Source organism: Grammomys surdaster, unplaced genomic scaffold (genome assembly GCF_004785775.1).
Source record: "Grammomys surdaster isolate TR1022 unplaced genomic scaffold, NIH_TR_1.0 125996, whole genome shotgun sequence".
Lineage (NCBI taxonomy): Eukaryota > Metazoa > Chordata > Mammalia > Rodentia > Muridae > Grammomys > Grammomys surdaster.
The window spans coordinates 5,275,888-5,420,066 of record NW_021620812.1 but is presented as its reverse complement, the minus strand read 5'-3'; the positions used below and the strand labels follow the sequence as shown (position 1 = coordinate 5,420,066).

The 144,179-nt window shown below is 38.3% G+C and overlaps 1 pseudogene; it reads right to left on the bottom strand.

Annotated features, from left to right (window-relative positions):
* Positions 1 to 65,098: 65,098 nt before the first annotated feature.
* On the bottom strand, positions 65,099 to 117,506 carry LOC114609940 (annotated as a pseudogene).
* Between the last annotated feature and the right edge of the window lie 26,673 nt (positions 117,507 to 144,179).

Sequence of the window (144,179 nt, the reverse complement as noted above, 5' to 3'; positions counted from 1 at the left end):
CCACAATCTTTCCCTCATCCTCTCCTTCTCCTGTGAGCAGGTGAGGCCCACTTGAGTATCCCCCCAACCCTGACCCTTCAAATCTCTGTGAGGCTAGGTGCTTCCTCTCCCAGTGAGGCCAGACAAGGCAGCCTAGCTAGAAGAACACATCCCACATACTAAGCTGGGTTTGAACTCTCTTGTCTCAGCTTCTTGATTCCTAAGATTATGCTCAGCTTTTTTATGAATTTAAAAGTGGTCAATTAGTACTAAAGAATGAGTGTGTAGTGGTGTTGGATGTCATTGTTGTTGCTGGCTACTGTACTGTGAGGGAAGGAAGTGACAGGAAGAGGAACTGGAAGTTAGTACGTGCTGAGGAGTGATATGAAGGAGGAGTTGGAGAGGAAATAGTTATCAGATATGATGAATTGTCTTTATATACCTGTATAAAATTATCAGAAAATAAAAATTTTATAAATACTTAAGTAGCATGCTTTTTATATGTATCTGCAGCTTGTTGTTTCGTCTAATCTTTTCAGACAATTCTTTCTAGTTTTGATAGCTACAGATTTTGATAGAACTCACTTTTAAGGTTCCAAGGACAAACAATTCCTGTTGGTAGTTTCTGCTCACCCCTCCTTCTCTCTAAGCCTGACACAACCCTTTAGGAAACCAGACATTAACAGTACTTGACATACGAGCAGCATGACTCACAGATAAGCCTTTAGGGGCAACGATAAACAACTGCGCTGTGACATTTTCTCAGCAGATGTAATTTATGTGATTGAAAAGTAAGAAAATATCTTCTAGTTCTCAAAAAATTATACATTTGAAAAAAATAACTTCTCCATTCCAGGGCATTCCATTTAAAAAGGATGATGTGTCCTCTGCACTTAGCCATTTGTGTTCCTGCAGGCATCTCAGAGGAGAGTCATTTAGCTATCTTAACTTAGAGAGGAGAGTTTCACTATGGGACATCTATGTACTTGAAACAGAATATTTTGTTCCATCCAGGAGGATGCAGCTTGGTAGAAGAGACAACAGAACCACAATCTTTTAAGTGATAAGACAATGATAGGCACAAAGCATATGAAAATAACAAGAAATCCTGGCCCTGATAAGGCCCCTTGAGCAAAGTGAGCTGACGCTGCCCCATGGGGCAGTTCCTCTCAGGCTTTTGGGTTTTCTCTATAGAAAGTGATGGTCTTGAACTCATTTACATCCTCTTCCTTCACAACATGTTCAAAAGACGCCGAGTTTGTGTATTTAGGGCGGATGTGGCCTGAAATGTAGACAAATTCAGCTCAGCAAGTTTAGGAGACTCAGAAAGTACTCAGGTGAGAATAGGAAGGACTAAACACAAGGGTTGGCAGTTTGGAGAGAAAATCTTATCTGCCTGTCTCAAAACACATTTTCTTGATCCTCCATCATTTTAGTTTACTCACCACCTAGGTTTACAATCCGGAGAACTCATCCAGTGGGTGAAAGACAGAAGGCAGTATGAAGTATGATCACGCAGGTATTATTTGCTCAAACTAGAGTCAAGGTCATCATCATAAACCAGAAGCAATGGAAGATCACGTGACTATGGATGCAACAAGCGTTCGATCAAACCAACACAAGCATCATAGGATCAACAAGGGAAGCATCAGACATATTGAAACAGATGTCTGAGTATCTTCAAATGGGGATGAGCAAGTTCCATCAGCAACAGGCAGACTGGTTGGCTACTGTCTGCTCATTACACTACCCCTAACATTAAGTGTCATCTGTCTGGAACATAAACCAATGTACTTTGCCTGGGGTGTCTTGAAAGAATAAACAGCAAGGCAAACAAAACATGGACACTGGACCCAGGAGATGTGTCTGTGAGTAAAGATGCTTGCAGCCATGCCTAGTAACTGACCTAGCTTCCAACTCCAAAGCCCACATAGTGGAATGAAAAAATCAGTTCTTCTAAGTTATTACATGCATGATCTCAACACATAGAAATCTTAGTATTGCTACAGTGTAAGCAAAGCTGAGCCTTGGTCTGTGCCTTAGTCACAAATTATTTGTTAAATAATCCATAATTTTAAAAATGAAAAAGGCAATATAAAGTCTAATTAAGTTGATATTTCTAGTAGAGAATACTCAAAAGAAAATACTGCTTGATAACCTAAATTTCAGTGTAACAAGAAACCCTAAGAGCCTGATGATTATAACAACTCTGTACAGATTAACCTTCCTGATTAAAGACAAAGACTCTCCGAATGCAGTGAAGAGCAAAGAATGACTTGGGAACCTGTTGTTTTCAGAAGAAACACTTGAGAGAAACAATCAAAAATAAGAGCAAAGTGACAAAATATCATTACAAATGGATATAAATTGGAAAGAATGAAGTCCCTATCTAAAAACCTGAAAAGAATAAAGAAAACATATTAAAAATGAACTCATATAAAATAAACATATAAAAACAAATGGGGGAGGGGTTGAAACTTGAAATAGAGAAATGCAGCAACCGGGGCTGCAGTTGTGTTTGCGAATGTCATTAGATGAAGTTATCAGCAAACAATATGGAGAGTTTCAAAATATTTAAGAACTGACCCATCATGAAAAGTAGGGAGAGCTGAAGTTTATCACGATTTAGAAATCCTGTGGTAAGCAGAGGTGGGATCAGGTGAGATACCAGAGGTGACCACAGCAAATCTTGGAGGAGCAAGGTTGGACCATCAAAACTCTAGGGACATTACCAACCTGTCAAAGCCAAAGTGGCACACGACTGTCCTAGTTTGTCAAAGAAAATAGAAGATCAGCCATTGTCACAACCAGAAAAGTGTTCGAGGCTCCAGAGCAGGATGTTGTGGGCTTCTGTAGTTTTCTCCATCTGCAGTTACTTTTCTTCTTACACTTAAAGACCAGAACTGTAGTGTGATATAAAGTCATCACACAACATAATATGGTGCTGTATTTTGAGACACTCAGCAGCACAAGCACATGTTTTATGAAAGTCAAAGTAAGTGCTGGGGACTATGCACTTGAACTGTGCACATGGACCGTGCACTTGAACTGTGCACATGAACTGTGTGCTTGAACTGTGCACATGGACCGTGCACTTGGACTGTGCACTTGGGCTGTGCACTTGAACTGTGTACATGGACTGTGCACTTGGACTGTGCACTTGGACTGTGCACATGGACTGTGCACTTGGACTGTGCACTTGGACCATGCACATGGACTGTGCACATGGACTGTGCAGTTGGACTGTACTCATGGACTGTGCTCTTGGGTAATCTTGTTGCTCCCATGCTGTTGCTTATCACATAAGAGGTTATTCAGCCTGTGTCATCAGACTCTCAGCAGAGATCTGCTGAATGGTCATAGGTCCTGAGCCAGGTGTATGAGGTCAGCCTGCTTTTCCTAACTGAATCTGAGAGAGAACAGCCAGAAACGGAAAACAGACAGGAAGGATGATGAAAGAGCTGACCTGAGGACAGTGACACTACAAACATGCCTCCAAATGGAAGTTGAATAGAGCCAGTGAATGTGTTCCATGAAATGGAAGCTTTGTAGGAATTGAAACCAAACAAACAATACCAAGGAATCTCAGAGAAAGACAGTTTTCAGAAGCTTCTTTTGATCAAGAAGGAAAACACTTATGATCGCAGTTGTCTTTCCTGGAAATCAAATACTAGAAATAAGAGTATCAGCAGAAGTGTGCTATAAAGTAAAGGTATTTTTACAAAAGGCAACAGACAACTAAAGAGCAAGGAGGAACTCAGGTTCAAAATGCATGAGGAATTTGATTTAACACAAACTGCATATCAAAAAGGTGTTAGAAAGATGATCAGGCCACAGAAGAGGAACCTACAGGACACCATAGAAACCACAGAAGAAATAGACAATTAACTAGGGGTAGCTATGTAAAGCCACCCTTGAGCTGACAGGTTCCAGAGGAAGAAACTAGAACAGAATTTACTTTCATGGTCTAGATTAAAATCATGGTTAAAAGGAGGCCTGAAAAAAGACTGAAAATATTGTGACATTATGGGCATTTCTACTAATCATAACTAGCAGGCACAGCTGCCAAATTTGGCAGAATTATTCTTCACACACACACACATACACACACACACACACACACACACATCCTGAGAGAGATAAGATAAAAACCATCTCTCTAGACTCAGTTGCCAGAAATAAAGTCATAATGGGGATTTACAAATTAAAATCATCTGAGAATTATGAAGAAAAACTGAGAAGAATGTGCTATATTGTATACACCATGTTATCAACAATTGAGTTCTCTTATTTCTGACCATTGTAAATGCCAACAGTTACTGAAAAGGATATAAGCACATTGAAAACTTAAAGTACTAAAAGAATTAAACATATGGTTTCTATCTAAAGTTACTATCAAATCTGATTAGTTTTCAGATTCTAAAGAAAGGGGCAGATAAATACACATAAAGGTAAAAATAGGAATATTTACTATAAAATAAGCATGGATAGTAGCTTGTGATGAAAGAACACATTGTAATAAATCATTCTTCATATCTATAAATACATTCGTAGGATACTAGTCAAACGTTTATTTCTTCTTCTGTTAAAGTAAATAACCAACCTGTTAGATCTCTTTACAGTACAGCATGTGGAATTCCAGTAGGAAAATAAGATTCAGCATAATGATAGCAGATGTTCTCATATGTTCATGAAAATCTGCCTGTACATGTCCATGTTCACCCTTGAAATTAAAATCTGCAAACTACTGACATCATTTCTGCTAACCCTGTGCTTCTGGAGTACTGCTATAGAGGCCATCTTATCTACTGAATTATTTTTGTACCATTATATTTTGCGTGCCACATTTATTCTCCTGTATCTTTTAGAAGTCATTCTTACAATGATACATAGAGTAGTCTACAGATGACTGGGCCATAAACACTGAAAACTGTACTGAAATTCTCAACTAACATCTCTAGCCTTTTGTGCTCAGATTCTGCAGCAAGGCCTGCATCTTCCTGCACTGACAGAAGTAGGTGAAAGTTGTAAGACTGCATATTGTCTCTGATACAACTAATATTCATGGCCAAAATTTCATTTTTGATATCAGAGAGAGAACCACAGCTGAGGCTCATAAAATAGCTGTCTGATGAATGTGAGTTAGATCCCGATCATACAGCTGACTGGAGGTTGAGATTGGGAATGGTGTGCAGATATGTCTGTTGAGATCAGAGGATTGCTCACAGACCTCAAAATACAGAACCATGGAAACAAAACATACCAGGAGTCATTGTGGAATGTGATGTCAAGATGGGGACAAGATAGTAATAATCCTTTCACTCTTGTAACTTTCAATTATATAAGATAAATTTGAATGGCAGACCATGTAGAATTTAGGTAGATCCCAGAAGCAAGGTTTCATCTAAAATAACATAAAAATGTAAAATCCAAATAGGAAACATTTAGGCTTGCAGAATCCATGTTAGCCAAAGTACTTGGATTAGAAATCATGGAAAAAGTTGTTAGATCTGTAGAAATCTGCTTCCCAGCACAAGAGATCTATTTTGTTGCAAAGTATTTAAGCTTGCATGGAACAATGGCATCCTCTACTTAGGCTCTGGCTTCAAGTTTTTCTTGAAACTTGGTCTGAACCAATGACTGAATTCTTTCAATAGCAATAATGAAAAAATACTGAAATCACACAATCGGCCCTCGATTATGTAGTGGGAAGTCAGTTGCTCTGTTTCACCTCCTCATTGCTGGAGAGACTAGTATGAATTATGTCATCCAAGGACGATCAAAAACTGCTCCCACCCTTCCTCCCAGGAGACAGCAGAAAGGTGTAAGATCTCCAGGTGTCTGAATAACATCTGGAGCAAAATTGTAGAATGAGAAACGAATTTATAGTACATTGCACCCGCTGAGCTTGGGGTTATTTTTGCTAGGAATGCATGCATTATCCTACATCATACACCTCTACTCTAAAGCAGGACAGGAAAACTCTGACACAGTGACCATCAGTGTCACAGGCAAAATCAGCAGTTGACACCAGTGCCCCAGAGAACCTCCAGTAACATGTCCCTCAGCATTCTCTGGCTGTACTTCACTGAGACACTTTCTGATTAGAATAAACCGTTGTGTCAGGTTGGTTTAACTTTTCATAAGAATGGCATCTTAGAAAAGAACTTTCCAGGAAAATGTATGAAAACATATGTTGCCCAAATTAAAAATCTCATGAAGGAGGTGGGAGGGGACTTAAAGTCAAAAGGTAGATCTCTAGAACCAGAAAGTCAGTACACTTAGATGTAGGACAATCCTGTCTTCAGAGCTCTAAGAGAAATTGAAACCTGGTTTGGAAGCTTCTAATCAAGAATCTACTATATATGGAGTCTTAAGTCAAAGTCTCCCCAGTGTTAACCAAAAATTTTTAAATCAATTATTTTGTTTAAAATATCTCATTTTAAACATTGTTGTCTATGTTCTGTTTCTTAATGGGAAAATAGAAAAAGGCATAAAATCATAGATGCTACTTTCTGATGATATTTTCTTAATATACAGACAGTTCAGAGAATTGGTACAAGTCTAATCTAAGTCCCTAGTGCAGCCACCACCATCGTACCATATGAAGTTACAGGAAGAACACAAAGATGAAGGCAGCTCAATGTGGATGAGCCTTAGATAGAGCCCATTATGGGTTACATATTAAAAATATGTGACCTCCACAGAATATAGTTTATTTCTTACATGTGGATAGGGTCATATGATTGCATATATGCCTATGTACATATATAAAGATCTGATAGAACTTTATAAGTCACTAATAATATTTATGAATAAATGTGACTAGTCCCAGACTCACAAGGCATGTCCCTATTGCTGAAGATACCATGCAATTCAGACCGTTCCCAGAGGCCACTGAATGAGAAGTGACCTGAAAGCCTCCTTTCTGAAGACAAGATTTTGTACCATCCAATGGCATGACACAAGCAAGCTTCCAAATGGAAGTGACAAACAGTCCTATCCAGCTTTGACTGAATGCCACACTTATTCTAAGAGTGCAGTAGTGGTACAAATACCTTGGCAGTAACCAAATGTTCACTAATTGGACTTATGACTAGTCAACAGCAGGGAGAACATGCCTAATACTGAAATCCTAGCCAGCTACCTAGGGCTAGTGAACTCATAGTTCTTAGAGGAGAACCTAAAACTACCATTTTACTAAACCAGGTTAATCCCTAACTACATTCTAGATATTTATTCTTATAACCACAATATGTATAGGTCCTACTTCTCCATCAAAAAATTTTCTTTTTGCAACAGAGGGAGAAAATCACACACCAAAAAAATCACAACCCATCAAAATGCAGAGTTGTGGAGTTGAGTCCTAGTGGATTCATCCATAAAACATCTCTCATATCTAAGGCTCAGGGAACAATGAGTAAGAAGTGATTTAAAATGGTGATAAATGACAGAAAATGGTAGTGTAGCAGAAAGAGCATGAGGCAGTTTATTCTTTATACTGGCCACAGGCAGTTACTATGACAACCAAGTAATTAATAAATCGAGCTGTGATGGCATCTGGAGGAGATTTGCAAGCAGGGGACACAGTAAACACACCTCATAATGATCTGTCGCTAGGAATAAAGTTCAACATGGGTGTGGAGGAAGACAAAAGCAGCCAGGCCATCCCACCCCGTTCACCTCTCCCACATCTCATACACTAGTGGGCCTTACTGGCCTTGCTTCTGTGGCAGAGCTCCTGTGTTTCCTCTGTGCCTCTTGAGTTTGATCTGTATCATTTCTTGCCTGAATCATAACAATATTGTTTCATAATGGATGCCATCTAAATTGTAAGGACAGAATTATAAAAACAGAGAGTAGTAAAGTGTTTAATACCTACTGAGAATGGAAAAGTGATCTAACATCAGTAAGCTGAAGAAAGAGACACAGAAGAGGAGTGGGAAGCAGAATCCCTGCCCTCCTCACTTCTCTGTCCAGCTCCAGGTTCAGATAAGACAAAGAGAGAAAAGAGTTCAAAGGGCAGGGTGCAGAGTGAATACAATAAGTATCAAAACTATCCTAGGAAGGTTCCCATAATAGAATGCATGTCACAAAACAGACTCCTGTTTTCTGGAGATTAAATCAAAGTAAATGATGCTAAAGCTGAGAACAGAACTCTACAGCTCAGATGGTTTTTTGCTTGTTCTGTTTTTTTACTCTTTTAACCATTTTGCTCTTTTGGAGGAGGGGTTAGAGTCTTAGTACTACTAACGATATAGTTTTAGTATATTTAATTTACTCAGTATAGTTATCTATGGGCAAAGTCAAGGTCAAACTGAAAGTCGTGCACACATGCACAATCTGAGGCCCAGTATTTTCAATTGAATACTTTCTGCAGTTAAATAATGTGAAAAGGTGCCTGGCTGCTGCCTGATAGAAGAAAGGTTCATTTCTGTATGTAAAGAGAGCTTTTATATATATCCAGTAAATTATAAGAGCTGTACCACTTTAATCAATCTCCCGCTAGAACAAGGCTCCATAGCTATTAAAAGACGTCCAGTCCCAGAGACTCTTACAGGCCTTGTGGCTTAGTCACGCCTCCTTGAGCACATGGGGGATGAATCAACTCTAAAAGGCAGCTTGGAATATGGCTTTGGTGGTTTTGTAAGCATAGCAGTGATGTGTTTGCCCTAAAGAGAGAGATCTGCCACTTTGTAAGTTAAGCCTGAGTGAACTGCAGGACTTGCAGACAGATACCCAGGAAACAGGTTGACAAATTCTGAAAATAAACTCATTTCTCTCCACCTTGCTCATATGGTGTACTGAGCAGTCAGCTGTTTGGGAAGAAAAATGAAGAGTGTGCACAGAACTATTTTACATTTTGTGATCCAATGTCTGGAACTGGTGGCGTAAATGCAGCTTTTTCAGTGAACAATGAAAATTAAAGCAGTCAGAAGGATCTGGCCAAGGTCAAACACCCAATGAAAGACCCTGGGTTGTAGCAAAGGTTCACAACCACAGCTCTGAATCTTGAGGGCTTTTGCTACACAGAATGGAACCTGGTCCGTAATTAAATAAATTCACACTCTTCACTTGACTGATCAGCGGTCTACATTCAGGAGTCTATCTTCACTTTGTTTCCCTCCCTCTCTCTCTCTCTCCCTGCCTTCCTCCTTCTCTCCCTCCCTCCTTCCTTCTCTCTCTCCTTTTTTTGGTCTTTCCTTCCCTCCTTTCTTCCTCCTTCCTTCCCTCCTCCCCTCCTTCCCTCCCTCTTCCCCTCTCTTCTTTGTTTCCTTTCTCCCTTCCTTCCTTGTTACCGAAACAGCCTGCTGTGTTTGTGAAAGAACATTGATTATTCACGGGCAATGGGGAAGCCAAGGCTGAAGACACACCACTAGCTTCACCCTCACTCCACTAACCCTACTCCTCCATCTTACTCCATCACCTGATGCTTCTCCAGAGCTCTCCCACTAGCTCTGCCCCTATACCCTTTTCTCCTCTTGACTTTGATCTGTATCCATCTCTCCCCAAATCCCTACCCTTGACCCACCTTTAATTGAGGAGAATTATCTCTAAGATGGTCACTGTATCCTAGAGCAGAGAGGATTCGTTTTCAGAAGCCATGTTGGTTCTGCGAAATGAGGGCAATGATGAATGAGGTAACAACACATGGCTTAGCTGGGAGGACCAGAGCTGAGACAAAGGTGAACTTCACATACCTTGCGTCCTCTGTGGAACCTAACACTAGCCACTAGACTAAGCTAAATACAGCCTTGAGATGGTCACTGAACCACTGTAGAGGAGGGTACCACTTCCTACTTTATGACAACAATGAGTAAGTTTCTTTGTAGCCTTCATTACTGTTGTTTCTGCTATCAGCACATCAAAGAAGATGCTGACCCCAGGTTTCTGGGTTTCAGAAGAATGTTTATTTATCATAAACAATCTCTGAGCTTGACTATGAATCTTTTGTTTACAATCCTGAAATTCCTAGTATTGAATCTATTCATTCAGTCACAAACATTCTTAAGCATCTATGAGTTACGTGCTATGATGGAATCCACAAGGAGTTTATATCAAACAAAGGATCAGAAAGCTGTGGGTATTTTTTTAATTATTTAAAAGAATAAGAAAAAGTTTTCACAAAATAGAACAATTAGCACTTACTTCTGTCTTTTAAATTTCAGCAAAGAAAATAGCTAAGATTTTATTCAGTTGTGTGAAGCACCAGGTGGTACATGCTGATACATTCACATCCATTTCCTAACCTGGATGTCAAGGAGATACGATAGTGCACAAATATCATACTGTGCAGATATTCTCATCATCTGAAAAGTTCCCAGACTACAGAATCAGCAATAGTTTTAAAATTCATGAGGGGCAGCTGATGCTCTCTGTATTCCTTGGTTGTCTATAGTTCTCTGTGCAGGGCTGAGGCCCAACCCCACCAATCCACACTATCATGTCTGCTGTCGATGTCCATGTTTAGCTCATGTTTAGGCAGTCTTGTTGACTAACCTTTATGGGTGTAAGATCTGACATTCCTAAAAGACACGATCTCACAGTAAAATCCATGCTTCACTGGCTTTTACATCTTATCTGACCCCTTCTTTTGTAATGTTACCTTGACTTAGGTAGGGGATATATATATATATATATATATATATATATATATATATATATATATATATATAATGAAATATTATTCCATGAATTTAAAAGAAAGTGTGGAGAGAGATATATAGCAGGAATTGAAGAGACAGATAAAGTGAGGAAATGGGAGGAAATGGTATATCATATTATAATCTCAAAAATAAAAGGAATGACTTTTAAAAGCCAAGCTAATTCAATGGAGATATTTAGATTTAAAGAGGTGACCTGCTTAGACATCTGGGCCTCCAGGAGAGCTATTTTCTCACACACTCCTCTGGGGTTTTCCAAAGAACTTCTTAAGCCTGAGACAAGATTTCCAAAGTGTCTGCAATACTTTTCCTTCTTACATTTTCCATTCAAAATGTAGTCAAGAGATTAATTTCCTGAGGATAAAAACATACATATGTTAATTTGTATATATTAAATACTACATAAAGTGTATATGTTGAATTAAATTATTATAATTCCTTTTTTAGAAACAAGAAAGTTCTTAATTTCTATGTTTATCAGCTTACTAAAAGCCTTAGATGTTTCATATTTTGGACCTTACCATTGCATCAAAGTAAAATATTTCTATTTGGTCTATGGTTCATTTTTGGCCATTGATCAAAATTTTCCTTCGGAAAGGCTGTTTGAAGTCTTCTGGTTGGGGAGCAACAAGTGTTTCCCTAAGTGATGAAACAGTCCCTCAGAGCTGAGCTGGATAAATGTCAGATGTTTATTCATAGAAACCATTGCCTCACTACTGTCAAGGATAAGTGTGTCAAACTTGCTCTGGCTGTTACAGTGTCTCTACAGAGCTCTTGGGGCTGTACTTCTTGGCCATGGTCAGGTCATCTTGTCTGCTAGATCGATTATCTTTGTTATTCACTGTCTGCCTGTGTACTGTTTGGTGTCAACTTGACACAAGCTAGAATTATCTGGGAAGAGGGAATTCCATTGACAAAATGTCCACATCAGATTGGCCGGTAGGCAAGCCTTACATTTTCTTAATTAGTGATTGCTTTGGCAGGGTCCAGGCCCCTTTGTGTGATTCCGGCCTTGGGCATGTGGTCATGGGATATGTTAGGAATCAGGCTGACCCAACCATAATCAGCAAGCCAGTAAGCAGCACTCCTCCATGGCTTCTGTACAGTTCTTGCATCTAGGTTATTTCTCTGCCCTTTTTTTTCTATAGGATGTTTTTGTCGTGTTGATTTATCACAGTAGAAACTGAAATGGAAACACTGTTCTAGCATGTTGAGACCTCATTATCACCAAATAAATCTCACAGAGTTTGGAAGACAATGTACCTGCATCAGAAGGAATTGGGAAACATACTGAAAATACAGACCACAAATCCCTTCCATTTAAGAATAGGGCTGTGAAGCCTAAATTCTAAACCAGAACCTTGAGCGATTTCATAACTTATTATATCATGCCTTTAGTTACAAATTCAGATCAGTGCCTATTGAGTCCTCAGTTTAATGACAAGGTTGCCTATTTCTCATTTCAGCTGTAGAAAGGGGAAAGACAAAGCAGACAGGTTTTGTATCAGGGAAAGCTTGCATTCAGTTGTACTTCTGTCTCTTCACCATAGAAACATTACATTGATACTGCCTCTTATGGACTGATTATTGTCTATGTCCTATAGGACAGAATATTCTATGAGGGCAGCATCCTATCATATCTAATTTATTCTTCATGCTGTGTCCTTTATAGCCATGTGTGCATGAACCAACATTTTTAGTATGATTATGTGGTAGAAATTAACTTGATGAAATATGTATTTAAAATTATAACAGAGCCTGAAGATTGAATGTATCTATTGCTATTTTTAATGTCATTTTACTCTGACTATGAAAGTACTAATCCCCAAGTCTTATATGGCCGTTTCCTTCAAATGTAAGCATTTTCTCCTAGAGGAAAGAGAGAAGCTGTTCAATCTCAGAAAACTAAGAAAATATAACAGACTCAGAAAGTTTTTGAAACCCACAAGATTCACAAAGAACTCCCCCAAAAAATTCTATTTTCAGTCAACAATAGCAGGTGGTGGGGCAAATTTGGTGAAGGTGCCTGGGAATTGGTCAGGGGTAGAAGACAACTTTTGGTGACTTCACCTGTGCTAGGTTGAGATTTCTGTGATTCCGTTTCTTTTGGGTATGATGAATTCCTGTAAATTACCCTTCTCTGGGGTTTGCTGAGTAACCCAGTAAATATGTGGCAAACCCATATCAATTACAGCAGTCTTATTTCTACCGTGGTTGGTTGGTACATTATCTGGGATAAAGAGAAGTAGTTACTTCTCCACAGAAATAGTCACACAACAACAAATCTAGCTAAATAGCAGATAGGTAGACATTTTTTTCCAACATACTATAAATCATGCTTAATGTAAGCTGACATACTACTTTGAGGAACTCCCCTTACTTTGTGGTTCTTTTCTTACATTTATAAGAAACAGCATCTTCTCATATGCTGCTTACATGATGATAGAATAAACAGAGGAAAAAACTCTATTGTCAGATCTACTATATTTACAGGCACTCAGTTATGTCACTCCATCAATAAACTTTGTGCTTCTTCTATTATCACGGTGTTAAAACCTTATTGATTTTTTAAGTACTCTGTAAAGTATAAAGTATAGAAAAGTAGGGAAGCACATGGAGTGATAACACCTAGAAAGAAGTGACCTTGGGCAGCCTTTTCCTAGCTAGTGGGTTCCTCATTGTGATCTTCATCCAAGCCCATTCTCTTCGTTTCACTCATGCATTCAAAATGATCTTGTATCTCCCTCTCCATTGTCCCAATGGCCCATTGTCAGTGTTTTTACAGAAATCGGTCTTCTCTCTCCCCTCTTGATTGGCTCAATTATATCTCTTTGGAACTATTAATATATTATAAAGAAAAATAAAAGAACATATGCTAGTACTTTGTCATTGTTATAACAGCATGTTTTACACACACAATTTAAGGGAATAAGTATTTACTGTGGCTGCTTACTTTATAGGATTCTGTCCATTTTCCATAGGTCCTGAACCCTTTTGGGAGGGTTCAGGTCTCTGAAAAAGAACACCATGGTGATATGAGTGTGGGACTTATGATGTGTGTGTTGTTGAAGCAGAGGTACAAAAGAATATGGACAAGATAAAGTGCCCAAGAAGATGATTTCAGTGACTTACTTCTTATTAGGTTCTACTTCTTGAACTTGCCAGAACCTTCCAAACAGCGTTACCAGTGAGACACCAAGTCTTCAATGGAAGGAGCTAAAGGCAAATAATATTATTTAAAATAAATTTCTCAGATCAGCAAAGGAGAAAAGCAATTCTGACTCAAAAAGAAACTGATATTATAAAAATTATATACTCAGTTATTAACTTCCATTGAGAATGGATTCTTCAAAAGATAGGAAGAACAGAGAAACTTATTGCATGGAGTTTAGATTTTTAAAATCTTTTTCAAATAAAATAAAATTTACACAAATTAGTTTTTCAATAAGGACTTAGAATATTTTCAAAGCAGTGGAAAAAGGAGAATATACCTTTCCAGAGAAGTTCATTTAAGTTTTTGTTTGTTTCTTTTTGTTTCCATTTTGTTTTGCATGACTAACAATGCCTAGTCAGAAGAAAAACAACCTTTATCACAAAGATATAGTAAGTTTCATGGACAGGCTTTGACTGTTATCATCAATCAATGGACATCTTTACAGGTGTCTGTATAAAGACGCCTGAATGGGGAAGGCATTGGTGGCTTATTTAAATGAGCACGGGAACATAGTGTTGATTCTGCAGCATTCCTTTAATTCTTACCCATTAACTAGCCATTTCTGGACCAAAAATAATAAAAGCATCAGGTATAGACAGTGAAACTGTGCAAATTATTAATCCAAGGCTGTGGAAAGATGTAAGACACACTAAAGAGGGTACTGTAGGTTAAAAAATCAACACTATTGTTAGGACAGAGTCATGTTTAAATGTACATACACATAGATGCATACATGTGTATGTGATTGTTTTTCCCTCCCTCTCTCCCTCCCTCCCTCCCTCCCTCCCCCCACACCCTCTCTCTCTCTCTCTCTCTCTCTCTCTCTCTCTCTCTCTCTCTCTGTGTGTGTGTGTGTGTGTGTGTGTGTGTGTGTGTGTGTGTGTTAAACCTCAGCAGGCTGCAGGTAGTACTGAAGGACAATACACAAGATCTGCTTGAATGCTGAGCATTTACATAATAAACTTTTAAAAATCCATTTTATGAAATACTTCAAAAAATCCTATAGTGAGAAAACAATAAGATTGGAAAACAATTAAGAATGATTCTGTAAACCACTTTCTCTATATGGGATTCAAGTTGAAAACATTCAAACCTACAAAGAAACTTGTAGTGAGGAAACCTACTGAGGATGATCCTGTTTTCCTAACTCAGTTCATCAAGTATTACTTTGCACCACATCATAGGAATTAAAATCCTGTTCCAAATAAGTGACTTTAATGAGAACTAATAATTGCATTCTGTTGAACAATATTGAAAATCAATTAAACTCTGTGTCTACAGTCATCCTGCAATAAGAAATATGCATTTTTTTTCTATATAGGTCCTTCAGGCTGTAGTTCAGATATCCAAAAGTGAGCAAGAGATGAAGAGAGAGAGAGAGAAAGAGAGGGGGGAGGGAGAGACAGAGAGAGACAGAGAGAGAGAGAGAACAAGCTTACTTTTGTTCAACATTTCTACAAGATGAAGGTCATTTGGCACATCTTCGTCATCTTGGTCATTGGCACTATTGAGCAATGCCACATGCATCCGGTGAAGATGACAGACCTTCCTCGTTCAGCCAATTATCTGAAGTTCCCTTTGTCCTTTATCATAGTATTAACCTTTATCATAGTGTCACTGAACTGATTGCACTCAATTTATTGGCATTGAAACAGATGATTTTGATTTATATTCATCATAAAATGAGAGAGAACTTTAGAAAATCATAGTTTTTTAGTGAAAGCTTGTCCAAACGTCATTTCTCCTAAGTCCTTAACTAAGAAAAATAAATTTGAACATTATGGGAGCAAAGCTATCCCGGACCAGTGAATCCAGTCAAATACCCTTCACAGGTCCTTCATTTCAACCCTGATGGGCCTTTGAAGTCAGCATAGAGGTAGAAACGGTGCTGGGTAGGAAGCCTCCACAACAACAGCTCCAGATGTTCTGACAGGTGGTCTCCAGGAGGGCCTTAGTATCAGGGCAATTAATATGGATGTGACCTTCATTCTGAAACCAGCTAAAGAGCCTTTTTGATATTTTCCACATTTCAGGTCTGAGACAATTTCACAGCAGGCAGGATCTGATGGAACAGGCATGTTAAGCTTCCTGGTGTCAAGTGAAGAGTGTGCTAAGAAGAGAGAAGACTTAGTGAGGATTTCTGAACTGTACACACTTTGCCTCTGTCAATGAACAGACAGTGTGTACAGGTCTCTCCTTTCCCCAATGCATGTACACATCCCAACAATTCCAAAACACATGTATGCACAAGTATGTTCGTGTGTTCTCTTCCTCTATTTTATTGGATATACAGATATATTTTATGCACTGACAATATAGAATTTTATGTAGAGGTCTACCATGAGTTCTACATTATTCCTTACCTAAAGACACTCACTCCTAGGGAAGAGATTTGTTCACTTGCCTTGGAATGTCCTCACAGGTCAAGTTTAAACTTCACGGTTACAATCATAATCACCTCACTTTCATTTACTTTAACTGCTTCCTGCTCAGGTTTCCAACGATTCCTAAAACCCTTTGACTGTATATGATGTTCTATCAAAAAGCACCATATCTTATATGTACTATGGTCTCAATATTCCCAGGGGAATAATTATCCATTCTAATCTCACCCTTGAATGTGATTAACTTTATCTTTCTTTATTCTTTTTTTTTTTTGGTTTCTTAAGATTTCACATAGAATAATTTAATAACATATTTTATTTAACAAATAAATTAATGTAAGTATTAATTTAAAGATCTGAAAGGAATACAAAAATAAAAAATAAAAATTCATAATATATTTGAATTAAAATTTTTTAATTTTTATAATATGCTTTTTTTCAATTAAATGCTAGTTATTTACAAACATACATACAGGCACACACACACATCACACACACACACACACACACACACACACACATATACATATACATAACAAAGTGGACAAGTTTACAGACAACTATAAGTGCCCCATCCAAACTATGTTATTGTGGAACTATCAGAAGGAGAAAGTTAAACTATTGGGGGACAGGTTGATAAGTCCAGTGTATCTTCTTCAGGAGGGGAATTGAAGCCTCTGAACCCATTTCTGTATATGAAACTTGGAAAATGCTCATGGTAGTGCTTTCAGTTAATACCATTATTGGAAGCCATACATGCATCCAAAATTTCTGTTGTGTCTTGGAGGACCACATTGTGATTCTAACCTACTCATTTAATACTGTTTAATCTTTGAGACACTGGCCAAATAAGATACACCAATTGACATACAAATCTAACATTGTATTTGTGAAGGAGATTTGGGCTATTCTACATCTGAGTGAGCAATAAGCTTGTAACGTTCATTTAAAGGATAAATGTTAATGTTTGTTATTATGGAGTATGTTATCTTAAAATGTCACTTCATTATAGAGAATATATAATATTTAACTCTAAAATTTCCATTTTAGTATGTATTAATTATTATTTTTTTCTCAGACATTAAGAAGAACAAGATAACATAAAACCACATTTTATCATATCTATTTGATATATGGCCATGGCATCTCAATCAAGCTTATCTATCAGGCTTTACTATCACAAAATAAATACGGTATTCACAAATGGCTTACACACGGCGTGAAATATCTCTTTAGAATTAGGTCTTTTTTTTTTCTTCTGGAAACACCCACTCTAGTTTCTTTTCATCAGGATAACCGTTCTCAGTGAACTGTCTCCTCTGGAGCAATGAAATGTCCACATCCATTCAGCTCTCATAAAAAAAATGAATTAAGACAACATAATTCATTTTCCAAGACTGCTCCATTGTAGACCATTTTATGCTGGTCCCAGAAAGACTGATGCTAAAGAATGTTATGATGCTAAAAACTATTACAATACATAGCCAAGACTATTTGTTCATGATACACATAATCTTAAGTTTCTCTGAGTAATATTTTTATAATATACTATCTGGAGATTTCTATCATCCTGAAGCATCTCCTTACAGATGCAGCTTATCTACAAAATCTTCAAAATGAAGTCCGCTTGATCTTGCAATGCCTTGATCCATACATGCTGTGATTCATCTGCCACACTACTGGAAGTGAATTGCGCAGGCTTCTTTCAAATTTTTGTCTCTAAAAGGCCTCACATCATTTAGGACTCTCATCCATTGATAATTTTTAGGCAACCGATCAATTGATTCAGCTTTTCAGTGAAAACAATCACAGTGACAGATATGGTATCCAGCTACTGTGTGTCATAAACCACTGAAATGTTTACATCCGCTCTCTTCCAGGTAGCAAGCAGATGAGAGGCTACTCAATGAAGGAGCTATTCTTGGAAATGAAGATACCTGCTTTTCCCAGGTAACTGCTGACAAGACAGTTCTATGGTTGTTAAGTTTGTGCCCACTATTCACAAACAGAGATGGGTTTCTCCTCTGCTACTACTAGAATTATAGCTCTTGGCCACCATCAAGAGTAAGCATCGGCCACGATTGTTGAAAAAAATCTCTCTTTTCCTTTTTATGAGAAAAAAATACCATAAAATCAAAGAACAGCTTATAACAAGGACAACTACTACAGCGACTGAAAATGAGGTCGCTTTTCAAAAGGAAATGACCATGGAATTTTAAACAGTCATGTGAAGAATTAAAACAAGCATTTGACATTGAAACAACAACAAACCATAGATTAAAGGCACAAGATGAATATTCTACATATCTTGTTGGGTCTCTGGTACACACACACACACCACACACACATTATTTTATTCATCTATGCTATAAATGATTATTATTGGCTTATGTATTGTTATAAGAATATTATAGACACAAATAATAGGAAATACAAGAAGAATTATCTTAAGATATATAACACAACTCAAAAGTAGTGTGATATCTTCAACCATCTGGGAAAAGAAACAAGAATACTAAAAATCGGCAAAAGTTGGGTTTTTTTATAAACAAGTAGAAACTTATTTTTCCTTACTTGAATGTTGAAAGGTAGCCTAAACAATCAAGCTTAGGGGCTATTTAATCTTAACTTTTATTTAGAAAGCTATGTTCACAGCAAAGCTCAACTTCTCTACTTAATAGACTATAAACCATTTTCCCCACAAACAGGGGTGAAACAATTATTCCTAATACAAGCTATGTAATCATGGATACATACTGACGGTTTAATGAGATCAAGAGCTAAACTAGACACTATGTTCTAAGACCTTAGAGGAGGATTCTGGGGTGATCTCCCTTCAAGGCATTGGGATACATAATGGTTCAGCTCTAAGCATATGTAATGTGACCAGCCAGACTACACATTCACGGTATCCTGTGGCCAGGCATACTGGGTAGGTCCAAAGAGAAAGCTGTTAGCAGTAGCAGGGTGGTCTGCACATTTTGGAAGGTTGTCAAGGGACCTTTGGCAACCAGGTCATGGTAATGAGTCTGGGATTATGTCACTATTCTGTTTCCTATTTAACTATGCTAAAAGTATTATTAAATCCTGTTACCTAAGTAAATAGAAATGTACAGAGATTTAACTAATCATGCATTTTGTAAGTGAAAAAATGCAGCCATGCAAAATGTGACTTTAACCTCAAAGCCCAATGTTTAACCAGTATTCTTCTATTCTTCTTAATACACACCTGTACTCACAGTATATTCTAATTTGGAACCAGCCTTTAATTTTGGTTACATTTAATCCATCCATTCATCAAGAATTTACTAGGGGAAGCTTAGGATAAGCTGTCTATTAGCAAACGAGATCCACCGAAAGTAAACCAAACTCATATTTATAAGACTTGAGGACAGCAACCGTACCAATATCTGATCCCAATGACAGATACTGCTGTTACACACACACACACACACACACACACACACACACACACATAAAATCATTTTTGAAATATCACAGACCCCATACACAATGCAAATGTAAAAGGATTGGATAATAAATGAAAAAAGTAAGTGATGAGATTTATGTTGGACACACATAAAGTCGCACTGTATATCTGGAAAATTTATGAGAGTTACCCCTCAAATATGGATGCCATATTAAAGCCTTTCTAGAAACTTAGGAAATGGTTAAGAAATGAAATTTAGACCAAAAGAAAAGTCCTGAAAACCGACACACAATCAACCATTATCCTGATGGATTTCACATCTGATATGGTTCCATTGTCTTCATCAGCAGAGACACCATTAGTTTAACTGATATGTAAACACATAAGTCCTTTGTTCTTATTATTTTCTCTCACTTCTCCTTCAATGGAGTCTATTGAGTGTTAGGTTTAGATACTATATTGAGAATTTTTCCATTGGAGTTGTCAAATTGTCCTCATGATGTAGACTAGCTATGAATATCTGTAATAATCTCCATCTTCTGCAAAAAAAGAAGCTTCTTTGATGAAGAGGGCTAAAATATCCATCAACGTATATCTTTATATAGAAAGATAAATATTGAGAATGCAGTTGGAAATTGTTCAGGTTTACAAAAGTAGAAGTAGTAATTTCATTTCCAGGGTCATCAGTTACCTGTAATTATCTAGGTTACAGTATAAAGCAAAAATTTCCTACTACGGAAAAGTCTTTTTAGTTCAATTAGACAGCAGTTGCTTATTCTCAAGGTAGAAGTGCCACGAGTACACTCTATTACCATTAGAGGCAACTTGCTATGCTGGTTAATGTTGTGGTTCTAGCTGGAGGCCCGGAACATTAGCTGTGAGATGGCATTCTCAATATTTGACAGGAAGTGGCAGCCACTATATCTCAACAATATGATCAGCTTAAAAAAAACTACACAATGACAATACCAGTTGATATTTTAATATGTAGACAGAAGAAATCTTACAAGATCTTTCCCCTACATGAGGAGGAATAGGCAAGAATTGGCTGCTGAGAGGGAGAGAATTGTTTTCTCTAGGGTTAAGTCTCCTGATAGATCGAATCTCAAGTGGTCACCCTTAAACTCTTTCACACACAAGCAATACTAAGTGGACTCTGAGGAGTGTGTGTGTGTGTGTGCGTGTGTGTGTGTGTTCATGCGTGTGTGTGCACACTGATGTGTGTGTGTGCATGTGTGTGTGTTTGTTCCACAGGAGTGTGTGTGTGTTTGTTGCACAGTATGTGTGTGTGTTTATGTATGCATGTGCATATGTACACACGCAAGCATGTATGTGTGAGTGTGTATTCATGCATGTGTGTATGTGTGTGCCATGTGTGTATGTTTGTGTGTGTTTGCATGTGTGTGTGTCATGTGTGTGCATGTGTTCAACAACTAAAAAAATTTAAAAAGTCATGAATTTGAGAAGGGTTGTGTAGGGGAAGGTTACTGGAGGAGTGAAAGGGAAATAAGAGAGTTGGAAATGATACAGTACTAGTACATCTAACTTACAAAGAAATAGATAATTCATTTGTTCTCTATCTTTGGTATTTTAATCATACATGGACTTTTTAACTAATTTATGATTTTATACATCTACATTAGATATACTAAATAACAAACGTTTTCACTGAATAATAATGATGGTATCCCTTTGCTGGTTTGCAAGTCATCCTTTCCTGCTGGTAGATAAAACAGTCTCTCCATTAGGCGCTGGATTTAGTCACTGTGCTGTGCTACACTGTGCTCCCTGGGCCTAGGTGTCAGTGACAGTGACTGTTCTTGCCTCCTGGCACCTCTAACCACAGCAGTCAATGTAGCATAAGATACTTATCTCAACCTGAAATTTGTGCCACATTAAACTCTACCTAGAACATGTCTTTTCCTTACAGATTTCTAAGATCCTTTTCCATGTTTATTGGGCTTTTGACCTTATGGCAAACCAGCTGAAATGTAAGGAAACAAAGGTTGCTGCCCAGTATCCTGGGGAGGGAAGTCTGGTTCTTTCTATCACTCTTCCCAAGTAGCTCCCAGGGTCCACATTGAATGGATATAATTTTGTAGCTACTAATTTTCTAAGTAATTCAAAAGAAGTGCTGAGAAAAAAAAATGTAGGTGGCCAAAGAAAGAGCCTTTTAATGCATTTTGCTATTTATGCAAATCTATACCACTGCAGTTTGCCATTTAGGAAATTACCTTAAACCATTTTTCCATTCACCCACTGTTAACCTAGCTTGACGAATGTCCACCAACTCCCCGATGGCTAGGGCACTATAAACCGCATTTATCCCACCAGCTGGATTTTTATTTTACTAAAGGACTCCTGCCACCCCTGATGGCTGCCCATTGCCACTTTTGTTGTGGTGAGGAAAAAAAAAAACCTTTGGAACAAGTGCCCAGAAACAAACCTCTCAGGATTCCTTCTAAAAACTTACAGGTACAACTGAGAACAAAGCCCAGAGACATATTTTTTTCTTTTCATCACATTCTCTTTTTTTCAATGCAATTGCAGATAAAAGTGTGTATAGTTTGGGAACACAGTGATAGCAATCAGTGCTGAGATACAGACTTTCTGAGTGATGTACAGACTGCTACCTGTCAGTGTCTCTCTCTCTCTCCTCGCTGGGCCTATCTGCCAGAACAAGGAGCTGATTTTCGATCAAAGCTCATCTGCAAACAGAGAATAAGAAAGCAAGAAAAACAAAGCAAAACAAAACCACAAAGCCTTCTGCAAGGGTGAGGATCATCTGTAACTGCCCTTTCACATGGTGCCTTGTTCCCAGGGAAATTGTTTTTCTCTGGTTTCGTCAGGAACAGACCAGTTCCTGTCGTACATATAAATGTGTTGTCTTGGGAGATTTTCTGTACATTCACCTTTTATTGAGGGGAGGGATTGAATCTGGATTCAAGCACTTTGTAACAACCTTTGATGTTACAAAAATTTTGAATGTTTGTTATGTCACAGTGAGTCTCCTGAGGACAAGAAGAAGCTTATGATCACACCACCGTGTGAGGGGATGTTGGGAGAGCATACAAAGGAAGCAGCTATTCAGTGACTATGAGATGGATGCAGCATGCTTTCTCTGGCATACATGAATTGCTGACATTTTCAGAAAAAAAAATTAGACATTTTATATTGCAAATGTATTTTATTTGAATATGTCAGTTTTCCCCTACACACTGTATATGGTGACGAGCACTTTGAAAATCTGATTGTTCTGAACTTAAATCCTTGCTTTCTTTTGTATCTTGAGAAGAAATAGTGTATGCTTTTTATTGACTTTGAAGAGAATTATTGGCTATTTCATGAAGTCTACCTTCTTAGAACAAAAGAATCAATCTCAAAATGTCTTTCCCTTTGGCATATAGCCATCAATTAAGCACACATACAGGCACAAACATGCACAGACATACAGATGCATAGATACACCTATATACATACACATATATAGGCACACACACTCACACACATGTACACACATACAACATGCATACACATTCTAACTCCAGTAATCATGTGACTTGGGAAACATCATAAAGAAATGTTTCTTTTAATTTTCAACTTTTTTATTTGTTTCTTTCTTTTTTGGTAGATAACCCTATAAGCACCACTATAATCAAATGAGCCATACAGGAAGTGACAAGCTGTACTCCTCAATGTGGATGGAAGCATGGACCAATACTGGATTTATGACTCTTAAGTGATTATAAAATCAGAGGCATAAGGAATCTGAAAATTATAAGATAATTGAGCAGCAGAAGGATGACCCACTGCCTTCCTTGCCCTGGTTGACTATCTATATGTAGGAAATAATTACCTCATTGTTTTCTTGTGAATACCATCTAACAGCTTAGGAAACATGTCCTCAAGACTGCCTCTGCTGGTTGATGGTCAGGGCAAATGATCAAAGGGTGTTTTTTTTTTTATCTCTATTCTTTATTTTACTGCCTCTCTGGTATGCCCATCATTCAACCAACACACTGTATAATTAAAGTGCTGTCTTCTCTTAGCTGACAGGACAGCCCAACAGCAGTGAAGCTCCTATTATAGATTTTTTTCATGCTTGTTCTGCCTCTGTTGTTACTTTTTAATCATCCCTCCCACCAGGCATTGTCTGCCTGTTGAGACAGTAGCTAAATGAGTTGAGAATTCTATCAGGTTTGCATCAGCAGTGGGTGCTGCACACATTACCAACTCATTAGAAAAGGAAACTCAAAGAAATAAAAAGTTCTCTATTGCACTTTGAAAAGATTGTGGATACCACTCTATAACAAGGAAAGTTCATGTTCAAACACTATGGTCACAAGCACAGCGCCAGGCTAGATAGGCCCACTACTTGTTTACACAGCACAAAGCAGTCTTCATTAAAATGTTGGCTGTTTTTTCATTTCTAGTATCTGTTAAAGCCTCTAGAGTCCAAATATTTTGATATTAACTAAAGACAAAGTGTTTTGAAAACACATGAAATAAAATCAAATAACCACAAGCTTCTTTTTTTTTTTGATATGTCATCCATATCAGTGTACCATGGCATGTGGCAAAATAAAGTTGATTTTTGCTACCAGGTACCTCTATGTATGACATTGCTCTTGACTAGTTAGGTATAAACCTCATGGAAAATGAGAGTTAACAGCTGAGCATTATTTGTAGTAAAATTATTTGCTTTGTTATTTTATGTGCATTTATTCTGCCTGCCTGTATATTTGTGTACCACATTTATATCTTGTGTCTCCCAAAGCCAAAAGAGGACATCAGATAACTTGAAACTGGAATTACTAGTTGTGAGTCACTGTGTAGATTCTTGGAACTAGACTCAGGTCCTCTGCAAGAGCAACAGCACTTTTAGCCACTGAGACACCTCAACCATCCAATAGACCATTCTTATTTACTCTACAATCTCTCTTTTGCTCAGTGTAAGAATGAAACTAATCAAATATAGTTTTTGAAAATATAAGCAACTTAAAATGCTTTCAAATTGGTTACATCTTAACAAGCTTATTTTCTGTTCTAGAATATATAGTTATGCCCTCAATATTAGCAAATATTGTTTGGAATATTGCATTAATCTTCTATATAGTAAGGTTATTAAAACTATCAGAGCCAATAACCCGAGTCACAGGTAAACTCCTCTCTTATCTCTTTCATTACTTATTTTGAAATGGCAAGCCATTTTTAAAGGCATCTTTATGAAAGGTCCAGATACACGATTTAATATGTCCAGAAAAATTTGTGCCTATGCTCTGTGGTAGTAACTTTCAGAGACTGCCAGTATTTCAAAAGTTATCAGTCTCTGGAAATACTGCAAGATTTTCTTAAAGACCCCCCTTTCTGAAAGAAAGCCTGTGAAGTTACAAAAGTACCGGTTTAGAGTTGATAGAACTGAGTTTAGGTTCTAGCTTCATGATTTGCTGCCTTTATGGAAAATGGTTGATTGTCACCCCCCCACCTCCACTGTTAACTCATGAATGGTAGTTTATGAAAATAACATTTTACTCCACATTAAGGTAAATGAACAGAAGTTAGAGGAAAAGGTACAGTAGATATTGACCAACTCAACACATATAGGGTGTGTATCTTGATGAAAATATGCACCCACACAAAACAGCAGAATCACATTAGCATTCTATATCTTTAGAGAATGAGAACGTCAAATGGAAATGCAGAGAATAATTAGAAATGTGAATATCCAGAATTATTTCTAACAATTTATTAATCGTTATACTATATTGGATATTGGGAGTGTAAGCGTCAATGTAGCCACTGGTACATTTGTGAAAGCTCCATCTTTAACTGTATATTTCAATGATCACTTAAAGAGGCAAGGTTGCAACTATGGTGACATGTTCACCCTACTGAAAGAAACTGGGCCTTGGAACTCAATATTAGGGGCTTTATATCTAGGTTTCCATGGGGATTTGAGGTATTCAGGCTAGAAACAAAATATTTGGAAAAAGTTTAGAGTGAAACACAGACTAAGTTTTCCTGGAGTATTTCTTTGATGAAAAGGTTATATATGAAAATCACATTTTTTTTTTGAGAGAAAGTTGGTGGGATACTGTGGATGGTGCATTAAATTAAGGCTCAAAGTGAATGATGAACATTGCTATAGATATTGCAATGTTACAACCAAGTGAAGAGAAAATTTATAGATCTGGACAAATTTTTCTACGGATCAATGGATATTTCAGATAGATAAATAAGTGATATATAAATAGATGATAAAAGGACAGGTAGAATAGATACATAGGTGATAAATAGATAATAGATGATAGATGATAGAATATTATAGATAATAAATGTCCACAATAAAAGCTGATAATCTGAAAATTAAATATCAATAAGACAAAATTTCAAAACAGTAAATGGGGTAATGAACTCAAAGACAGAACAAGAATGACTTGTGTGTCATAAAGTTGCACATAATGTTTAGTTTACTAGTTACAATAATCAAATCTGCAACCAACCTAGGTGCCCATCCAATGATGATTGGATGGGGGCTATATGCACTGATAGGCAAGGTATTTACTCCTGTCATCCCAGCATGTGGAAGGCTGAAACAAGAGAATGGAGAGACAAGTTTGGGTTATGTAGTGAATTCTAACTCTGTGTCATCTAAATAGTAAGGCCCTGTCTCAAATAAACAACATGCAATCCTAGACCAGTTTTTTTTTTTTATAATTTTTTTTTTCTCAAATCCTAAGTCATTCACACAGGGGTTATAAACACAGAAAGGCAGGATGTGGGGAAGGGAATGACAATGGAGTGTGGGTGTCCAGGGGGAATACAGATATCTTCAGAACCGGGTGTCAGCTGGGTGAAGGTTCAGGGGACAAGTCACTATGACTCTGCCTATGACTCGCTTGTCCTTATCTAAGTTTGCATTGTCTGACAAGGCTACCTATTTACAAGGTCTATGACTACTCAGGCTTGTAAATTTCCACAAAAGCTGCCTGTTTACATTAGCTTATAGCAATCTGTTTCAATGTTTTTCCACTGAGACCCAAGACTTGGTGTTAGTATACATGTATGACAGGCCTATTGCTAATTTTAGGCCTATGGCTGATTTTAGGCCTTCAGTGTGTAAGCAGTCTACCCCTGACATCTCCTCCCTTCTCTAAGTATAGAAGGGCTTTGGCAATTCTAAACTTGCGAAGGTGGGGATAGAGGTCTGACCTCCAGTATTTGAAGGGGACCTTGTAATGGCTCCAGTCCCCCTATCATTTTCCAGTGAGCCATGAGGGCCATACCCATCCCGATGTCTTTTTCCTGGAGAGGGGACACTTTTGACATCAACTCCTATGCAGTCAGGCTTGTCCCTCAGGGAACCCAGATAGATATTTTTATCTTTTATTTGTATTCCCTTGCAGTGCTTAGCCTCACAGCCTAAGCAAGAATTCAGATCGCCTGTCAGAGGGGGTTCTGGGTGGCCCCTCTCTGCTTGGTCTAGGGGCAGAAGTCCACCCTTTTAGGTTGGGTGGAGATGGGTTTTTGGAAACACTCTGTATAAAGTAACAACCTCATCTTGAGTCTCGTGGTCCTCCATAGCTAACTTATGATAATGTATCTGAGTAGGTTTTGCTACCAAATTATTTATCTGTTGTATCAAAGAGTTAGTCTGACTATTTGAGGTTCAGGGACCAGCAGAAAAGAGCGAAAAGAACCCAAATAATGGTCCCGAGATGGGAGGAAATAGGGTTGACAACCTTGGAGAGGCTGAAACCCAATTCTTGTACCAGCATTCATCTGTCTCTTTCTCTCTCTGATTTTTCTTAGGGCCTTCACTACCTATTTCATGCTCTCTTTAACCCTCCTTGACTTGTCTATGTAAAGACAACCTTGTTCTTTAAGGGCTGTACACAGTCAAGAGCTGTACACAGCCTTTTCTATTGTAATAGAGTAAATCAAGTCCAATAAGGATCTTTGTGATTTTAAGAGGTCTCTTCAGACAGTGAAACAAGAGATTTCTTCAGATTAGTGATGTCAATCTCAAGCTGTTTGATGTTCTTGTCAGTGGCCCTTCAAAGGTCTGAGTAGTATACGTTCGGAAGCCAGCATCTGGATTAGAACTTCTAACAGCAGACATCATGGGTGATTCATTTTTACCTAGAAAGGAAAAAGAAGGGGATTCTCAGGGAGATTTCTCTTCCCTGAGTGTAAATTGTTATTCATCATATTTATGGTTGGGCCTGGCTTTGTGGGGGTATCTGGTTTTTTTTCATTAATCTTTTTGGTAGCCAGTTAGCTGTGCCTTCTGTGGTATCAGACAGGCATATCAATCCTCGGCTCCATAAGGGAACTGGGTCTGGGCCATTCCCTTTAAGGGTAAGAGGGTCCTTCCCCATTTCTATGGCAAAGTTTTGTAGGTCTCGGTGGTGCCAGAGGCACTAGACCAGTTTTTAAACCCAAACAATTATTGTTCATAAATAAATCCTATTCATTAGAGTGTGTGTACCATAACTTGTCTTAAGATTCCTGTTGAATGTGTGACATGAGGAGTTTGGATTCCAGACAGTCAAGTTAGCATGCTCAGCTGAAATAAATGGAAATAATGTACTAAAATTACAAGTCCAAAGACCTTGGCTACAATGGGATTAATATCAGTATAAAATATTAAAAACTTACTGTTTGGGCTCTAAATATCAAAGACAATGAGTATGACACAGAAATTTTACTATAGCAGGAAAGGTAGAGGGCAAGAACAACACATCCAATAAATGCCTTTGTTATTCACAGAGAAACAACCTGTCAAAACAGGGGACTGGTTGCTGCAAACCCTTACCTGCTCCATGTTTCCGTAGCATTTGATATCAGATCAATCTTATGAAATACATTTTATTTTCATTTTACTCCTCCAACTCCCTCTAGAACTCTATCATCACAAATAATAGCTATCTCTTTTCCATCTTATACATCTGACTTCACTTAAAGAATAAAAGTAAAGGCTTTGAGTGGACTATCATTATCAGGAGCCAGTAGTGTTGGTCACTCCACCCCATCTACCACTTATCTCTAATCTTGGTTATAACCATCAATCCTGTTGCCATCTGTTTTCAGCCCTTTTCAGTTCCAAACTTTCTTCACTCCCAAAAGTGCTTAAATCCAAACTGTGTTTGTTCTTCGGTGGTGATACATTAAAAGGCTACAAACATGCCTTCATGATATGGGTCAATCAGGTTAGTGCTGAAAATAGTTTGTCCAACTATATTTAAGTCATGTGCAAAACATACATAGAAACATACATACATACATACATACATACATACATACAAACATGCCATAGGTGAATATCATGACCACATTTAGTCCCTTCTCCACAATATACATTTTTCAAGCAAAATATTTCTAAATTGGAAATTCCTGATATCTAAAAACCTTTCTATTGCCAAAGAGTTGGATTAATATCACTCAGTCTGCAAAGGCAATGCAACAGGAAAGTTCCTGATTTCCTGACTCCCTCTACAGTGAACATCAATGGTCAGTTTAATATATTTGCTATGTTTTGTTCACAATAGATTATGTGAAATAGTATTGTTATGTAGCCTAATGTCAGCAGAGGACTCACAATATCCCTGCCTCTCCAATGCTGGGATAACTACACAGACACTATTTTTTTCTTTGAAACCTCTGTCTTCCTTCACTTACTTGATCTGTGAGTTCAGTGTTATGGCTTTAGAATAATATTTGAGACTTAGAGTCCTTCATAATTTTGTTCTTTTTATAATGCTTTGAGGAAATCAGGTTGAGATGCAGGTTCAATTTGTATCCCTCAATGCTACCAGTCCCTACCACACCCATCTTCTGAATGCTTTCAATCGGTTTTCCCTCAGTGATGCTAAACTCAATTATTTTCTAACTGAAACTTATTTCATTAGTGCTAACATTTAATTGTTACTCACACAAGTTGGTTTTAACTGATGTGTCACTTACATGCTAAAGATTGGCTATTCACTTCTTTTATCCCCTTCTCAATTCAGCTATTCACTGTCTTTAAATCACACTTGAAATCCTTCCTGCTTTGCCAGACTACCTGTACGTTCTGACTCTGGCCTTCACTGTAGCTGGCTGGGGACTTCTGGGCTAATTTACAAGTACTGCCTAATTTACTCTGGACATTCACTTTCAATACTGCTGCCAAGGGTCTCATTCAGCTTCTTGCCCAGTTGATCTTTTCCTGAAGCTTAGCATAATCCCTGAGCATCTAGGAAGGAAAATTATGCAAGGCCAAGTAAGCACGCTTTCACTGTTACTTACAGTAACAGCCCTCCTCTAATTCTTCTGATCTCACCTGCAGTGCAATGACAGATCTCACAACCAAGGCCCACTCCATAGCATGTTTACCTTTGCAACATAATGAGGCACCTTGCCTAACCCTTATGCCAGAGAGATAAAGAAAAGAAATTCATATAAATGCAATAACCCTACCAGACTAAATTAATCCTGTATTAACTCTATCTGGGTCTTCCATGTGCATATTCTCTGCCTCTGGGATTCCTTGCAATCTACCTCTTAATATCAGAAAAAAATGCACTGTCTTTCATATCCTACTAGTTACTAGTGATATATATCTCATAGATATCTCATATCTATAGAACAGGTATTCTTTGCCCTACCATAGGTCAAGATATAGAAGCAAGAGCACCTTAACATGATGAAATTTTTCTTAGAGGCCTCTGTGTTTACCGAAAACTCAACTATTTATTTTATCAAGTTCATATGAAGGAAATGCATTATATCAAACATCTGTATTTCCAAGAAATAACCTTCCAAGTACCCTTCCCACTGTCTGAATAACTGATGCTTTGTTGGGGAAATCTTCATGTTTACCTTTCGATTCTGTCTACAAAGCTGAATAAATGAGTTGCCTAGAATTCAGCAAAGATTTTCTTCCTTAATTATTATCACCTTTGGATGGGCATGGATACTGATGAAATAGTTTAGTTCACAAGCAAGTTAATGTATTCTATTGTGCCTGTTATAACATGGCCAACCAAGCTCAGTGTGAGTACCTACAGTTTTGCTATAATTGTGTGCTTATGAATTCAACTTTCTCAGCATGTAGCCTGTGTCCTGAAACACCATGAGAAGCTTAGGTATTTGTTTCTGATATTTAAGAAAATCAGCACATTGCCAAGAATGTGTTTGCCTGACAAGCTTCCTAATTTGTATAATTAAAATTATAATCTATGAGAAATAATGCTTCCTTCTGTCAGAAGATGCAGAGTTTAAGAAGGTATTTTGCCCAAATTAATCTCTAAAGAAAGTCTTTGATGCCTGGACCTTAAGTGTGGGTACTATAGATTTAGACTAAAGAGTATCATTGCTAACTGCTCATCTCAAGCTCAACAATCTGACACTACACACAGTGTAGAGATTCAGGCTTCTTTCTTTATATGCCAGAAATATCATTTGTCTTTACTATAAATCATTGACAAGTAAGACATTGTTTTGTTGAACTATAAGTTTTGGAGGATGTAGTCAGTGCAAAGATGACTTTTGATTATGACCTCTGTGAAGAAAACTACTGCATTAGATTGAGTGATATATATATCCCACTAGTGAAAAAGGGATAGATTTTGATGGACAACACAACCCAAGTCCATTCCACTCAAGAGTCTTCTAGACCACTACTCTCAGATGTTGAAGGAAGACTTTTAACTGCAGAGGGGTCTCCACACCTGTTTAGCCACCTTGAGCATTGGAGGAAGTTCCTTCTCTTTAACCTTGGATCATTGCAACATCTCTAGAAAATCAACAGACAGTCACACTTAAATGGCAGCACTTACAGCATAGAGAAGTAGAAGCTTACATAGGATAATAATATAGAAAGCTAAGTTTAGTCCCAAGATTCTTTCTATATTAGAACTCATGGGATGATCAAGTAGGAGAACTGTTAAAATATCACCATCACTTGCCATGTTCTGGACTTTGATACTTGGGAACATCTTCCTGGGAAACTTGTGACTACAGATAGATTATACAGAGATGTTTAGAAAAGATAGCCATCATTCGATTTTTTATTTGCTTCTTTTATTCTCAATGAAACCATCAAATGAGAGTGAAAGAGACATTTGATACCTTAGCAGCTTTTATGGAGGAAGCTGTCTGTTCACTTATGAGACAGGGGAAAATCAGTCCTACAGTCCACTCCAGGAAGCTCTACACTTGTGACTTTATATATCCAAAGACAATAAATGTCATAAGTGAAGCGGGCTCCATGTTAAACAAATCAATAGACTGCCACATCATTTCATCCTAATGATTACAAGTCAGAATTAGATTACAGACTTGAAATCGAGAGACCACAATTGTAACTGCTCATAGTGCCAAGGCCATGGAGCACATGCTGAGACAGGTCAAGTCCTAGACCAATACTAAAGACCCAGATATAAGCAAGAGCAGTGAAGGTCATGTTTCATAGACACACCCAAACATGATAACTCCCTTAATGAGCCAATACATTGCTTCCCACTCAAAACTGGTCACAACCTCAGACAAGTACCCATACTGATAGGATCATTAAACAGAACCAGTCATCCTGTACTGTGAGACCAAACTGTCTACTCAAAAATCTGACACAGTAGTGAAAAACTTTGAAAAGCTGGGGACAGAGTAAAGTGTTTTGCCATATGTTAGAAGCTTTTGTTGACTTTACAACTGTCTCCTTTTTAGAGCATACTCATTCCTTTACCAAAGACCTTTACAAAAATCAATGCTGCTGCTGTCTGTAACTATGTAAACATCTGTGATGATCATGTCTACCTGTGCATTTGGAGATCTATTTGGTACCCACGAGTCAGAGAAATTTAAAAAATTAATCATAAGTGCCTCTTTATTAAAACAAAGAAATCTTTTGGTGATTTCTCTGAAAATGGACATTGGACAAGTTGCTGAAATCAAAGATAAAAGTAGACATGATCTCAGCTATCAGTGTTGCTTTAGCTATTCTGTAGCCACCTACTTCATGGTCCACAGCACCTGAGTCCCCATGGGAGATACTATAATGGAAATATCTATAGGATGACCATGAGAGTACATACAAAGGAAGAGTATGAGAACCCCTCTATAATCTCTAATTCTCTAGCACATAGAATAAACATTCATTTTTTTCTGTATGTTGAATAACGCACATAAGAAAAACTGTCATAGTGTTTATGTTAATATTTGTATTTTAATATTCATGTAATCTGTGTTAAGGTTCAAGTCTTAACAACTCTAAAACCATTCACCTCAAATACCACCAATAGTTTAATTATTATCTGTGGAGAACTAGGAGTGATGAGATGCTTACAGTTAATAATCCTAAATTTCTCAAGAACAGAATGAATACAAATAGGTCTGGATAGATCTCCTCCCTTCCCTTGAGAGTTTATAATGTTAATAAAATCCGAGTTGGCATAATCTAGCCCATGGAAGCTCGTGGCTCATAATCCCATTACTTGGAAGAGGTGAAATTGTGATTAAGTCTCCCAGTTTTCAGATCTTGGTTCTTTTTTCTTAGGAGAAGGGCTACCTAACCTTCACAGCTTGGCTTGTGAAACCAGATGACAGGCCAGTACCAGGCCTCCCTCTTGCTTGTGGGTGTCCTGACAGCCAAATAAGTTGATAGGATATCTATCTCTGTTGATCCTGTGCAGTGGGGTCAGCTGAGCCTAGGTGCTATGTTACTTCTCTGCTTAGCAATGTATCCTGGACATCTCATGCTTCACTTAACCTGTAGGACTAGTAGTCTATGTCTTTGTTCTATATTCATATTACTTGGGCCTATAATTATAAATTAAATGAACAATAATGTATAGTTATTATGTAACTACTTGATAAAGGAAAGACAAATTTAACTTCTGATTAAATAATTTAGAAAACTTACAAAATAAAGCCAAAGTAATCAGCTGAAGAAATAAAGTCTAAGTACAAATTAATAAACTAGGACATAGAATACTGTAGAAAAGAACCCTAAATTTACACCATAGGTCCAAAACATTGATTGACCAACTACTGAAAATCAAATTAAAAGTAAGGGAACACGAGTAAGTAATGCAATAACTTATATGAACAAATAAACATTAAATTGAAGATGATTTAAAGCTTCAGAAATATTTGATATTTAATTTTTCTATAATGTGTGACGTTGGATGTATTAAAATCAACACTGGGAAATGAACCACTACAATGTGTTCATGGCTTTATAGCCCTACAGTAACTGAATAAGGTACAATAACTCCACTCTTACATGAACACACCCCAGACATGTATCATCAATACACCTGTTATTGAGATGTGAACATAATGTGATAAGTTTTAACAAATTCCCACCAAACTACTACCAATGATGTTAAAATTTTGAGTTCTCCTAAAAAATTCTTAGCAAAGATATTTAATAAGCAGAGTAAAGATTGAACATATAATGTCTTGACCTATGGTAGATTTGGTTACAGAAATAGAGGATAATTCAATGTAAGGAAATCTGTCAATGCAGTTTCTCGCGTTGACAACAAATGTTTCTCAAGTTTATACAGATATGTGCACTGTACTGTCACTTCCCAGAAATACCTCCTGCAGAGACTGCCAATCATTCCATAGCCCTGAGCCCAGGAGTTGGTTGTTGCTGAATTTCTTAAGTTTATAGAAAATTTTGATGAAATCGTTTTCTATCCTCTTTAAAACTGCAGGGAACAGTAACTACTCATTCGATGGCTATGGAGAATGTTAGACATGTCATTTGCATGATATACTGCCATATCATTTACCTAGAAAACTACATTACTACAGTCATCAGGCACCCAGGAACCTGCATAAACTAATGAGCAATGAAGGTTAAAGCATTAGATATATTGTTGTCTATAGTGTTTGGACATTAAAATATTTTATTATTTTTAATTATGTCTAGATGTGTCTGTGCGGGTATATGCAGCTGTGCATATAGTTGTAATTGAAGCTCAGAGGCATCATGTTGCCTGGAGCTGGAGTTATTAGTGGTGATATCTCTGTTCTGTGACTACTGGCAACTGAATTTAGGTTGTATCTAAGAGCAGTACATGCCCTCAACGACCAAACCACCTCTCATGCCCTGTGCTGAGACACCTTCAAGGGAAACTACTTAAGAACTGGTTTATATCATTTTCTTCAATCAGGAAAAATGTAAAAAAGCCTTTTAGTGTAATAGGACACTATTTCTAAATAAAGTTACAAGTAGAAAACCAGTAGTAAAAAGGATTTGTAGAGTACATTGTCTTATATTACAAATTAGACGACTATAAAGGACATGTACACATGTGTCTAAGTATATATGTATATATGTATGCATGTGTGTATGTGTATAGCATGTGGGGGTGTGTGCATGTGTGTCTATGTGTACATGCATGTGGGTATATATGTAGGTGTGTATGCATGTCGGTGTATTTGTGTGTGCATGTGCGTGTGCATATGTGTGTGTTTAAAACTCTGGAATAATGAAGACATATCAAGGCTACATGAACAAATGATACTCTTGTTAATTTTCTCATTTAAAACCATAAACCTGCATCAACAGAGTGTAACATCAGTTATTCTAACCATACCACAGTACTCATCACCTGCAACATTAGATTTTACCTCATTCTGAACTTTTATACTCATCTGAGTCATAGCATCGTCTAAGGACAACTTCTGAAAGACATACTAGTAATTGATACTGAATTCAATTATTTTTAACTCATACAGTTGAAAAACCTCACACACAGACAAATAAAAGCCTAAATCCTCCAATCCATTCTGTATTGAATGCTAACCGTTATTCACCAACTATAATTTAAATGAAACTGTTTAGATGTACAAATAAAGTAAAACATTCCAGCCGATTAGAGAATCATGTAACCTCATTTGCAAATCAAATAAAATGCTGATATTTTATCTTGAAAAAATTGAAAATACCACCAGTGATAATATTGATAGCCGTCCAGTTTTCTTACAGTGTGAAAGTATCTCCCTTCAAACAAAACCAAGAATGAATCCTCAGGCTTTTTCTTCAAGGTAACTTATTAAAGTAAGAATTGCTAGGCTGTAGCAAGTTCAATGCCATTTTCTAAGTTGTCTACCTTCTGCTATAGAGGAATGTTCCTCTTAATGCTTTCACTTTCCTTTATACCATGTAACAGCAGGTGGACCATGAGTCCAGCACATTCAAGTGGAATGTTCTTAAGGGACTAGCAAAAGAAACCAGCAACTCCATTATGACTGGTGTTTTCTAGGGTATGAACTTTTCAAAGTAGAACAGCTAAATTCAGTGAGCTTATTTAATTAAGTCTGAAACCTTTTAGAGCTTTCTCCTTGAAAGTGCCCCTTCCCCCAAAGCGAACTTTAATAGGATAACACTAAAGTAGTCTGAAAGTATGGGGAGAAGTTTTACATCTATGCCACTCAGATATTTTAAAATTAAGGATATAAGTGAGTGACATTTTGTTGCATTGAATTTTAGAAACATCTTTCATTTGAAAATATTTCCAGACATTTAACAAGTCCAAAATGTGACAAGATTTATCTCTTCCCAATTTAGATGTCTGATTTGACTAATGAGGCAGTGCTTTTCATCTGAAAATGTTTCCATTTTGGATTTATTTTTGCTTAAGCTTTCTCCAACTCACAGCAAGGCTCAGGAGCAGCCATCTTGCCTTGACTTTCTTTCTCCATGTTTAACTGAGAATTCAATTCTTTGTTGACTACTTTGGGAACTGTAGCTACTGAGAATTTCAGTTAAGTTTCACTCATGGAATTTAATTAAAGTAATTGACTACTGTCTCCTAATATCCAGTCAGGATCAGGAAGGGGGCGTAGAGAATTCCCCTTCTTCTCACACCCAAAGAAAGTCTTTCTGAAGTAATCATCAACATTGTTAAAACAAAAAAATAAAATAAAATAAAATAAACGAACAAAAATAGACCACGTACTATTTTTCTATAATTTATTTTGTATTCACGTTACACCACTACCACAGCCTGCCTGTCTCCTTTCCTCCCAGTCTTGCCCTTACAAATCCTTCCCCTATGAACACCTCCGCTTTCTCCTCAAACAAGAGGACACTCCCTCCTCCCCTCCTTCGGTACCACCCCCATCATGGGCAATCTATTCCCAGCAGGTCTAAGCACATCCTCTCTCATTGAGGCCCAGCAAGGCAGTCCAGTAGGGGAAGGGGTTCCAATGGCAGGAGACAGTTATTCTAGGTCCCTGCCTACAAGCATAGCAAAGTATCATTAATAATGTCAGGGGTTGGCTTTCTACCATGGGATAGATCTCAAGTTTGGTCAGCCATTAGTTGACCCTCAGTCTCTGCTTCATCTTTGTTTCTGCATATTGCCTAGACAGGAAAAATGTTGGGTTGAATGTGTGTGTGGGGGAGGTGAGGGGGTGTTGACAACCTCCTCTTTTCAAAAGAACTAGCTCTTGTTTTCATTGATTCTTTGAATTATTTGTTTCTCATGATTGATTCCATCCCCAAGTTTAATTATTTTTGTGCTATCTACTCCTCTTGGATAGGTTTGCTTCTTTTTTGTTCTAGAGCTTTCAAGTGTGCTGTTAAGTTGCTAGTATGAGATCTCTCCAATTTCTTTAGGAAGACACTTAGTGCTAAGAACTTTCCTCTTAGCAGTGCTTTCACCATTTCCTGTAAGTTTGGGTACGTTGTAGCCTCATTTTCATTAAGTTCTAGAAAGTCTTTAATTTCTTTCTCTATTTATTCTCTAGCCCATCAATTATTAAATAGAGAGTTGTTCCATTTCTGTGACTTTGTAGGTTTTCTATTGTTTCTGTTGTTGAAGTCCAGCTTAAATCCATAGTTGTCTGATACAATTAAAGGAGTTACATCAATTTTCTTGTATCTGTTGAGGCTTGCTTTGTGACCATATAGATGATCTGTTTTGGAGACGGTTCCATGAGGTGCTGAGAAGAAGGTATATTCTTTTGTGTTTGGGTGAAATGTTCTGTAGATATCTATTAGATCTATCTGATTCATAACATTGGTTGGTTTCATTATTTCACTGGTTAGTGGGGTTTTTGTTTGTTTGGTTTTAGTTTTGTTTTTGTTTTCTGATAAACTGTCCGTTGGTGAGAGTGGGGTGTTGAAGTCTCCTACTACTCTTGTGGGAGTTTGTTGTAAGAATTAAGTTTCATTGATGCTCTTTTATTTATGTCAGTGCCATTGTATTTGGGACATAGTTGTTCAGAATATTCGATGTCATCTTGGTGGATGTTTCCTTATATAAGTGTGAACTGTCCTTCACTATCTCTTTTGATTAATTTTGGTTGAAAGTAAATTTTAGTAGATTTTAGACTGACTACCTCAGATTGGTTCTTGTGCTCATTTACCTGGAAAGCTCTTTTCATGCCCTTTACTCTGAGGTAATTTCTGTCTCTGTTGCTGAGAAAGTGTGTTTCTTGTATGCAACAGAATGATGGATCCTGTTTTCACATCTACTCTTGTAACCTGTGTCTTTTTATGGGGGAATGGAATGCCTTGATTTGGGGAGATATTCATGACCAGTGATTGGTAATTACTGTTATTTTGTTGTTGATGATGTTAGTTTGTATGTTTATGTGTGTGTGTGTGTGTGTGTGTGTGTGTGTGTGTATGTATGTGTTTCCCTTATTTTGTTTTTGATTGTACGGAATTGTCCAGGCTCTACTGGCTTTTAGAATATGTGTTTAGAAGTCTGATGTAATACTGATAGGTCTATCTTAGTACGTTACTTGGTCTTTTTAGATTTAACATTTTCTTCAACTGATTTATCATTTTCATCTATCTATCTTCCAACCCTAAGAGTCTATCTTCCATTTCTTTTACTCTTTTGGTGATGCTTGTGTCTGTAGTTCCTGTTCTCTTCCCTAAGTTTTCCATCTCCAGGATTTTCTCTTTACTCTTTTTAATTCTGTTTTCATGTTTGAACAGCTTTATTCATTCATTTTACATGTTTAATTGTATTTTCCTATATTTCTTAAAGGGATTTTATAATTTTCTTTGTAAACCCTTTACCTGTTTAATTATATTTTCATGTATTTATTTAAGAGATTTATTCATTTCCTCTTAAAGGCCTCTATAATCTTTATAAAATTGTAATTAAGGTTATTTTCTTGTGCTTTGTTTATGTTAGGGTATTCAGGGCTTACTGTAGTAGGATAGCTGTGCTTTGAAGGTGCCATATTGCCCTGGCTTTTATTGATTGTGTTCTTATGCTGGCCATTAGCCATATATTTGTCCCTGGAAGTTCCTGATGTAGCAGGTTTCAGGAATGAAGGCCTAACCTGGGTATTCCTAGTGTATCAGGCCTCTGATGGGTTTCCTTGAGCTGGACAATGGAACTCAGGAGGCAATGCACCTCTCACAACAGCTGGGTGAGCCCCTGATGACAAGGTAGGCAAGAGATTGCAGGCATGGGAAGAGGATCTTACCTACTTGTTCTTGTTGATGGAGGCTTGGTGAAGGCAGGTGGAAATACAGTCAGACAATGGAGCTCCAGGGAAACAACATGTTGTCAGCCAGACCTCAAATTCTAAAAACCTTGTCTCATAGTTGATATGAACTACACACCACCACTAAAGCTGTTTTAGTGTGTGTGTGTGTGTGTGTGTGTGTGTGTGTGTAGTATTTGTTAAATATAATTAATGACAATGATCCACAAACTGTAGTGAATATACTGCAATGGTAATCGGCATCCCATGTAAATACCCTTTGCCCTGGAGATGTATCATTTCAACTTATGTAACTTTTGCATAATCCAACTTTAAATATGAGTAGATAATTAGAAATAAGATACTTTTAAAAACTAGTAGAACATGTCTAATGTAGAATATTGACAGAAAAATGCTAAAAATACTCACAGTAGGACTAAGAATATCAGTGATGAACGCCTTTATAATTCATTCAGAGATTTCTATAAAACCTAAGAAAGAAAGGTGCCAAATAAGAACATCTCTGAATAGTAGTAGCTAGGTTGAGAATATGGTATACTCATTTGGCACATTAAGGACACAAACACTCATGGGTGTTTTAACTGGCTTCCAGCTGAAAAGTGAAGTAAATATGGCTCACACTGTGTTCTGAGCCCTAGATTTGCTCAGCACTTTCACTCAGGCTGTGCATTGATGGACAGAAATGCTAAATTTTCAGGCTACTGACAAATGTTCAACAAAACAAAAGGGGAAACAGCCTAGAATATAAATTCTTCCATATCACCAGGTAATTATACTGAAGAACAATAGTCATTCATATTGGCATGGAAAAGAAGGCGCTGCATAAAGAGCATGCAGGAGATTCATTACTGAGTTACAAGGCATAAAACAGAATCAAGAAATTGAAATATTCATCACCAAGCATGGTATTAGAATATTAACAAGTTAGTACATATAAACACAGATGTGCAAAGGTTAGACATCTCCCTTCATAATTGATGCTTATGCTGTTGGCTAAAACAACTGTAATTATTAGTTCTTAATCCAAAGACTCATGATTTAAGGTAAGGCCTCCTCTTTCTACTCCCAGAAATGCTTAGTGGTAGAAAATTGACCCAAGAATATTTCAGCTTTTGTATTTGGGGTAGTATCTGTTTTATAACGGTCTGCAGTTCCTGGTTATTTTGCAATGAAATTCATGTAAGACATTGTTATTCTCTGCTATGAGATACCATGGGTAGCCCATTTTATAAGTATCTGCTTGTTTCTCAAAAACCCAGTTAGGTAATATGGGTCTACACACCATTCAGAAATGTTGTATTCTATGAAAACTGGAAGGCAGCTTAGGCAAATTTTACAGCATTGTTAGATTAAGACCTTTCTTCGCTGTATTAGAAAGAGATTTGCATCTTTGCAAATACTTCATCCTTACTTGTCTCATCTTTTAATTATAAATACCCATAGTTTCATTTTCAAGGTTAATATCTGGAGTACTATGTAACATTTTCCAACAGATTTACATGCAAATGTGAAATTGCTTTCATGAAGTTGTTTTTATAAAACAGAGAAATACACAGAGAAAAAAGGAACCTGCACTTGCTGCTGGTTGCTGATCAACTATTATTGTAACTTGGAGACTCCAATCAATTGTCTGAATCTCACTCAGTTTTCTCAACTGTAGAACGTGAGCATGCCATGAACCAGGTTATCTATCGACATTTTCTTCAGGAATCCAATGGCCATTTCAACCTGCACTTGGACAAGGAGACTCTACTTCCTCATTCAGTGTTTTCCACATGATTTCCAGATTTATAGAGCTTGGGTATAGGAATTTTTATGATTTTAACTTCTGCACTGCAAGGAATCCTTAACAAGTCCTCTTAAATCCAATGTGGTGTGTGTCTCAGATACTATGCATATTGACTGAACAAATATAGTGAAAATATGTCAGTTTTTCTTAAAATCAAACAGGAAGATAGGCATTACAGTCTCTCAGTTGATAGAGCATCTGCAAATCAGAAGCAGTTCCTGGATTATGGATTTATGGGTACTAATACCAGCCACACAGACTCGCATAGCATATTGAGAGAATGTCCTAGCCTAGGCCCCATCTGTTTCTATGTGCCCTAGGAATTCCTATATTGTTACACCCCTAGAGTTATAAGAAATTGCTGGCTTTGTAATCTTAAGATTAGTAGGAACAGGTGTCACATAATTCAATTATTCATGTCACATAACTGTTCTCTGCTACTGTAATAAATCATCATGATAGTTTGTATGAAAATGAATGGCCTATATCTTCAAACCATAAAAGGAGACAGCTCAAGACCACCAAGACCAAATTCTCTGTGTTTTCCCCAGAAGGACAGAGGGTAGAGAACAAGAGATGGGAACAGGAGATAATGAATCAGGGAGAAGAAGAAGGTAATGAGAAAGAGGAGAGTTATTTGTCCTGGAGGAAAATAGGCCAAAAGATAGAGAGGAGACAAGCACATAGGAAAACACAGTTTATAAACATACAAAGGAAAACCACATGTTAAGATGAGTCATTTCATTTTGATTGGGCATGGTTATTAGGTAAATCAGTGGGGCTTTTGATTGCTGGACTTCAATACTTTAATAGCTAGACCTTGGTAATCAGCCCCAGGAGGCAAAAGTGTCCAAATAAGGGAATAGACATTAGTGGGCAACTTAAGGAATATAATCTCATGGATTTTAGTGAGGCAATGGAATGGAGGAGAAGAACAAGGCCTGCCAGAGCCACACTTGTCAACTTGGGCTGACTAGAGTCCCTTCAGCACACACATAGTTCTGTCACTGGATACAGTCACCTGCCATTTTCATACAACTCAAAGATGACTGAAAAGACGTCTACCTCAGAGTGACTGAAAGTGACCCTGAATCACTGAAAGTAGCTGAAAGTCTTCCTCAAAGCCTCAGCTGTGGCTTTAAAAACATGCTTCCAAATATTCCTTCCATATGGTAAGATGGCCATGATGAGGTTAATATGGCTTAGGAGGCATGCTTGAACTGGTGTGGTAAAGTCATGTTAATTGGCTAAAGGAAAGAAAACTTGAAATTTTTACTTGAGGTCATGGGTGTAACCTTCCTGGAAGCCGTTGAAAATGGGGTACAAGTTACATTAGAGAGAGAGAGAGAGAGAGAGAGAGAGAGAGAATGAGAATACAGACACACAGTTTCTAAGGTATACATTAGTCCGTTGTACAAAAGGGCTAGGTTAAGAAATAAGGGACTCTAGCTAAGATTTAGATTCCTACCTAAAATTACTTCTTTGTTCTAGCCAAATGTCAGATTCCTTCCTGACGCCTACTTCCTTGTCCTTGGCCAATATCGTATTCCTGAAAAGCAGCTCATTTCCTTGTCCTTGGCCCATGTCAGATTCTTGCCAAGCAGCCCCAAAGGCTCTCTGCCTCTCCCCCTTTTTTATTTCATTAACAAGATTGAGCTTTTCTTAGGTCATTCTGGCAAGAGTGACTTCCTTACCCTTCATGGAATATGCATTATCAAAAGCAATGCACTTCTGTCTTCGGATGGTAAGGCTCTGTGCAGAATCTTACCCATCCTTGTCTTGCCAGCCTGTTAATTTAGTAACTCTGTCTGGGGGTCCATTTTCAGGTTCGAGCCATGTACTTTGGCTGCCAACATGTTGATGTTGTCAAAGAAAAGTTTTAATACCATGAGCAGGAAAAAAAGTATTCCCAGGACAAAAAGGGCTAGCATGATCAACCTATATATGCCATTCTTGAAGCTTGGCCAAAAAAGAAATACTGACCACAAGTCATGGGTAATTTTATCTGCAGTATCTACCACATCAATGCTCAGCTGAGCAGCATTCTTGACATTCATAAGCTCACTATATAATGTTAAAACATCCAGAGAGGTGTTAAAATTATGCCAAATACATTGCAAGTGTCTTTAAACTTCTTCCTAATTATAATGACTACCATTGTAAATTTTAGAACTAACATGAATCCAATGGTAGGCTAGAACAAAGAAGTAATTTTAGGCAGGAATCTAAATATTAGGCTAGAACAAAGAAGTAATTTGAGATAGGAACCTAAATTTTAGGCTAGAACAAGGAAGTAGGCTTCAGACATGAAAGTGACTTTGGGCTAGGACAGGGAAGTAGGCTCAGATATTTTGGTCATCCTGGTAAGTCCTTAGACACAGTGTTCACATAAGTGTGTTTAATGCCTTGTTTGTTCTCTGATTATTTGTGTTTATTTCCTTGCTTGTTCCTTGACTATTTGCATCTATTGTATTCCTAGACTCTTGACATAGAACATGCATATAATTACATGCATGTAATTAAAATTGTATAAAAGCAAAAAGGATGTTGGGAAATGGGATAGGAGGTTCTAGGGAGGGGAAATGTGGGAAAGGGATGACATTTGAAATGTAAATAAATAAATTATCCAATAAAAAAAGAAATATGGGTCTCACACTTTGTATAAAAGGATAAGAAATAAATTCAAAAGGATAATATATAAATTCACGGCTATCAATAAATGTGAGTTAAATCAGTTCAGAAAAAGAGCATGGAGAAGTCTTTGGACACATGTCAGATACATACAACAACCTAAGAAAGGGCGGAGGGAATAGAGCAAAGCTGTCAAAGACATTGACAATTCAAGCATATCATATAGAATGTCTCTTGCTCTGATTTGCAGGTTATTCTATGCATCAGCTGTGCACCGCATCTCTATATTATACTGTTGGTCACCTTTAAAGACAAAGAAATGGGTGAACTATGAAGACAAGGAGAACAATCACAGAAACGGAGACATTACCCAGTGATGTGGACTTGAGGGTTCTTCAGGACTCTTTCATGGGACTAAGACATGTGTCAGCCAAGAACCTTTCTTCTTAGGAGGGAACACATTAAGTGTAAGTACAAACACTCCTGTCTGTCCACATGTTATTCTGTTAGTGAGTAGCTATGGAGGCTGCATCAAGTTATGTAACCTTTCCCAATCTCAGTATCCCATTGTGGGACCATCAAGGGATGGCTTGGTTTCTGGTGGAGCACAGGTCTCGAAACCTGGACCCTAATGGGACAATGGCAGGTGTTCAGCCTACCCCCATACCCCAGGCTCCTGATGAGGTCTAAGATCTCCAGTGGTCCACCCTTTTCAGTCACATAGGGCAATACAGCCCCACCCAAAGAGAGGTTTGTGCTCCTCCACAGGTAGAGGACATGACTACAGGCTTCAGCCTCAAGAGATTTCCAAATTAATGAGATACCTGAAGACCAGAGGGCATAGCCTATTAAGTATTCCTTTCCTAGATCTTCCTCCTTCCTCCTTCCCTATTTAGCTCAGATCCACCCTGAGTTCAGTGGGGTCCTGCCAGATTCATCTATCATCCGCCATGTCAATAAAGTTTGTAAAACCATGCACTCCCTCATGTATTTGGGGCCTGCCATGGAAAGCCATGGAGAGGCTTTCCAAGTATCAAGCCGCTGTCTAATCTCCCGTGGAGAGCTTCTCTGTATTCCGCCAAGGAGGCCGGCCTCTTCAAGCAAGCTAGCCATTCCAGCCAAGCATGTACAGTCTGACCCTTGGGCACAGTCGAAGCTTTCTCTCTCACTCATTTCTCTCGGCTGCTGGCGGGTCATGCCCCCATGCCTACAGTCTTTGTTCCTCTGTGGCACCCAGCAGCATCTGTGAGACCAAAGAATGGAGACCCCAAGCCTCCGGCTCCACTCAAGAGCCCTGTCCCCTTAGAACTTTAGACTGAGTGAGATGTCCTCGAGCAGGGCAGGGCCCCACAGCGCCCGCGGAGTGAACTCAGTCAAAAATCCCCTGCTCCCCTGAGCTGCAGGAACCACACCCAACAGAACTCATGCTTGCTTCCATGCTCGAGCTATCAACCCCACATCCCATGTACCATGGGGCAAAGGGAATCCCTAACCAATAGGGTGGAGAACAAATGCGGTCACCCCACAAGGCACTGTGACCTGTTCTGGGAATTCAGTGGACACAAACGGGGCTGCCTGTCATTTCACACAGCTGGGTACCTTCCTTTCTGTTCCACTTAGGTTTATTTGTAAAGGGCTCCTTGTTGTCTCTGGCATCCTGAACACAGTCCTTGACTGACATCTTTATAATTCAGTACCAGTCATTCTGTAGGAGTCCCCTTTAGAAAACAAAATGTATCACTAGTTCATTTTATAGTCACAGCAACAAAGGCTGTGTGGAAGCTGCTGAATTAGACTTTCATTGTTCCCAAACACTAAAATCAAATTAAGGAGCCTATACTATTAATAGTAATACTTATTCAGCTCCTTTCCACTTTAAAGTGCTCTATAAACATTAAGTAATTAGACCTTCCACTCTTCTGAGGTAGGTAAATAATTGTTATCTCCCAATTTAAGGAAGCTGAGGTGGAGGTTAAATGGTTTGCTTGCTCAGGGCACTAGACTGAAGCAATATTTAATTCTCAAATTAGGGCATTTAAACGTGTTTTAATTTATTTTGGACACCGTATTGAATTTTAATGATAATTTATCATATTATTTTATACTGTTTCTATTGCAAACTGGGTGGGAAACTAACTCATTAATACTTGAATGCAAATAGGTAGAAAACTCAAGATTTATGGATCTCCAAGATTTTCTATGACAGTCCATTTATAGACCAAGTTGTAATTGTTCATTCCCTCAGAGGTGATAATTACACACACAGACACACGCACACGCACACACACACGCACACATACACAAAGGTAATCATATTTCTCATAACAAATACAATTCTGTTAGTATTAGGAGCCATTATTACTCTGTCTCCTGGAACTGCAGAGCATCCATGGGCTACGTTGGCTTGTGAAAACTGTGAAGAACAACCTCTTCTCTGTTGTTATTTCATGGACTGTCTACTTCCTCATTTGTCCTACACAAGGCTGTTCAGCTTATAAATAAAAGAATGTGCAGACCACACTGTTACCTCTCCCCTTTTTCAGACTCACAAACGCCTATATGTTTCTGCCTCCACCACCAAGCCTTTCTCTGCTTTTCTAGAAATTATAGCTGGGAAGGCCATGGGATAGACCTTTACCACAGCACTTACAATGTTACCATGTCACCACTTACAATAGTTTACAATATTTCTATTGTAACAAACAAACAAAGGCAACAAAGGCATTTATTAAATGTGCATGTCAGTGGAAGACATGTAGTGAATCTCCTGTGATGTTAACTAAACAGAGACACGGGGCAGCAATATACTGCTTGAGCCACCTTTCCTAAAGATGAATTTTACTACTGACATATTACTAATGAATTTTTCATGTTTGCCTTTGGTATTCACCAAAGGAAAAAGATCTTTGTTATTTGTTTACACATAGGCTTTCTAATCTTCTTATCATGTCTTTTCCATAATCCCTATATTGTCAAAATCTCTGTGCTGTCCTTTTATCTTGCTCCAGGCAAACTCCTCAAGAGTGGATATCTATTGAGTGGAGAGTTTAGTAAGAAAGTTTTGTGGATGTAAAGGGATGTTTTGCATACACTTCAGATGCAGATACACGTCATTAACACTTGAGAGGACTTCTATGGGAGGGCAACTAGCCTATTACTTATCTATAGCCTCATTTAAAAAAATAATGTAAATTAATTTCAAAACCTTCTCTAAGGGTCTGGTATTTTTTTCTGCTGTTCTAGAAATGGCTATTTGAAACTAAAGCTGAACAGAGAGTATGCTAAGCCTCTTGAGGATCTGTAACACTAACTGCCTCTCAACTTCTCCCTGAACCCTTGGGTATACAAATTCATGAAGAGAAGGGAGACTGGAGATTTCAAAGGCATTAGATTAGTCTTATAAAGAATATCAGGGCAAGGAGAATTCCTTAACAGATGTTAAAGAACTCCTGAAGATAAAAATTCCAAATGGGAAAATAGAGATGAGTCAAGAGGCAACCTCTCACATCTAATGTTTATGCTGATGTAATTACAAGTACAAAAGAATGGAAAAAATTCAGGGACATAGAGGGGACAAGGTGCAGGCACAGTCCACCCTGACAGTACTATAGCACCACTGAGTGTCAGTGTCACCACTGAGTGACTTGACTGGTCAGTCCTGCCTGTCTCTTCCCAAGCACCCTTCACTGGAATCAAACCCCAGCATTCCTAGAAGCCCAGCAGGATCTTCACTGATCATTCCTTTACCTGGTTAGTGTATCAGGGTCTTCAGTCTGAAGCCTGAGCAGGGTCAGGAAAGGGGAGCAGACTAAACTAGCTTGGATCTATTTTCGATGTACCCAACCAGGGAAAAGTAGATGAGCCTGAGAGTGTTCGGGAAAGCTTGACGATGTGCCTGAGATTTCGAAAATGGCCTAGAGAGTTGGGCTTGACAGTGTGGCTGAAAAGCAGTAACAGGAGGAGATAAAACAATCTTACATCTTCATCTCTGCTGAATTCAGACCATTGAATAAACTTGATGGCATTCTGCAGTGACTCAGCAAATCATTAGCAATCTTTCGGTCTCTGTATTAAATGGTAAACTGTGGGTTGTCAGTATATCTCAGCAGGTAAAGGGCCTTGCTGCCAAATCTAATGACCTGAGTTAGATTCCTAGGACCCACTTAGTGGAAGAAAGAGAGACCTGACTCCTGCAAGTGGTCATCAGACCTCCAAGTGCATGCCACACTGTGCTACCCTGAATAAATAAAACTAAATATAACGTAACAATTAAAAAAAAGAACAAAAAACGTAAGCCACCTATAGTGTTGCTGCTGTAAAATATTAACCTGGCATGAATTCTGAATTACTGTCAGCATAACTGCATAACTCCTTACTGAAGCTAGCTTTAGGCAATACCCTCTGACCTCGATAGGGGTCTGCCAGTAGGAAGTACATGATTCAGTGATATAATGAAAATAAGTAGACAAATTAATAAATACATAGGCTGGCAGTTCTATAATGCAGGGCTGCGCTGGGCTCTAGGAAAACCAGAAGAGAGCCCCACATTCAGTACTATGTTTACTAAGCCAAATGGCCTAAAATACCAATATTTTAATTTGTTTCTCTATATTGGAAATCACTGCTGTATTTATGAGGTTGATGTGCGCTTGTGAGAAGTAAGGATGCCTGACTAGGTAGGGGCTTGCAATGAACACTGAAACCTCCCCGGAGCCCGTGTTGCCCTCAGATTCAGTAATACTTAAGGGGGCAGATTTTGAAGAAAATAGCAGTGATGCTTACTGAATAAAATGTAAAATTCTGACACATGGACAAGAAGAGGCTTTTCAGTAATCAAGCATGTGCCTTACTATTTCTTAACCTGAGAACTATCCAAGTTGACTGCATTCATTTTGAGAAATCTAATTGCTGCAAATCCAAAACAGATACATGTTTTTCTAAGCAGTAAATAGAGCTATTTTCTTTCCTTCTCTGAGGCATAAAAGAACCAGTGCTAAGAAACAGCTGCATCCCCCAGAGAGGCTCAGACCCTCAAATACATAGAAGCTTTGTAAGTGGTCAAAATGCACAGGCAGTTCCATTTCCCTGCCTCAAGGAAAGCATGAGCGGAGGGTGCTTTTAGACAGCTGCAGAGATGGGTGATGAAGGCAGCTGAGACAAAAGAAGGATGAAACCTGCATGAGCAGATGTCACCTTCAGAGTAAGTGTGGCACTGACAGCTTTGCTTATCTGCTCCACCACCTAAGAACAAGCAAATTGATTTTAAAATGAGGAAGCAATATGTTCATATTCACGGAAATACCCACCAAGCCTGGACTCTGCGTTCTGTTGTTTATCCAGGGCTGAAACACTTGAGCTGTGTGGCTTTATCTGTAGTTTATCTGTGGCCATCAACTGAATGAAATGAAGATATGCAAATAGAATGAGTTCTTAGGGATTCTGACTCTCATTTATTTTCATAAGGCATTGCTATCTCTATAAGATGATTATTTTAGGTTTAGCTATTGGACCTTCAGCTTAATTTAGGATGTTTCTCTTCTAACATCGCCCTAAGTCAAGTGTTCCAACATGGCAATCAACTCAGATGGCTGTGTGGGGACTCTGTCCTGTTGGTAAGAGTTTCTGGACCCAAGCTTTTTATAAATCCTATTTCTCACTGCTTGAGCTCTCCTCCACTTCTGGTGAAGGTTGAATTATCGGTGTTTGTTTTATACCCCACAGAGACCTCCTCTCTCCACAGCCATGATCCACTACAACAGTGTTCAGAAACAGTCAGCTGTAGGTAAGAGGATTCTGATGAAAATGTGCTTTCAGGGCTACACATCCACAGAATATGGAAAATGAAGCATTAGTGTCTGACATTTTGCAAGGACCCAAGATTGATTTCCACCAAGGTTGCAGCACTGACGGCATTTGCAGGGTCTCACTTCTCCTCCCATTCTCTTCCCTTCACTTTTCTTCCAGGTTTATGATCAACCATTCTAGAGAAATGCTTCTTGTTTATTCTTTGTCCCTCTCCAAATTACATTCTCTAATATTTTCACTTATCTTTCTAAGAAAACTGATGGACATGTTACAGAATGGAAAGTACTCATCTTTGAATGATAGCTATCAAAACGATAATCCCCCTCACAACATAGAATGAGTGAGCCTCCCCATACCACCCTGTTTCATTGTTACTGAGTCATGGGCATGTTTCCTCTCTGTAGAGGGCAGGAGCTTCATTTTCTTGGAGCCTATTTGTGCTTCAAGCATCTCCCATTTAATCCATCCTGCCCCAAATTATTCACATACGACTCATATCATTCTATAGCTAATCTTACCGTAGAGAACCATTTTTTGACCACACTGGTTCACACTCTATTACCCACCCCTGAGAGCTGTTTACAGCAATATTCTCACAGATCATTATTGTCCCCTTATTCCTCAATTCTTACCTATTTTCTGGAGGCCTGGTAGTAGAAACTAGGTCACCACCACAATGACAGTAGAAGACTGCACTCCAGAAACTAAGTGGGGGCAGCATGGCTCCACTCCAGCAGCCCTCCAGAATCAGTGACAGTGACTGACATGTCCATAACCAATCAGTCACCTCAGACCAAGATCTAAGCCATGGATATTTTGAAGCAGTGAGAGATCTCACCCAGTATATGACTCCTGCTTTGAATGCATTGTATTATTTATTAGTAAGAAGTTAAGCATCTCCATCAACCAATGCTGTTACTCTAATGTTGTAAAGGAGAAGGAAAGGAAGGAGGTGAAAAATGAATGAATTAAGAAAAGGAGAGAGGGAAGAGAAAGGGATGAAGAGAGAGACAGATATTGACAGTGAGAGGGAAGAAAAAAACAAAAGAAAGGAAAAAGGGGCTGATGATGACATAATACACTCACCCACACCACACACACACACACATATGCACATATACACACAACACACATACGCACACATACATAGACACATGCACATATATACCCCACAGACACACACATACACAAGTACATATACACACACATGTACATACACACACACATTCACATGTATATTCACATGTATTCACATTCACAAACACTCCATACTCGTACATGCACATAGACATACACATACATTAACACGTGCATATAACATACATACAACATACATGTACACACATATACAAACACACTACATGCATACTATCCACAAACATATACACATACAAACTGCACACACACACCACATACACACCATACACAAACACATATACATACATACACACACATACCACACACACACACACCACATACACACCATACACAAACACACACACATACATGTACACACACACTACACACACACCACACACACACTGCATTCACAACATATACACACACATACACCCCTCCCAAGTCATATCCATTACTGATGGATAATGTGGGCAGCAGCTATGCGGAAATGCTTGGCTTGTGATCAGATCATTGAACAGTTTCTATTACTGAGATTCCCTGTGAAGAGTTCATTTGTATTCATAGAAGTTTCCAGAAGGAAAAGGGCACACAATTATCAGGTCATTTATTCTGTCTGCTGTGCAAGGGAAGGTGATTCCCTGCACAAGGCTGGCTGGGAGTTTGTGATCACTGTGTGATCATGCCTGATTCTTTCCATTTTTTTCCATCAAATTCCTAAAGTGCTTGCTCACTCTTAAAATCCCAAAAGGGAAAAATAGTGTTCATACATGAAAGAAATTATTTTCCTTTGAGTGTCCCCGTGAGGTCATGTATCTCTGTTGGCCTGCTATAGGCAGTGGCATATGCAATTGAATATAAATGTTCAGAGTTTCCTTATTACAACTAATTAGTAGGACCATTTTCCACTTTTAAAATGATGAGCCTGGCCTCCCCATCTGAAGGCCAGTTTTACTTAAGTTTCTATTGTAGCTAGAAATTATTACTGAGAAATCGTTCAATGCTGGACTGTTTGGGATTAACAGTTCTTCATACACACACGCACACACACACACACACACACACACCTCCTCCCACACATACCACACACATACACCACAAACAAGATAGTAGAGAAAATCCAGGCACTAATCAGATTTGAGATAACATTCAGAACCAACAATGCAAACAAGATTAAGCATTCAATGTAACCAAAATTTTTGAGTTTTTTTCTTTTCTTTGTAAAATTACAAAGAAAGAAAATTTAAAAGTAAAATAATATTTTATAATAACTTTTTCAGAGCCCAGCTCTCAGATTGCAGCCTGGACTCTAGTAAGAGTCTTTTAAACATGAGGATTTTAATACTTTACTAAGTGAATAGTGTAAACATTTCCTTAAAAGTTTGTGATGAGATTACTAACTTCCATTGATATTAGAGAAATCACGAGCATTCTCAAATAATGATGCCTATCATTCTTTGTAGTGGAAGATTTTCAAATGGTCAGGTTGGTAAGTAGGCCACCATTATAGTAGTGTATGTATTGGTGGGCACAGAACGAAAAGGCATTTACTCTTTAGATCATGTTACAGAAATAAGGTTTGCTTAATGCACTGCAAGTGGCGTGGGTTGGGCAGTAATGAGTATGTGGCTTATAGTCTAAAGAGAAGAACTGATAGAGTCTCTATTTTGGCAAAGCATTTGGTTAGTTGGGTGAACTATATTTTGCACAGATTCCTGGTAATTCCCATCCTATGACTAAAGACAGTCAAGGCTGATAGTTGTGTACTTCTGCAAGGTTAGTCTGTGACTTGTAAATGTAATTTCCAGTTACACAGTCTTTAACCTCTTTGTCCTGACAATATGTCTTTGGGCTTTCTCAACACTACTGGCTTCTTCAAATATCATACATCTAGTTATTTTAGCCTTTCTGCCCCTTGAAATTTAATTTCAATGTAAAGGGTGTTTCTTCTTTTATTGTTTTTTTTGGTTTTTGGTTTGTTTTTGTTTTCATTTTTTTTACTTTTTTTATTTTTTTCTTGGACATTTTATTATTTACACTTCAGATTTTATCTTCTTTCCTCATTCCCCCACCAGAAACCACCTATACCATCCCCCATCCTCCTGCTTCTATGAGAGTGTGCCCACCACACCCTACTCCCACCTCCCTACCTTCGAATTTCCCCACACTGGAGCATACTTCAATGGAACAAGGATATCCTCTCCCACCAATGCCCTACAAGGCCATCCTCCCCTACATATACAGCTGGAGCCATAGGTCTCTCCATGGAGGTAATTTAGACCCTGGGAGCTCTGGTTGGTTGGTACTGTCACTCTCCGGACACAAACCTCTTGAGCTCCTTCAGTCTTCTTTCTAACTCCACCATTTGGCAATTAGTGATCAGGTAAATGGTTAGCTTTGAGCATCTGTCTCTGTACATGTCAAGCTCTGGCAAAGCCTCTCAGGAGACAGGTATATCAGGCTCCTATCAGCATGCATTTCCTGGCATCCACAACAGTATCTGGCTTTGGTGACTGCACATGAGATGGATACCCAGATGGGGAAGCCTCCAAATGGCCCCTCCTTCAGTCTCTGCTCCAAACTTTCACACCATATTTGCTCCCTTGAGTATTTTGTTACTCCTTCTAAAGAGGACCGAAGCATCTACACTTTGGTCTTCCTTGTTCATGAGCTTCATGTGGTATGTGAGTTGCATCTTGGGTATTGCAAACTTTTGGGCTAATATCCACTTATCAGTGAGTGAATACCATGTGTATTCTTTAGTGGTTGGGTTACCTCACTCAGGATGATATTTTATAGTTCCATCCATTTGCCTAAGAATTTCATGAATTCATTGTTTTTAATAGCTGAGTAATATTTCATTGTGTAAATGTACCAAATTTTCTGCATCCATCCCTCTGTTTAAGGACATCTGGGTTCTTTCCAGCTTCTGAAGATTATAAATAAGGCTGCTATGAACATAATGGAGCATGTGTCCTTGTTATATGTTGGAGCATCTTCTAGGCATATGCCCAGGAGTGGCATCACTGGGTCCTCAGATAATACTATGTCCAATTTTCTGAGGAACCACCAGACTGATTTGCAGAGTAGTTTTATCAGCTCGCATTCTCACCAACAATGGAGGAGTGTTCCTCTTTCACCACATCCTCACTAGCATCTGCTATCACCTGAGTTTTTGATCTTAACCATTCTGACTGGTGTAAGGTGGAATCTCAGGGTTGTTTTGATTGTATTTCCCTAATAACAAGGATGTTGAACATTTCTTTAGGTGCTTCTTGGCCATTCAAGTTTACACAGTTGAGAATTCTTTGTTTAGCTTTGTACTTCATTTTTAATAGGATTATTTGGTTGTCTAGAGTCTAATTTCTTGAGTTCTTTGTATGTATTGGATATTAATTAGCCTTCTATTGGATGTACTATTAGTAAAGATCTTTTTCCAATCCGTTGGTTGCTGTTTTGGCCGATTGCCAGTGTCTTTTGCTTTATAGAAGCTTTGCAGTTTTATGAGATACCATTTGTCAATTCTTGATCTTAGAGTATAAGCCATTGGTGTTCTGTTCAGGAACTTTTTCCCTGCGCCCAAGTATTTAAGGCTGTTCCCCACTTTGACTTCTATTAGTTTCACTGTATCTGGTTTAATGGGAAGGTCCTTGATCCACTTGGACTTGAGCTTTGTATAAGGAGATAATAAGAATGGATCAACTTGCATTCTTCTACATGCTGATCTCCAGTTGAACCAGCACTATTTGTTGAAAATGCTGTCCTTTTTCCACTGGATGGTTTTAGCTCCTTTGTCAAAGATCAACCGACCATAGGTGTGCTGGTTCATTTCTGGGTCTTTAATTCTATTCCATTGATCTCCCTGCCTGTCCCTTACCAATACCATGCAGGTTTTAATTACAATTGCTCTATAGTACAGCTTGAGGTCCGGGATGGTGATTTCCCCAGAAATTCTTTTATTGTTGAGAATAGTTTTCACCATCCTGTTTTGTTTTTTGTAATTTTTTTTTCTTGTTATTCCAAATGAATTCACAAATTGCTCTTTCCATCTCTAAGAAGAAGTTAGTTGGAATTTTGATGTGGATTGCATTGAATCTGTAGATTGTTTTTGGCAAGATGGTCATTTTTACTATATTAATCCTGCCAATTCATGAGCTTGGGAGATCTTTCCATCTTCTGAGACCTTCTTCAATTTCTTTCTTCACAGACTTGAAGTTCTTGTCATACAGATCTTTCTCTTGCTTGGTTAGATTTACACCATGGTATTTTATATTATTTGTGACTATTGTGAATGGTGTCATTTCCCTAATTTCTTTCTCAGCTTGTTTATTCTTTGAGTAGTGGAAGGATACTGACTTGTTTGACTTAATTGTATATCCAGCCACTTTGCTGAAGTTAATAACCAAGAATGAGAGATGAAAATAAAAGTTATAAGTGCCATATTAATGCTTTTTAATGTATTTAAAAGTTTTCAGTCCTGCAAGATGTCTCAGTCAGTAACAGCATTTGTTATAAGACTCATGACTTGGGGTCAACCTGTGTGACCCACACTATGGCCCACGAAGGAAAGAACCAGCTCCCTCAAGTGATTCTCTAACCTCCATATGTTAGCATGTGCTCTCATATCTTTCTCTCTCTGTGTCTCTCTGTCTCCATGTCTCTTTGTGTCTCTGTCTCTGTCTCTCTCTCTCTCTCTCTCTCACACACACACACACACACACACACAAACCCAAATAATGTGCAATATTTTCATTTTATTTGTAATATATAGAGATGTATAAAGATTCTGTCATCATTCGGAGAAACAAATTCCCAGACCTTGGAACATCAGTCCAACTAGAGTCATCAGGAACATATGAAAGATTAGCTCAACAGTCCTTAGGGTATTTCCTTGAATTCTAGGGAAATCTGGTTCTTTCTCCAACTCTGAGCCTCTCAGTGACTGGTCTGAGCACCAGGAATGCTTATCCTATACACCTAATTTGCTACCACTGCTGAAGTCTATTATGTACAAGCCTGAGAAAATCAACATATAAAGTGCAAAGAGTGCTGTGGTTATAGTTTCAAAGATTTTAGTCAATAGTCTCCCAGTTCCATATGGAAGTAGAACCTATCTGATAGATGCCAAGAGTCAATAGAGGGAGGAAAGGCTATATCACAACAGTCCCCAGTGATCTAATTTCTGTTCACTAGGCCATTATTGAGGATAAGTCAACTCTCAGTGATGTCATGGGTGGGGCTAACAGCTACTTTTCTGTGCTATGATAAACACCCTAACCAAAAGCAACTCAGGGTAGAGTTTACTGTGGCCTATGGTCCCAGAGGGTTTGATGTGCACAGAGGAGAAAGAAATGTCAGCATGGCAGGAAGCTGAGAGATCACATCTTTATCCATATACAGGAAACAGAGTATAAACTAGAAATGGGGAGAAACCATAAACCCTCAAAGCCAGGCACTGTGCCATACTTCATCCTCCTCTGAAAAGTACTGTAGCTGTCTGAAACAGCATCGTGTGACAAGGACCAAGAATTCAAAAATATGAGCCTACAGGGACACTCCTCACTTAAAGCACTACAGCTAGGAGGAGTTCTTCACTACACTGATGTTTCAAGGACACTTAAGGTTAAACAAACACACACTGAGCCTCTGGTACCACCAACCCACAATCTTGTTCTGTATTCCCTCCGTGGATAGGAATTATCACACTCTAACAACACATTTGTGAGTCATGTATGATAGTGTATTTCATGTGTTTGTCTCCTGTGTTCCAGAGAGAACAAATACTTTTTTAACTGTCTGTGACCTTTTCATGGAATAAATTTAAAATTCATTAATATTTGTCAAATGAAGAGCTAAACGATTGATATGTGGAAAAAGATCACTCCACGAAGTGCTACTTAAAATAAAAACATAAGAAGTCACCTAATGGAACAGCATCACCCTCTTTAATCATTGCCTGAACAAAACACACACTCCATCTATATTTTTGAATTTTGTAGGTAATTTTATAAAAAGGTGATTCCTTAATTAAATTTTTTGTTGTCTGTCCAAATATTTTGAACAAATATTAGACAATATTGCATTTTAGATTCTCCATATTGTATAAAATTTTAAACACAATGGAGTCCCAACCAGAAGTGCAATATTAGCTAAATATTTATCCATTTGTCACAGTGGATAGAAGGCAAATTTATTATTTTTCAATAATAGAATATGGCTATTTTATATTTTATATCTTATTATTTGTAGTTTGACTCTGATCTATCTTATTATTAGTAATCAATAGATGACTCCTTCCTCCGTGTTATAATGTTAGTATCAGTTGGGTTTGAATTGATGTGATTGATCATTTCATAATGTCGAGGGTATGGATTATATAAGGCAGGCACCCTCAAGACATCCTTTTACCTATCACTTTTACTTTAATTTTGATATTAATGTAACATTGAAAATATTTTCACTGAGCAGACATTTTCATGAATTCCCCCCAATTTGTCAAGCTTATGAGATTGGTTTCCTGGATGCTTCACAGTATTGTTAATTGTCATTAGTAACATTAGATATTATGAATCCAAAACTCCACCCTGATTTTGAATTTTCTTAAATAACTCATTTCATAATAGAGATGGATAGTGGTTGCTTTCTTTCCTATAGACATACTCACACAGGAAAAGGTCAAAGTGCCATTTGGCACAGGAAGAAACACTTGAAAATAGAAAACAAACCTACAGTAATTGTGCCAAAGTTGCTTGTCTTTCTCTGCAGATGAGGAGGAAGGTCATCGCAGAACATTCTTCCATGGAACTTGATTATAACTGATGCAAATGCCTCGGAAGATCACAAAACAGGAGCACCAAGAAAGTCTTCCCGTTGAGTCTTATTATTAGTAAATTTCAAAGTATGAATAAGAGCCAAGCTTAGTGGTGAAGAGTGTATTAGAGGCTGCAATGCTCATGTAAAATACCAACATCCAAATGAAAGGGAATGATGGGGGCTGTACCACAGCTCCTGTGACTGTAGATGCTCTGCACCCTGCATGACTCCTCTCCCAAGGAAAACTCGGAGATTCTCCTTAACCTCTGGCTACACCCAGCTGCTTTCCAAGGACTCCACACACAGACAAGCCCCACAAGCTCAAATTCTTCCTTATAAAGGGTATGAGTGTTCCAAACTTAGAATGCTGCCCTCCAAAGTTTCCCAGCTCAGTCTGTCATCTAGTAGCCATGACGAATTATGGTTTTATAATATGATTTTTTTTTGCTCCTTAAATAACAAAATGCTTAATGACAAAAACATGGGAATTAGTAACTATGTCTTTCTTAACATTATGGAATGTAATCTAACCACTCTTTCATCTTATAGAATACATGCATATGTATGCATGGACAGATACACAATGAAAACTGAATACATGTATATAATAAGTTCCATGAATAATTTTTTAAGCATCTATATTTCTTTGTAATTGAGTTTATAACTTTGAATAAGAACATAATATAGGAATAATCAAACTGATCAGATTAGAATATATTCTGACTCAACTGACTTCTCTTGAACATAACATTGGTGCTATGTTTTCTTAATTTGTAAAATTATTTTTGGTTATTTTATTTATTTACGTTTCAAATGTTTTCCCCCTTTCCAGTTTCCCTTCCACAAGCCCCCCTACTCCCTCTTCCCACTCCCTGTCTCTATGAGAGTAATTCCTCAACTCGCCACCCACTCTTGCCTCAGCGGCCTAGCATTCCTTTATCCTGGGTCATCAAGCCTCCACAGGATCAAGAGGCTTTCCTCCCAGTGATGGCAAATATGGCAGTCCTCTGCTACATATCAAGCTGGAGTCATAGGTACCCCCTGTGTACTCTTTGGATGGTGGTTTAGTCCCTGAGATCTTGGGGGGGGGTGTGGCTGGTTGTTGATGCTGTTGTTCTTTCCCATGAGATTGCAAACCCCTTCAGCTCCTACAGTCCTTGCCCTAACTTTCCCATTGGGGTCCCTGCAACTGTTCAATGTTTGGCTGTGTACATCCACATCTATATTGGTCTGGCTCTGGCCTCAGAGCCTCTCAGAGGACAGCTATACCAGGATACTGTCAGTAAGCACTTCTTGGCATCAGCAATAGTGTCTGGGTTTGGTGTCAGCAGATAGGATGAAACCCTTGGTGGGGAAGTCTCTTGATGGCCTTTTCTTCAGTTTATGCTCCAATCTTTGTCCTTACATTTCCTTTTGAGAGGAGGATTTCTGTATTAATATTTTTGAGCTGGGAGGGTGACCCCATCCCTCAACTGGGGGCCATGCCGATCTACTGGATATGGTCTCTACAAGTTCTATCTGTCCTTTGTTGGGTATTTCTGCTAAAATCCCCTCTGATGAATTCCTGGAAACCTCTTGGGTCCATGGCATCTGGGATTTTTTAGTGGTTACCCCCAGGTACCCTTCCCCCACTAAGACATACCTACTTTCAAATTCTTGACCCTCTGTACTTTGCCCACATCTGCTTCTATATCTGAAATAGGCTCCCTTTTCCCCCCTCCCTCCCCTGTCTCTCACAGTTCCCTCAATCCCTCTACTTCCCAGAGATTATTCTCTTCCCCTATTGAGTAGTACACTATGGTGTTATCACTCCTTTTAGATTTCATATTGTCTATTAGTTGTATCGTGTATATTCCAGCTTCTTTTTGGCTAATATCCACTTATCAATGAGTACATACCATGTGTGTTATTTTGTGATTGAGTTACCTCACTCAGGGTGATATTTTCAAGTTCTATCCATTTGCCTGTGAATTTCACGAAGTCATTGTTTTTGATAGCTGAGTAGTATTCCATTGTGTAAATATACCACATTTTCTGTATCCATTCCTCTGTCTTGGGACATCTGGGTTCTTTCCAGCTTCTGGCTATTATAAATAAGACTACTATGAACATGTGAAGCATGTGCCCTTGTTATATGTTGGAGCATCTTTTACCCAAAAGATATGCCAGAGAGTGGTATAGCTGGATCTTCAGGTAGAACTATTTCCAATTTTCTGAGGAACCACCAGACTGATTTTCACAGTGGTCGCATTAGCTTGCTATCCCATCAGCACTGGAGAAGTGTTCCCCTTTCTCCACATCCTCACCAGCATCTGCTGTCACCTGAGTTTTTGATCTTAGCCATTCTGACTGGTGTGAGGTGGAATCTCAGGGTTGTTTTGATTTGCATTTCCCTGATGACTAAAGATGTTGAACATTTCTTTAAGTGCTTCTGGGACATTAGAGTTTCATCAGTTGAGAATTCTTCGTTTAGTTCTGTACTCCATTTTTAATAGGGTTATTTGATTCTGTGGAATCTAACTTCTTGAGTTCTTTGTATATATTGGCTATTAGCCCTCTATCTGATGTACAGTTGTTAAAGATCTTTTCCCAATCTATTAGTTGTTGTTTTATCTTATTGATAGTATCTTTTGTTTTACAGAAGCTTTGCAATTTTATGAGGTCCCATTTGTCAATTCTTGATCTTAGAACATAAGCCATTGATGTTCTGTTATGAAAATTTTCCCCTGTGCCAATGTATTCAAATATCTTTCCCACTTTCTCCTGTATTAGTATCAGTGTATCTGGTTTTATTTATTTTATGTGGAGTTCCTTGATTCACTTCAACTTGAGCTTTGTACAAGTAAATAAGAATAGGTCAATTTGCATTCTTCTACATGCTGACCACCAGTTAAACCAGCACCATTTGTTGAGAATGCTTTTATCGACTGGATGGTTTTGGCTCCTTTGTCAAATATCAAGTGACCGTAGGTGTGTGGGTTGATTTCTGGGTCTTCAGTTCTAGTCTATTAATCTACTTGCCTATCTCTGCATCAATAACATGTGGTTTTTTATCACTAATGCTTTGTATTATAGCTTGAGATCTAGGATGGTGATTTCTCCAAAAAGTTCTTTTATTATTGAGAATGGCTTTTGATATCTTGAATTTTTTATTATTCCAGATAAATTTAAGAGTTGCTTTTTTTTTTATCTGTGTGAAGAATTGAGTTGGGATTTTGATGTGAATTGCATTTAATCTGTAGATTGCTTTAGGTAAGATGGCCTTTATTTATTGTTAATCCTGCCAATCCATGAGCATGGGAGATCTTTCCATCTTCTGAAGTCTTTCTTTCTTCAGAGACTTGAAGTTCTTGTCATACAGATATTTTACTTGCTTGGATAGTGTCACACCAAAGTATTTCATATTATTTGTGTCACACAAGATATTTCATATTATTTGTGGCTATTACAGAGGGTGTCATTTCCCTAATTTATTTCTCACACTATTTATACTTTAGGTAGAGGAAATTTATTTCTCATTGATTTGTATGAGTTTGTTTTGTATCAAACTACTTTGCTGAAGTTGTTTATCAGCTGCAGTAGTTCTCTCCTGAAATTTTTGGGGTCACTTATGTATATTATCATATCATCTGCAAATAGTAATATCTTGAGTTCCTCCTTGCCAATTTGTATCCCTTTGATCTCCTTTTGTTGTCTAATTCCTGTGGCTAGAATATGAAGTACTATATTGAGCAGATAGGGGGAGAGTGGAAAGCCTCTACTTGTCCCTGATTTTAGTGGAACTGTTGCAAATTTCTCTCTATTTAGTTTGATTATGGCTATTGGCTTGCTGTATATCACTTTTATTATATTAAATATAGACCTTGAACTCCTATTCTCTCCAATACTTTTAGGATGAAGGGGTGTTATATTTTGTCAAAGGCTTTTTCAGCATCTTATGAGATGATCATGTGTTTTTTTTCCTTTAAGTCTGTTTATATAGTGGATTATGTTGATGGATTTTCATATATTGAACCATCCCGGCATCCCTAGGATGAAGTCTACTTTATCATGTTGAATGATCATTCTTATATGTTCTTGGATTCAGTTTGCAAAAATTTTATTAAGTATTTTGCATCAATATTCATGAGGGAAATTAGTCTGAAGTTCTCTTTCTTTGTTGGGTCTTTGGGTGGTTTAGGTATTAGTGGAACTGTGGCTTCATAGAATGTATTAGGTAGTGTTTCTTCTGTTTCTATTTTATGAAATACTTTTAAAAGTATTGGTATTAGGTCTTCTTTGAAGTTCTGATAGAATTCTGCACTAAAACCATCAGGTCCAGGGGATTTTTTGGTTAGAATACTTTTAATGACTGCTTCTAATTCCTTACGGGTGTTGGACTGTTTAGATGGTTTATCTGATGCTAATTTAACTTTGGTACTTGGTATCTGTCTGGAAAATCATCCATTTTATCTACATTTTCCAGTTTTCTTGAGTATAGGCTCTTGTAGTAGGGTCTGATAATTTTTTGAATTTCTTCAGTTTGTGTTGTTATGTCTCTACTTTCATTTCCAATTTTGGTCATTTAGATACTGTCTCTGTGCCCTCTGGTTAAAAATAAAATGCTATTAATAAGAATACTTTCATAGAACTGATACAGGTTATACATTTAATATATTTCAAACTTTTAGGACAATACATGGAGTAAATATGTAAATTTTGAGCTACTTTTAGTGAGTAACCTACCAAAAAATGATTTCTAGAATATTTGTGAAAATGCATTATGCTATGTTATTTATTCTTTACTGTATTGAAATATCAGTATGTAAAGTATATCTGAGATGTGCATGAAATACCTAGGAAGCAACTGAATAAATATAGCCTCTAACAATTTGTAAATGCTCAATGTATGTACATTATGTTTACCTGAAGGAAGTTGCAATCCAGGTATGGATCTGTGAATTTAGTTCAAGGAGGGGAGTAGAGGCTTAGGTGGAGCATGTTGAACGTTGTGAGTGTTAGAGGACAGACTTGTCCCAGCTGAGTCTTTATATTTCTGACTGTCAAGAAAGTGGGGAAAATTGTCATTTTTAAGAACTTAGTCTTGTCAAATAGACAACAGTTCTACCCTCAAATACACACACATATACACACACACACATGCACACATACACACACACACATGCACACACACACACACACTAAAAGAGACAATTGGCTAATGTGAAAAGAGGATAGGGTATTTCGTTGTATAAGGAAAAAGCAATATCTTTTCCCTCAATGTAGAAATCTTTAATAAAAGCTCTGAGTGATATGGCCATGTGGACTCTAAGCTGTGGACTGTTCATAATTACTGTGGCCCAGTCCCACAAGATGCAAAGAAGTGAGTAAAAGGCCACAAATATAGGCACTGGAATCATTTGACCCACAGCCCCATGAAACATTTTTTGAATATTTTAATTTATACTTCATTAAGAAAATTACATTTTTCAACTTCATTATTTTTTTGAAATTCTAATTTTATGCTTTTCTAAAACCACAGTGGTCTCTGCTAGGAGACATCTGCTGTCTGCCTGGGCAGCAAAACTCATTTATACCCATCAAGAAGGTCAGAAAATCTGCTCAAAGTAGTCTAACCCACTAGGACACATAATTTGAGCCATAACATGGTTTGTGTCAAAATTAATCATAGTTTGCATTTTAAAAAGTCCCTTCTGAAGTTGAGATAATGTTTGCTTATCATGTGGTCATCTTTATTGTGCACTTAATGAATACTAATTACTCCCAATTTAAAACAAGTCTCGACACAAATGTATCCAGAGGTTATTTGTCATCCCAGAAGTTGGTATACAAGTGAAGAAAGACTGTGAGTCTGAGGAAGCTTGGATACCTGTTAAGATCTTGTCTTAAGATATCCAGTGTAGCCCAGTGGTAGAGGGCTTGCCCAGACTGTACATGCTGTGTAAGACCATGGTCTGATCTCAAGCACAGAAAACAAAGAATCAAAAGTTGCACTTGACCAAAGGAAGGGTGGTAAGAGATCTTCATCATCTGTGGCATCCGTATGAAAAGATACTCAGAGCACCCTGGACACATTCTTCCCTACTTGCATCACACAAGCTTTTAATCTGATTGCATCTTTTCTTGCTTTAGGAACAGATTTATTATCTTAGAAGTTCACAAGTATTATGGATATTTTTACATCACAATATGTAAGAATTGAAATTTTCTTTATTGTCTAGTAGACAAACCACACTTCCAATCCCATTGCACTTTTGGCAGTTACAATTGTAACTGTAAAAAGTTGAATGTGGCAATTGGAGGGCAGAGCCTTGGTTTAATTATTGTCACATCACTTTCTTGTGGCCCAGGGGTCCAGCTGGTTTCAGGCTTGGGTTGCCTGATATCCACAAACTACTCTCATTTCACTGTCTCCATAATGTAAAAAACTTGGAACAGCAATGCTTATGGAAATTATCTGAGAATGTATCAGTCACCTTTGCTTATACCCTTGTTTCTCAAACTGAGAAAATCGGCCCCTTAGAACTTCAATAGAGATGAGGAAATATATCTGTCTAAGTAGATCCTTTGGGCAGCCAGGGTTCAAAGGGATCATTGCTGAGGAAAGAAGGGATACAGACACTGGAAGGGATACAGACACTGTGGTACAATTTGTAGTTTACTCTTCATAGAGATCAGAAGTTCTGCTTGTTGACATCAGCTACCTTTCTGGAGCATCATGAATTCCCATCAGGAATCCATGCCTCTTTCACTTTCTGTCTACAGGCTGTAATGTGATTCTATTTCATTCCACCACCTAATAGCAATGAAACCTTTACCCAAGTCCTATCAATTGAAAAAACTCTTACCTCAATGATCAAGGTTAAGGGCTCTGTGGGATACTAACTTTGGTGGGTCCTAGCAGGAGTACAAACTCCAACGTTTGAGATTAATGTCAAGCTTCACTGAGTTGGAGCTTATGTCACTAGCTAGCCAGAACAGAGAGGTTGAGAACAAGGCAGTAAGATAAAGCCAAGTAGAAGCATAAAGACAGCATATGGTTCACTGCCTAATACTAACCATCAACGTATTCTCAATGATATGAGACTACAGGCATTTTAAAAGGATGCAGTTGATATAACACATCCTAAGTACAAAAGATCAAAATTAACTAGTAGTTTTAGACAATGAAACCACAGTGGAATAAGACTAAGCATTCACAACCTGAGTGCTGATCCTAAATGAGAAGAATTCTGGCAGCTTCCTGTAAGTCCTTTTCATCATTTAGGCAGCTATAAAAATATCCTAAATACCACAAGCATCACACCATTTTCTTTTATAAGCAGAGGCTGTGATATTGAAGGTCAAATCACCAGCAGATTAAGCTGGTAGATGAAGTTATCTTCCTGTGTGCATAATGGAAGAATGAGGAAAGCCCTTACCTTCCCCACTAGAGACTTTGCGGTGGATGGTTTCTCCTTCACTACCTCCTCAACTCTCCAGATCTCTGCCTAATATGCTGGGAACTGAACTTCCAACTCTCAACCTTTGGAAAAGCACTATGTTTGAGCTGCCTAACATGGATGATGGAAACTGAACTTCAAACTCAATCTCTGCAAAAACACTATACACATACCTCTGTTCCATCTCTCCAGCCAAGCATAATTACTGTTTTTGGTAGGTGCAGAAAACATTTATTGATGGTATTTCAGAGAGTAGGGAGGGCTCCCTAGGCCCCTCCTGTTGTTATGGGGTTTGGGGACAGGAACTCCTCAGCAATCGAGGGCCTCTCTCTTGCTCTCAGTGCCCTTGCTGGGGTGAGTGGTCCAGGGTTTCTAATTCTTTGGAGGCCACGTAGGCCATCAGGTCCACAATCCTGTTGCTGTAGCCATATTCATTCTCATACCAGGAAATGAGCTTTACAAAGTTGTGCTTGAGAGCAATGCCAGCCCCAGCATCAAAGGGGGAAGAGTGGGAGTTGCTGTTGAAGTCGCAGGAGACAACCTGGTCCTCAGTGTAGCCCAGGATGCCCTTCAGTGGGCCCTCAGATGCCTGTTTCACCATCTTCTTGATGTCATCATACTTGGCAGCTTTCTCCAGGCAGCACGTCAGATTCACAATGGACACATTATGGCTAGGAACATGGAAGGTCATGCCAGTGAGGTTACTGTTCAGCTCTGGGATGACCTTGCCTGCAGCCTTGGCAAAACCATTGGATGCAGGGATGATGTTCTGGGCTGTCTCACAGCCATCATGCCACAGCTTTCCAGAGGGGTCATTCACAGTTTTCTGAGTGACAGTGATGGCATAGACTGTGGTCACGAGTCCTTCCACAATGCTAAAGTTGTCATGGGTGACCTTGGCCAGGTAGGCTAAGCAGTTGGTGGTGCAGGATGCGTTGCTGACAATCTTGAGCAAGTTGTCATATTTCTCATGGTTCACACCCATCACAAACATGGGAGCATCAGCAGAAGGGGTGGAGATGATGACCCTTTTGGCCCCACCCTTCAAGTGGGCCCCAGCTTTCTCCATGGTGGTGAAGATGCCAGTAGACTGCAGAACATACTCAGTACCTTTTGGGAGCCGACTCCTAGCCGAAAGCGGCTATCATCTTTACAGCCATCTCGAGCCATATACCCTGACAAGAGACTTGTTTTCATCAGCCCACAACAGCTGAGCACACTCTGATAAACATCTTGTTTTTCTTACATATCTTGTTTTGCTGTTTAGTGTCACCAGCTGCAAGGTTCACACATGTGATATCCAAGCTGCTAGGTACACGTGGTCTCCTCACTGCTAGCTAGGTGCACGTGATATCCACGCTGCTGGGTGCACGTGGTCTCCTCACTGCTAGCTAGGTGCATGTGGTCTCCTCACTGCTAGCTAGGTGCACGTGATATCCACACTGTAAGGCACATGACGTAGTGCCTTCAGCTGTGCTTGTCCACGAGGGCAAGGCACTTGGTAAAGGGTATAACTACCCAGGATTTCCTTCTAATAAATGAGACTTGAAGACACTTGATCAGACTCCCTGTCTTGTCTCCATTCTTCGCATCTCCGTCCCCACTCTCTCTCTTGCTAGGCCCTGACCTGCGGACCGGAGCAGCAGAACAGGCCGTTACAAAGTGGTCCCCTGAACGTAAGGCAGCTCGGATGGCTACAAAGTGGCACCTCAACGTTGGAGCTCCAGTAAGTGGGGTACAGTGAAGGACACAGCGGGAATTGGAAGCATGCATCCTCACTCCTGTGCTGGAGACCCTGTTGACTGACCCAAGCAGGTTGCTACAAGTACCCACATCACCCCATTTGATGTTAGTGGGATCTTGATCCTGGAAAATGGTGATGGGCTTCCCGTTGATGACAGGCTTCCCATTCTCAGCCTGGACTGTGCCGTTGAATTTGCCATGGGTGGAGTCATACTGGAACATGTAGACCAGCTCCTCCCTGTTCCAGAGATTACTGCATCTTCTTTTGCAGTCCCAGCCTCATTCCGTAGACAAAATGTTGAAGGTCTGTGTGAATGGATTTGGCTGTATTGGGCACGTGGTTACCAGCGCTGCCTTCTACTCTGCATCTGGCAAAGTAGAGATTGTTGCCATCAACGACACCTTCATTGACCTCAACTGCATAAATATTTTTAAGACTGCTGGAGCAGAAATCCAAATCCCTCTATGAGTTTCCCAAGCTCACAGGGTCTGTTTTCTCTGTGCTTTTTGTGATCCATGTGTTGGTAAGTGTCCTTCTCCATTACTACCCTGTGTGTTATAAAGCTCTAGTCCAAAAAGATTTGGTAAAAGATAGTACAAGGTTATTTTTGTTTAAACATAGACTTTTTTTTTAGAAGTTTCAGTTTCATGTGAGATTGTACAGACTTACTGAGCTGCTGACACTTACATTCAGAGCCTTAACTGACAGTTCATGCTCTTAAAGCTGTCATTCTCTAGTAAATGCTTGTAACAAATTAGTTGTTATATAACTCTATGGTATATAGCAAATAGAATTCACACTTACTATATATCTGCACACACACACATACACACACATATATGTGCAGACATACAGGTATAGATACTTTTAATATATGTAGTTATATGTATGTGTTTATCCATTTATCTGTCTGTGTAGTATCAATCTATTCATGTATGCATATATGTATCTATCATCTATCTATATCTATCATCTATCAATATATTTGTTTATCTATCTGATATCTTTTGTGAGTTTTGACCATTAGTACTATCACATAGAATAGTTTTCCTTTGTCTTCTATTTAGTTAAACATTTCTCTTCTTATGCTATGGAAACCTCTAGATATTTTCACAGTTTAATCTTTCCTTGAGTTTCCAGCTATTGGTATCATATGCTTTATTCATAATAACTCTCTGATCTTAGGTAAGTATTCATTCAAATCCATATGTCTCCATTTCCAGCTAGTCTCCAATTTTAGTAAGAGATACTGTATCAAAAATAAAAATAAAATGTTGAGTGAGAGACTGGTTCTCAAAATTAAGGTGGAGAATGATAAAGGACACACCTGACATCAACCACTGTTTCTTTCACACATTTGCAGAAACATGCCTACACACACACACACACACACACACACACACCCATACAAACAGTGAAACACATGAATGCAAAGATACACAAATACACACACATATATACACATATGCATACACATACACAAACATGGATACACACAAGCATACATGCATACACACACATACACATGCTTACACACACACATATACACTTTCAGACAAATATATATATATACACACACGCACCACATGCTTTCATATATGTATGCATACATGCACAAATGAACACATGCATATACACACATATACACACATGTACATACACATACATGCACACATACATAGATACAAGATGAGACTGATGATTTCACAGTTCTTTTAAGACGTTTTAAGCCTTTCAAATATTACTTCTAATGTAGCCGGGCTAAAATCTAGATGTGATTAGAAAAGTCAAAGAATAGTGATTTTCACTTCTTCCTTTCCTATTTGTATTCCTTTGAATTCTTTGTGTTGTCTAATTGCTCTGGCTAGGACTTCAGTACTATATTGAACAGGTAGGGAGAGAGTGTACAGCCTTGTCTAGTCCCTGATCTTAGTGGGATTGCTTCAAGTTTCTCTCCATTTAGTTTGATGTTGGCTACTGGTTTGCTGTATATTGCTTTTACTATGTTTCGGTATGGGCCTTGAATTCCTGATCTTTTCAAGACTTTTTTTGAAGATGATATGATAGTACACTTAAGTGACCCCAAAACTTCCACCAGAAAACCTCGAAACCTGATAAACAACTTCAGCAAAGTGGCTGGTTATAAAATCAACTCAAACAAATCAGTAGCCTTCCTCTACATGAAAGATAAACGGACTGAAAAATAAATTAGGGAAGTGACACAATTCACAATAGTCACAAATAATATAAAATACCTTGTTGTGAATCTAATCAAGCAAATAAAAGACCTGTATGACAAGAACTTCAAGTCTCTGAAGAAAGAAATCGAAGAAGATCTAAAAAAAGTGGAAAGATCTCCCATGCTCATGGATGGGCAGGATTAATATCATAAAAATGGCCATCTTGCCAAAAGCAATCTACAGACTCAATGCAATCCCCATTAAAATCCCAACTCAGTTCTTCACAGAGTTAGAAAAGGAAAGTCTCATATTCATTTGGAATAACAAAAAAAACAGGATAGCGAAAACTATTCTCAACAATAAAAGAACTTCAGGGAAGAATCACCATCCCTGACCTCAAGCTGTACTACAGAACAATAGTGATAAAAACTGCATGGTATTGGTATAGAGACAGGCAAGAATATCAATGGAAGACCCAGAAATAAACCCACACACCTATGGTCACTTGATCTTTGACAAAGGAGCTAACACTGTCCAGTGGAAAAAGGACAGCATTTTCAACAAATAGTGCTGGTTCAACTGGAGGGCAACATGTAGAAGAATGCAAATCAATCCATTCTTCTCTCCTTGTACAAAGCTCAAGTCTAAGTAGATAAAGGACCTCCACATAAAACAAGATACACTGAAACGAATAGAAGAGAAGGTGGGGAAGAACCTCAAATACTTGGGCATGGGAGAAAAGTTCCTGAACAGAACACCAATGGCTTATGATCTAAGATCAAGAATTGACAAATAGGACTTCATAAAATTGCAAAGTTTCTGTAAGGCAAAGGACACTGTCAATAGAACAAAACAGCAACTAACAAATTGTGAAAAGATCTTTACCAATCCTACATCTGATACAGGGCTAATATCCAATATATATAAAGAACTCAAGAAACAACCAAATAACCCTATTAAAAAATGGGGTATAGAGCTTAACAAAGAATTCTCAACTGAAGAAATTCAAATGGCCGAGAAGCACCTAAAGAAATGTTCAGCATCCTTAGTCATCAGGGAAATGGAAACCAAAACAACTCTAGGATTCCACCTCACACCGGTCAGAATGGCTAAGTTTAAAAACTCAGGTGATTTTAGATGCTGGCCAGAGTGTGGAGAAAGAGGAACACTCCGAAATTGTTGGTGGGACTGCAAGATGGTGCAACCACTTTGGAAGTCAGTCTTGTGGTTCCTCAGAAAATTGGACACAGCATTACCTGAGGATCCAGCTATACCACTCCTGGACATATACCCAGAAGATGTTCTAACATATAACAAGGACATATGCTCCACTGTGTCCATAGCAGCCTTATTTATAATAGCCAGAAGCTCAAAAGAACCCAGATGTCCTTCAACTGAGAAATGGATACAAAAAAAATGCGGTACATTTACACAATGGAGTATTACTCAGCTATTAAAAACAATGAATTTGAGAAATTCTTAGGTAAATGGATTAGAACTAGAAAATATCATCCTGAGTGAGGTAAGCCAATCACAAAGGAACACACATGGTATTCACTCACTGATTATTGGATATTAGTCCAGAACTTTGAAATACCTAAGATTGAACTCACAGACCACATGAAGCTCATGAAGAAGGAAAACCAAGTGGGAGTGCTTCGGTCCTTCTTAGAAGATGTAACAAAATACTCAACGGAACAAATATGGAGACAAAGTAAGGGACAGAAACTGAAAAAGGGGCCGTCTGGAGACTATTCCACCTGGGTATCCATCCCATGTGCAGTCACCAAAGGTAGATGCTGATGTGGAAGTCAGGAAGTGCATGCTGACAAGAGCCTGATATAGCCGTCTCCTTAGAAGTCTGCATATTCAGAGGCAGATGCTCACAGCTAACCATTGAACTGATCATGGGGTTCCCAATGGAGGGGTTAGAGTGAAGGCTGTTGGAGATGAAAGGGTTTGCAGGCCCCAGGAGGAGAGCAACAATACCAACCAACCAGAGCTCCCAGGGTCTAAACCACCAGCCTGGGAGCACTTAGGGAGGGATCCATGGCTTCAGCTGTATATGTAAGGGAGGATGGCCCTGTTGAGAGAAGAGATCCTTGGTCTCATGAAGGCTGGACGCCCCAGTGGGTGGGAATTTGAGGGTGGCTAGGTGGGAGGGGGGTAGGTAGGGGCACATTTGCAGAGGAGCAGGAGGAGGAGTGATGAGATGGGGGTTACTGGGGGTGAATGGGGTAAGGGGATAACATATGAAATGTAAATAAAATGTTCAATAAAAAAAAAGTTGGAAAAAAGAAAAGTCAAAGAAACAGAACATTTTTCCATGAGTTTTTCTCTTGAACTGGTATACTGATTCTCTATTAATATATATATGAAATTCTTTTTGACATGCAAAGGCTCTACAGCCTGCTCAGATACCTAAGAATTGAGAAGCTGCTTCCACCCTCCTCTGTGGAGTTGCCAGAACAACCTTGGCAGCTAGGCTTTCTTCCTGCCCTCGGTGTAATGTTCTGCACCCTCTGAGATCTGAGCCAGGATACATCGTATTCCCTATGCTGTCTGTGCTAGGTATTCTGTCACAAAAATAAGGAAAATACCCAAAAATTCATGTAAAAGAAGTAGTAAGAAACCATAGAATGCATCATCATCAAACCTAGTACAAAGCAAATGTGTTGTAATGACCACACCAGCCTCTGGACTAAAACACATGGAGGGGCAGGAAAGGAAACCCTGGCTGTGTAGTAGTTAGTGCTGCAAAGATCTTGCTCTACTTGAGAAATGTTTATTTTAAAATGAAATCGAAAACATGTTTTTCCCAAACATTCCCTCTCCATATTTTCACTAATTTTACTCACAGTGAATGCATGTTACAATTTGAATATGAAATTTAATTATGGGAGAAAATGGAAGCAGTAAGAAAATGATAAACTCATAACCGAGGTGCCTTGAACTGGTTGCTAGAGTCTTTACCAGAATTCTCTAATGGCTATTTACTTCCTTCACTACAACTGCACCACTAGGGCCAGAGACAGCACAAAAGGCAGGATACTTCCTTGCAAGCCAGTAGCCCTGAATTTGAAACTAGAACTCGCAGTGGAAGGGGAAGAGGGATTCTTGAATATTAACCTGTATGCACACGCCACAGCACTTACATGGTCACATTTGGGTGTTCACAGGTGCCTGTGTATGGTACACACACAGTATACACATACATGCATGCACATATACACATAAACACATACATACACACATGTGCACATGCCCACGCCCTCCACACACACACAAAAATACACACAGAAACCCAGATATAAGTAAATAAAGTCAGAACTTTTAAAAAGTGTGACCATAACCTTGCATCATTTACCAGCTTTAGAGAAAGTTTACATAAGACAGCATAATACCCTGAAAAATTTCATGATCTGACAAATTCTCCACATATTTACTTCAGGTTCCTAGGAATTAAAACACAATCACAAAGACACAGTTCAGAATTTTCTCTATAATGTAGCCATTGATGTCTATCTTTTAAAATTCACATATTCACAGCTATGTGGCTGTGTTTAAAACACTTTGGAGCTGCCACGTGAAAGCTAAGAGAAAAGAAATAAAATAAAGACATGGTCTGAGATCTTAAATTAATGTTAGATTAACAGTCTTAGGTCTAATAACCTCAAAAACTGTTTTCATGGTTTTTTGCTACCATTACAAACATCATGAGAAATACACTGTGGATGACATCTAAAATACTGGTCATGGTCATGAGCACGTCTGTTGTGTTTTATTTTTTCTGTATTGAACAAGAACCATATCTATTGATTTTTACATTCTATGTTTTCTTATCATTATTACCCATGGAAACACACAGTTTCATGGATGTCCATTCAATATAGTGAGTTTTGTTGAACTTCTCTATATTTTATGAGGTCCTTGAGATTACATTCAAGCCTCATTACATCTTTTCATCTTTAATTTATATATTTTCTAAGGAAGAAAATTATTCCCTTGCCTATGAAAATTAAATAATGATATGCATTGGGTTTTTTAAGTAAAAATCAATTTTATCAATAATTTACCCACTAATTGAGTTAGAAGGATACACAGAGAATCAGATTAGATCAGATAGCTAAGTAATTAAATCAGTGAATAAATAATGTAGACAAAGTGGAAGGATCAAGAGTTAGAAAACCAACTTATCACAGATAAGATGGCAGCAATTCCATCAGACAAGAAGGAATCACATAAAGCATAAAGGTAGGGTGGGGGGGCACAGATGATGAGAATTGAGGTTATGTCACCATACAGGTGATATCTTGACCTATGGATCAAAATTAACATTACTAGTCAAACAGCGCCAGTTTTAAACCACTGTTAACCCAAATTCTAGTTCTAGTATCTTCAGATGGAATATCATAGAACACATATAGCCCAAATCTCATATTTGTACCTAACAGAGTAATCCTAACCATGAAAAAAGGTTAAGTCATCTGTGCTTTTTGTTTTGTTTTGTTGTTCTGTTTTAAATCCCTGGCATCAATAATACTGTTATTACCATTTGATTTCTACTCTCATTAGTAGGCCTTTGTCAGAAGAGTTTATTTTCCTTCCCTAACCTGAGAAGTAAGTTTACATACAAGGGGTGTACTTTGTGCCTGATGAAGGGTAGGAAAATTACTTTCCTACAACTTCTATAGGTTCCTTCCAGGAGTCATTCTTTTTAAAAGATAGGAAAAAAAAGAGTGTGTAATGGGGTGCCTCATTTTGCCATTCGGTCTTGGAGACCTGGCCTTGGATGCCTGGAGACCATGAAAAAGGATAGATCGCTAACCCCACGGCTGGAGAAAGAGAGGCAGGAAGAACATTGGGATTGCTTGCCAAACATCCTAGCAGTATAGGTGAGCTCTAGATTGGTGTCTCCAAAGTGGGAGGATCAACCGAGTAAGACACCACAGCAACCTCTTGTCCCATATGAAGCTGAAAATATACATGCATGCACACACAAACACAGTAAATTAAAAACCAGTATATCTTTTACTGTACACTACAGTATATGTTATGCAGCAAAAGACTTTGGGATATATGACAAGGCTGGTTACAGAACAATCTTTTTTTTTATTAATTTGAAAGAATGGCCAACTATGTTCACATGTGAGGTATATCTCAATTTTCTATCCACTTAAAAGGAGATATCATTAAATCTAGTTCACAAAACAGCAAACAGATCTTTCCAAAATAATGTATGCACTTAGTGGCCACATGCCAGTTCATCAGAGGAGTGTCAGCTGCATCTATATAATCATGGCCTCAGGGTATCACAGAGCAATGAATATGCAGGGCAATTTATATATAAGGTATATACAAGGCAATAGGATGTTCACTCCACCCTCTGCCTTCTCTAGTTATTTCCCTTCCAAATCATTTTCTTGGGTTCTATTCCTTCCTTTATAGAAGTCTACATTTCAAGAGAAGGATCATATAAAGGGCTATAATGCTAATCAATAATCTTTATAGCCTTAAAACGCAGATTATCTGATGACTGATTTAATGCCTCTTCCTAGACTCGGTTCTTAGCATCACCTAGTACAAAGCATGTGAGTTGTTGCAAAGTTTTATTTACAATTAATATTAGTCTACATTAGGAAAATACAGAAACTAACCCTAGAAAGTCAGAGCCCTTTCTCATCTCAGGCATATAAATTACTCACTGGTCTTAGCCAATAAATGATCTCTAAAGATGGCCCCTCTCTCTTACCACAGCACAAGTCTCTTACTGCAAACAATAGCTGTCTGAAAACAAAATGGCGGCGCTTGCTCCACACTGGCACAGAGCCTCCCTGCTTGCAGGTTACTATCAGTGGGAAGGCTTCATTCTTATCTGTTTAATTAATGATGTGGGCTTTTAAATTTGGGCTTCATAAGAAATCAGTTGTCGCTTGGTAACAGATTTGCCTGTGGGCTCCCTGAAGAAGCCTGGCTTTCCAAGCAGAGCACCCTGTTGTCTTATAAATAGGGCAGTGAAGCTTGCTCAGACGTGCCTCAGGCGTTCAGCAGCTCCTCTTCTCTACAGAATCTCATTCTGACTGGAACTCTTCTTCACCAGAGACATACTCAAGTGGAAGGTGAAGAAAAATGTCCCTGCTTTGTATTTTAACCAAATAACATGTCAGAATTGGAGAGTGCAGAGGCACTTGCTCTTCTGTCCCAAAAAAGAAAACAATTACCTTAGAGTATTAATTTGCTAAAAATAAAATCCATTATTAAACTGTCCAGGAACAGTTTAGCCTCAGGAGGAAATATAAAGTGCAATTCCATAGCAGGACCATGGCAAATACAAGACAAACAAACAAACAAACAAAACAGATCTTCTGGAAAATATAATATATATGGCTTTAAATCGCACTAATGGAAATTGATGCTGTAAGTTAGACCTGTGAAGGCGAGGAAGGGTGAGAGAAGAGACTTTGTTTCTGGTAAGAAGTCACACCATCTGTTCTGTTATAACACAAACTTATAAGAAGAGAGCTTTACTCTCTCTGCATCAACATTTGTGTCTTGAACAGAGAATGAACTGTGCATGTGATTTATAATTGTTTTCTGAAGAAAAAAAAAAAGAAGTTCAGCGTTTCTAAGCATCTGAGGCTTTCACCCTTTCTGGAAATTACAGAATGGACAACCTAGGCTTTAGCTTGGGAGATGTAGCTTTGTTCTGTGGGGTTTTACATTATCATTGAACAAAACATTGTGAGTAGAACTTAGCATGAGTGGATGGATGGATGGATGGATGGATGGATGGATGGATGGTAGATGGATAGGTAAATGGGTTGGGAGTAGATGGATGGGGTGGATGGGTGCTGGGTGGATGGCTGGCAGGCTGGGTGGGTGGGTGGGTGGTTAGGTGGGTGGATAGATGTATAGATGGATAGATGGAGAAGAAATAAGGAGGAATAGGGGTAATAAAACCTCTGGACCTGATGAAACCTAGAATAATTGAGACTTGCACCATCTAGTGTTGAGTTAGGAACTGCAGGTGAACAAAGTAGCTCTGAGGTGCTGGTGAAGTCTTCACAGATAAGTGTCATGGATAAAGTGGCTTCGGCACATATCCTAAGAATTCATTATATTCATTTTCCAGTAAATACCTCTGATAATGACTTCCTGGGCATTTTAATTTAATAGCTATGTATTTAATGTCTATTGTATTCTAAGCATTTTAAAACTTATTTAGAGTCATTAAAATACACAAAATTATGAATTATACTGTATGAAGTAAAATATATTCAGTGAAATATTCCTATGCTATAAAAATATATTGAAAATTTTTGCATCCCCTAAAATAGTACCAAAATGAATAAATATATACTTTGATATTTAGGATTTACTCATAAAGAAAATTGAACATTAGCTAAAATGTCAAAATTTCTTTGTTAGGCAAAAAAGAAAAACATTTATAGAATGGAAATATTTCATAAAGTTGTCCACAATTTAAATATATTTTTGTTATTGTTACTGCTATTCTACTTTGTGCAATAACTATTAAAGCTTTGAAAATATTTTATACAATTGACTTGATGAAACCAAGTACAGTTTAACCAACATTTGACAAAAACAGTAAACTTACTAGAAATGATAAAATGTGAATTTCAACAGTTGGAAATTTATTTAAAAGCTAACTTTGAGTGCTTAAAGTATTGCTTGAAATTTCACAAGTTTTTGCTGGAAAAATTCAGAGGGACTTTATTAAATTGGATATAAATCAATCTCTAATGTTTTCATTTTTTCAACACAGCAATGATTTATATTAATATTATCTGAGCATCAAAAGTAAATAATTCATTACCTTTCTTAAAGCAAGAATAAGCTACTGAAATGTTTGTATATCCAGCTGTTTCTTGATGAAACAGTTGAACTGAAAGAAGTAAAAAATTAAAGCATAAAATAGTAAATATTTTTCTCTGACGTCCAAAATAACACATTGCATTATATAAACTATTGCAACCTCTATGAAGCACCAAATAAAATACAAAATGAAGTGCTCATCTTTCCATACATACGAGTTTTCTCTTAAAATAGCCATTTGGCTGCGTATCTCAAATAGGAAACATCAACTCGGTAACAACTCCAGGAGACCATAGTAAAATCGATGGCAAAGCAATGGGTTTGAAAATATAATGTCACAGTTTGAGCGAAGTGGAACAGGGCCTAATGTAGTATAAATAAAACTATTTTATGTGAATTTGTGTTGAAATTCAGAGCTCTTAAGTTTGAAGTACAGCCCATAGAAAATCATCAGCACCTAAACTTGACTTCTGCTTCGCTACTACTTCATATCCTTTACAAACACCAGGATTTCTTGTGACTCTGCCGTAAAAGTGTTTATTCAAATGTCATCCTTTCTAACAAGTACATCTTTGGGGCTTTTCATTAAGCTCTAATGTACCATATTTATTCCATGATTGTATGGTCACAACTGCTCCCATTCTGTGCCACCATAGCTGAGACAGCAGAATTGAGAACAGGCAGCCTGTGTGCTGACCTGTGGAGATTCTGTGATCTTATCATCACTATCCAGTGCTCATCAACCTCATAGACAGGTATAATGAAAGTTCCCATCTTTTAAGAAAGACCACCTTAGAAATTATGTCATTACTAAATTCTCACTGATTCGGTTGAGTCTGAGGAATTGAGATGTATGTGGATTTTGCTCATGGCTGACTCCCAAAGCTGTTTTTTATTCCCTATATCTACTCTGTTTTTCCTAAAGGTTCAAAACACGCTCCTGGCCTCAAAACAATTGTGACACTGTGGTAACATGGGGACAAATTTCTCAGCAAGTAAATTTTAGTGTCTCTTTCCGTCTTTACTAGTTTGAGTCAGGGTTCGAGGAATGGCTCAGTGGTTAACAGTGTGAACCGCTCCAGCAGTAAAGTTCTCAAGACTCAACGACCCATGCCCCACAGTCCACACCCAGGGAATCCAAGCTCCTCTACTGGACTCTGTGGACATGCATACTTAAATATACATATCTACACACTCTTATTCTCTGAGTTCTGAATGACATCTTTACAGAACTCATCAATTAGGGAGTGCAAAGTAGTTAGAGAATTTAAATTAAACAGATCCAATGTGAAGGATCCAAAGGAAGACTCTGAACCCAATCATGACTTATTCTGCGATGCATTCTCCTCCAACTGTGTCATTCTTTTTAAAATATATTTTATTTGTATATTTACGATTATTTGCCTGCATGCACATTTGTGCACCTTGTGTGTCAAGTGCTCATGAAAAGAAATCTCAGAACTGGAATTCAGAAAGTTGTGAGCCACCATGTGGATGCTGGGAACCAAAGAAGCAGCCTCTGTAGAAGAGGCAGGTGATCTTGATCAAGAAATCATTTCTGAAGCCACAGGTCTATCATTCTTTAATCATTTGTTACATCACAGGAAAAAATAAAGCTTGCAAAGCTCTGATCCAAGGAGGTCAGTGAGTTAAAGTCCCTCTTTCTTTTGTCTTTTCTTTATTGTTTTTCAAGGTGCCAATGCCAATGCCAATGGCTTTTGCAAGTACTACATTTTGAGTATCACAATGAATTTCAGTTATTTTTACATTTTTTCATGTCAAGGAGTAATATAGACAAACAGTAAATATTAGTCACGTTTAAGCAGGCATAGCCTGTGAAATAGGGTGGCAATATTACTAGGTAATGTTATTTTGGTGCACTGTACAAGAAATAAATCTTTAACTTGAAAATGCCCATAGTTTTGTGATGTACTCAGCATGCATAAATACTATTATAATTATTAATGCTAAATAATAGGTTCTTTGGTGAGATTATAACACGAGACAATCTTCTTGGGCTTTATTATGGGAATGTGTTGTGAGTCATAAGTAAAATACTCATACTCATATTGTGATGACTGAATAGGAAACCTGAGTCCATCTGTCACTCAAGTGTCAAAAAGACAAGGGTATGAACACGCATGAGTTAGCACACTTATGAGATCATGACGGGGATGTGAGCGCACATGAGTCAGCACATTTGTGAGATAGACATACAGCTCCAAAACCTAATATCAACTTTTGAATTCTAAAGTAAAATCTGTGCTTATAATGGCAGCCATGCCCAGTTAATCTAAAATAACATTAAAACACAGGGAGAGTAATTACTGTGTCTTCTGTATTGCTACAGAGCTTTAACAGTAAAGGCTTATTTGAATTAAAGAGAAAGAATTTCAGAAAAGTGTTTTATTAAGTCAAAGACTTTAGTTTATTTGTTTTATTTATCAGTTGTGAGCTTCCTTACAATAGATCCTATTTGGGGTGTATATGGTAGTAGTCTTGTATGTGATGGGGATGGTGGACCATTATTACCTATGGTCTTCCAGATTATGAAGTTATACTTGAGTGTGGTGTTTAATTCTCTACAATACAAGAGCTGTTAAAATAACTAGTCAGCCCTGATACCTGCAGAGTAACAAGCATCCACTCCAGGCTAAGAGTAAATTAATTCTTTTCTTTGTTTTGCAGGTTTAGAAAGCACACTTTGCAGGTGGCAGAGTCAATGAGAATAAACTCTGACACCTCTGCCTGGATTCACTTTTAGAGATGTTAGCATTGAAATTTATGCCAACCAAGGATATAAAACATAGTGTGTCTGTCCCTCCACATTGAAGCTTCTTCATAAAGACAACATACTTGATTCATGAAGATGACAAGAAAATGTGAAGATCTTTTCGGCAGTTTTAATTATAATTTAGAGTTGATAAATTATGAACTCGAAGTTGCTTTTGAGGCCCACTGAAAAAAGATAAGAGTTTCTTCTTAATCTGAGTTTCCTTCATATTTGGACACCTGTCTTCATTTCATAAATTTTTATCGTTTTCTAATCATGAAGTATGCAACCTATATTTTAGTCTATTCTTTTAGAAGCTCCGAGATATGTTAAAAATATCTTAATTTAAAATTATTATATATATATATGTATATGGTGACAGCTTCTAGGAGCACGTCCACAGGGCATAGTAGAGATCAAGAATGGGTATTTCGGCCTCCTGTACTACATAATGAAAGTTTTCATGTTATGGTTAATGTTTAAATGGAAGAGTATGAACAAGAGTTTGACAGATGGCCAAGAAGAACAGCAGATACTTTAGACAGATGGAACCACATGAAAAATAGAACAGAAGTTTGGAAGATATGGCAGAGAGAGACATCCACCCAAGATATGTCTGGAGTTAAGGTGGGTGGTGGCGGCTTACAGAGGAAGAGAAGATATACATATGGGTTAATGGGACAGACTGGAGTTGAAATTCTGTGATGGCATGTCTTACAAGTAATGTTTCTTTCTTTAGAGTTTTGTATAAACTCATGTTGCATAAAATGTTGTTCTCTGACTATTTGGTCCAGCTGAATATCTTCTTGTGTGAGCTTCTTTATGCCAAAGGGTCCAAAGGAATAATACTTTTCTCTATTATATTACATAGGATACCTGGTAAAATAGATACATTTATTACTTTTACATTAGTATTTATATAAAAACACATTTATTAAGTTATTTCTAGAATTCGAAGTAATCCAAGAAGATTGCAGGAATGATGCTGACTGAAAATTTGAAAATGACCTAATATACTCATCAAGACAAAATTAAACCAACAGAGACCTGAGCACAGGACCTAAAGTGTCAGAATAGAGGGATAGAGTCATCTGTGGTGGTCTGAATGAAAATGGCCCCAAAGTTATAGAGAGTGGCATTACTGGAGGTATGGTTCTGCTGGAGTACGTATGGACTTGTTGAAGAAAGTGTGTCACCAGGAGAGGACTTTGATGTTTAAAAGGCTCAAGGAAGTCCCAGTGGCTCACTCTCTCTTTCTGCTGTTTGCCAGGCCAGATGTAGAACATTAGACAGCTTCTCCAGCACCATACTGCTGTAATTCTCTCCATGAAAAAGTGGACTAAACTTTAATCCAACCTCAATATTTATTTTTCTTATTAAGAGTTGCAATGGTCATGGTGTCTCTTCACAGCAAAAAAACTGACTAAGACATCATGTATGAAGTACTTTACAGAAGATTAGTATTGACAACAACAATAACAAAAAGACCCCAAGTACAAATAAAGCATCAAAACACAAACTTTTATTGCATCAAGCAAAATTTGGAAAGTATATAATATTAAGACCAAGCGGGGAGGTCAAATTCTATTTGAGAGAATTTTAATGTGTGACTGAGTCATACATGTTAGCATCATGTCATAGGGGTAGATGGGGTGGGTCCTCTACAAAAGATATCAACTATATCTTATATATCCAGTTTTCAAGTTTTATAAGATATGTCAGGCAAAGTTTTCACAGGACAGCATGAAGTATGTCACAAGCTGAAGGAATGTACAGAGTGGCAATAGTAATGACTCTGTTTTAGCATTTTTTCTATTTTAGGATTGCATCATTTTGAGAATAGCTGCGTATTTGTTTGAACTGAAACTCCAGTTTCACCCTTTAATTGAAGGGAAAAATTTGAGTTTCATTGAAGAGTTGAAGATTGTCCCAGTGTTTTGTGTGTTGTTTGATGTGCTTTGGAATGTAACTGGCTTTGCTTATACTTTGGAACCTAAGTGTGATTCCTACGCTCTCACAGTTATATTTGAAATGTAGAGAAGAAAAGCCTGAGTTCTATTTACTCTTATACTTGTTAGACAAGTAAGGGAAATTGGTGTTCTACATGACTCCGCAATCTTCTGATCTCAAAGCAAGACAATGTCTCTTCAAGTGTATTGTCAAGGATTTATAAGTATTATGGGATGCACAGAGCCTATGTGGGCATCATGTGTTTAATAGAGCCCATGGCCACACAGGCATTGTGGGATATATACAGACAATAGGTCACCTAACTACCATGGGATGAATATAGCCTGCAGGTCACAAAATTTTCACACCTGCTCCAGAATTAATACATAAAATATTTGATTAAAATTAAGCTTATTACCATGTCTTTCTTGCCCCTGTGCCACCACATAATGAAACATAGAAACATTTCTACTGATTATAGTTAAACATGCAAAGGACTTGGGATAGTACCTTTTAGACTTGCTGTCATCTGTCTATAAACATGTGACCATTTTCTTCACACTACATGAAAATTAAGTCATGTTCATGAAATAATCACCATGACCATGGACATCTGATGCATATTTTCTAGCATACAGGGAGATGTTAACTCTACCATTTAATTCAATTTACCAAATTTTTGACACTAGAATTGATAGGCTTTTCTCCCTAGAGATTAAAAAATTACTGACAAATAAATATTGTTTATGGAAAAAGTAAGGCATAGAGTTTGTATCATTAGTGTTAGTTAATGCTATGGGCATTGCATTTTCTATTTATTCATTCATTTGTTTGTTTGTTTTATACTCCAGATTTTATTCCCCTCCTGGTCCACCCTCTGACTATTCCACATCCCATATTTCCTCCCCACACCCCTGTCTCCACGAGGATGTTCCCATTCCCCACCCCGACCCCACCAGGCCAAAACTCTAAACTCCCTGTGGCCTCCAGTCTCTTGAGGGTTAGGTGCAGCTTCTCTGCCTAAACTCAGACCCAGATGTCCTCTTCTGTGTTGGGAGGCCTCATATCAATTGATGTATGCTGCCTGGTTAGTATTCTAGTGTCTAAGAGATCTTGGGGATCCAGGTTGAGACTGCTGGTGCTCCAACAGGCTAGCCCTCCTCCTCAGCTTCTTCCAGCTTTCCCTTAATTCAATCACAGGAATCAGCAGCTTCTGTCTGTTGGTTGGGTGCAAATATCTGTATCTGACTCTTTCAGCTGCTTGTTTGGTCTTTCAGAGAGCAGTCATGATAGGTCCCTTTTGTGAGTGTTCCATAGCCTCAGTAATAGTCTCAGGTCTTGGAGACTCACCCTTGAGCTGGATCCCACTTTGGGCCTGTCATGACCTTTTTTCCTCAGGCTCCTCTTCATTTAAATCCCTGCAGTTCTTTCAGACAGAATAATTATGAGTCAGAGTATTGACTGTGGGATGGCAATCCCATCCCTCACTTGATGCCCCAATGTAGGGCATTTCATTTAAGGTCCCTCTCTTTGAGTCCTGAGTGTCTCTCACCTGCCAGGTCTCTGGTATGTGATGAACTTTTAATTTCCAATCATAAATAAGATGAGTAACAGAGAATTGAAAATGAATCACATTGTTTTCAGAGCTTATGACATTCCTCCTGTCGCAGCTCTGGTTTACACTGAGCCAGCACCTGGACAAAAGAACTAACCAAAAGATAAACAAAGACGAGGATCTGGCTTTCAGACAACTTAACAGACATGGCCAAGGTTTTCATGTAAGGATGGGATCCAGGGAGACAAGTTGTTACTGGGATTAAAAGTGTTTGCTTATAGCCTGTAATAAAGATGCCTGAGCAAGCTGCCATCCTGTCAGGCCAGTGCTGATTGTTCTAGATGGGAGAACACAAACTCCCACCCAGCCTCTGTCTCCCCCACTGTAAGACTAGAATAAGACCACTGAACTAAATTATGACGTATCAAACGTGTCATTCACCAAACTTGTGCATGCCCAAGTAGGCCAAATGGATCCCCCTAAGTAATTATTCACTGACCTATCCTCAATTCTTGTTCAAATACAGGGATTATGCCAGTCATGATGTGGCACTGTGCAGTGTGAATCTGATGATTTAAACATTAGTGAAAAGGAAAATGACTGATCTTTTTATCTTACCAAACTTTTAGTATTAACCTCCAAACCAAGCAATTATGTAAGAAAAATGCATCTTATTCCTCAAACAGAGAAATTTCAGTATACCCTTTAGTTAATTGTAATATTTAGTTATACTCCTTAGATTTTAAAATTGATTAATTAGTAATAGTTGTGGTTGTAGTTATTATTTTTCATTAAGTAAATGACTAATAAGAATCATTCCTTTGTTATCATACTATGTGAGAATCTGTATCACATATGTATGTTATCTTCTAACATATTAAAATAGCTGTTTGACTTTAAATATCAAAATTTATCTGAGTGTGCTGATGATAACCTGTACTCTCAAGACTTGGGATTCAAAAACAGCAAGATTCTAAGTTGACAGCAGGGCTGGCCATCCAAGTCTCAGGAAAAGTTCAGAAGAATCCAGTTTTAATGCAATTTTAGTGTTTATAAATAATACAGAAAGCAACTATGAGTAAATTTTTATTTTCTTATTCAGAATATGAATTAAATTTTCTTATATTATTTTCAGACAAAATATTATTTTTCTCCCCATCTCCCACATCTTCTCCCCTCCTGTATGCTTTATCCTTGGTCTTCTTTTATGTCATATGTCATTTTGACCCCCTAACCATACCTACTTCTTACACACACACACACACACATACACACACAAACTACACATACACACAACATACCACACACACACACACACACTACACATACATACCACATACCACACATACACACACACACACACTCACACACACACAAATTCTAAATTATAGAATTTTCATATTGGAGAAATCAGGAGGATTTTACTTGTCTGAGTCTGTAACACCTCACTTAGTATGCTATTTTCCAGTAGCACTAATTTTCCTTGAAGATATCAGCTCCATTAAATCTCACTGTACATATGAATCACATTTTCATGATCTACCCATTTGCTGCTGGGGATCCCAGCTAGCTTCATTTCCCTGGTTCTTTGAGCAGAAAAGTAAAATCATGCAAGGGTAGGGTACAGACTCCTGCGGACACTTGCAGGAGTAGTATGCTTGATCCATCTGAGATTTCTGCTTTTCATTGTCCTCATCGCCTCCATGCAAATCTTCATAATGTCTCAACTAGATTCCATTCCCACCAGCCATGAATCAGGACCTATTTTCCCACAGCCTCACCATGACTGACAATTTTAAATACTTGTGAACTCTGACATATATGTATTTTTATCTGCCTCAAGGATTAGCAACTTTTAATGTCTATTCACTGGTGGCAACTTCTAAAGCCAGACATTCCTCTGACCTACTTCATAATAGGCTGAATGTATTTGCCATAAAACCATATGCAAATAGAATCGGGGATAGGCAAGCTTTTGTACCTGGCTTTGCTGTGGTTTGACAATGAAGTCTTTGGGCTGTATCTTGAGGCATCTGGTGGTAATTTGTTCATTCCATTGCAATTTAGGGTTCCATTTTTTAAATAACTCTGATTTTTGGTGAAATGTGCTGACATTGAACATCTACTTACACTTTGTTTTCAGTTACAATGAAAGAAATAGTCATTCTTTTCTCATTCCTGTATTTTTTGAATATGTATTCATTTCCCATGGAAACATACTTAGTTGTCAAATTAATAAGTTAAAGATTAGGACAACCACTAATTTTATTAGGAGATAAAAGGATTATGATGACTACTGTGCCAAGGTAACTCCCAAGGAGAAGCCTTCTGGTAAGTGAACCATTTCAAGAGAAGTGCTAGTTTTATTTAGGTAGACTGAGTAATATAGTCACAGCCATGAGGATAACAGTATTTCAGTCAAGGAGGACTTGGTATTAAGTGTAGTAGATGGAGTGTAAATAAAGACACAGCACCCAAAACAGGAGGTTACAGTAAGGCAATGCTGAAGGAAACATGTCTCCCCCATTACACACAGCCCAAGCTTCTACCTTTAGCAAAGGAAAACCTTTTCTATGCAGTAAAGTGAATCTTCAAAAAGGGACTGAGCCCCCAAATCCAAACCATGTAAATTCGGACTTCTCAATGGAGTTTTATTCCCTCTGATACTCTCCTTACTTTCTTATACTAAAACTTTTTTTCCATACAATACATTCTGATTATGGTTTCCCTATATTCCTCTCAGTTACTCACCCCACCTCAATCTGGATCCACATTTTTTCTCTCTCTCCTTATGGAACAGGCATCTAAAAAATACTAGTGTAATAAAATGGAAAAATTTAAAAAAATTGTGATATGACACAAAAAAGTAAGGAAGAAAAAGAGTCAAAGAAAATCATAAGAAATGCAAAACAGAAACAGAAACATAATTCTTTCAGTCTGAACTTTGTTGTAGTATTTAAAATGGCCTCAGGCTCAGGCCGACTATCTAAGCTGCAGTGGCTCTGCCTAGCCCAGTCTCCATGTTTCTCAGCTCACATGTGCGTTGCAGTTAGAAATGGCCAACTAGAAACACCTGCCCTGCCACCCACAAGATGTCAGTGTTGGAGATGACTCAATCTCCCATGCTGTCTCTGCAAGGCTGGGCATTGCCTAGACCATTCCGCCATCCATGCAGGCCCAATAAAAGAATGAGACTCTAATTCTTATAGATTAATCAAAGGCTTATATATTTGGTAATGATCAGTAACAAGATGCCCATACAATCAGAAGAGTAACCCAATACCCAACCTAGATATACCAACTACCTTTGACTGCTACAGACAAGTGAACATCTGCCTCCATCTCCTCTCTGTCTCTCGTTCTCTTCACCTGTCTCCTAGTTCCTCCTCTTCCTTTTTCTCCTCTCCTCCTTACTCCACCTCTTCCTCTCCTAACTCCTCCCACCTTAGCTCCTCCTATACCAGTGACCTGAGAAGACCTTGAACACTAGCTCCTCACCTGGTCCCACAACACACAGAGGAAGCTCAACTCCAAGATGCTCTAACATGCCCAGGATCATAGGTGAGGAGGCCACAACATCTGCCCCACACACCAATACCAAGATATCAGGATTTCAGACGCTTGGTCACACCAGGATTTCAAGATCCCAAAAGCAGATTGACTCTCAGGAGCAATAACACACACACAGGATCCCAGGATCCCAGGATCCCAGAATCACAGGATCCCAGAAACAGATAGACTCTGAGGAGTTCTGTCACAACCAGGATCACAGGAGGTACAGGCTCCAGTCAAAGACAGTGAGTGCAGGGAGCACTAGAGATAACCAGATGGCAAAAGGCAAGCATAAGAATATAAAGCAACAGAAATCAAGGTTATGGTGGGAGAATTGGGCATCATCAGAACCCAGTTCTCCAAATATAGCAAGTCCGGGATACAACATCATACCAAAAAAGCAAAATTTGAATCTAAAATCACTACTCAGGATGATGATAGAGAACTATTAAAAGGACATAAATACTCCCTTAAAAAATATAAGAGAACATAAATAAACAGGTAGAAGTGCTTAAAGAGGAAACACAAGAATCTCTAAAAGAATTACAGGAAAACACAACCAAACAGGAGAAGGAATTGAACAAGACCATCCAGGATCTAAAAATGCAAATAGAAACAATAAAGAAATCACAAAGGGAGACAACCCTGAAGATAGAAAACCTTGGAAAGAGCTCAAGAGTCATAGATGCAAACATCACCAACAGAAGAAAAGAGATAGAAGAGAGTCTCAGGTGCAAAAGATTCCACAAAAAACATTGACACAACAGTCAAAGAAGATGAAAAAATCAAAAAGCTCCTAACACAAAACATCCAGGAAATCCAGGACACAATGAGAAGAGAAAATGTAAGGATAATAGTTATAGAAGAGAATGAAGACTTCCAACTTAAAAGGCCAGTAAATATCTTCAACAAAATTGTAGAAGAAAACTTCCCTAACCTAAAGAAAGAGATGACTATGAACATACAAGAAACCTACAGAACTCCAAATAGACTGGACCAGATAAGAAATTTCTCCAGACACATAGTAATCAAACCACCAAATGCACAAAACAAAGAAAGAATATTAAAAGCAGTGAGAGAAAAAGATGAAGAAATATACAAAGGCAGATCTATCAGAATTATATCAGACTTCTCACCAGAGACTATAAAAGCCAGAGGATCCTGGGCATGTCATACAGATCCTATGAGAACACAAATGCCAGCCCAGTCTACTATAACCAGCAAAACTATCAATTACCATAGATGGAGAAAGATATTCCATGACAAATCCAAATTTACACAATATCTTTCCATAAATTAAACCCTACAATGGATAATACAGTGAAAACTCCAACAAAAGGAGAGAAACTACACCATAGAAAAAGGAAGAAATTAATCTTCTTTCAACAAACCCAAAAAAAAGACAGCCACACAAGAATAATTCCACCTCTAACAATGAAAATAACAGAAAGTAACAATCAATTTTCCTTAATATCTCTTAACATCAATGGAATCAATTCCCCAACAAAATGACATAGACTAACAGACTGGATATATAAACAGGACTCAGCACTTTGCTGCATACAGGAAATGCACCTCAGTGACAAAGACAGACATTACCTCAGAGTAAAAGGCTGGAAAACAATTTCCAAGAAAATTGTCCCAAGAAACAAGGTAGAGTAGCCATTCTAGGATTGAATGAAATTGACTTTCGACCAAAAGTTATCAAAAAAGATAATGAGGGAAACTTCATACTCATCAAAGAAAAAAAGTCTACCAAGATTAACTCTCAATTCTGAATATCTATGCTCCAAATGCAAAGGTACCCAAATTCACAAAAGAAACTTTACTAAAGCTCAAAGTATACATTGCACATCAGAAAATAATGGTGGGAGACTTCAACGCCCCACTCTCAGCAATGAACAGATCATGGAAACTGAAACTAAACAGAGACACAATGAAACAAACAGAAGTCATGAACCAAATGGATTTAACAGATATTTATAAAACATTTCATCCTAAAACAAAAGAATATACCTTCTCCTCAACATCTCACAATACCTTCTCCAAAACTGACCATATAATTGGTCCCAAGATAGGCCTCAACAGATACAAAAAGATTGAAGTATAGAATAAGGCTGGTCTTCCATAACAACAAAAGCAACAGAAAGCCCACATACACATGGAAGCTGAATAATGCTCTACTCAATGATAACTTGGCCAAGGAAGAAATAAAGAAATTAAAGACTTTTTAGAACTTGATGAAAATGAAGGCACATCATACCAAAACTTATGGGACACAATGAAAGTAGTGCTAAGAGGAAAACTCATAGCTCTAAGTGCCTACAAAATGAAACTGGAGAGAGCATACACTAGCAGCTTGACAGCACACCTGAAAGTTCTAGAACAGAAAAGAAGCAAATGCATCCAAGTGGAGTAGATGGCAGGAAATAATCAAAATCAGGGCTGAAACCAACCAAGTAGAAACAAAAAGAACTATATAAAAAAATTAACAAAACCAGGAGCTGGTTCTCTGAGAAAATCAACAAGATAAACAAACCCTTAGCCAGATTAACCAAAGGGCACAGAGACAGTATCCAAATTAATAAAATCAGAAATGAAAAGGGAGACGTAACAACAGAAACCAAGGAAATTCAAAAATTCATCAAATCCTACTACAAAAGTCTATACCCCACTAAATTGGAAAATCTGGATGAAATGGACAATTTTCTAGACAGATACCAGATGCCAGAGTTAAATCAAGATCAGATAAACCATCTAAAGAGTCCAATAACTCCTAAAAAATAGAAACAGTCATTAAAAGTATCAAAAAAAAAGCACAGGACCAGATGGGTTTGGTACAGAATTATATCAAACCTTCATAGAAGAACACTATAGTTTGAAGAACACTTCAAACTATTCCACAAAATGAAAACAGAATGAACACTTCGCAATTTGTTCTATGAAGCTACTATTATGCTTATACCTAAACCACACAAAGTCTCAACAAAGAAAGAGAACTTCAGACCAATTTCCTTTATAAACATTGATGCAAAAATACTCAATAAAATTCTCTCAAACTGAATCCAAGAATATATCAAAATGATCATTCACCACAATCAAACAGACTCCATTCCAGGGATGCAGGGATGGTTCAATATACAGAAATCCATCAATGTACTCTATACACAAACTCAAAGAAAAAAACTACATGATCATGTCATTAGATGCTGAAAAAGCATTTGACAAAATTCAACATCTTTTTATGTTAAAAGTCTTGGAAAGATAAGGAATTCAAAGCCCACAACTAAACATAGTAAAAGCAATATACAGGAAACCAGTAGCCAACATCAAAATAATTTGGAGAGAAATTTGAAGCAATACCATTTAAATCAGGGACTAGACAAGGCTGCCCACTCTCTCCTTATCTAATTAATATAGTGCTGGGAGTTCTAACTAGAAAATTAGATAACAAAGTGATGTCAAAGGAATACACATAGGAAAGTAAGAATTCAAAATATCACTATTTGCAGATGATATTATAGAATACTTAAGTGACCCCAAAACCTCCATCAAAGACCTCCTGAACCTGATTAAAAAAACTTCAGCAAAGTGTGTGGATATACGGTTAAATCAAACAAATCCATAGCCTTCATATATTCAAAGAATAAACAGGCTAAGAAAGAAATTAGGGAAACCACACACTTGACAATAACCATAAATAGTAGAAAATACATTGGTGTGATTCTAATCAAGCAAGTGAAAGATCTGTATGACAAAAATTTCAAGTCTCTGAACAAAGAAATCAAAGAAGTTATCACAAGATGGAAAGATCTCCCATGCTCATAGATTGGCAGGATTAATATAGTAAAAATGGCCATCTTCCCGAAAGCAATCTACAGATTCAATGCAATCCACATCAAAATTCCAACTCAATCATTTATAGAGTTAGAAAGAAAAATTATCAAATTCATTTGGAATAACAAAAATTCAGGATATCAAAAACTATTCTCAACAATAAAGGAACTTCTGGAGGAATCACTATCCCTGACCTCAAGCTGTATTACAGAGAAATAGTGATAAAAAACTGCATGGCATTGGTACAGAGATAGGCAGGAAGATCAATGGAACAGAATTGAAGACCCAGAAATGAACCCACACACCTATGGTCACTTGATCTTTGACAAAGAAGCTAAAACCATGCAGTGGAAAAAAGACAGCATTTTCAACAAATGGTGCTGCTTCAACTGGAGGTCAGCATGTAGAAGAATGAAAATCGATCCATTCTTATCTCCTTGTACAAAGCTCAATTCCAAGTGAATCAAGGACCTCCCCATAAAACCAGATACACTGAAACTAATAGAAGAGAAGGTGGAAAAGTACCGAATACATGGGCACTGGGGAAAATTTCCTGAACAGAGCACCAATGGCTTATGCTCTGAAATCAAGAATCAACAAATGGGATCTCATAAAATTGCAAAGCTTCTGTGAAGCAAAGAACACTGTCAATAGGACAGAATGGCAGTCAACACATTGGGTAAAGATCTTTACCAATCCTACATCAAATAGAGGGCTTATATCCAATATATACAAAGAACTCAAGGAGTTAGACTCCAGAGAGCCAAATAACCCAATTAAAAATGGAGTAGAGAACTAAACAGAGAATTCTCAACTGAGGATTACATACTGGCTGAGAAACACCTAAAGAAATGTTCAACATTCATAGTTGTCAATGAAATGCCAATTAAAACAAACCTGAGATTCCACCTCACATCAGTCAGAATGGCAAAGATCAAAAACTCAGTTGACAGAAGATGCTGACAAGGATGTAGAGAAAGAGGAACAATCCTCCATTGTTGGTGGGATGTAAGCTGGTATAACCACTCTGTAAAGCATTCTGGTGGTTCCTCAGAAAATTAGATATAGTATTGCCTGAAGATCCAGCTATACCACTCCTGGGCATATATCCAAAAGGTGCTGTAACATATAACAAGAACACATGCTCCACTATGTTCATAGCAGCCTTATATATAATAGCCAGAAGTTGGAAAGAACCAAGATGTCCTTCAACAAAGGAATGGATACAGAAAATGTGGTACATTTACAAAATAGAGTACTACTCAACTATTTAAAACAATGACTTCATGAAATCCTAGGCAAATAGATGGAACTAGAAAATATCATCGTGAGTGGGATATCCCAATCACACACAAAACAAACAAACAAACAAAAAAAAAACCACACATGGTATGCATACACTGATAACTGGATATTAGCCCAAATGTTTAGAACATTCAAGATACAATTCACAGACCACATGAAGCTCAAGAAGAAGTGTGTGGGTCCTTCTTAGAAAGGAGAAGAAAATACTCACAGAAGCAAATAAGGAGGCAAAGTGTGGGGCAGAGACTGAAGGAAAGGCCATCCAAAGACTGCCCCATCTGGGGACTCTGCAGTCACCAAATCCAGACACTATTGTGGATGCCATGAAGTGCATGCTGACAGGAGCCTGATATATCTGTCTCCTGAGAGGCTCTGCCAGAGCCTGACAAATACAGAGGCAGATGCTCACAGACAACCATTGGACTGAGCACAGGGTTCCCAATGGGATCCACAATGAAGGAGTTAGAGAAAGGACTGAATGAGATGAAGGGGTTTGCAACCCCATAGGAAAAACAATATCAACCAACCAGACCCCCCCAAAGCTCCCAGGTACTAAACCACCAACAAAGGAGTACACATGGAGGGACCCATGGCTCCCACTGCATATGTAGCAGCGGATGGCCTTGCCAGGCATCAGTGGGACGAGCCCTTGGTCCTGTGAAGACTCAATGCCCCTCTGTAGAAGAATTCAAGGACGGAGAGGCAGAAGTAGGTAGATGGGTGGAGGAACACCATCATAGAAGTAGGGGAGGGGAGATGGAATAGGGAGCTTCAGTGGGGCAGGAATCAGGAAAGGGGATGACATTTGAAATGAAAATAAAGAAAATATCCAGTAAAAAAAAAAGAAATATAAAGTGAAAGGGAAAAAAAGAAACAGAGACATAGACATTTACATATGCATGAATCTCACAAAAATCCAGATGACAAAATATATACTCAAAGACCTGTTAGGTTAGAAAATGTCGCCATTTGCCACTATGAGACAAAGAACATTCAAAGATGCATTTGAGTTTATTTCCTGTTATCTATCTATTTTAGAACAAGCTTCCTACTCTTAAGAGTGGCTTGTTTATCTTATTGATCCATGAACATGGATCTATCTTTCCATCTGTTTATATCTTCTCCAAGGTCTTTCTTCGAAGATTTGAAGTTATTGCGATATACATGTCATTTACTTGCTTGCTTAGAGTTATTTACATCCATTTCATAAACAATTCCTATTGTTGACAGTTTTGTGTAAAATCAATGCATTTTCTGCTGAGACTGCAAGAAATAATCAAATAGTAGCCATTCGCTTTACCTTAACTGGAACTACTTAAATAATTCTCAGACACAAACAATGGAAGATAAAATTTTCACCTTTATTATTTTTCTTGAAGAGATCAACACAGATTTGTCATCAGGGATTCCCCCTCTGAACTTTTGGAAAGGCAGGTATGAGATATTCCTCTGGTTTTCTGTAGTTGTAGAGAAAATACATATGCCTTAGTGAATAATCCTTATACAGATTTAAACTTACTGGGTTTTTTTATTTTTTGCTCTCTCTCACAAGTCCTCCAATTTTCATACTTGAGAAAGGTATAAATTAACCAACCAAACTAAAGACTAGTTTAGTCATTCTAGTTTATCATCATTAAATTTTTATTCTTTTTCTCTTCCTTCTCTTTCTGGGGTTGGATTTGTATGCAATAAAACATGCTTGATCTGTTTTCTTTTATGTGGCTACCCTAGGTGGCACAATTCTTTACAGACTTTATAAGAGCAATCCTCAACTTCATAAGAAAAAACAAACAAAATGAGGATAGTTAAAACAATCCTGTAAAATGAAAGAACTTCTGGAAGAATCACCATCCCTGATTTCAAGCTCCACTACAGAGCAATATTAATAAATACAACATGGTACCAAAATAAAAACATAAGTTTGTCAATAGAATCAAATTTAAAAAACAGAGGTAAACCCGTACACCTATATAATGGGGGAAAAGCATCTTTAACAAATGGTCCTGGCCTATCTTGATCTCTGCATATAGAAAAATGCAAATAGATTAATGTATATTACCCTGCACTAAACTCAAGTCCAACTGGATCAAAGATCTCAACACAAAACTGGATACACTAAATCTGAGAAAATAGGGAATAACCTTGAATGCACTGGCACAACAGACAACTTCCTGAACAGAACAAAAACAGCTCAAGCCCTAAAATCAACAATTTTTAAAGGAATCTCATGCAAGTGACAACATTCTATAAGGCAAAGGACAGTTTCAAAAGACCATAAAGGCAGCTTACAGAATGGGAAAGATTGTCACCAATTCTACCTCTGATAGAGGACTCGCATCCAAAATATATAAAGAAATCAAGAAACTATACATCAACAAACCAAAACCCAATTAAACATGTGGTACAGATCTAAACAGAGAATTCTTGACAGAGGAATCTCTAATCACCAAGAAGTACTTAAAGAAATGTTCAAGATCTTTAGTTATCAGAGAGATGGAAATCAAAATGACTATAAAATGCCATCTTATACCTGTCAGAATGGGTAAAATAAAAATATCAAGTAGCTTGCACATGCTAGCAAGGATGTGGAGCAAATGGAAGACCCCTCCATTGCTGGTGGCAGTGAACACTTGTGCAACCACTCTGGAAATCAATTTGGCAATTTCTCAGAATATTGGAAATAGTTCTACCTCAAGACCCATGTACTGCTCCTGAACAAATACCCAAAAGAAGCCTCATAATATCACAAAGACACTTGCTCTATTATGATTACAGCAGCTTTATTCATAATAGAGAGAGACTAGAAACAACCTAGAAGTCTCTCAACCAAAGAGTGGATTTTAAAAATATGTGACACATTTACACAATGAAATATTACTCAACTATTAAAAACAGTTACATCATGAAATCTGCAGGCAAATGGATGGAACTAGAAAAAATCATCCTGAGTGATGTAACCCAGATCCAGAAAGACAAACATGGTATGTAGTCATTAATAACTGGATATAAGTCATATGATACATGCTACAAACCACAAGCCCAAAGAAGCTAAGTAACAAGGAGGGCTCAAGAGGGACACTTGAACCTCACTGAGAAAGGGAAATAAGATTATACTTAGGGGAAGGATGGAAGGAGGGTACTACGTGGGAGAGGGGAAGAGGGAACAGAAAGAATGAGGTGATGGAAGGACAGAGGGAGAGAGTACTGCAAGAGACAACTGAACTGAGTATGGGCATCTCTAAGATGAGTTAGAAGTCTGGGATGATAGAAATTCTCAGGACTCTATGAGGGTGACTATAGGTAAGACTCCTAGCAATGGGGGAATATGAAGCATGAACTGGATGTCTCCTGTAATTAGCCAAGATTTCCAATGGAGGGACTGGAGCACCAACCTAGCCCACAAAACCTTTGACCCATCTCATTGGAAGAAGACCAAAAGCAATGAAGAGAAGGGAAGAAGGGAAGAGAAGGAGCTGGGCTGAAGCTCTTAAGCTCCTCAACTCAGCTGGGGAGACCATCCCCCAGGAGCTGCAATGCTCTGCTGAGGCAGTCCCTCTCAGAGCTGTGTGGTTACTGGGATCCTGTGTCTCAGGATGCTCTTCCATTGTGACACTGCCCCACCTCAGAGCTGCATGATTCCTGGGCTCCCATGTCTGGGGACACACTTTCCATCTGAGCAGAAATGCCAAAATCTACCTTATTAGGCTTCCATATGACCTCTAAGCTACCTCCTAATATTGGTCTTTTGTTTCCATATTTTCTCCCTTGCCCTATGCTTCCCTCCTGATAATCTCCTGAACAGCACTTACATAAAATATAACCCCTGCCAGGATGGTTTGTGTTGGCTTACAACTTTTTTTTTCCCTTTTAACTCATATCAAGTCTTTGGCATTGAACATTTTAAACTAAAATCTCATAGTGCTGGGTTGTGATATATAACATTTTGTGGCCACTTTATCAGTCTTTTCATAGGGTCGCATTTTCCAGCTATTTATATTTGACTCCGTGGTGATGTTGTTTATGTAATATATGTAAAACTTCTACAGCCTGTGGGCCTGTACACTGTCCTTGTGTTTGCTGTTCACATTAACTGTGAGAATCTAGTAAGTCTATCAATTTTAAACCAAAACTAATCAGAAGAGACAGGGAGGCACATTTTGTAGTCATTAAAAGAAAATTCCGCTGAGAGAATGTTAAAATTCAAAAACATTTATGGACCAAATATAGGATCATCAGTTCATGGAACAGTATTATTTTTAAATTGCAGATTTGTCACAACATAGTGATAGTGTGTGATTTCAGTAGTCTACTCTTACCAAGAGGTGGGTCATCCAGACAAGTAGTAGAGAGACTTGGAAGCTAAAGGGCATCACAAACCAAATCAATATAATAAATGCTATTGAACATTCCACCCAAGAGGGAAATACGCACATTCTTCTCAGCAGCCCATAGAACTTTCAACAAAATCAACCACATATAAGCACAAAAAGCAAGTCTCAACAAACTTAGGGAATTAATTTTGAGATTGGTCCATTTGAAAGTTATTTTAAGTTATCCACATTTTTAGTGACTTTCACACGTTTCTGAAGAGGTGTTCCCCCATTGTCAGGTTTCTTTAAAGTAAAGAATGCTTGTGACACTGGATTTTCTTAGGGTTTAGTATAAATATGCTCTAATTCTTACAGCTGAAGAATTTTCTAGGAATGTGTAATTTTTCACATTAATCCTCAAAGCATTCCCACTGAATTACAAGTTCCACTGCTGCTGAAAATTTCACAGTTTTAGAATTGTTCCCATTTTGATGTATGTATTTCTGCCTTTTTTGTACTTTATCTCTGATTTCTCAGTATGACAATGATATAATTTTATTCTTACGTATTATTTTTGTAGTTAGTTTGAGTTTATAGGCTAATGCTTGTTTTCTAAATTGGGATATGTTTGACCATTGTTTTCCCATTTTTCCTGTGTTCTATTTTTATATCTTCAGAGTTTGTGGACAGTGCTTGTTTACACATTAAAAATACTGATGCCACAAATACATACAGGCTGTTCATCAATGGGGCGATGATTTTTTTTCCTTTTTCAAATTAGATCCTTTTTAGTCTTTGATATTGAAATTTCCTGGACTTTCTCCATTTCCATTCCATGTCTATTTTGTTAATCTCATCCAGTATACTTTACTTAATGTTCATTATTTATTATATTCCAGTTGTCAATTTTCTCTTTTAATTGCCCATCTCATGAGGATAAGTTGGCATTTGTTAAGAAAAAGACTGTTATGTACACAACAGCACAGTTACTAAGAGATTAAGAAACAGAACATGGGAGAATGAGGCAGGAGCACACCGAGGGTGAACACATACTTCTTAGAGAATTACTGTTTGATTTATTTTTAGTTTCTAATATAATGTTAAGATTTTGTATTGTTCAAGTATCTCAGCTGTATGCTCCTTTGTGTTATTTAATTTTAAAATTTTTGAGAAGATACTTATCATAAAACTCTCAGCAAAGGGACAATATCGTCTTAATTTAAAGAATATATATATATATTTGTATACTTTCATATATATATTTGATATACTTTCATATATATAATATATATATATAATCTCCTAGAAACTCAAGGCTAAGAGCAAAAAAACAGGATAAACACCTTGGAAATGAACCAAGAATAAGTCCTGGGACCCACAGAATTTGATTTATTAAACTGAATCTTATATACTTTAAAGGTAGTGAAGTATACTTTTTTAAATTGTGAAAGAAAAAGTAAACATTGTCTTCAACATTTGTCTTGATTGTCTTGAAGATACATATTGTCACCAAGCAAAACGGGAAAAGGCGATAGTAGGATGGGTTTGAGAGTTGAAAAAGAAAAGATCTTAAAGTTGAATCCTTTAAATTTTGAGTTATACAATAAACATGCTGGTAAAAATGTTAAAGAGCAATCATGGGTGAGAAGTCAGAGTCGATGAAAATTCCGGGAGCACATACAGAATGTAATATCGAGAACGGAAAAACTACACAGCTAAATGTGATTACCTGGAGCTACGTAAAACTGCAGGAAAATGTAGAGAAGACGACACACCATTAAGAGTCATAGAAAGATACAACTAAATCACATAAAATACAGAGAATCTGTCAGCAACTTAGGAGGAAATACTAGAACGCAATGACCTCTGAGTAGCCAGGCAAAATAATTGTCAAAGAACAGGTAGTAAACATTCCACAAATGCTAAAAACAGGTGACATCAGGAGTGGGCAGGCAGACTACAATGCTAACCACAGGTGATTTCAGGAGTGAGCAGGTGAGTTTTTGAATGCGCAGGCAGGGAATAGATTGCTGAGATAAGCAAAATTTTCATGCCAAATACTTAAGAAGAATGGTTTCAACAGAGAGGCCAACAGGCACACAACTGACAGAGAAAGCTGACTTTAGTTAGTCTACATCATACTTCGAGAAATGATATCATAAAGATGGACACAGAGATTGGTCCTTTGAAGGATGAAGTATCATGAAGTTGTTGAGTGTGTGTCAGGGTTTAGTGACTTAACAGGATGATGAGAGTAATCCTAGAGTGGATTAAACATTTATATGTAAAGAAGTTGTTAAACTGAAAAGCTGAGGTCTTCAGTAAGAGGATGTAGGCCTCTGATGGAAACATGGATAATTCATCTATAATCACAGAGAGAAGGAGGAATAAATGGGGTCCAGATGGGGTTCTTCTGCTAAAAAAAAATTGGTGCTAATAAATTATAGAACCCCTTTGCTTAAATATGGTATTTTTTTCTTGGTGAAATAGGATGCAAGGCCTTCAGGTAAAGTCCGTAGTAGAGAAAGTCTTCTAAATTTATGTGCAAGAATTAAGGAATAAATCCATCATCTATTAGAAAAAAAGGAATGGGTGGAGGTGACAGCACTCGGGATGATGGAATAATAGAGAGGCATCAGAGAGGACTGTGGGAGAACACAAAGGAGGTCAGAGGAATGAACAGGGGACATGTAAAAACAAAGCAAAGCAGAGCAAAGCACAAAACAAAAAACAAAACAAAAACACCTCCTTTGAACAGCTTAGGAAATGAAACCATCGAAGTGAAGTAGTTACAAATTAGGAATATAAATTTAAAAACAAGTCATAGAAAATCAAATGATGAAAAATGAAGAATAAAGAATATAATAAAAGAGATAGAAAATTTTTGCTTGTTGATTATAAAATAAAAATTTAATACTAGGTGCAAAGTGGTCAAAGAACAATGCCACCTTGAGTTTATTTCTTAGTTTAGAATTATTTACTTAGTGAAAACCTCTACCAGACTACAGAAGGTTAATTTTAAGATATTTAGGTACTCAAAAATACTTCTGATATGTCTGTCTTTATGAGTCTACTAAATTTCTTGTTCTACCAAAATAAAAGTCATAGGAGAGAGGAAGACTGGACAGACAATGGTCAATGCCCTGCAGTAGCCATCAAGCAGTCACCGAGGAGTGGATCTAGGCAGTCCTCTGAAAGTTTGGTGCTCCAAGTAAGTATTCTTTACAATCAAAATACAAAAGTAGCAGTTCTATGTGACAAGAGAGATACCCCATGTCTTCTCCAATTCCCTGTGGCAGCTTCCAACACATCTCTGCTCTCTCCTTTCCACATGTCAGTAACAGCATCAACTGTTACTGTTAAGGCAACTTTTAAATCCTCAAAGTAGACTATGTAACACCTCTTCTCAAATCCTGTGGATAATTTTTTTTCTCAAATAAAAGTAAATTGTCTGAGCAGTTGCTTGCAAACCTGGACCATGTAGGCTCTGTTTCATAACGCCTTCTCCAAACCTCTGTTTTCATAGTTCTGTTTCTACTGCACCTTTCTCCAACAGGGAGGAATAATTTCCCACTGAGCTCTGTGCACCATGTTCAAACTTCCAGTTCCTTTTCATCTTCCTTTGATACCCTATTCTATAATGACATCAGCATCTATCCACCCTTCCACAGGCTAACAGTTTGTTCCTAGAGCATCTACCCTCCCTAATATACTCCACTTATTTACTGTAATATTCTTTTAGGCAGCCTCTCTGCTGATACTGAGTGTCTCCATGTTCTGCTCCAGCTTCCCAGAACAATCAGAAAACATCCAGAAAGAGTTTAACAGAGATTTATATTTTCGCCAAGGTCCCAAAATACACAAACCACATAGGAAATTAAACAAATGAGAAATGCCCCAATAATACTACTAAAGAAGAATAATATTTTTAAATGGAGTTGGGGTTTACCACTTGACCACATTGGGAAAATAATACCTGAGGTCAATAATGAACACTACGTTTCTGGGAACATAACTGATGATGTATATGTAAAAGGATGAAAGGGCAGTGTGTAGCAGCTGGTGTTCTCTTGCTAATTGTGTTATGCAAAAAACCTGTTTGAAGTGCCCTGCACACAGGGTAAAGGAAGCCTGTCTCCAGCTGGATATGATTGGTAATAAAAAATTGCCTTACAGCGCATGGCTGGGAAAAGGGAGACAGAGTGGGAACCTTAGAGTTGCTCAGGCTAAGACATAGGAGGAGGAAGGGAGAATTGACAGGACCCAGGAGAGGCAGACAGAAGAGCTTCAGAGCTACAAAGGGGAGATCTTCTAAAATGTAGGAGTAAAGGGAAAGCAGCCCCTTGATGGGCTGCCTGGAAGCTTCTTGGGCAGCAAATACCAATGGGCGTCACAGAAGGTGGTAGAGCAGCAAAGTTAAAAATAGAGGGACCCATGACTCCAGCTGTATATGTAGGGGAGGATGGCCTTGTCGGGCAGAGGTGAGAGAGGAAGTCCTAGGTCCTGTGAAGGCTGGATGCCCCAGTGTGGGGGAATTCAAGGGCAGGGAGGTAGGAGTGGATGGATGGGGGCACATCTTCATAGAAGCAGGAGGAGGGGACATGGGATAGGGGGTTTCTGGGTAGGAGGAGAATGGGGGAAGGGGATAACATGTGAAATGTAAATAAAATACCCAATAAAAAATTAATTTTAAAAAAGTAGATTTTGAAGGTGTTGAGCTAGGAGTATTGGAGGGAAGGGCATGGTAGCCATGGGAGGCTTAGAAGTGCCCAGCCACTGAGGTAGTAAAGGATCTTAAAAATAAGCTAATGTGAGTGTGTGTGTGTGTGTGTGTGTGTGTGTGTAAGAGAGAGAGAAACAGAGAGACAGAGAGAGAGAGAGAGAGAGAGAGAGAGAGAGAGGAGATGGAGGGAGGAGGAGAGAGAGAGAGAGAGAGAGAGAGAGAGAGACAGAGACAGAGACAGAGACAGAGAGACAGAGAGACAGAGAGACAGAGAGACAGAGAGAGACAGAGAGAGATCCAAAAATAGCTTCTGGGCAGGTGCGAAAGTGTGATTCAGTAGGATTCAAAGTAATGTAGCAAAACTCACCGCTACAGAAGTATATGTATATATTTAGGTGATAAATAACATAACTAAAATCTCAAAACAGTAAATATCTCCCTGAAAAACCAGAAATACACAGAAAGAAAAAAATTAGTAAAATCGGTGGATGAAGTCCAATTAGAAATGAGAATTAGCAAATTGGATGAAGAAACCATGATTTTTTTTCATTATGAGTCTCATAACAATAATTTATAAAAACTAATATCCATGAAAAAGTTGATTTTTAACATATTGGTAAGTCTTTACAATACTGTCCATCATCATGTTAACTATTCTTCACATGCCGTGAACTGTGCTTAGTTAAAAGCCTGGATCAAAATCCCTCAATAATTTAGGTGCTTTTCTATTTAGAGGAGCAGAGTAGTAATAAACTGGCTCACACAAATTTTTCATAAAGTTGATCCATTTGCTTAAAAATAACTTATCTTTGAGCTAAATTATAATGATCCACGAATATTTAATATGATGATTATTAAAATATAAATGAAGCCATAGTTTTCTAGTCCATAAAAGAATCATAATGATTATGCATTTAATTCATATGTATCTGACATCCAGTGCAGGATTATGACTTTTGACTGGAAAAGGGGATTTACAGATAGATTGTATGTGGTCATAACTTAGGTTTGACTCGAACTGAATTGCAAATTTTATCTCTTCAGCCAAACGACAGAGGATTCCCAGGAGATCAGGATTATAGGTTCTTAAAAGCTGGAATCAGTTTGCCTCTGAAGTATATTGGACATGGGAAGTCTACCTCTGTAGTATAATGGATATGGGGCAGTCCCAACACAAAGGCCCACCCACCTGCACATTGTCATCTTTTCCTATGTGCCTTGTGACTGTGGCGCCTGGGCTTGAGATCACATCTTCAGGCTGAACTCAAGAGAGCAAATATTCCCATTAAACAGCAGGCTCATCTTTGTGCTCAGCAGCTCCCGGCTTCTCCCCTGGCCTCTGGGTAGAGGCGAATGAACTCACGTAGCCGAAGAGTCGCTGAGGATCACAATTAATTTTACTTCCCCTAAATTGTGTTCACAGATAAAAAGATTCTTTTTCAATAACTTGTAGTCATAAACCAAGGTGCCGATATGAGAAACATATTCCCTTCACTTTACGTTTGAATGGTTGGCTATCTGTCATGTCTTTCTCTGACATGAAACCAGCAGGAGAGCCCAGAATCTTATCTTGCTCGAATTGCTCCCAAGCTATCACTTCTCCGGCTGTCAGTGGCACACTGTGTACAGTGTAGTGCTCACATGAGCTGTTATATATCTGCCAGGAACATATCCTAGTGTCGGTTAAGATGTCTATCTCTTTAATAACAGAAACCCTTCCATTCTGTTTGCCATTTGAATCCACTCACCTGTGGTCATTTGTATGCGGTCGCATTCACAGGTGAAGGCTGACTTCGTGGAACAGTAAAGCACAACATGCAGGCGTCTTCGTTAGCATGTATCTAATGAACAACAACTCAGTGAAAAGATTTATGATACATGTAACAGGAAATGTTTTGTGTGTAACAATAGTTCTCAGTATAAATAAGGACAAATGCTACTTGTCAATGTGTTTAATCCCACAGATTAAAAACATCGACCTTAGAAGTCATTTCTTAACAAGTCACACATTACCTATAATAGGCAGCTAATTTTCAGAACTGCAGCAGAAAATATTTCCTGGCCATTACATATAGGAAGTAGGTTACAGAGTAAAGTAGGGGGAAAAAATCCCATGTGGAATTTCTACAGATTCCTGGTAGTATCTTGGAAAGCTTTGCAATGTTATACCTTAATAGAATTATTTTGGTTTGCCAGAAGCTCATAGACAGTCTAAAAGTGAGGTTTCAGATAGGAGATGTCTATCACTGTTTTTGGTGTACTTTTCTTCAACTATGTTGTGTTATTGGCTACCTGGGTAAATCTTAAGGAAGACTAGAAGCTAACTTGTTCTCCATTCCTCATAGTAAATTTAGCATAGGCCACTATAAACAGAGATCTGAGCATCAAGATAATGTAAGCTCTAGAACTGACCTTTAGCAAGCTTCCCAAATCCCCAGACTCCTCCAATCTACTTCCAAAAATCACCAGGTGCTAGATTTACAGTGCGCGTGGATTTTCTGAGAAGTGTGCAAGCATGCCTTTTGTATCAGCCTCTGTGCTTCTCCATAAGCATCTGTCCAGGTACAGCAGCATCTGTTCACAATTGTGCAGAACAGGCACCAGCTTAGAAGGAGAATTTTCAGGGTAAATCCATCATCCATAACAACCTTGGCCAGTATTCTGATGCCTGGAATTCAGTGAGAGCTGCACACTGTTTATCTCAGTGAAAGTCAGGCAAAATTTCACCACCCTTCTTCCTGCCTGGAGGACTCCCATTGCTGAGTAAATAACTATAGCAGACCCAGAAGCAAGGAACTATTTATCTTCCTAGAAAATGTCTTCCTATAATCAGCACAGCTACATTTTAGAGAGTTTTTAAGAGTTATCTGAGGGCATGTGGTACACTGGTGCTGTCTCTTGAATGAGTGAAGATCTCCATAACCTTCTAAAAGTATAAGTGGCTACATTTTACAGGAGGAAGGTGGTTAAAGCACTTAAGGTTTGAATCTATAAAAGAAGCAGTGATGGGCTACACATGGAAAGGTAATTGTTAGGAAAGCTTGAAATGGGGATATGTCTAATGACATCAGACTTGACCTTCTTCTCCCAAATATCTTCTCAAACAACTGATACTTCTCAGACTTGTTTATAATTGTTTGGATATCTGTACCAATTCCTTGATTTTAGAGTTAATTAATCAGTTCAGTCAGTCCTGTTTGTCTTGCTACCCTGGACATGGATGTATTTATGATCCATGGAAAACAGCACTAAAGCACTTGTGAAAAGGTGAATGAGGGTCAAATCTGGAGCTACTTGCTTGGAAGCTTTAGCACACAGGATCCCACACTGCTGGTTCTTGTGTCCTCAGGGAGTGACAATCAAATCCTAATGAGATGGAGATTACCTACACAAGGCACCATCTACTCATCATGCAAACTTAAGATGGTTGAAGGCAGAGTAGTTGACAATGGACTCTTTTTTTTTTGAACATGAAATGCTTTTTTATAGCATGCTTTACAAGGGGAGGGGGTAAGAGGGTCCAGGTGGTGGAAAAGTACAGAATCATCTTGGCCTCTGCCTTGAAACATGTCATGATCTATACGGTACACTGCCTTGAATTATGATCTACCTGTTATTCTTCAGAAGATATGGTACACTGCTTGAGTTATGGTCTCCCTGCTATTCTTCAGAAGATATGGTACACTGCTATGAGTCTATCTGCAGTTGCCAAGCAGGATCTTGCAGTTGCCAAGCTTCAGGGGACATTGTGCAGGTGGGGAAAGGTAGGGGGTGAGGGTAAGGGCGAGGGTCCTGGCTTCTGGCATCTCCCCCTTCTCTGTTTAGTTAGAGAAGGCGTCTTATGATCAATCCCAACTATGTGAGTTTTGAATTTGGATGTCTAATTATGGGGGATCTTAGACAAGTTCACAACTCCAAAACACTGATGTGAGACGAGTCACATGGATGGTCGAAGGCTTTAGGCTGTCGACGATGGACAACGTCAAGGGACCCCGAGGTGGGTGAAAGGAGGGTGAGAGCCCTGTCTTAGGCCATGTAGGCTGCACCCACTCCCAGCACCACACACTCCTTTTCGGCTGCATTGGGTGGGCCCCTGGGAAGTGGACCTACAATAATCCCGTCATTGGGCTAACTCACAGCCATCCTAGTCTCTTGTAAATGTTCAACTTACCAACCATTTGTCAGTTTGGGGTGTAATATTGTCATAAAGGAAGGCTCCCCAATGTTAGCAGCCATATCAAGGGTGGCCTTGGTTTAGGAAAAAGCCAATTTTTGTTGGGGTGATCAAGAGGCCAAGCTCTCTAGCGAGGGAAACGAGGGCAAAGCCAGGCATACCGGGAACCCTTCTGGAGGGCGTGGAAGTCTAGGGGTCGACTGTTGGGGGAGGCAGGGGAGCTGGCAGCTGTGTCAGTTTCCTGCGGAGTCACTTCTGGATCCTCTTCAATTTTCAGCTGATGATAATGAACTTCAACCGTCTTCTTGATGGCAGAATCAAACTGGTTCCGAGGATGACAGGTCGCGGGCGACAATCTGTCTCACTCAATCTTGGTGTCGTGCGCACGTCCTCTCAATGAGGGTCCGTCCGGCCCCACGTCTGGGCACCACTTTACCCGACAGGCGGGTCCTAGTTATTCGTGGGGTCGAGGAGGACCAGAACCGTAACCTGCTATTCTTCAGAAGATATGGTACACTGCTTGAGTTATGGTCTCCCTGCTATTCTTCAGAAGATATGGTACACTGCTTTGAGTCTATCTGCAGTTGCCAAGCAGGATCTTGCAGTTGCCAAGCTTCAGAGGACATTGTGCAGGTGGGGAGAGGTAGGGGGTGAGGGTAAGGGCGAGGGTCCTGGCTTCTGGCACATCTGGATTAGAACTTCTAACACCAGGCATCACGGGTGATTCATTTTTTACCTGGAAAGAAAAAAGAAGGGGATTCTCAGGGATATTTCTCTTCCCTGGATGTAAATTGTTATTCATCGTATTTATGGTTGGGCCTGACTTTGCCTTTCTCTTTTATTCTCTACTAGCTCCCGGGGCCCAAAGCTGTCCTTCTCTAACGCTGAGCAAGCAGCACGTCAGAGCGCAGTCTTCCCCCCTCATTTTAGCTTCCATTAGGCTTTTCCAATGATGTCATATGCACAACAAGAACTTTTCCCCAGAAGACTTAAGTGCAAGAGTGGACACCACTGATTATTGGATATTAGCCTAGAACCTTGAAATGCCCAAGATGCAACTCACAGGCCACATGAAGCCCATAAAGAAGGAAGACCAAGTGAGGGTGATTCGGTCCTTCTTAGAAGGAGCAACAAAATACTCAAGGGAGCAAATATGGAGACAAAGTGAGGGACAGAAACTGAAGGAGGGGCCATCTCAAGACCACCCCACCTGAGTATCTATCCCATGTGCAATCACCAAAGGTAGATGCTGATGTGGAAGACAGGAAGTGCATGCTGATAAGAGCCTGATATGGATATCTCCTCAGAGGCCTTCAAGAGTCAGACATATTCAGAGGCAGATGCTCACAACTAGCCATTGAACTGATCATGGGGTTCTCAATAGAGGAGTTAGAGTGAAGACTGAAGGAGCTGAAAGGGTTTGTGGCACCATGAGGAGAGCAACAATACCAACCAACCACAGCTCCCAGGGTCTAAACCACCAGCCTGGGAGCACTTAGGGGGGGATCCAGGGCTTCAGCTGAATATGTAAAAGTGGAGGGCCCTGCTGGGCATAGGTGGAAGAAGAGAACCTTGACCTCATGAAGGCTGGATGCCCCAGGGGGTGGGAATTTTGAGGGTGGGGAGGTGGGAGTGGGGGGGTGTAGATAGAGGTTACATCCACAGAGAAGTATGAGGAGGGGCGAGGGGATTGGGGGTTCCGAGGGGGTGGTGGGGGATGGGGTAAGGGAACAACATAGGAAATGTAAATAAATCATCCAATAAAAAAAAAAAGAAAAAAAAAGAAAAAAAAAAGAAAAAAAAAAAGAGTGGACACATGGAGGTGTCTGGGCCTGCTTTGTCTCCCTCTATGATAATCAAGAGGATAAACCATGGGTGAATCTTTCTGGACTACGGGTTCTATTGAGGGAACCCAGGTGGAATCCCGAATTTTTCTCAACCTTCATAAATAATTTTCATAGTTTTGAGATCATTTTTTCCACTCACTTTAAATCCAGTTGACTTACTCAATTATTTCTTAATACCAGAAGCTACACATGGGCCATACAGGCATCCTCACCCTCTAGAGCAAAACAGACATTGGTCTGTTTTGTTTCATAAAGAGTTTTCCAAGTTGCATAAATTAACCTTCTTGATCTCTCAATTCCTCCTTCAGTTTCTGTGGGTTAAACTATATCTTATTCAGTAGTCTGTCTGAAGCATATACCATAGGACCTGACATACAACTGACTGACACAAATAAGTATAAAATAAGTTACTGAGACAGACACATAAAAATATTTAAAGAAGACAAGTTTTCAAATGATAGAATGTGCCTTAGTAGTCTGACTTCAAAGTAAATAAAGTTAAACAAATATTCGTAATTGTGTACTTAATATCATTCTTATAATAAATACTAACCAGAAGTTATTTAGTGGGAAAACTGTTGAATAAACATGAGACATTTGCATCATCGAGTATCATGGAGCCACAATAACAAATAACTTGGAAATGTACATACATAGCTCTATAAAGGGGTAGATTATAAATGTTATAGATATTTTATATTCACAACATTTACAACAGAACACAATGATATTATTACTAAACCATGCTCACTTATGAGAGGAAAAGAGATACAGTCAGGAAGCATGAGGAAATGATGTAAAGTACAGGAAAAGGTTATCATGATGCTGTCTATGATGGAGATCTCTACTAAACATGAAGATACACATGTGTCTCTTATTTTCTTATTCTTATTTTACAAATAGTTTGAGCAATAAAGTTTCAAGAAGGAAATAAACAAAATAATAATTGTGTGTGAAATCGGTGCTTATTCATCTAACTGCTTTATGTTTTACTGTCCTTTTCATGTATTTGGTAAGCAAAAATGTTAAATATAAGAGACACACATACAGTAATTTCTTGAGAGAATGTGTGAATGGATTCAAATGCACATCCTACTTCTGTATTTCATTGTCATCTGTGTATGTTTCAGGTCGTGGGTCAAAATACACATGACAAAGAACATGTACATGCCTCAGGCTCAATTATTAGTGTGTCTTCCAGCTTTCTTTGCCTTCAAAGGTAGAAGTGTCAATCATGTTTTAAGTGTCTGTTATAGTAGAGTGAAATCAACTTCTGGTTATTGTCCCAGTTCCTGGACTCATACTGGCTAGCCATAGGCTTAATAAATGTTTGTTGACTACCATAGTCAGTGAAAAACTCTAAGACTAAAGAAAAAATTCAATTAAAAAGGAAAGAACTGTTTAATTGTCATGGAGAGGAATTTGTTTTAATGAAATAAAATTTTATAGTCCAACGTAAATACTCATTTTGGTGTTGAACTCTGCCTTGGCTGCTACTGGGTACAATGTGGTAGTGTTTCCTGAGCATTCCTTTGTCTGTTAGCATCTCAGCAGGTGGCTGTGACCAAGAAACATTTCTCTGAACACCTAAGCAAATGTAGCAGTTCTTTCATGTGCAAACACAGACCGGTCCTCTACAGTTTACAGTCTTTTTGTTAATAGTCCTTCCAGGAGGAGTGAAGTCTATTTAGTCAACAATTAGATAAGGCTATTTTTTAATATCCAATAATATGACTAATTTAAAGTATCTTAGTTTTTAATCAAATTATCTTTGAACTATAACAAAAAGGTTTTTTTTCAAATAAGTTTCCAGTTTATCAGCTGACTCAAATCCTCAACATCTTTTCTCCACATTGTGAATTTTGCTAACACTATTGATTAACATGGTCTGATATAATCTGGACTGCAATGCAGTCTCCCATATAAAATTATGAATTATGCAATTACATACTATTAATCCATACAAAACCTTAGAGGGATTTTGCTTGGCACATCTGTGGTCATTGTGTATCACTTTGTATTGCAAGAATCACCTTAATATTCACTTGTTAAAATCGACCTGTTCTACACAGTGCAGTCAAATGCCACTTCTCCTTCGGGCTCAGCTCAGTCTCATTATTCACGCAGGAATTCTTTATTCTTTTGAAATTCATAATACGTGTTGTTTTTGTATTTGAATCCAGCTTTGTATTTTTCAATATGTTTCTGCCTTCTTGTTTCCTTTGATTCTGCTATTATTTATTTTATGCTCCTTCAAACACCCAATAGACATTAATCAAATGCATTCGGTATATGAGTACTTTTGCCAAGTAGTGAAGAGTCATACCAAATATGGAGGTGTCTTTGTTCTTAAGAAGCTTACTGGCTGTATTTCCCATTCATCATTATCCAGTGTATGCTGAACAGACCCATAATATCAGGGTGAAAACAACTTTGAGCTAAGAGACTTAGTTGTGTTTATTCCTGGATTCTGCACTTATCATAGGGTGCTATACATGTATTATAATTAGTCGATATTATTGTATTCTCAATAATGCAATATTAATCGATGATGACTGGTCCACATCTCTACAATTTACCATTGCATATTTTGGGGTATACTCTCATTTGAATTCCCATGTTCACTCACTAATACCAAAATGAATGTAGAGAGTTTTAAAAAGATTCTCATGTAGTAATAACTGAAAATCTACATCAGTCACTAAAACAGGTGTCTGGCTCAAACGAAGTTTTCTTCCAAAATGACAATTCTGGAATGCTAAATCTATTGCATTTACTTTGTATTATAGTCATCAGTGAGTGAATGTATGTGTGAAGAGTTGTGTGTGTGCACGTGCATGTGTGTGTTTACACTCATATGTGGCACCTGGAATGAAACTCAGGCCATCAGGCATGGGAGTAAACAACTTTATCCACTCAGCCATCTTGTCATTCCAGATCTATTGGGGGATAAGTATTGGTATTATTTATCTAGAAATGTTCATGTCATTTATCATAGACATGGTGAAGAAACGAAGACTCCTGAACTGGATCACACGTAAGATGGTACTAATCATTAGAACTTTAGATATTTGATCAATACCATGGAATAGTAATGTTCTAGCTTTAACTGCTTATTAAAGCTTTCCATTGAAAGGTCATCCACTGATTAATACATAGCCAGTGGTATACAGTCAGCTTCTTGAGCAACACAGCTTATCCTTCTGTATGAGTTCTGATATCCATCCCATTCTTAGCAGCACTCTGCTCCTCCCTGGCATCCCGTGCTCCATCACTGGAGCTAATCCCTATCACCCACTCACGGCCATCACTCTTTAGAGGTTCTCTGGATTCTGTACTGGCCTCATCTTCTGATTTCGTGTTCTGCAAAGGCCAGAAAATCTCTGATAACTTTATTATATGCCATTTTAAATAGTTACTTGACAGCTTTCTCTTGTTCACATCATTATTTCCAGCTACCACTGTGGATGGTCTAGCTCAGATCGACCTCCAGGCTGCTTCTGCACTCATGCTCTGGCCTTGCATGGTCCTGTGCTACTGTCTTTACCCATAGAGGTGGTGGGATAATACACTGGGAAAGTGGTTTTGATTTCAAGTGAAGCGGTGCAGTTAGAAGACCATGGTGTGTGACACACTCGGTACACCTATCTTCATAGAGAACACTGAGTAGATGGCAGTGTGGTGCAGACAGACTCAAAGAAAAATCAGGAACCACTAAGACCAGAAAGTGAGCAGACATGCTCTGCTGATATGAGTGTTTCAGAATGAGAATGTTCAAGGATGAATAAAACATTTCAGCCAATGTATGTAGCAATCAGAAATTATCTTTTCTGAGATGCAGTAATAAAGCTGAACATAATACTTAGATCTTTGATGCAGCTCACATGCCAGAGTCTCCCTACCCCCAACCAACATACGACCTCACTTTCCTCATGCTCTTGCTTGTCTCCTGTTGATGTCCCAACACTGATTTTTTTACCTGCATTCATCCATGATCTTTTACACAGACCCTTTTTCTGAAGTAGTAGATCAAAGACAAAGAGCAACAGATAAAAAGACACCACAAACAACTTCCTAATATAAGTAATTTGTCTACAATCTGAGTTCTTCAAGTGTTCTAGGTCTAAGAACCTGTCCTATTTATATTGATTCTGAGACAATTGATAGAAAGGTCACCAGTGTTTTCACAGCTCCAAGACCACCAATATTTCATGTGTTTCTGATTCATCCAAGGTAGGAAGCCACTGATGGAAAGGTATCATAATATGATCCTGTAAGTGATAGAGAAATTCCTACAGGAAAATAAAAAATGAGACTACACTTGCAATGGTGTTGACTGCCCAACATTTAGAGATCCACTTTAATAAATGTTTATATTTATAGTCAGTTAATAACCTTAACGTTGGCCCACAATATTCTTTATCTTCTCTTGGCTCTCCATTGGTGAGATTTCAGCCAGTGTGCTATGTGATTTGGAACCCATGCATTACACTGCTTGCAGTGTCACTGGGTATATTGACACCAAGCCCATCTGAGAAGGGAGCAGAAGACAACAAAGAAAGATCACAGCTTAGGGCTTGAACATGAAAAGGAACTTGAGATACCTAAAACAAAGCAATCTGAGGAAACCGAGATACTATCTAATTAATGACCTAGGCAATCACTAATGGCCAAGAGTAATATGAGAAGTATGAAGTTAGGCCAATGAATGAGAAGGTTCTGTGTGTAAAAGTGTTTGTTGTCAAGCCTGACATGAGTTCTATTCCAGGACCCACACAGTGAAAGGGGAGAACTGACGTCCACATGCATACCGTGGCCATGTATGTACACAGATGTGAACACACACACACACACACACACACACGCACACACACAACACACTAAACAAATCGAAACAATTAAAAGTATCAAATGCTTTTTAATTTTTTTATTTTTCTTGGTAATATATAACATGCATAAACTGTTTTTCCACTTTAATGAAAGAAAAATAATGACAGTTCTCATCCTCCAAAAACTGAGTGTGGACCTGTTGGGCAGAGGACAGATGCAGTATGTCAAGCTGAGAGCACATCCCTTTACACCAAATAGACACACAATAGCTAGAGAGACAGAGCTAGCAGGGCTAGTAAGTGGGGGCAGTCATCCCACAGACAGACAGTCTTAGCCTCTCCTTGGATGATGCAGAACTATGGCAGAACCTAGCAAACTATATTCATCAGTTCTTTTGATCACTGCTCTAACATGTTGAAAAGAATTTTCAACCACACGTTTTTCCCCTCCACACAACCCCCAGCATTGCCCCCAAGGTGTCCCTGCCTTATCTCTATATCTTCATCTTCTTTCTGTAACCCTCTAAGTCCAAATAAATGTTCAGATGTACATAGTCATGGGTTCATTCACTAGAGCCTGGACAGCCTATAAGTGGCCATACTCCCAAGAATGAATCTCAGTCTCCAACAGCACCAACGGTCACAAGCTCTTCAATTATGTTTGGGGCCTCCTGAGCCTCCTCTCCATTGGGACTTCTATAGGACTTATATTTTACAGGTCAGGTGAAGGTAACCACAGGTGGTGTTAAGCTGTCATGTCCAGGTTGCAGTATTTCACAGAACTCCACTCCATTCTCCGAATATTCCTATTTCTACCCCTACCATGATGTCCCTTGAACTGTGTCTACTTCTTCTCTTGGTTCTCAGATGTCCAGGAAACACATACAATCCATGTGTCCTTGTATAAGTCCTTTCTAATCAACTTTTTGACCAATTCTCAACTTTTCTGAACAAGTATGCATGAAAGCAGAAGGCAAAGAAAACCTAATGCACCACGCTATGGAAGGTCACAAGGCTCAACTATCTGCAGTAGTATTTGCTGATCTTGTGAAATGTCTCAGGCACTGTGCCAAGTATTTAATAATGTACTGTTCACTTAACCCTCCACTGCTTTTAGGGCATTGCGTTCATACCCGTTTACAGATGTGAAATTGGAGCCAGAAAGTTTAAGCAACTTGACAACAAACACATCCAAGAGAAATAACATAGTCTAAATCTGGATCACCTGGACCATCAATAAATTTAGATAAAAATCATATTTTGAAACTTGTCATCTATAATAAAAATGCAGATTCATAGGCAATTCTTTCTTCTGTTTTTTTTCATCTTTTTTCATTTTTTATTGGATATTATTACTTACATTACAAATGTTACCCCCCTTCCCAGTTTTTACCCCCAGAAACCTGCTTCTATGAGGGTGTTCCCACACCCACCCACTTCTGCCTCCCCACCTTGGCATTCTTCTATACTGGGGCATCGAGCCTTCACAAGACCAAGGGCCTCTCCTCCCAGTGATGTCCACAAGGCCATCCTCTGCTACATATGCAGATGGAGCCATGGGTCACTCCATGTGTGCTCTTTGGTTGGTGGTTTAGTCCCTGGGAGCTCTGGGGAGTTTGGTTGGTTGATATTATTGTTCTTCCTATGGGGTTGCAAACCCCTTCAGCTCCTTCAGTCCTTTCTCTAACTCCTCCATTGGGAACCCCATGCTCAGTCCAATGGTTGGCTTTGAGCATCCACCTCTGTATTTTTCAGGCTCTGGAACATTCTCTCAGAAGACAGCTATATCAGGCTCCTGTCAGCAAGCATTCCTTGGCATTCACAATAGTGTCTGGGTTTAGTGACTGTACTGGGATGGATTCCCAGGTGGGGCAGTTTCTGAATGGCCATTCCTTTTTGATTAATGCATAAAACATTAATACATTTCCAACATTAAAGAAAACATCAATTCAAAGTTTAAAAATTTTGCATCAAATTGATGAACATACATATATCTGTTTTTTATAACATGGATACAAAGGAGTAATTCACAGAGTAGTTAGTGATAAACAATTTGACATAAAAATTACATGTTTCTGAGTTCCTAAGCATCTGGCATATACTGTCATATTGAAAAAAGTCATAGTTTCCTCCTTGTTAAAAATAATTCAGTGACTTCTCTTGAATATCATTCTCATGGAAAGCAATGTTTGTGTTTGTCACCCAAGCAGTACTGAGGCTTTTCCTCTAATTACAGTCATAATATTCTTTCTCAAACCTACCCAGTATTCCCCAGTAGTTCACCAAATATTTGCTTAGGTCTTGAGCATTTGGACAATATTCTTGTTTCCTTAATCATATTTTGGTCATTGCAATTCAAATAACACAACATTTAATGCATCTTCCTAGTTCTCTAAATCAATACTAGATGCCTGTTATCAGGGTTCCTTCATATGTATACTACCCTACTCAGCACTTGCCCCTTGGTGTTGAAATCGTGGATTAAACTGTATCTTCTACCACATTTCCCACCTTGCAGGCCAGGACAATTTCTTCCTAACCTGTTTTATTAGCACTTAGTTCAGGTCCAGACCCTTAGAGTGAATATTTAAAAATAACTGCAATGTATTGAATTGGTCTTTTCACCTTTCCTACTGATGAGGGCAGCTGAGAGGGAGCTGTCCTTTGACTCAGTTATATCAGTAGATGTAGCTTTCTCTCACTAACATAAAATAGGTCACATTTGTCAAGGTCAGGTACTCAGAATACTGATAGAGAAATTTAAATCTATCTGCATTATCTGACTTGCTAACCATATTAGTGTCTCCTCATTCTTGAAACAACTCCATCATCGGAAAGTTTTCTTGGTACAACTATGAACCTGTCAGTGGAGTCTGAGGAATAAGCTACCTTGTGTAGTGGATGCTTTTCACTTCCGTGATACATCTTGAACTACACAGGTTATTCTCAGCTCTATCCGAGTTTGCTAACAATGTACTTGGTCTATTTTACAAATGTGTAATCATTAATTTACTCACTTTGGATTTATTAGTGGATATTAATATGTTTCTTTTTGTAATTCAATTTTTTGTCTCCACATTCCCCCTTTCTAGTTGATAAAAATAGTATATCTAGCTCATTCTGAGAATTAATTCATTGTATATTCAGGAATAAGTCAACAGGAATCAATAGACACATTAATGATTAGACAATTCTTTTGGTGAACACAGTTTCTGGTTAATTTTTGCAAAACATGGGGAAATATAATTTATAATTTGCTCCTCATAATATATATCAGGGACAGTCATGCAAGAATGAAGAGAGCAAATAAAAACCAAGAAAATTGGGAACACTGCTCACAAATTAATGTATAACCAGGACAGGGTCTTTGCTGTGGATGAGCAGCAGTGGGGCATAGAGAACAGGAAGAGTCATAACCCAAACACAGAGGGAGATGTATGTTGAGGTTTGAGTGACCATCCTATGAAGATCCAGACTACTAGACAGCACCATTTCCTCTTCTTGTGCGAACAGCTAAATAAAGAAGGTACACAGATGGAAAAGGACAGGTCATGAGGTTGATACCAAAGCCTATACATCTTCCACAACAAACCAGGCTTGTGGGAGACAGTTGGAGAATCTATCTGGAGGGCCAAACAGGATTCTTAGAGATAGATTTGAGTTCAGTTACCTCTTGAACCCACTACTGTAAAGCTACCCTTAAGTTCATCAGAACGATCAGATCATCATTAGCTCTGTCTGAGCTGTCAATCATTCAGCTCATGGCTATTATGCTGATGTCAGTAAGTGTACCACTGGAGTAAAATATATTTACTATATAACTTCCAAGGAACCAAGAATTATGGAGCTTGAAGGCAAATTGATATTTTCAGGCTACCTGTACTCTATAGCTCTAGAAAAAAAATCACAGTTGTTCTGAGTCTTGGGGTAATATCAGCCATTTGTAGCCATGCGGGCCAAACAGATGATGGAGACATAGAGCAGCATTTATAGTATCATTTACTTTCTCTGTGTTTTTCCAGTGATCAACACGTGGCCACAGCATTAGATTCCTAAGCTTTCAGTGTGATCTACACCCACGCTGACTGTGATATGTTATCTAAATTCAAAGAACTAAAATAAACCAATACTTTACTGGAGATTGATGTGCAGCCAGGACTGGAAAGCTCTCAATTGGAATCACTTAAGGAGAAGCCAGTATTTGACCTGAGTCTTAAAAGTGCCAGAAAGGACAAAGTTTTCAATAAAATGAGATGGGGTGTGGCTATGATTTACAAAGAGACACATAACCATTTGTTAACTAAAGCAGAACAAACTAAATTTGAGCATATCATAAATGAACTTTTCGACTTTGGCAGCACCTGGTTTAATGCTGTCACATGAAGTAACCATCCAATGTCTCATTTCTTCCTTAGAATAAGAGTTGAGAGCATGGTTATAACTTCTAGAAATTCCTCACCTGATTGCTGAGACACAATACACTGTGCAACACTGGTCATTTGGTCATTACAAACTGTTCAAGTTCAGTATTTTCAGCTTCTGTTTCTATTACAAATCTAATATTAGTTTCAATTTTCTCAGTTCTTCACTGTCTGTGTTCAAATGGTTGTACATGGACACACAAATAGACACACACACTAATGTTCAGTTTCTGAAAGCTCTTAAATATCTGCAACTAGCATAAGTGTTGATTTATTTTGCAAGTCTTTATATTATCTGTGTCTTTATATTATCTATAATAGTTATCTTTTTATCACTGTTGTGATAAAATGCCTGACAAAGGTTACTTCAGAGAGGAGATATGTATTTGTGTCATGGTTTTGCAGTCCATGAAAGTATGTCCTGGAGGCTGCAGAGTGCACCAGATAGACCAACTGCCTTCACAGTCAGGAAGCAGAGGAGGATGAGGAAAATGTCTCAGCTCAGCTTTTACTCAGTCTGTGGAGTGATGTCCACCACATTTAGTGTAAGTTTCACTCATCAATATCCTAATCCATAAACTCCCTGCCATACAAGCTCAGAGGGTTGCCTCCCAGGTGCTTCTAGATCCTTTCCAATTGGCAGTCAATACTACCAATCACAGGACATACTCATCTCTAACACCTCAGCTTACCAGGCATTTCACACTTTCAATGGCCATAATAGAATTTTTCTCATTCACATTAACACTTCCTCCATCTGGTTTCCTTAGTGAGTTGAATTTCCCTTTCAACTGGTCAAGCTAAAAGTTTCTAAGACTCCCTTGACCCTTTGTTTTCTCCCAAACTTCTAAATCTGAGAGGGAGAATTACAAATGCACACCCCATCCCCAAGTCTTTATACACACCTTCTTTTACCATTGCTGTCCCATCATCTCAGACAACCCCCGGATCTCCTGACTTTGTGTCTTTAAAGTCTATTTTCTATACTGTGTTAAGAATAGAAAAGAGAAACACAATTCACGGTGCCCGAATCTTTCTGAAGAATCAGCAAATAACTAGATGTTGAATTTTCACACTTTTTTCCCTCATAGAATTTCTGTTATTTTTCTTCTTCTAGAGCTTTCAACACAGGAAGAATTCAGTTTCAAATTTCACAAGTAATACATGACTACAGACTGAAGCAAGATGCAGATTCTAACTGTAGATATTCTTAAAGGTGCTGCAGTATTTCCCCACTGAAGTTTTTAGGTACATAACTAGCACATTTTGAACTTAGTATTTTGGTTACAATTTGATTCATATTCTGCACAAGCACCAGAAGATTTGCATTTTAGTCAAATGTGTGTAAATCAATTCAGATCAATGCAGGAAAGAGACATTTATTTAAAGAAACTGCAGAGTGGATCCCTTCTAAAGATTTAGCTTACCAAATGAGTCATTACACCTAAACGTCTACTCTCAAGCCGTGATCTCTGTTTGTGAGGTTTACAAATCACAAAGAGTTCCATAGCTTTCAGCTTCTCAAGCTTCAAAAGTTGGTTTGGTTTAATTATTCTCTTGGGTATAAACAGGTTAATTATAATATCTCTGTGAATTGGTTTCTTAATTGGTAAGTCTGTGACTAAATCCTCCTGAGGTGGCTTGCATTGGTCATAGTTATACATCATTCCAATATTGGGATCTGGTGAGTAAATAAAGCTTGTCTTCATCCTGGTAAGCTAGATCTAGATTTGAATAATGTGGAATAATATAAGAATGGACAAAAGCAAATAAAGTCATATGCTATAACTTATTAATCTAAATGTTTCTGATACGTCTCCCCACGTGGGCGTGGGTTAGGGGCTTTGCTCCTGAAAGTCTCCAGCATCTGTAGCCTCTTTGCTTAGTTGCCTGCAGCACATGATACCTGTTATGACAATAACCAGAGCTGCTCTTTTGGGGGAAAAATCCACTCCAGTGATAAGCTACCACAGATTGTACCCTCCTGTTCATTCCCAACCATCCAAACACAGTATTATTTAACTCATAAATAAACTAGTCTATTTGTCAATCTGTCAGTCTGTCTGTCTCTGGATTTATAATGTAAAAAAACGTAGGTGCATTTATAAGTAGAGAAAAGGGCCCATGAGCATCAAGAGATAGCTAGTGTTCTCTACAAATTAAAGTTCTCTCTCAGGTGTCACATCCTTCGTGATGTATTTCCATTTTATATATTTTCTTTATGTTCCTTTCTCTCCTCTCTCTAAATCTTTAGATGTTAGAATGGAAAGAAGAAAGAAGAGAGAGAACGAGAAAGAGAGGGGGGAGGGGAGATGTATGAGTGTATGTTCACATACTTAGAGAAATAAATGCACCAAGGAAGGACATACATGTACGCACAGGTAAGCTTTAGTATTAGTTAAATGTACATGGATAGCTTTACACAAAGTAGAAAAATATAAATAAATTATAAGGAGAACTTAATGTTAAAATATGTAGCTAAACAGTTTGAACTTTTATACTTCCATTTTTATACTAAATTAAATATAAATGGAAAGTCATATTTTTCTTCATTTTTTTTAAAGTTTAGCTTTACTAATTACGTCCCTATGGTATAGGTAAGTTGGTTGTTCTCTGCATTTCCTATTTTGTCAGTCTAGATTTATGAACACCTTTATGTTGCATCTGGAGGAATTAGCACACTGGCATACAAGACAGAGCTCAGTCTCTTCAGGACCAGCTTTTCCACTTTACTTCCTTTGGAACAGTGGTGTTTACCTCTCCCAGCACCCTGAAGATGATAGGCAAAGCAAGACCCACAAGAAGATGGGCGCCACTCAGGAAACACCCGAGTTGCCAGGAAACACAGACAGAAATGCAGATCACAGGTGCATCTGTAAGCTAGGCGTTTTGAATAAAGGCAGAGGGAGCACAAAGTTGGTCAGCATGGACTCCCTCAGCATAGACTGCATATGAGAACTCAATGCCAGAGTTAAAAGGAGTTGTAACATTCTGTGTGACTAGCTGAAAAATAAGGCAGAAAATCTTCCGTGATCAAACTTAAAAATTTGTCATGTAAGACTTACTGGGCCAGTGGTTAGAAAGACGGCTTCATGATAAGGAGCACAAAGTGTTCTTCCAGAGAGTTGGGTAAAGTGTAGGTCCCGCGTCTCCACCACCACGGGCCTAGGGCCTTTGCTCTGGAAGGCGGGTCATTGGGAGTTTGAGCTCTCACCCCATGAAAGAGTTGGGCTATGTGAAGACTTGGGGACCCTGCTACGGGAGCAAGCTGTGGGGAACACAGTCTGAGGTGCGGAACCAGGTGGAGCTGGCTTGGGGATCCCTGGACCTGCAGGGCAGTCGGGGACTGTCTTGTTCTCAGGCTCTTGGGCACCCAGGTACCACTGAAAACCGTGGAAGAGCTGAGAACAAATTGGGGCCCACAAGCTGAACTGGCCCAAGGCTGAAGGGGAGAGGGAGAGAGCTGGGTACTGCAGGGATGAGAGTTCTTGGCTTGATTGGCTGGCTGGGTTGGCTTGGTCATGGGCAGTGTGGCTGAGAACGCAGAGAAGTCTTCTGTGGGAGTAGAGGGTGGCTCTGTGGGAGAAAGCCTTCTTCTCTATGGCTCCCAACGGCAGATGCCAATGAACAGAAACAGTCTATGGTTTTGAGACATTTATTGTCTTGGCAGAAAGTAGATGAAAAAAAACCATACCCCAGTTTCTCAGGGCATGCCTGAGGTTAAATACCTTTTGCAGAGAGGAATGTCTGGGAAGGAAAGTTCAATTGGCTAAGCCCTTCTGGCCTTAAGTAGCTCATTAAAATAGAGATCTGTCTTGAGGCTACATGGCCTGTAGTCACACCCTCTACCTGTGGAGGGGCTAGGGGTTGTTGCCCTATGTGACTGAAGGACACAAATCTATGGAGGGCTGCTGCCCCATGTCAGGAACGTGGAGTCTGGGGGTATGGTGAAATGCCTGCCATCCCTCAGGGTCACCTGGGGTCACCAGAGTTTCCAGCCTGTGCTCTACCAGAAACCAAGCTGCCTTTCACGGTCCTGCACCAGAGGACTTGTATTTGAATTTCAGCATCCATATGAAGCCTCTCAAACACCTACAGCTCTAGTTTCAGAAGGTGCAATGTCCTCTCCTGGTCTTCTGGGGCACTAGACATGCAAATGGTGCACAGACACATATTCCAGCAAAACACTCATATACAAAATTAAAACCTTTTAAGATTAAAAAGAATACCCATCTGTACTAGGAGAGCTCAGAAGATATGTTTCCATTGTATAGTTGTTCCTTGGTACCCCTGGAAGACTGACACTGAGACCCTATGCAGACAGCAAAGCCAGTGGATCCCAGGCTCCTCACACAAAGCATACCTACGGTACTTATAAGACTCAATGTGATATAATGCTGTTTATGTCTTGTTCATAAAATGAGTATAAGACAAACAAAACTTTTACATGTTCAGTAAAGATGATGTGGTTAGCATGAAGTACAGACTACATACTCTCTGGGTAAAGTTAGGAAAGACGACTACATTTACTGCTTTTTCTGTTTTGAGTATTCTGAAATCAGGGTTAACTCACATCAGAGATGCTGAAGTCACAGATGAAAAAGAATGTGAAGATCCTTTGACTTGGCTATTCATTCTCCAGTAGGGAATTGATTATTACAGACATTGCTAGATAGACTCAGTGGGTTTAAAATAGAACAGTTGAAAATGGGAAGAGAACATGATGGGAAGGTTTGTTGGTGAGGGTATATAGAGTGTGGGTTTGACCAACATACATTACACATATGTAAAAATTTCTCAAGCAGTAAGTAATATATTTTTTTAACATCCTTACTAATGAAAACAAGAATCCTCTGGGAAAGCAAAATATCTGGGGTCAAGGAGAGGAGGTACGTGGTTTCTCCACTTAACTGGAGATGTGACTTCTGTTCTTGTCTATCAGTACTGCATTTAACCTTTGATTTTAAACAGGATTTGAACACTGGTGTTCATGGCCCACAGCTTGGAAGCACAGGCAAGTACAACTCTCTGGCCTCAATAGTCATGTGACCAATTGCTGTGACAGTAATCCTCATACATTCGTGAGCTATGATTCTCATGCCATGGGAAACATTCACTAACACAGATGATGTCACAAGACTTGTGTTCTTCCCACACAGGGCATCATGTGAGGTAGATATTTCTCTTTATGGTGTGTTAATTAGATGTCATAGCTCTCCTCTCGGATACCGCAGGCTAATAAAGTTTACAGATTTATGAGACTTTAAATTAATTCTCTACTATTTGTGAGTGGAGAGCAGCAAGTCTGGAGACATGAATAGTATGTCAGATCACAGGCTTTTGGAAAGGCATGGGGGTTAACTACCCAGTGTGAGTCTTAAAAACTGAGCTTGGGTCACCTGGAAGCACTCTTAACCCCCAAGCTAGCTTTCCAGCCCACAGATTTATAACATTCTAATTCTGCTCCTCCTTCACTTCATTACTGGAAAGCTCTTAAGAGCAGATTTCAATGGCTGACTCTCTGCACATCCTGCTCATGGATGGATATGTGTCGTAAATGCAAGATCAATAAGCAGTTCTTCATTTTATTGGCTAGCTTTTGTGGTTTCATGATGGCTCTGAAAGTGATTGATATATTTTATTTTTCAGAATATATTTATTTATCCATGTCTTGAAATGAATTTGGTACACTTTAGCACAGCATATTTAAGTGTGTTTAAAGTTTCTATCTCCTGTGCCAGCAGCATCTCTTCAAATTGTCTGAATTCTTTCTTTAACAAGGCTCAAGTATCTGAACACTTCCTTAAACACTTTTTAGTCCAGACCTAAAATCAACCTGTGGTGTTTTGAATGATAATGGTTGCCAGGAGCCTCCGTGCCCAGAGAGGATAGTAGTGGGGGCACAGAGTAGGACTCCAGTGCTGGCTTTAAAGTCTAAAGGTCTCAGGGCTTTCTAGCTCTCGAATTGTACTGGAATGCTGATGATAACTTCTAAAAAGTCCTAAAAACTTTTTGCTCCTTCTGAGGGTAAAGACTCCTGGCTTAGGTGATTAACACCTGTAGCCTAACAGCAAGGGATTAGGCAATATGGCCTTTGTTCTATCTCAACAGGAACTGCTGGGCTCTAACTTTCCCCTGCTAGTCTGAGGGAAGAAAGGACACTTTGAGAAAAGTGGTTGTAGCATTTATTATTAAATCATAGAAAGTTTCCTATGAAAGCTATCTAAGGAGGAAAGCAGAAGAATCCTAAGCTGGGGAAAGGGAAAAATTTCTATTGTATCTCTATCCTATCCATCTCTCATCTCTTTGTCCTCAGTACTTATACATCTTTCAGAGTACATGATCACTTGTTACAAAGTTCATCACAAGTTCACACCAAAAATCAAATCATAAATTGAAATAGAAGTTTACAACAGAGAACATTTACATGCCTATCCATTGGGAGTAATTATCTGGCTAAACATCCATCGCCTGTCTAACTCCACAGGTTCACTGAAGGTTTAAAACTATAACTAAGTTATTAGTGAAGTTTTATATAGATAAACCCAGACAATATTTTATCTTCTGTACTAGCACCTATAATAAATCATTAGTTCTCTTTTTATGACCTTCGGTTAATTGTTTTACAACCTCCTGGAATGTGCTCTGAGCAGGAGGAAATCTGGTTACTATCTAAGAACAATTAACTGGTGACACTTGGGAGACTGGCAGAGTCCTCATCGCATTTTTTATTATCAGAAAAGGACCTATAGCAGTTTGTTATAAAAGAGATTAATAATCATTGATATAATTTTAGGAATTCTTATAGGATCATCATTAAGACTTAAGAAGTCATCTATTTGTCTATATAGCATCACTACAGGACAGTACATCTTCATGGATTGCAGAGATCTGCTCCAAAGGGGTGTGCTATTGCTTAATGATTGGTATATATGTTTAATAATAATAGGAAAAGCATATCAATAGCAGGAATCTTTCATAAAATGAGTGCCTTACAGCCTTGCTGAATAAGGACACATCTGTCACAGATTTTATAATAATCCCAGGCAGGCCTTTTCAGGATGATCACCTGCTAGTTATTTGCTTGTCCCACTATGACTTCTGAAAAAGGGTCCCATATATTTAAAAGTTTGTGTCCCAGTTAACAGATCTGTTTGAGAAAAAATAAGGTGTGGCCATGCTGAATAGGGTTACTGGGGGCTAGGATTTGTGGTTCAAAAGCCACACCATTTCCAGTTAGCTCTTTCTGTCTCCCACTTTTGAATAAGATACGAGCTTTCCTGTTCCAGCACCATGCCTGCCTACGTGCTGCCATGCCCAATCCCTGCACCCTATCATAGTGGTCACGGCCTCTATGCCTCTGAAAGTGTAGGACCCCTAAAACTAAGCTATTTTTTCTAAAAGTTGCCTCAGAAGGAGTAGAAAATCATACCTTTTAAATGGGAAATCAATAACATGCTTCATTTTTATGAACTATACAGATGTCCCTCACCTACTCTGGTTACCATTAAGATGTGTTTAACTTACTATGCTGCAAAGAATTGTGAGTTCCAAAGGATATATTCTCCAGATTTGGAAGTACTGATACTGTTTCTAGTGACCTGTAGTGCTATTTGCTTGTAGAGTAACAAGGTTTAGCAAGAGGCTCAAGGCAGGGCCTCTACTCAGCTTATCCAGTACGAAGGTAAACATTTCGCAATAAACCTTGCCTAGTGATAGTGATGATTTTCTACAGGCTAGGACTATTCAATGCATTTTCTACCTACACAATTTCAGATTATGGTGGGGTTGTTGCGATAGAATCCTACAGCAGATCAAGAGGCATATGCATATTTATGTCTATGTATTCATCCCCTAAATTCAAGAGCTGCATAAGGTTCCAGTCATTTTACTCTAAACGTTTTCAGTACGCACAGAAATGAGTAAGACACCAATCCACGGAGTTGAAGGACCTGCACTTCAGTGTCGGCAGTGTTTCTAGAATCCAGGTTATCTTTTTGCAGGCACTGTGATCGTGAAAGGTTCTTAAAATCCCCCATCTGAGTTTCTCTTCTTTGGGAAAAAATGGCACAATGTTTATCTTTCTTGAGTTATCATGCTAGCTAAATATGTCTGTATGTTTCACTGTCCTGTGGTCCTGCTTATCTCTGGAGTATGGTCACTCACACCTTAGCTATTGTTATTATTACTGTCTCTTTGTAATTAATCTCCTTCCATCAGAAAAGCTCGTCTCCTTCCTTATAGAACCTGATCAGTCAGAGTTAGTTAGGTGGTGTGTAACACATTGTCTGTCTGCCAGCAATAGATAATATTTTTTCTGTAATACAGATCTATTAGATTGCTATGGGACAGATGAAAAAACGAACTGTGGAGAAATGATCAAGCCACTCTTTTTCTCCTGCTCCTAACATCAACTGTTATCCTCCTTGCCCTCCTCGCCTACCGCTGAGCACTGAGCCAGTGGTTTCAATGCAGCTTTTGTAATAACTTCCAGAAGCCTGTGCTGGTCAGTGTACTGAATAACTCTCCCATTTAGCACCTTGCCCCTGCTTCATTCTCATCTCCTGGCAAAATAGAGATCCAAGTTGAACTCCAAGCAGCCCTCTGGATTATATGCCAGATGACCTACAAAGAACCTTTGGGGAGGAATGGAGTGATCGTGAATTTTCAGGCTGAGACCATAATGCCGATTTAAATGGGTGAGAAGGTTTGTCCTGCGTTCTTACTTATTCCATCAACAGAAGCATTTTAAATTTTCTTGCAGGACTGAAAAACACTCTCTGGTTGAGTGACACCTTTAGGAAAACCAATATCTCAGTTGAGAGATTCCATTGCCAAGAAAGAAAAAGAAAATCTTAAAAAAAATAAAAAGAAAAAGAACAAAAACAAAGTAAATCCGATGCCTGTCTTTATGGAGACCCAGCACAGCCTTATCCTCATCTCTGCACAAGCTAAACAGATTTAATTGCCTTTTCATGTGTCAAACCCAGCCTGTCCAGAGGGACAGTGGAGAGGGTCTGGAGTGAGCGTCTGAAGCTGTATCTGCTACTAGAGTTAGAGTTTCCAATGCTGTCAATTATGCACATTTTCCACAGCACATATTCATTAAGACACAGTTGCCAACCTTACTGCCACTGCATTTTTTATTATATACATTAGTTCTGGTTGAAAGACAATTTAGGAATGTTCTTATGGGGAATAACAAAGACTCTGGCAGGAGGATTTTTTTTTCTGTCATTCATTATGTTACACTAGCAATGCAAAATCGCTTTGTGCCTTAGTGATACACTCTTATCTTCATTTAACTTCATCCCATCCTTTGAATATACCTTTTTAGCAATATTTTTGCAACACAGAATGTATTCACAGACTCAGAAAACAATGTATCTATCACTGTTGCTCTGAAAACTTGTTGTCAAATATTAGATACTGAATACAGGAATGTTCATAAAATGGCTAAAGAGCTTTTATCATAAAACATGATAAAGGTACACTCAGTGTATCATGGAAGATGTGACATCCAGATAGTTATGAGAGTAGAACACATGGAAGGAAAAATTAAATAAAACAGAAAAGTTACCACAGAATGGGAGGTCAGATGGTGTCCAAAAGCAGGACAGATGTTGCTGAAAATATCTTTGTACTTGAGGATGGCTTGCTATGGGGACTCTCTCTGACGTAACATAAGGTATAGGCATCTTGTAACCCTGGATGGCTGAACAAAGAGAGTAAGCATGTGTCAATCATTTTAGATATTTAGATTCCCAGAGATGTGATTTGCTAAGTGGTGGACTGGACAATATACCCACAGTTTATCATCCCACGTGGTAGAGACTTGAGGCCCCATTATTATCTCTGGATAGCCACAATGTCTTACTGCTTTAGAGGCTATGTGAAATAATACTGTTATTCCTTGTTTTTTATCTTAGTTCTCATTTGACTCCTAAGTGTTGGAGAGAAATAGAGGCCTAGACAGATGAAGACAAGTGTGTGTGTGGGGGGGGGTAATTAGAGAAGTTTGGTGGAATCAGTAGTATAATTGAGAAGGAAACAAAACAGGACATACAAGAAGAAAGGTTCAAGTTTGATATAAGATTTGCATACCTCAGTTTACCCTCTAGAAATCAAGGGCAAAGTGAAGCTTGGAGTTATATGAAGTCTAACTGAGAAGTTCTTACTTTTGAACTCCAAATGAATGAGTCATTTGTTAACAAGTGAAGGAGTATAGACTGTATGAATGCATTGGTTTTTTGGATGCTGATAGCTCAGGGCTACTTTCATGATTATGCCCTAGCTTGTGGAGTCAAGTCCTGCTGTATGCTATCATAATGGTGGCAAGAGTGAGTGCTTCTGACAGAGCCAGTGATAACTATATCTCACCAATCTTGTTCTGGACACAAATCCATAGCTCAGAATATAGCTAAAATTCCTTTTCTTAAAAGTTGAGTATTGAAAAAAATTGAATTCACACATAATTTTGTGCAAGATATTTCCTACATCTTGTATCTCTAATACTTTGGAGTTAGAACAAAATTTTGGATATTAATTATATTAAGTGATATTTATAAAATTTGAATCTGGATATCACATACATTTCATTTTCATAAGAGAGGAAAATGAGGTTTGTAATAATAAAGAAATGTTTTCCCATATAAGGTTTACTGTGAAGAACCAGAGATTCTTGGGAGAGTCTATATACTTCCATCTTAATTTGACAGCCAGAAGATTCTAATCAGATCCTCTCATCTTCTCATGAGCTGTTCTTTTAATAAGTAGTTGCTTTTTAATTTTTATAAAGAAAACAATATTATTTGAACACTACAGAAGGTAACAAAAACAACCCGTCCTGCTGCATATCCCTATACTATTATTGAATATGCAACTTGTGTATCCCCAGACACTCGGAGCCATATTTTTGATGGCCACTTCTAACAAGTATATGAAAGGCAACTTGGTGCTAAGAAAAAGGAGGATGTTATAATCATCTTTCCTAAACCAGTTTGCTCTGCTGAGAATAACCAAGATGACATGAACTTGTATACACAATAAGTGGATGGGGGGAAAGATCTTTCTAGTATGTGAAAGGGAACATGGACTCTGACTACAAAAGATGAACCAGTAAAGGATTTTAAGCAAGAGAGGCAAGCTACATATTTAGAATACTCCGTGAAAGGTAAAGTGGCTTCAGAAAGCTTGCTTACATTCATCACGCTTGACTCAATCCCAAGACAACGACTTTGTAAAGGTATTGAAAACACAGACACACTACTAAATGAAGACACAGCAACTAGATATAAAGACCAAAAGCCACATTGAAAAATAACATTGTACTAAAGGGAGCCGTTACGTTCAAGAAGCACTAAAAATGGAACGTAAATATGTCTGAGTATCCAAGTTAATTTTTTTAACCTGCTGATTCATTTTATACTGTGTGGTCTTTCTGGCTATAAGTTAGTGAATTCCTGGAGATTTCTCCAGATTTAACTGGAGAAAGCTTATGAACATCCCATAACTTATACTGACATTTTAGGAAACAGGAAATAAAGTATATTACCTTTTTACCAATTTCGTGCTCAGCTGTGTACTTTTTGAAAGACTTCTGGAACTAACACGTCATATACTCCATCTTGGCATAGTGTAACTAAATAGAATTTACTCTACATAAAGAATCTGATTGGAAAAGACTCATCTAATTTTACATATTCCATTAACGGACAATAAAATAAAAATCATGCACTGTTGTCAATTCATGCAGAAAAGCAATAAGCAAATTCGACAGTCATCCACAGAGGAGCATCTAACCACAGTAGGAATAGAGGAGACCTTTCTGAACCTAATTCATAATATCCACTCAGACACCCACCTCTACAACATGGTTAATGTAACAAATTAAATTCTTCTCGGTAGGGTCAGGAACAAATCTGAGGATATATCACCAGTAGGCAGAGAACTTGCCTAGCATGAACTAAGCACTGATCAGTCCCCAGCACCTCGTATAGACAGAGGTTGAGATGCACATCTGTCGTAACACTTAGGAGAATTAGAAGTTCAGTGTTATCCTTAGCCTCACAACCATTTCTGTATAAGCCTGGGTTGTGTGAAACCCTACGCAAAAGCAAAACAAAACACAAAAAATCAGGAAAAAATACCATGATGTTTGCTTTCATTGCATTTATTATGCACCATGACCAAGGGAACAAGTATATAAAGTTGAAAAGTGAATGCTTTTCATGTATTATACTTACTATAGACTATATGACCTAATGTATTATATGCAATTATTAAATAAAGATGACTAAAGAAGCTTTAGATTTAGCTGTATACATATTACTAGGTTAGATATTATTAAAAGTTTAAATTTCTTCTTTTTGAGTGCGTGTCAACAGAGTGGAAAACCAGTTCACAAGCTACCAAAAGGATCTGAGAAAAGTCTACTGGAAAAAAATCTGATGTAAAAACAGATAAAAATCTTTCAACATTCAACAAGAAAATTAACAATCCAACTTAACAATTTAAAAATATATATAGTTATGTACATGATAATCTGTTACCAAAACAAATAGGCACAAGGAAAACAAACATGTGAAGATATGTTCAACATCATACATCACTAGAAAATTCCAAATTCAAACAATATCACTGCATTACTATTCTAATAACACAGATCCAAGACAAAAATCCCCCCAAAGCATTAAAGCTTCCTTCTTACTACTAAAAGGCATGCAAGATGGTATAGCCAGTCTGAGAAACGCTTTGACAACTGCTTACAAAATTAAGTATAACTTTACCACTCTATCCAGCAACCAGCTCCTTGGTAATTACTCAAATACATTGGCAACTTGTTCACAGGGAAGCCTGCTCCTGAGTGCCTACAGGGGATTTGTTCATAATTATCAAAACATTGAAGAAGCAATCAGCATGTCTTCCAGTGGGTGAATAGAAAAACACAGGAGGGAACACTCATGAATAAATGGTCTGATTAAGAGAAACTGAGACACATAAAAACAGAAGACACCTTAAACCATGTGTACAAGCAAAGGATGTCAAACAAAAAAAAACAAAAAAAAATAAATGTAGATATCATGTAAACCCTATGACATTCTAGGAAAATACACTATGTAAGAAGTAAAAAGGATCCTCATGGCTAGGGCACTGCAGCCTTTAGGAGGGTTGGGGAGAGAGGAGGTGGTACAGAGGAACAATTTTAGGTCCTCCACACTGTTCTGTATGATTTTGTAATAATAGGCCCAAGTTACATGTTTTCCAAAATGCACAGAGTGCAGAACCATGCTGAGTGAGCTCGTTGGAGACCAATGCCTTGGCTTCTCAGAGGTAAGACACTTACCAAGCTTTTTAAAAGCAATGATAAAGGGTTGGGGCAGTGTGCAGTGAGAGCTGCGTGAGGACCTCTGCACTTTGGGCTCACTTTTCCTATGTGTGGGAAACTACTCAAAAGTAAAATCCCAATAACAAAAATGAGTTAAATATCTTAGGCCTTGCAGTTTCTTCAATGGGGTTTCAAACGTATAAAATGCTGACTCTTAAACAGAATTAAACACATACACTGTTAGCACCATCCTGCACATGCTGTTCCTGATGTTTGTTTTTAGTTGTTTGCTTTACCTCTAAGGTCAGTGCTTAGAGACAATTCTTCTGTAATTGTTGGATAGGAGATAGTGGCTTTCTTTAATCAGATGTATGCGTTTACTACATTAACAAAAGAGACTACTTTGTACATCAGGGTTTGGTGTACAACCTGGTGATAATTTTTATGTTTTTGTATTTATTTACTTCCCAGATTCTGCCCAATTATGCCTACCCTCACAGAGACTTTCTCTCCATCTCCCCACTCCTTCTCCTCTGAGATGGTGGCTCCCTCGACCCTGGCACATCAAGTATCTGCCAGGTTAGGTGCACCTTCAACCACTGAGGGCAGACAGTCCCCTTGGGTACCAACCCACCCTGGGATATCTAGTCCCAGCAGCACTAAGCACATTCTCTACCACTGAAGCCCAACCAGGCAGTCCAGGTAAAGGAAAGGGGATCCAATGGCGGGGAACCAACATTGAGACAATCCTCATTCCACTTGTTAGGGAGAACCCCCATGAAGACCAAGCAGCACATTTGCTACAAATGTGTAGAGGGTTTAGGTCCAGCTCCTGCATGCACCCTGGTTGATGGCCTAGACTATGTAAGCTCCCATAGGCCCAGGAGAGTTGACTCTGTAGGTGTTCTTGTGGTGTCCTTGATTACTCTGGCTTGCTCCATTCTATCCCTCACTCTTTCACCAGACTCCCTGAGCTCTGCCTGATGCTTGGCTGTGGATCTCTGCATCTGTTTCCTTTCATTACTGGATGAAGCTCTTAGGAGACAGTTATGCTAGGTTCTTGTCTGCAAGCATAGCAGAGTATCATTTATAGTGTCAGGGGTTGGCTCTCTCCCATGGGGTGGGTCTCAAGTTGTGCCAGTCTTGATTGGCCATTCCCTCAGTCTCTGTTCCATCTTTATTCCTGCACATTTTATAGCCAAGTCAAATTTTGAGTTGAAGGTTTTGTGGTTAGATTGATGTCCCCATCCCACCTCTGGAAGTCCTGCCTGCCTACAGGATGTGGCCACTTCAATCTACTCTCCCACACCTGACTGCCATCCCTGTTCCCGTCCTCATCCCCTCTCTTATCTAGTTCCTTTTCCCCATCCACCTCAGATGGATGACTAATTACTTTCCCCTTCTGAGGAGATTTGTTTATCCTCCCTTGGGAACTCCTTGTTATCTAGTTTCTTAGAATTCAAATTTGAATAAGAGAGTACATGTTTGTTTGTTTTTGATCTGGGCTTCCTCACTCAGGATGATATTCTAAGTTCCATCCATTTACCTGAAAATTCATGATGCCATGGTTTTTAATAGCTGAATGGTATTGTATCGTATGGATTTACCACAGAGCAATAGTAATAAAAACTGTATGGCATTAGTATAGAAACAAGAAGATAGATCAATAAAATTGAATTTAATATCCTGAAATAAACCCACATACCTACAAACACTTGATTTTTGACAAAGAAGACAAAACCATACAATGAAAAATGGAAATCATCATAAACAAATGGTGCTATTCTAACTGGATGTCTGCATGTAAAAGAATGCAAATAGACCCACACTTATCACCTTGAACAAAACTCAAGTCCAAGTGGATCAAAGATATCAACATAAAACCAGACGCACTAAGTCAATTGAAGAGAAAATGGAAATAGCCTTGAACACATTGGTACAAGAGACAACTTCCTGAACAGAACTCTAAAGGCTCTGGCTCTAAGATCAATGATTGATAAATGGGACCTCATAAAACTGCAAAGCTTCACTGTTGATAAGTCAAAATGGCAGTCTACATATTGGGAAAGGAACTTCTTCAACATTACATCTGACAGAGGGATAGTATGTGTGTGTGTATATATATATATGTATATGCATATGCATATGTATATATGTATATATGTATATATATATATATATATATATATATATATATATATATATATTAATAGACACTAACAACCGAAATAATCTAATTAAAAATGGGATACAGAGACAAACAGAAAATTCTCAAGAGAGAAATCTCAAATGGCCAAGAAGCACTTAAAGAAATGCTCAATGACCTAAATCATCAGGGAAATGCAAATCAAGATGACCCTGAGATTCCATCTTATACCTGTCAGAATGGCTAAGATCAATGGCTCAAGTGACAGCACATGCTGGCAAGGATGTGGAGCAAGGAAAACACTCCTCCATTGCTGGTGGGAGTGCAAACTTGTGCAGCCACTTTAGAAATCAATTTAGCAGTTTCCCAGAAAACTAGGAATAGTTCCTACAGAAGACCCAGTTATACCACAGCTAGGACATTACATAAAAGATGCCCTACAATACCACAGAGACACTTGCTCAACTATGTTCATACTAGCTCTATCTATAATAGCCTGAAACTGTAAACAACCTAAATGTCCCTCAACTGAAGAATGGATAAAGAAAATGTAGTACATCCTGCAGATGTTTTGTATATGTTTATTCTGTGGTGCTCTAAAATGACAATTACAATGAGCTGACCGCTGAAGAAATCTGAACAACATTGGTTCAGTCCTATTTGCTTTTTGTTGAAAGTCATTTAAGAAAGTAAAATTACAGAAGTGTCATGCTTTCTCAGGAAAAGTCATGAAGGTATACTTCATCCATTACTCAGAAATTACTAAAACATTGATTCTTTATCATACTGAGATGTTTAGATTGTTTTTAAGGCAATTTTTTAAATGTTATTTAGTAATACTAACAAAATAAGCATGTTTTTGCCTCCTTAAGGTATCAAAACAGTGAAGCAAAGAACTGTAAATATAGAAAAAATATACATATCCCAGAGCCGCAGTCCTCAACATGGGCGCATTCCTTTTAAAGAGTTTAAATGTTTTTTTTTCATCAACAGATCTTAAAGAAAAAAATGGATCACAAATAATTCTTGATTAAGAATAAGATGTCTAACATAAAAGGAGTTACAGAATTATAGTTAGATATAACCATTAAAATAACAATTTCTTCAATATCAGACACTTATTTTGAATCTAGTTCTTTTATATGAATTATGTCATTTTTACCTTACAACCTTGAAACAATATTCTATGGTTTTCTGAATTAGGTACTTAAAGATTTGTAGTCTCACTCAATCTGACTATGGTAACAATTGACTGAGAGGTCCAGCCACGATACGTACATCAAAAGGGGGGAAAGTTAGTGATATGCTAGCAAGAGCATGTACAAACTGATGCACTGAGAACTTTTCATAAGGAATAGTTTTGATCCTTTCCCAGAGCTGCAGGAATATTTAACATGGAAAAATGATATAGGTAAGATTTCTCATACTGGAAATACTTTTGTAATAGTTTTGCGATCCATTGTCTAAGAGACTCCTTTATCAATCTTTGATCCATCTTAAGAACCTCTTTTCTAGGGCACATCCTACCCTCTCAAATTTGGTAAGTTGTTTTCTTCTTATTTTTTGTATTTGTACAAAATGAAGAAAATAATTTCTTAGTACTAACAATGGCAGTATCTATTAAAACACGTTAGGATTAAACTGATGTTATTTGGTAGTAACTTGGGTTGGTGATATTTCCTGGTGCTGTAAGGAATTCCTTCCTCTCCCAGGTTACTTTTACATCCTTGTCTATACTGAAATACTCTGGATTCTGAGGTAAAGAACCAGGAATCACTTTGTAGTTTTCTGAACACAAGGTATTTAACACTTTGATTTTATTATTTTAAGATAAATTTGTCTTGATCTTGGAAAATGTTAGGCTGTCACTCAGAACAGAGACTTTCTCTTTGCACATCTTCCTTGAAGCATGAGACAGCACTGCTCGTGTAAGGATTGAGGATGACAGGGAAGAGCATGAGACATGGTGCTCCTATGACGGCTGGAGAGGAAAAGGAAGCGCTGCCAGCAAACGGCTGGACTTGATAGCTGTGAAAGACTAGCCACTGACTGAACACTGATTGATTTTAAAACACTGAAAAACATTTCCTTGTAAGATGATGGATTAAGCACACATGGCCCGCATCTGTTCTGTCAGAGACTATAGTGAAATGACAATAAGGGAGGAGAAGTTAATAAAATCAACAAAGCAAAGGAAGGGGGACTTTATTAAACAGTTTCCAGAAAACAGAAACCAAAAAAGATATCCTGACTAAGAAAACTAGTGGGAAAAACTTTTTTCAAAGGTACCCAAGAAGAGTGCTGCTACCTAGAAACATTTGTGCTCATCCTCCTGCTCTCTAGTGAGGATTAGAAATAGATGGTCCAGGTATTTCGGACAGAACAGGAGATTAACTAAAATAGATGGAAGCATTATCCTTTCCATTCTTGTTACGTTCTGATTTTGTAACACCAAATAAACAGTTAACCCTTAGCCAGTAGAAAAAAATCCAAGTGTTCCTTAAAGAAACGTATGTACAGTGTTTCTGTGAAGAAGATGTATTATGCACAGGAAGTGACCTCAGGAGGACAGGCTATGGTGAAGAAGAATCCTTTGTCCTCCAACCAACAAGAACAGGCCTGAAAGTTCACCTCTTTGTTTACAAACGTGTACAAACAAAGACTTTGGGCTAACTTCTTTTGAGATACACCATTTATGCAAGAATTCAAAGGAAGCCTGAACTGTACTGCCTTCATTCAAGAATAAACCTTGATGTGACCACAGGCTGGAACATTATCCTAAGAAAGAGAAGTAAAAAACAAACAAAAAACAAGAAGTAAGTAAACAGGCTCACTGTATAAACCCAGACTAAATTCACTGCTTTCTTGAAGTATAGAGGACATAAATATGGAAAATTGGGAAATTAGCTTAAAGGGAGTCCAGTGAAAAAATTAAGAAGAAAATTAAGAAAGATAGAAAATTAAGAGGCAACATGTTACACTGTTACCTGTAGAGTCATAAGTGGAGAACTGCACTCGTATAAAGACCTAAGGAAGATCAGAAAAGACCACTAGATGACATAATTCAAATGACCAACAAAGCAAATCTTAACAAAATGAAAGAGATTGAAGTAAAATCTGTATATATTTTCTGACCACACATATCACAACATAAACTCAACAGCAAATGAGTCTCCAGTAATCACACAATTCATAAAGATTAAACAATACTGAAGATAAATGGCTCAAGAAGAAATCAAGAAAAAAAATTAAAATTTGCCAATGGTCAAAGAAGAAATCAAGAAAGAAATTAAAAAATTTCCTGGAATTAAGTGAAAATAAGGACACAAAAAATAAAATATAATAAAATTCCCTGAAGAAAGAAATTGAAGACCTCAGAAGATGTAAAGATCTTCCATGCTCATGAAGCTACAGGATTAATTTGGTGAAAATGGCCATCTTAACAAAAGCAGTGTACAGATTCAATGAAATTCCTATTGAAACGAAAAGGGAGACATAAGAAATGAAGTTGATGAAAATTCGAAAAGTCATTATGTCTTACTTCAGAAGCCTGTGCTCAACAAAACTGGAAAATTAAATCACAAATACATAATTTTCTAGACAGATAGCACCACATAGCAAAGTTAAATCAAGGTCAGATAAACTATCTAAACAGTTCCAGAATCCCTAAGGAAATCAAAGCAGATGATAGAAACCTCGCAAAACAGACAGACAAACAAACAAACAAACAAAGATCCAGGGCCAGATGGTTTTACTACAGAATTCTACCAGACTTTCAAGGAAGATCTTATATCAATATTCCTCAAATTATTCCACAGAACATTAACAGGAGGAACACTACCTAATTCATTCTTATGGTGCCACAGTGACTCTGATACCTAAACCACACAAAGACCCAACAACTTCAGATCAAGTTCACGTATGAATATCGATGCAAAAATGATCAATAAAATTCTTCCAAACTGAATCCAAGAACACACCAAAAACATCATTCACCACGATCAGGAAGGCATCATCTCACAGATACAGGGTTTGTTTTTAGACAAAAGTCCACCAGTATAATCCACTATATAAACAAACTCAAAAGAAAAAAATCACATGATCATTTCACTAGATGCTGATAAAGCCCTTGACAAAATCCAACACCCCTTAATGCTAAAAGTTTTAGAAAGTTCAGGGATTTAAGGCACATAGTTAAATGTAATAAAGGCAATATACAATAAGCCAATATCCAGCAGCAAATTAAATAGAAACTTGAAGCAACAACATTAAAAGCTGCTACTGTCTCTGTATCTATTCAATATAGTACTTGAAGTTCTAGCTAGAGCAATAAGACAACAAAAGGAGATCAAGGAAACACAAACTGGAAAGGCAAGGTATTATTCACAGATAATATGATAGTATACATAAGTGATCCCAAACATTCAACCAGAGATATCCTACAGCTGATAAACAACTTTAGCAAAGTGGCTGGATATAAAATTAACTCAAAGAAATCAGGTGCCCTCCTTTATATAAATGGTAAATGGACAAATAAAGAAACTAGGGAAACAACGTCCTCAGCAATAGTCACAGATAATATAAAATATCTTGGTATAACTCTAACCAATCAACTGAAAGATCTGTATTACAAGAACTTTAAGTCCCTCCAAATAACTCTTTACAAAGGAAACACCATTAAAAATAGCATCCTAAATGGGGTACAGGGGTTCACTCCTACACTCACATCACAAGGTGGAGCCAAAAGGGTTATTAGGAGTTCAAAGCCAGTCTTAACTAAAGAGGAAGATCTTCTCTCCATAAATAAATAATCAGAACTCTCAAGTAAAATTATGAGTAAGATAGTTACATATTTTACTGTTGAATTGTAATTAGTAAGAATGAGGAAAAATTCTGAGTCAGCAATATTTTCCCATTAGTTGGCTAGAACTACAATAGGCATATACAACATTGTAGAATATGGAGCCACTGGATGTTGCAGACTTATAGAAGAAACACAAAGTAGTCCAAGAGCAATGAGAACATCTTAAAAACATGAGACTATATTTGAGGGACTGAAGAGATGGCTCAGCAGGTCAGAGCACTTACTACCATTGTGGAGGAAAACAGTTGGATTCCGAGAAGCTATGTCAAACCGTTCTCAACTACCAGTTACTTCAGCTTCAAGAGATCTAGTGTCTCCGGCTTTTGCAGGAACCTGCACTAGTGTGCACACATACCCACATACAAGTTAAAAATAAACTCTCTTTTTAAAAAGAAAATAACTCAGAAATTAAACCTCTATTATATAGATGAGAGGGATGAAGGATATGTCCACAAAAAAAATAAATGCTAAGAGAATCTTCACAACATTCTTAAATTAGAATCAAGAAAAAATGTCCTTCCATGGTAATGGCAGAAATAAAGGTCACATTATATGTACCAGTAAACATAGTTCAGCAGAGAAGCTGAACACACTACCCATAGTGTAACAGTGTGAACAAAGTTGGCAGAGTATACTGAGCAAGCTAATAATGACGCAGAAGAAACCTACTGTGTGGTCCCATCAGCAGCAAAATTCAGTCTTCTGTTGAAGGGCAGTTTGTGAGGGCTTTAAACCAGGCATGAAGGGGAATTAACTAGAGAGAGCTTAAGGAAATTTTAAAGGTGACAGGAACACACTGTGTCCTCATCAGAATCTTTGATTAAACCATTGCTATTCTTGGGCCTAGTTAGCTTTCATTGTAAAGTTGACATAGCCTACAGTCATCCAAGAGGAAAGACTAGGTTGAGGAACTGACCTCTCAGGTTGCCCTGCCTAGAATGTTAACTAGTAGAGGAGGTTTCAGTCACCTGTTAGGCAGCACTCCCTGGGCAGGTGGCCCTGGGTTTTATGCAAAAGCTAGCTAAATATGAGTTTGAGAGAGAAGAGAGAAGTGTTTTTCCTCTGTGGTTTCTGCTTCGGGTTCGAGCTTGAGCTTCTGTTCTGACATAACTCTGTGCAAGAACAAGACTTAGCAGGGTCAGCCAAAGAAAAAAAATGTACTCCCTTCCCTAATTTAATTTTGGTTATTGTATAATTTTTACAGTGACAGAATGAAACTAGAATACCTTAAATATATTTTTATTATACTGAAATAGGCCCTATTAAAACTCTTTTTTTAGAAGTCTGTTTCCACCCTGAGTTAATCATATTCACAGGGCATATTAGATACTCTGATCCTCTTCTGTTTGCAGGAATGCATCAGTAGCTCAGTTCCCCACACAGATAATCAATTATATACAAATCTCCACTCGGACTACTCTGTAATCTAAACCGCAGGCATCAGATGGCTTTAAGAAGGCTAAGCTTGAGATCAGAACAAATATTGACTTAGTCTTTAGCACAGAAATCTCTGGCCTTCTAACAAAATGCATCTACTACAGACTTTTGACATTGGAACATCTAGTGCTAGAATAAAATATTTTGCAACCCTTGAAGTAATTATTAATAAAATTACATTAAGGCTCAGCATGTTTGCTTCTGACATAAATACTGTTGTGAGGGAATAGCTGGTGATGCACACAGCTGAATACCCAGAAATTACATTTTTCTTCCTTCTGAGCATCTGCACATACTCAGCTACCTTTGAGGGAGGGGAGTATCTGAGTACTAAGAACTTCATCTACTAGGTGCAATGCATGCGCCATCAGGTCTTAGGGTGAACTCAAGAATACTTCCTTTTGCTGTCACAAAGACAATGAGAACAAAAATATGCTTTGTACACATTCCAATATACATTTTTATTACTCATAATTATAATTAAATACAATAATGGTTGACTTAAAAGGAAAGGGCAATTTTGTGAATTAAAAATAATAAAATTTAAAGAACAGATGTCAGTCTAAAGAAATGTTGTACATCACACAAAAGATACAGCTATGTGCCAGTAGTGTGCTGCAAACAGAAAACTCCAATGAAGTTTGTGTGGACCTTAGGATGCATAAGAGGGTAAAGTGACATAGCTGAAGGGCATTTTCTAATAGAAGTCACTGTTCTAAAAGAAGAAATAATTGCACGCAGTCTGTTAGTTACTCTCTACTGAACCAGCATTGCTTAAATTTTCCAACCTGTAGCTGCTCACACAGCAATCTTTATCCACACAAAAACCATACTATCAGACACACGTGTACTCGTGACACACACACACACACACACACACACACACGCACACCATAATCCAGTAACTCAGAAAACCAAGTATTCTTTATCTTCTATTCTGATACAATATAATTTTTTTCATTTTAAAATATGTTATTAAGTCCTTTTTACTCAAAATAAATTAGATTGCAAAAATCAGTTCAGGACTAGGGAGACAAACTTGGTTTGTTTTGTTGTTGTTATTTGTTTTTGTTTTTTTGTTTTGGATTTTTTTAAATTTGTTTACACTCCAGATTTTATTCTCTCCTTCCACCCTCTGACTGTTCCATATCCCATAACTCCAACCTACTTCCCTGTCTCCACTAGGCTGTTCCCACCCCCCCACACACACATCCCAACCCACCAGTTGTTCAGTATACTTTGTCATGCTTGGTAAGTATAGTAATGCATAGGTACTAGAGAGACCTTGGTGTAGCATCTGCCAACTAAGTCAGCTCATGGGCCTCATGCCTGGGAAGTGCACTGAGGCTTTTGGTTCTCTCTCTTTCTTAAAGGGAATCACTTTCTGCACAACTAGGAAACTGCTTTGGGTAGTGTTTGTTCCCTGCTTTTCACCTGGGACTTTTCTTTCTTATTTTTTTTGTTCTTTTCTATTCTATCACTCTATTTAATTGCTTGCTTGCTTGCTTGCTTGCTTATTTTAAAATCCAGATTTTATTCCCCTCCTGGTCTAACCTCCAACTATTGCACATCCCATACTTCCTCCTTGCTCCACTGTCTCCATGCAATGTCCCTACCTCTCACACCCCACCCCACTAGACCTCTAAATTCCCTGGGGCCTCTAGTCTCTTGAGGGTTAGGTGCATCTTCTTTGACTAAACCGAGACCTGGCAATCCTCTGCTATATATGTGTTGGAGACTTCATATCAGCTGGTGTATGCTACCTGGTTGGTGTTCCAGTATCTGAGAGATCTCGGGGGTCCAGATTAATTGAGACTGCTGGTCCTCCTACAGGGTCACCCTCCTCAGCTTTTTCTAGCTTTCCCCTAATTCAATGACAGGGGTCAGCAGCTTCTGTCCATTGGTTGGATGCAAATATCTGCATCTGACTCTTCCAGGTGCTTATTGGATCTTTCGGAGAGCAGTCATGATAGGTCCCTTTTTGTGAGTGCTCCATAGCCTCAGTAATAGTGTCAGGTCTTGGGACCTTCTCTTGAGCTGGATCCCACTTTGGACCTGTTGCTGGACCTTCTTTTCCTCAGTCTCCTCTCCATTTCCATCCCTGCAGGTTTTTCAGACAGGAACAATTATGGGTTAGAGTTTTGGCTGTGGGATGGCAACCCTCTCCTTCATTTGATGTTTTGTCTTTCTGCTGGAGGTGGGCTCTATAAGTTCCCTCTCCCTACTGTCCAGCATTTCATCTAAGGTCCTTTCCTTTGAGTCCTGAGTGCTTCTCACAAGAAAGCAATCACAAGTTGGTTTGGTTTTTGTTTTGCTTTGTGTGAGTGAGACCTGAGCTAATACCTGGATTCAATCTGAAAACTCTTGACTGTGAAGGTGAGTATTTGTAATCCCCCACTCTAGAGACCTGAGGACAGGATGATCCTTGAGACTCACTAGACACCCAGCCTCCACTACTTGCTAAATTCCAGGTCAAAGACAGTCGACAGCACCTGAAAAATCACCCAGAGTTGATCTGTAGTCTACACACACATAAACACATACATGTACATGCACATACACACACACACACACACACACACACACACACACACACATACACATACCACATACCATGCACACAGAGAGACACACACAAATACACAAACACATATATAACATATCATACACACACAGAGACACACATAAACACACATATACACACCACACACACACATATATCATATACCACAAACAGAAAGAGACACTTACACACATATACACACCACAACACACACACACAGACACAATCACACAAACACACATACAGATACTACAGCACACACACATATATACACAAAACACATACATCTGCACATACTTGCAAACAAACCATTTTGGGAAAAACTCAGCTAGGGTTTTTTTTTTTTTTTGGATGTTTTATTTACATTTCATATGTTGTCCCCTTACCCCATCCCCCACCCACCCAGGAACCCCTTATACCCTCACCCCTCCTCCTTCTCTGTGGATGTAACCTCTATCTACCCCCCCACTCCCACCTCCCCACCCTCAAAATTCTCACCCCCTGGGGCGTCCAGCCTTCATGAGGTCAAGGTTCTCTTCTTCCACCTATGCCCAGCAGGGCCCTCCACTCTTACATATTCAGCTGAAGCCCTGGATCCCTCCATAAGTGCTCCCAGGCTGGTGCTTTAGACCCTGGGAGCTGTGGTTGGTTGGTATTGTTGCTCTCCTCATGGTGCAGCAAACCCTTTCAGCTCCTTCAGTCTTCACTCTAACTCCTCCATTGAGAACCCCATGATCAGTTCAATGGCTAGTTGTGAGCATCTGCCTCTGAATATGTCAGACTCTTGAAGACCTCTGAGGAGACATCCATATCAGGCTCTTATCAGCATGCACTTCCTGACTTCCACATCAGCATCTACCATTGGTGACTGCACATGGGATGGATACTCAGGTGGAATGGTCTTCAGATGGCCCCTCCTTCAGTTTCTGTCCCTCACTTTGTCTCCATATTTGCTCCCTTGAGTATTTTGTTGCTCCTTCTAAGAAGGACCGAATCACCCCTACTTGGTCTTCCTTCTTTATGAGCTTCATGTGGCCTGTGAGTTGCATCTTGGGCATTTCAAGGTTCTGGGCTAATATCCAATAATCAGTGAGTGAATACCATGTGTGTTCTTTTGTGATTGGCTTACCTCACTCAGGATAATAATTTCTAGTTCCAGCTAGGGTTTTAAAGACGAATCTAATGATACAAATCAATTAAAATATCATTGTGGATAAAGATTTAGAAAATGGGGCAATGACACCATAAGTGAAAACCAGTGAACCAAGGCCCTCCCAAACAACTGAGCAAAGCTCATACTAACTCACAAACACTGAAGCAACATGCACACGGCCTGCACAGGTCTTTATCAGGTCTTCTGTGCATACACTATAGACTTCAAGTTAGTACTGTTCTGAAACTCCTGAGTGTGTGAATGAGTGGATCTTTGATTCTTGAGTTGGCTCTTGTAGCTCTTGTCTTTTCCTGTTTGCTTGGCTTCTCAACTCCTATATGATGTTTTTGTTTGGTTGGTTGCTTTTGGTTGTTTTTGTGTCATGTTTTGTTGTTATCATTTAAAAGCCTGTACTTTTCTGTTTTATCTTTTTTATTGGATAGTTTTCATTCCTTACATTTCATTTTTTAATTGGATATTTTAGTTATTTACATTTAAGATGTCATCCATTTTCCACATTTCCCCTCCCTGGAAACCACCTATCCCATTTCCCTCCTCCTTTATGCTTTTATACCATTTCTAATGAGAGACTGAAAGGGAGTAGATCTAGATAAGAGGGGAAAGCGGGACCTGAAAATACAGAGGGGAAACTGTATTCAAATTATATTTTTAGGAAAAAAGGACCTATGTTTAATAAAAGAGAGAAAGGTGCCTTGTATAAACCTACCAGAAAGAACAGAAAAATAAAAATAATAAAGAAGGAAGGAAAGAAGAAAGAAAAGAGGGCAAAGAGGTAAATTAAGAACTTCTCACCACTAAAAGTAATGCAACTTTCTTCTGCTATTATCCAGAAGTGAGCAGGAAAGCTATAAGTCATATATTTTCTACTGGTGTGATAAAAGGAAAGATACCACCCCCATGAATAATGTGTATGTCATGGTCTAACAGTGCTGGTCAGCATCTCAGGAAGGACTGGCTATGTGTCATTGATCAACCTTCTCTATCCATGGCTTTTAATACAGAAGATTATGTCGATTCTATAATTCCTGTGAATGGCAAAGAAATAGATAAGTGTCTTAAAACCCATCTGATGCATATAGCCTGGGCTCTCTCCTCAGTACAACACATCTGGTCCACACAGTCAGGGCTTTCTCCCCAGTACAGCACATCGATGCACACAGCCTGGGCTCTCTCGTCAGTGCACCAGAGCAGAGACAGACCTATGACCTCCTCTTTTAAGTGTTTAAAGTGACTAGACAACAACACATTTGTAAAACCAAGTATGGATTTACAAATCATATTAAGTTTTGTTTTGTAGAAAACCAGGGTGAGGAAACCAACAGTTACTCCCTGGGAATTGTCATTTAGGTTGTGCTCTCTCCAATGTCAGGGAATGGTGTGCAGACTCTCTGGCATCTATAACTGTTCCACAGCACACAAGATGCAGAATGTACTGGTTCAAGAATAGGAGTTCTGGCTTCCCTCCCCAGTTCCTAGAGCCATCTTGACTGTGTGGGTCATTTAAATTATTAAATTATATTATGTGGTAAGATACTATATCTTTATGAATTTGACTTCCAAACACTATCCTTCAGGTTGGTTGACACTGGAATGAATTTGACATATATTAAAGTCTAAATTCTCTTAAGTTAAGTACATACCTGATGGAAACTCTTTGCTTTTCTGCTCATTACATCTTTTCACTGTGAGATATATTCTGGTTTTCCTTCTGACTTCCTATTGCATATTTTTTATCAAGAAACTACACACAGATCAAGACGAAACCACACAGAATCTTCCTTCTCAAGGAGCTACACACAGATCAAAATGCAGTCACAAAATCTTCCTTCTCAAGGAGCTACACACAGATCAAGATGGACCAATGGAATCTTCTTTCAAGTGGAGAAATTTACATTTTGCAATAGGAATATAGGGAAGGAAAATATTACAGCCAAAAGCAGAGCCTTGGAAGAAATATCTATTACTCTTTCTCCTTAGAACTTTAAAAGTGGTTCAAGTAGAGACTGACATAAAAAAATGTTGTTTTTATTAGATGTATATATTCTAGATCCCAGGTGTATAGCCAGAAATTTGACATATCAAATCAAAATAGTCTAGCGTGTGAAAGTTGTATTCATCTCTTATCAGCTACTCTGAACACAAATCTGCTGTCCAGACTGTGCATAGTATTTTGATGTGAAAGTATCTAGAAGGAAATGGTTCTAAAACTTTGATAGAATTAGTATGATGATCTATTAAAATGCAGGCTCATGGGCCTAATCTAATTCAGTAAATCTATCTTGTTAAAAAAAATACCCAAGTGATTCCCAAGAAACAAAAACAATGGCAGAAAATTAAAACAGACAGACTCTCTTAGCATCTTTGAGAGGGTGAGTCTTGACTTTAAATGATCCTATTATCACAGCCTTCCTTGCCTCTGAGAATAGAGGACAGGTACGTGTGTGTGTGTGTGTGTGTGTGTGTGTGTGTGTGTGTGTGTGTGTGTGAGTGTGTGTGTAGGGGAGTTGGGATAAGAGAATCAACAGCAGATCACAGGTGGTTCCCAAGAGGCTCATGTGTAACAAGAGTCCCAACATTTGGAAGACTGAGGCAGGAAGACGGTGAGTTCAAAGGCAGCCTGAGACACATAGTAAGTTCAAGAACACTAGTATACAGATGGGATCATTTCTTAGGAAGGACATGTGAAAGTGGTCTTGTTCTTGTTTGTTTGGTGTGTGTGTGTGTGTGTGTGTGTGTGTATGCACGCACGTGTGCGTGCATGAGTGTATGGTATTGGAAGTGGAACCTAGGGCTTTTCACATCCCAGCAAGTGTTCCCCAGCTATGAAAACTGTCTTAAACAAAATATAGATTAAATTACTACCTTAAACAG